The sequence below is a fragment of the Rhamphochromis longiceps genome, linkage group LG11 (genome assembly GCF_057381845.1).
Source record: "Rhamphochromis longiceps isolate RC_006_pf linkage group LG11, R_longiceps_female_GT1.1, whole genome shotgun sequence".
In the NCBI taxonomy this organism is placed as follows: domain Eukaryota; kingdom Metazoa; phylum Chordata; class Actinopteri; order Cichliformes; family Cichlidae; genus Rhamphochromis; species Rhamphochromis longiceps.
The window spans coordinates 19,533,977-19,644,713 of NC_140567.1; the positions used below are offsets into that span (position 1 = coordinate 19,533,977).

Sequence of the window (110,737 nt, forward strand, 5' to 3'; positions counted from 1 at the left end):
TACAAAAGTCACTGCTGTTTAGTTAATTTATGTTGGAAGTGATGGCAGAGCTGTATGTTTTAATTTGTTTCAGAAATCTCTCAGTCAGAACATGCTATATCATGTTTAGGTGGAAACTAGCGAGCTAACTTCCTGTTAACTTCTAACTCTGTTAAATTTAATAAATTCTTTTTTTATGGATGCCTGGATGTTAAACTTAGTTGTTACACCTGGTAAATCAGCCAGACTGATCATTTGATTAAAGATGAAAGAATTTAGACAGTTTTAACTCTCAGTGATGCTGCAGCGTTCGTTTGCCTTTGTGACCTGAAGAAGACAGAGTTTAGGACCCAGATTACTCCGCAAAGCTCCTGACTATGGCAGCCGTAATGCTCCGACAATCCATCAAGCGGTGCAGCTTCATAGCTTACCCAAGTCGTACCAAATCATTTTGTGACAGATTTTTGAGGGCCGTGTAGCACATAAAATCTGTTCAAGGTCAGTAAGCACAACCAGAATTCATACATAAGACGCACTGTCGATTTTTGAGAAAATTAAAGGATTTTAAGTGAGCCTTATAGTGTGGAAAATACATTATACAGAAGAAAAGAATATATCGCCATATATATTGTTACCGCACATGCTTCAAATTATACCGCAATATGGATTTTAGGCCATATAGCCCAGCCCTACATAGAAGTAATTTTCCTTTATATGTCTACTGTCTTTAGCTTATTAATACAATAAAGATAAAGTTAAAGAGGTAATACCTTTAAAAGTAAGGGGGGGAAAACTCAAGGTTGCATTCAAAGGTGGACTGTGGGGTATTTCATTTAAAAAAATTATATGAATGAATGAATGAATGAATCAATCAATCAATCAATCAATCAATCAATACTTTACAATTTATATTGCACATTTAAAGACCAGAGGTACACCAAAGTGCTTCTCAAGAGTAAAATATGAAATAAAATTTATTACATATGGGTACGATAGCTGAGTATAAATACACTTCCCAGAAAAAAGTGCTAATTAACCCGGCAGTACTATGTTAAAAGAAATATTTCACTCCTGTTGTAAAAAACCCTGTAACACAGTAGGTTAAAACTACATACAGATGCAATAAAAGTACAGTGTATCAATTGTATTTTAAAAGATTGAATAGATTCCGATGTGCAAATATCAGCTGGAAGACTGTTCCAGAGGTTAGGTGCAGCAATGTCAAAGGCATGATCACCTCTGGTTTTCAGCCAGGACCTAGGTTGCACCAAGAGCATTTGACTCGATGATAGAATTGCTCTCCTAGGTGTATACAGGCGGAGAAGTTCAGTTAAATAGCAAGGCGCAATATTATTTATCATTTTGAAGCAATAAAATCTTAAAAACAATCCAATATTTAGTGGGCAGCCAATGTAGGTCAGCAAGGTTTGGGGTAATAGAATCAAACCTAGTACCAGTTAAAAGGCGTGCCACTGCATTTTGGAAAAGTTGTAGTTTTTGAAGAAGGGCAGATTGGAGGCCCAGGTAAAGGGAGTTGCAATAGTCTAATCTTGAAGTAACAAAGGTATGGATAAGTTTTGCAAGATTTGTCGTAGTTGGTAAAAGCTAGACTGTACTAAAGAGGACACTTGTTTATCAAGTTTAAAGGAACTGTCCATAAGAACACCTAAGTTACGTACTGTATCAGAGAGAGGTAGCAAAGGGCCCAAATATATCGGCTAATTCTCCCCGAGGGATGTGGCTATCAAAGACAATTATTTCTGTTATCTTTTTATTTAGAAAAAGGGAGTTACTCTATAACCAGCCTTTGACCTCCCTCATACAATCAAGAAAGCAGCGTAGTGAAGATGGAGTATCGTCAGTCAGATAAAAATAGATTTGAATATCATCAGCATAAAAATGAAAAGAAATGTTATATTTGTCAAATATAGAGCCCACGGTTGGAATGTACAATGAGACCAACATAGGGCCCAGAACAGACGCCTGGGGCACACCACAATGAAAAGGGGTAACAGAAGAAGAGTAGCTCCTCATCGCAACAGAAAAGGAACTATCCAAAAGATACAATTTAAACCATTCAAGGGCGCTTCCTTTAATGCCTACTAAACATTCTAGTCTTGTTAGCAGAATGCTGTGGTCCACCACATCAAAGGCTGAAGACAAATTCAGTAAAACCAAGAACACAGGGCTCCCTAAATCCGCAATTAAAAGGTCATTTAAACTCTGCGCAAAGCCGTTTCAGTACTATGACGTGGTTTAAACTAGAGATGGCATGACACCACTTTTTTATGTCCGATACCGATACCGATATCATAAATTTGGATATCTGCCGATACCGATATGAATCCGATAGTGTTTTTTAATCAATAAAACTGTTTTCTTAATATATTGCTGCATTTTGTGTAAGTTCAAACTCAAGTTTAAATAAACAACAACACTAAAGCTATTCTGTTACACCTGTATGTAAAGAATACACTGCACCCAAAATATTTCATAGTTCAGCAACACTGATCAATCTAATAAACTTAAACCTACTCCATCCTCCCTATTCTGGTATTTTAAAGAGTACTTAGCAGAAATATTAAGCAACCTAACTAATAGGGTTGCAAACTCCCAGCAAAAAAAAATAGGGAAACACCCCCCACCCTCCACCTCATGATGCTTAATCGACGTAATCAACTTTAATTTGATGCAGTGTGAAAAAAAATGCACAGAAATCAATTATTTTTAAAGAATAATTATATAGATTCAACATCTTTCTTCAACAGAATTGCAGACTGCACAGATGGTACCTTCCCAAAGGAAAAAGTAGTATAGCTTACTAGGGTATATTAGACTTAACAGTTACCCCCGCGACCCGGCCTCGGATAAAGCGGATGAAGATGGCTGGATGGATGGATGATATTAAAATATTAAAACTTTGTGCGTAATATTCGGATAATTATTTATTAAAAGCTAGACATTTTAAATGAGAATAAGAAAGAAAAGTATGTCTTTGTGCCCCCTTTTCACTGTTCATGCCCGATCGGCCCCCCTGGCTACACTTTGCTAGATCCGCCCCTGCACAGTTACCAGCCGTCAGCTGCGTAGAAAAAGATCCTGGTGTAGAAAGTTATATTAAATAAATTCTAACAAAAGATTATCAAGCTTAAACGTGCTGCTGTTGTTCAGCCGCTGGTTTCCCCTTTCTGGCGCGAAGTGGGCCAAAAACAAACAAGAGAGACGAACTTGCGACAGAAAAGCCGATCAGCTGATCATTAAGCAGTTTCACGATTGAAGTAGGAGCAGGAGAGAGAGGGAGAGATAGAGGCAGTCTCCATAAATCGGTTGGAGACTGCCAACGTGGGAATGCTTTACAAACATTCAGAGATGAACTTACACACTTGCTTTACTTCTCTCTGGGATCACTTCCTCAGAGATGAAATGCAGGTTTGGTAGCGAGGCTACAAATACACACAGCCGCTCTATCACGTGAGCACACTGCTCCAACGTGCTACGGTTATGAGCCGAGTTACCCCATGTCCCAAGTTTTGTGAGGTGCTTTTTTGATATTTAATGGATCGGATTACATTTTTTATTTCTCTCCGATATCCGATCCAGTAATTTACGTCAGTATTGGACCGATACCGATACGTAATATTGGATCGGTCCATCTCTAGTTTAAACCCAGACTAAAATCTGTGCTATTTCGATTAGCATCTAAAAAGCCTGGTAATTGCTGACGAACTACATGTAATAATAATGGATTGCATTTATATAGCGCTTTTCGAGACCCTCAAAGCGCTTTACAATACCACTATTCAGTCACTCTCACATTCACACACTGGTGGAGGCAAGCTACAGTTGTAGCCACAGCTGCCCTGGGGCAGACTGACAGAAGCGAGGCTGCCATATCGCGCCATGGTAGGTGAAGTGTCTTGCCCAAGGACACAACGACCAGGACTGTCCGAACTGGGGCTCAAACCGGCAACCTTCCGATCACAAGACAAACTGCCAACTCTTGAGCCACAATCGCTCCAATATTCCTGTGCTTAAACTGCTGTTTTAAAAATAAGTGATCCATTTTCCTTTTTTGGATTTGTTTTTTAATAATTTGTTTTGATTGACAAATAAAATTTAAAATACACAAAGACAATCAACTGCGAAACAAAAGCAAGCCTACATGAAACAAATGTGTGCAGATGAGAGTAAGCTGACATTTCCAGACTTTTCTGGTCCCCATGATGACCATGCCCATCCCCCAATAAAGTGTGTGCCTCAGCAGGTGGAGAGAATCTTGTTTGCAAAGGTTACACCTTTCCTGAATTTTGCGGTCCCCACGTTACCCATCAGTTTAGCTCCACCCCTGCAGACACTCATTTCAGCACGTGTAGCGATGTTAGACGGAAAAATCAATTTGTGCAAGGACAGCGATTACTCGATGGAAAGCAGGTAAGTCCACTCAAAACTTTATTACTCCTGTTCTCAATAGATGCAGGGACGTTCCAGAAAGCTGTTTATGAGTTAAATTTCTTAACTATACGATTTTTTTTCGTAGGTGGTGTGAGGTTAGCTAGCTAGGCTAGTTAATTAGCTCTGCGGCCTAAGGCTTACTGAGGGATGACGATGGCTCATTGACACTCGTTTGGTTGTTTATTTACTGTGTGCTTAATTTGACCTATTTTACATTGGAACTAACTTTAAAAGCCTAAAGTCTTATTGAGATGCTCAGGTATTCAGTGGTGGAGTTGGCGAAATATGGCGTTATTTTTGTGCCACTATTTTGAGCGCACGTCAAAAGATTTTCCAAGTACAAGTGTTGCATTTTGAAGAGAAATTTATTTTGAGCGAAGAAAAGCTAAATTCCAGCAAACAAAATTCGTTGCTGCGTGCAAAAAATGTATTTCAGTGTTTGCTATTATCCATATACACACACAATAACAGCCCCTCTCGCTCAGTTTTTGCATTTGCTCTTGCTAAGATCTCTGTGGACCCGCTCGCAGTGTGTCGCTCGCGCTCTCAACATCTCTGCCCATGTGCGTTCAACTCTTTCTGTACAGCGTTATATTTGTGCCACAGAATGCGTTTAGTCCAAAACTCAAACGAGGCAGTGGAAGAGGAATGCAGAGTGGCAGAGTTAGATATATCACTCTCTTTCGATCACAAAATAAACTTTTAAGATATTTTAAGGCTAGAATGTTGCTGTGTAAACTTCAAATATGTGCTTGATTTAGAGAGACACCACATATTTGCATTGTGTTCTAACGTTTTCGGACATGCCTGTTACCCACCAGCTGACCGCACAGCTGAACTGGCCATCGGCTGATAGTGATTTTTCATTTTTATGTTTGTTTGTTTTTGTAACGGTATTGTCACGGCTGGCGGGGTGAGCCGTGTGGTGTAGGAGAAAAAGGACCCAAAATGCAGGCAGCGGACTGGTGATGAGAGTGATGATTTATTTACAGAAGAGGAGCGACCGAACAGGCAGTGAGAAAAGACAAATGACTGAAAAAACCTAGACTGGAAAAACTAAATGACAAACCTAAGCATGAAACGTGGGCTGAGAATGCAGCGAGCCGTAGTTACATCGAGAAACACAGACGATCCGACGATGAACAGAAGCCTACACACTAGGTAATGAGGAGATGACATGCAGGGGTGGACACAGCTGTTACTAATGGACATGATGAGAGGCAGACCTACAAAGTAAAACCGGAAACACACAGACTGTTTTGCAACAAAAACGCAGGGACCTGAACAGAGCACAGAGGGGAGACACAGCTGGGAGCAATTAGGCTAACGAAACAGGGGAGAGGTAAAACTGAACACACTGACATGAGACATGAACTTTCAGAATAAAACAGGAAACTAACAGACACAGAGAACCAGACAGGACACTGAACTTGACAGGCAGACTCATGAGCTGGGGGTTAGACTCATGGGGCTGTTATTGTGTGTGTGTGTATATGGATAATAGCAAACACTGAAATACATTTTTTGCACGCAGCAACGAATTTTGTTTGCTCGAAATGATTTTCTCTTCAAAATGCAGTACTTGCAAATTGTTTTTACTTGCGCTCAGAATAGTGGCACAAAAATAATGCCATAGCAAAAGTGGATGGAAGCTGTGAATACAAATATTTATTTATTTTTTAACATGGTCAGCATGTTTAACATTCACGTTCAGTTGCAGTGATTCTGTATAGCTTGTCTTCTGAGTAATTCTGATTAGTTCCTGTTTGTTTTGAATCCATATAGTTATCTATTTGTTTAACATCACACTGTGCCTGGAGACCAAGGTCAGGTGCATGAGGCCTAGTAAAACTACATTTGTGTAGAAACATGGAGTCTGCTCAACCCACTGCCATCTCAGCAGTTTTATTGAAACAAAACAGCTGCTTCTGTTCTCTAGTTTGGTAAATGGCCGGCACTGTGGACCTTTTTAGATGATCTGGACCACAGCAGTCTTTAATGGCAGCGTCTTCAGAATTAGTATGCACATATGTAAAATTAGTTAAGTCATCTGTCTGGGCTCAGTTAGAGAGGTAAACAAAACGCACATGCCTGGTGTGTAACATGGACAGAACCATGGGTTTTCCATGCGTGGAACGTGCACGCAGCTACAGATCCTGTTTGGATCCGTGCAAGTCGGCAGAGCAAAGAGCTGCGGCTCTGTAGAAACTGTTTTCTTCTAAGCTGACATGCTTGACGATTTGTGTGGTGCATGCACCTGTGTGGGGAGCCTGCCATGAATATTTAAATATGAGTTAAGGAGAGGGTCACTTGCTGTGGGGGGATAGAACTGTGCACCTACAGGATAACTGCTTACAACAACACAGCTGTGGATTTAGGGAGAGAACATACATGTAAATAGAAACTGTTAAAAAAAACCAGTTTAATCATCTCAGTAAAGTTTATTATTGCTGAGAACTTGTGCTTTTTCAGAAATACAGTATGTATGGCTTTTACAGTGATACCTCTGCATGCATGTATATTTAATGTAATTTTCTCATGTCTAACTGGTACACTATCCAGATTCAAAAAACGTTTGGATCACCTGAGGGATCATCATGAAAAGTGCTCAGAGAAGTACACTAAGTACATCAATGCCCAACAGGTAATGTAAATCTGCTCATGCAACTGTTTTTTTGGATGCATTATATTGTGAGCCAAAGACCACATGACCGGTTAGTGTTCTGAATCAACAGAAAATTCGCTTGATCAGTATGTCGTTATTTTTGTGCTACTATTCTGATCGCATGTAAAAACAATTTGAGTGCACGTAAACATTTTTTGCAAGTACAAGTGTTGCATTTTGAGGAGAAATTTATTGTGAGCAAAGAAAAGCTAAACCAGAGAGAGTAATATTTCAAACTCTGCCACTTTGCGTTCCTCCGCCACTGCCTCATTTGGGTTTTGTTTGCTCGAATTTAGCTTTTCTTCACTCAAAATAAATTTCTCCTCAAAATGCAACACTTGGACTTGCAAGGCTTTTTTTTTTTTTTTTTTTTTTAAATTTCGTGCGCTCAAATTGGTGGCACAAAAATAACGCCATAGATCAGTTGTAGGTTTAGCTTCATGTTGAGAAAGTGATACACTAGACTAGTGCAAAATAAGCTTGTAAGTGTAGCTGCAGTTTACATTATTTTATCATTTGTTCTGTTTGGAGCGGTGCTTGCTTGATTTAAAGCTGATCTCAATCCAGAGGCCTGCATTCTGTTTAGTGAGGCTTTAACATGTGTTCATGTGTGAAGAAAATGCTTTTTTTTTTTAATATTTTAATTTTTTTTTATAATTTTTATTTAAAGCTGCGTACAGTTTTGCATGGCCCTCGCCTCTTTCCCATATTTCCATACACAACTGCTAATTTGCTGCCCAGTGCAGGTCATCAGAGCAGTAGCATGTTTTTGCTCCGGTAGAAGGACATGTAGGTTGTGAGTCAAAGTGTGGGTTTTTAACAAAGTGTTGGTCTCCTTCTGGTCTTTCTTTTTTATTATTATTATTATTATTATTAAAGCTCACAAGCATCCATTTCTGTGAATGTTTTAATTTAAAATGGTATGCATTTCCAAATTATGCTTGGTTATGGGATTGCAAAGTTAAAGAGTTAAATCCTCCGCAAATGTGGAGATCAGGGGTCATGTTCACAATTATCCATGGGAGAACCATTACAGTAATTCACATCTGATAGTCTGTAAGCTGTGTTTGACTGTAGATGTCAAACTTGAGTCTAGAAATGGTAGAAGCAACAAATATGATGTTGCACTTAAACTCAACTTGTTAAGTAATGCTAGATTAGGGTCTATTCCCCACTTGGATGGTTGTAATTTATGCCTCCTTGCCTTCATGCTGCTGTACCTTTTAAATTTTTTTTTTTTTTAAGCAGTTTTTCACATTTCAAAAGAAGGCATTAAGTGGCATGGGGTTTCATTCATTTTTAGAAGAAGAAAAGCTTTTCTTCTTCAGCTTTCTTGAAACTTAACTCCAGAGAGGAAGCCCTTGATAGATTATAAGGAACCGTTTGCCACAGTTTGAGTTTCAAACAAGACACACTGCATATTAGTTTTGTGATCACAGACTTCAAGATATTTGACATGGGTCCACCTTTAGTGCCATTTACCATCACTGTTTTTAACTAATGGTTAGCTGGAAAATAACAATGCAGTAGCTTTCAAGAACAAGGGTTGGACAACACTGTGTAAAGTAAATGTCTTAGAAATAAAAAATTTTTTTTACTTGAGTCATTTTTAAACACATTTGATTCAAAAACTTAATTTGTATGGCAGATAAATGAAGTAAGGTTTTGATTGTAAATGTAATTGTTAACAAAAAAGAATTGGTCTTTGGTTTTTGCTGTCTCTAAATGAGAAGATAACGAAAGAATCAAACACTGGATCTAATCAAAACTGTTACAGAGCCTTAATATTGCAAATCAAACAGTAAGACTGTAGCAGACTTTAAGTAGAAAGTACATTTTTAAACTAATGTGAAGTTATTAAAGGCTTTTTTTTTTTTTCTGAGCTCAAAGTAACCTGTTTTGTTTGTCTCACTGCAGGAAAACAGCTCAGATTCTGACAGCAATGTAATGACAGTTACTGGTGAACCACCTCCTGTGCTAGAAGATCCTGAGGTTCCCCCCCTGGAGAGAACAGACAGCATCTTTGTAAGTTTGCTTCATGATATCATCTATACACCACCAGGATTAGCTTTACTTTTCTTAGATATAATGCTTAGTGCATGAAATACTCAGGAGTGTTAATGCTATATTGATACTTGAACATCCTTGTTTTTGTTGTGCTTTAAAGTTTAACACTTAGAATACAAGGTCAAATAATTGTTGGCCTGGGTTTGAGTTGAAAAGTAACTTACATTTTAGTCATTTCTGTGGACTTCTACAAATGCCATTGTTTAATTTTAAATTGTGAATAAAGACATGTTGAATTTGATTTTCAAAGATTTTTTTTTTTAATTGCCACTGCTGCACAAACATGAAATTTGGTCCTATTAATTGTTTGTACCTAAACTACTGCAAAAAATTTGAACAATGTGGGGTTTTTATTGTATATTTTCCAGCTGACACAAGACTACCTTGATCAGCTCTCCAGGGTGTCGGATGAATTGGAGATCCTTTCAAGTTGCGTCGAATGGACTGAGGATGAATTTGTCCCACCAAAGGAGCTGATGGAGGAAAGCAGTTCTGAAGGATCTGTTGATGTTCCTGCTCAGCGCCCAATGAAAAAGAAAAGAAAGAAAAGAAAACCTCACAGGACTTCGAAAAGAGCCAAACGGACGATTACTTGCTCAGACAAAGATTCCAGGAGCACAGAGAATGAGAAGGACACCAAAAGAGCCAAACGGACGATTACTTGCTCAGACACAGACTCCAGGAGCACAGAGAATGAGAAGGACACCAAAAGAGCCAAACGGACGATTACTTGCTCAGACAAAGATTCCAGGAGCACAGAGAATGAGAAGGACACTAAAACAGGTAAGGTGTCTGTCATGAAGCTGCAGAAAAAGGAGGATGGTGGAAGAATTTACAGTAAGAAGCATTATTGTCGTTATTGTCCGATTAGTTGCCATAAAATGGCAAGGCACTTGGTGCGGAAACACAGTTCTGAAACAGCGGTTGCAAAAGCCATAAGCTACCCTTTGAAATCAAAAGAAAGAAAACTGCATTTCGATCTCATCAGAAATAAAGGAGATCGTGCTCATAATAATGAGGTCCTTAAATCAGGAAGTGGTACCCTGATCCCAAGTCAGCAGGCTTCCAAACCAGTGAATGCATCTGACTACATGCACTGTATTCAGTGTCAGGCACTACTCAAAAGGAAAGCATTATGGAGACACATGTCACGATGCAGACTCTCACAAAAGTGCAGTAAACAGAAGCCAGGCAGAAGTAGAATTCAGTCCATCTGTGCCTTCGCACAGCCTGCACCAGAAGGCGTGAGCCATAAAATTTGGGAACTAATAAATGTGATGCATCAGGATGAGATCTCACAAGTTATAAAAGAGGAGAAAACAATCATAAAGCTTGGAGAGCAGCTTTACGCTAAGCATGGCCACGACAAGTCGAAACATGAATACATTAGACAGAAAATGAGAGAGATGGGAAGACTGGTTAGATTTTCAAGAAAAGTGGGTCAACTTCAAAGAATGGAGGACTTTTTTAAACCCTCCAACTTCAATGTGGTTGTGGAAATGGTAAAAAATGTGTGTGGTTTTGATAATGACACCAACACTTACAAAACTCCGTCTTTGGCTCTCAAACTTGGTCATAGCTTGAAAAAGATTGCTGATATTCTGGAGTGTGAGGCACAGATGTCAGAGCATGTTGATGAGCAGTTTCTTGAAAACATAAAGAGGACGAGAAGTCTTCTGGAAAAGAAGTGGGATGCGTGCATTTCATCACTTGCCCTGCAAACTCTGAGTGAAAATAAATGGAACACACCGCAGCTTCTTCCTTTCACAGAAGATGTGAAAAAGATGCACATGTATCTGGATCAGTGCAGAGAAGAATACCAGAACGAAGTGAGAAACAACCCGGACAAGAAAAACTGGTCCAAGCTAGCTAAGATAACTCTGTGTGAGCTCATTCTGTTTAACCGCAGAAGAGAGGGGGAAGTTTCAAGGATGCCATTAAGTGCATTCACACTTAGAGACACGTCAGGAGTTCAGTCAGATGTTGTGACCGGTCTTTCTGAGTTCGAGCAAAAGCTCTGCCTGCACTTTCAACGGATCGAAATTAGAGGCAAGAGAAACCGCAAAGTTCCCATCCTTCTAACTCCAGACATGCTTTCATCCATGGAAATCTTGGTTGCTCATCGCCGGGTCTGTGGTGTGCCAGATGAGAACCCCTTTTTCTTTTCAAGGCCTGAGGCAGAGACTCACCTAAGAGGATCAGATGCCATTAGAGAGATCGCAAGGGCCTGTGGAGCTGAACATCCAGAAACTCTGTCCTCCACAAAGCTAAGAAAACAGGTTGCCACACTCTCCACAGTTTTAAATTTAAGGGACAACGAAATGGATACACTTGCAAATTTTCTTGGACATGACATAAGAGTTCATAGAGAGTATTACAGGCTACCTGAGGGGACTCTGCAGTTGGCCAAGGTCAGCAAAATCCTGATTGCCATGGAACAAGGCCGTCTGTCAGACTACAAAGGCATGAACATGGATCAAATCCAAATAGATCCAAATGGTAAAAACATTAGGCAATACTGGTGATTTATTTCAAAGTAAATTCTTAGTCATTGTCTTTAATGCTTTTTTATGCCTATTTTTCAGAGAAAGTACTTGATTGTCCTGATAGCGAGGTCTCTGACACAGAGGGGGACTCATCTTTTTGTTCACCAGGAGGTGGGTTACAAACACTGCTGTTTTTCACTGCCAACATACTGAAACAATTTGATTCACAAGTTAATGATTCAATTTTACAATTCAATGTCATTCCGTTATATATGAATTTTATAGTTCAAACTTTCCATTTAAAACCAATTTTGATTATGGCACACTTGATAAACACTTAACTCATTCACTGCCAGCCATGAGTCAACGTATGCTTTCAATTGACGTCTATAGACGTCAATGGCAGTGAATGAGTTAATGTCTAAAATTACTAGATTTATGCTTTTGATGAAGCAATTTTGCATTTTCTAAGTAAAGATCATTTCAATATCAATGTTTCAAGTTTAATTAATTTTTTAAACTTTGCCAAGTAACAAAGAATTTTTAATTCCATGTCCAAATTCAGCAATTCATTGCAGCATCTTTTTATTTACAAAGGATCATCAACATCCAAAAGAAACCAACAGCTGACTGGAGAATCTACAGACAAAATACTGACCATTGTTTCTAAATATCCAGGCTATACTTTACACTTTTCCCCCTGTGTGTCCCAGCAGGATCTTCAACACCCCAAGAAAAGCAGAACATGGAGTCAGACAGTTGCAGCTTTGAATCAGGTATCTAACACATGCTAACAGATCACATTAAGAAAGCCTATCATCACCATTCATCTTTCTCCAAATTCAGGCCACTATAGGCTGGGGTAATGGTGCCGGTGTGCTTGGCTTGCCATCCTCGGTTGTGTCTGTCTCGCCATTGTTTTTTACCCTCCCTTTTTCCTTTACCTTCACTTACGTACCTTGGCACTGTTTTGGTTTTTTTTGTTTGTTTATTTATTTATTTATTTTTTTATCTTTACTTTTCTAGTTGTTTGTTTATCTAGTGGTTGTGCACTGATTACATATGACAGGCAAACACTTTTAAATCTTCATTCTTACCATTCGTTTCGGTCCGACCACTGCTGGAGTGTGGGCAGCACTAATCTACCACAACTGGATTCGTCCTTCAGCTTCTCCTACCTACCCCTCCCTAATCTCCACAAGAAACTGAAGCGAGAAAGAAGTGTCCGTCACATCCGTCTCAGGGCCAGAATTACAGACCATGTACATGCTAGCCTGGACACTCCATCCTTTTTTTCCCTCCTCCCTGGTATGCCAGTAATTTGGGCATATTACTGGATAGCTCATTTCAATTTGACAAGTAAGTGTCTGCTGTAGTGAGGTCTAGTTTTCATCAGCGGCGCCTCATTTCTAAGGCTAAGCACTATATTCCTTATAATGACCTGGAAAAACTTATTAATTCGTGACTTCCAGGTTGGACTACTGCAATTCTCTTTAAATTGGCCTTTCCTCCTCCCTTCTCCTTAGATTGCAGACTGTCCAGAATGCATCGCATACCTCGCAGCAGCTAGCTCGGGGTGTGGGGGGGCGCAGAGATTTAGAAAATGTTTAGAGTCCACCCTCATTTCTGCTGCTCCCCCTGCAAATAAATTTGGGTGCTTGGTGTGAGTGAGACTGATACAGAGGAAGGGTTAGATGGAGGCAGATGATTTGCTGCGGAGACCCCTGAAGAGAGTAGCCAAAAGAAAAGAAGTACTTTTCTCTTTCTCTCTCATGTCTTGTAAAATACTCTTTATTTTATTACCAGGAACCACCAATTCGAATGAAAAAGAGCATACAGTGGAGCCTGAAAAGTGTCCCTCCAAAACTGGTATTTCACAAACTTTATACTACACTTTAAGTGCTTCTCAAAAATGCCTGCTATTTTGTGCTAATAATATAGTTTGTTTCTTGTTTGTTTTTGGTTTTTTTTATTTTGTAAGTGAAAAATGTAAACAATATCGTCCAGAAATATGTGACAGCCTTTCAGCTCACAGAATCTTTAGATGTCTAAGAATACCTGCATCTTCAAGCAAAATCCAGCATTTAGAGGCTCACACACATTCTGCAAAACCTAATTAACATTTGAATTGTTTGCTCTTTCATCCATTTACTGAGATTGCTCCCACTTGACTCATTAGAACATAGGTGTCAAACTCTGGCCCGCGGGCGAAATTTGGCCCGCAACCTAATTACATTTGGCCCGCAAAGCCATACCAAATTACTATCAGAGCTGGCCTACTGGTATTATACAGCTAATATATATATTGTTTAGTATTAAGCTTTGCTTGTTCCATATTCAGTTTTTCAGCAAAACGTGTTTGAGTCCATAAGAAAAGATTCATTCTTATATCTGGAGGAATAAATATATTTCAATAAATATTAATGTTAGCCCGCAACGTTGTTCCAGTTTTGAATTTTGGCCCACTGTGTATTTGAGTTTGACACCCCTGCATTAGAAGTTCTTGGACAGCCATATTTGATGACTACAGTGGGAAAGTCATCGCCAGTATTTAAAAAAAAAAAAAAAAAAAACGAAAAAAGTTATCAACTGTGCTAGATCAGTCTAGCAGTCGGTGTTAACATGTAAAGATTTCTTTGTAAAATTAACTTTATAGATTTCGGTTTCATTTTGTTGGCCTTTATGTAACTTGAGATATTAGTAGTGCAGACATAGTCAATGTCTAAGCTGTCTGGAGAGAAGTTTCTTATTCATTCATTTATTTATTTTTAAAAACAGGCTCTTTGGTCACACCATGGATGATGGAGTCAGACAATGATACTCCTGTGAAAGGTATTTTTACAACACATGTGCACCTCAAGAGTTATGGCGATATTGTTTTTTTTTTTTTTTTTTTTGGGGGGGGGGGGGGGTTTGGTTTTTAGGTGGACAAAAATATTTAGTGTAGGTTCAACTTTAAAAATGAGAATCAGACAAGAGATTTACCAGCTTTTATTTCCAGTTATTTACATCTGGCTCAGACAATCAACTTAGATGATATTGTTTGTTTAAACTAAAGATCCACCAATATGTTTTTTTGTTGTTGTTTTTTCTCAGGGCCGACATCAATTATTATGCAGTGAACTATTACGTGTTATTTACTTTATTCAATGTTAATTCTTTCTGTTCAATATGTTTGCTTGCATGAAAAATGGGTGGGTTTAAACAAACTTTGATCTTTTAAATTGTTCATCAGGTATAGATGTAAAAACCTGAAATCCTGATAGGAAAATCTGCGGTCTGATATTTATCTTTGAAGTCAAACCCAAAGGAAATCAAACCTCTTTAGGTGACTCAAAAAGAAGAACTAGGCCTAACTGTCCAAATTTTTTGCAGGGGACTGTAAATCTGTTTAATGATTTCATTGTTCCTCCAGCATTTGTATAACACCATACAGCACAGGTGTCAAACTCCAGTCCTCGAGGGCCAGTATCCTGCTTGTTTTTGAGATATTCTTGCCCTACCTGCTGCTGATTACCTGGATCAGGTGTGCTTTGCCAATAAGAAGCTACAAGGGCAGGCTCGTTGGAAAACAAACAGGATACTGGCCCTCGAGGACTGGAGTTTGACACCCCTGCCATATGGGGACGTTTGTCACTTTTGAGATATTTACATGCAGTACGATACCTCCTCTGAAGTGGCAAAAATAAATGGGGGTTACTTTTTATTTCACTTGCTGGCATGTTGTATTTTCACTTGTTGAGTTTCCTATTTGCTTGTCTGTCCCTCACACCCGTCTAACCACTGTGCTCTGGAAATCACTAACATCAGAAATATCACTTCACATTCTCTTTTCAAATCCTCACTTGAGACTCATTGGTTTATATTTGCTTTCAATCTACAAACATAACAGCAGTGTCACTGTTTTTCTGTATTTTACTGCTTGTAATGTTGTGCAGTGTACTTGAGTGCCCCTTCAATTAAAATGATTACAGACCTATTAATACCTTTGTGTGTTCTCAGGAGCTTCACAGAAGAGAAGCTGGTCAGCTGTGGAGACCCGTGCCGTAGAAAAAACATTAAAAAGCTTCATAGAGAGTGGGAAAGTCCCTGGAAAGGCGGATTGTGTTTCATGCATTGAAGCTTCACCAAAAGAACTGGAAAATAGGACATGGAAAGCGGTGAAGTATTATGTTAAAAACAAAATAACAGCACTGAAGCGCAACAGTGCTAAAAGACTATAAGTTTTGGGGTCAAATGCATACCTGCACATTTCGTGGGCTGTTTGTTTTGTTTGTTCCTTTTTTCATGTTAAAGCTTGTTTAGTTTACACACAGCTGGCCTGGTGTAAACAAAATTGATTGTTTTCTTTGCATTTGTGTACAGCAGAACTTTTTCATTTCATTTTGCATTGAAGGTCAGTTAAAAAAATGTTCATGGCTGTTTTTACATTGTTTAAATTTTGAATAAATTCAACACTTGGCCTTTTATTTTGAAATTAAACTCTGCCATTTGCTAATATTGAGGTGCCATGTGTATAAATAAAGAGTTTAAACACGACAATTGTTGTTTGGTTTGAGAAGTTTAAGTGTGGTTGAGTTAACAGTTTCAGCACAGCTGCTGTAGTATTATAGCTGTACAGTTTAACATGGTAGGAAATGTTAATTATTTCTGGTGAAAAACAAAGTTTCTCATTTAAAATACAGGAGGGTCCCCACGGGAATAGCAAAATTCAGGGGGTTTTTCTCCATGTGAGTGTTTTTAATATTTTAAGTGATTTTCCTCTTTACAAAAAATTTACATGAATTTAGCAATTAAAATTAATTTTCTAAACCACGTAGAAAAGGTGGATCCCACCAGCACCCTCTCAATCAGGTGGTCCCACCAGGTAGTAAAAACGGGTATGTGTGTGTGTGTGTGTTTTTTTTTTGCCTTTCTGCTGTGGCCAAATTACAGGCACCTTCAGCCCTGGGGGCGTGGTCTAACTTGAGGGCTGGCCACACCCGAAGTCCTGGCCGCACACCTGCTCCTCATCTGGGCTCGTCGGGGGAGCTATTTAGATGAGCGATGGAGCTTCCACCGACGCTGGATTATTGCGTTTGACTACACGTCAGTCTTCAAACAAGTCAAGTGTGAGTGTATGCCTGCTGGGATAAGTGTTAACGGCTGCCTCTATTGTTTTCCCCTCAGCAGGAGTGTGGGACGAGAAGGAGGAGTGTGGGACGAGAAGGAGCAGTGAGCACGGGGAGTGCAGGGACACTGGGGCAGAGAGCACTACACGGGGACTTTTGGGAAGAAGACACTACACGGGAGTCTGGGAAACTGGGGATTTATTGTTGTTTACTTCACCACCTTGTAAATAAACACTGTTGCACTGAAGAGTCTGGCGTTTGGGTCCTATTTCCCCATCTCCCCACGGTCTGCCAGCCAGACCGTGACAATTCTTTACTTTTACTAAATAATAGCCTATGGTGAATGGCGTTAGTATCAGCACTAGCTGGTTATTAGTAGAGATGGACCGATCCGATATTACGTATCGGTATCGGTCCGATACTGACCTAAATTACTGGATCGGATATCGGAGAAAAATAAAAAATGTAATCCGATCCATTAAATATCACGAAAGCACCTCACAAAACTTGCAACACGCCGTAACTCACCTCAGAACGTTAGCACGTCGGAGCAGTATGCATCACGTGATAGAGCGGCTGTGGCATGCGGGACCCGTCGGTGGTCTGGATAGCATTTGGAGCTTCGCTAGCAACCCGGCATTTCATCTCCGACAAAGTTATCCCGAGAGAAGTAAAGCAAGTGTGTAAGTCCATCTCTGAATGTTTGTAAAGCATTCCTGCGTTAAGCTTAAAAAGCGATATATGGAGCGACTGCCTCTCCTGCTGCTACTTCAATCATGAAACTGCTTAACGATCAGCTGATCGGCTTTTCTGTCGCGAGTCCGTGTCTCTAGTTTGCTTTTGGCCCACTTTGCACCAGAAAGAGGAAACCAGCGGCTGAACAGCAGCAGCACGTTTAAGCTTGATAAGCTGTTGTTAGAATGTATTTAATATTACTTTCTACTCCAGGATCTTTTTCTACGTAGCTGACAGCTGGTAACTGTGCAGGGGCGGATCTAGCAAAGTTTAGCCAGGGGGGCCGATAGGGCATTAACAGGGAAAAGGGGGCACAAAGACATACTTTTCTTTCTTATTCTCATTTAAAATGTCTAGCTTTTAATAAATAATTATCTGACACCCAAAGTTTTAATTTGATGCAAAATGAATAGAAGTCCATTACTGTATATAGTAACTATTAAGTCTAATATATATACCCTAGTAAGCTATAGTACTTTTTCCTTTGGGAAGGTACCATCTGTGCAGTCTGCAATTCTGTTGAAGAAAGATGTTGAATCTATTTAATATTTCTTGAAAAATAATTGATTTCTGTGCATTTTTTTTCACACTGCATCAAATTAAGGTTGATTACGTCGATTAAGCATCATGAGGTGGAGCGTGAGGGGTGGTTCCCTATTTTTTATTTATTTATTTTTGTTGTTGCTGGGAGTTGGAACCCTATTAGTTAGGTTGCTTAATATTTATGCTAAGTACTCTTTAAAATACCAGAATAGGGAGGATGGTGTAGGTTTAAGTTTATTAGATTGATCAGTATTGCTGAACTATGAAATTTTTTTTTTGCATACAGGTATAACAGAATAGCTTTAGTGTAGTTGTTGTTTTAAACTTGAGTATGAACTTATACAAAATGCAGCAAGATATTTAAAAAACAGTTTTGTTGATTAAAAAACACTATCGGATTCATATCGGTATCGGCAGATATCCAAATTTATGATATCGGTATCGGACATAAAAAAGTGGTATCGTGCCATCTCTAGTTATTAGCAGCAAAGTCTCAATTTTAACGAAAGTTTATAATAATAATAATAATGCCAAAAGATTAGCTCCAAGGGCTGTATAAGTCTTAGGTTTGTGTTTATAAAGAACATGTTTTTTCAAGTCGAGAAAACTCAAGTAAAAACGTTAAAGGCAACCTTTGCAAAAATACCAACAGTTGTGACTTTTTTTAGAATGTAAAATAAAATCTAATCACAGTAATTGAATAAAATTGTGACAAATTTTTAGGGGACTTAGGAACATTTTATGTTGACTGTTAGATTTGTATTGTTGATTGTCATTTATGCTTAGAAATATTTACTTATATATGCTTGGAGTTTTGTAATTAGTTGTAGATTGGTAGAGGTTTTGATCCTTGATAGTCTGCAAACTTTGTGTGTATTAGACAGCACTTTGGGAGCATGAGAGGTCATACCGTGTCTTATTGTTTTATGGTAGGATTAACGTAGTTGCGTCTGTTCTAGTCTAAGTGCTCTTTGTTTAGATGAACTGCAGGACTTCCTCACCGTGTTATCTAGGATGAACCATCTAGGGTGAGGGGGAGGCTACCCTCTTCCTGACCAAGGATGTTTGACCCTTTGATCAGCAGTCCCCACACACACACACACACACACACACACACACACACACACACACACACAGGCAAGGTACTCTTTGTTTGTATGTAGACGTCGTAGGTTAATGAACCTATGCATATTCATGTAACCTCAATAAAAGGACAGTGTATGGGAGAACGGACGAGAGCTACTGGGGTCAAGCGAAGGAACGGCGTTTGTCTGGTTCTCTCCCGTGCACGAGTACCATGAAGAAGTTTGCCTACTTGTGTCTTGCTTGCAGTGTAATTATATTGTCTTAACGTTCCAGCGAATAGGTTTATGCATTTGTGTGAAAAAATGTAGAATGAGAAATTTCATATTTTATAAAAATATAATAAGCTAAGTGACACTTTACAGTTTCTCTTATGCTAACAGTTTGACTGTACATCTGATCATATTTTTGTCTTATTCAGACTCCACAGTGTTACGTTCAGTGGAATTAGACCAGGCCAGCATCTCCACACAACCCCCTGAGCCACATCTGCACTCAGTCCACACACAGTGGGAGGGGATCCTTCGCAACAAGACCATCAATACTGCAATAGGTCTCGCAGAAAAGATGTGCAGGATAAGATGACTCAGTGTGATGAAGTTGCATATTTCATTCTTCAAAATGATGCAGACGCTTTGCTGTACACTGGGATAGCCTTAGAAACATTTAACACACTTGTGTCGACACTGGAAGGATATGACAACAATGAATTTACAATGCCTGTCCGAGATCAAGTCCTCATGACACTTATGAAATTAAAGAGTAACCGTGTAATAGGTGACCTAAGCCGCCAGCTTCATATATCACAAAGCATGGCCAGCAAGATCATCACACACTGGTTAGACAAGCTGGAGGAAGTTCTCCGACCATTAATTCCATGGCTGCCAAAAGAAACTATTCAAGCAACTATGCCTGAAGCCTTCAAGAAGAACTTTCCAAATACTACATGCATTATAGACTGCAGTGAGACCCTTTTACAGAAACCCAGAAATCTGGGCTCAAGAGGGGAATCATACAGCCATTATTATTCACACAACACAGTCAAATATTTGGTTGCTGTTGCACCATGTGGACTAATCATGTTTGTGTCTGCGGCATATGGCGGCCGATGTAGTGACAAATTTATCACAATGGACTCTGGAATATTAACATATCTATAACCTGGTGATGAAGTCATGGCAGATAGAGGTTTTACAATTAAAGACTTACTCTTTGAGAGAAAAGTTAGATTAGTAATACCCGCTTTCACAAAAAAACGTAGACAGCTAACTGAGGAACAGGTAACATGCACACGTCGGATTGCAAATGTAAGAATCCATGTTGAAAGAGCAATCAGACGCTTGAAAGTCTACAAAATACTTTCACAAATTGTTCCTATAAGCATGGCTCCTAAAGTAGACAAGATACTGAGAATATGTGCTGCTCTAGTGAACTTAAGAGAGGATCTCATTCGTGATACACAATAATTGTGTATGTTATGAACAATTGTGGACTCGGGGATATTAAGATGGTTACTCAGGACATAATGTAATTATGTAAATGTAGTGTAATGTAATTATTTTAAAATTTGATGTACATATATGTAGAGAGTAAATAATTCCAGGTCTCACGTTTTTATCTTGTGTTCTAGAAGAAAGGTTATGTGATACAGTGTGTGTGTGTGTGTGTGTGTGTGTGTGTGCGTATGCGTGTATGTATGTATATATATATAAATAAAACAATTGCAATCAATCAATTGAACAATTATTACTTTTTTATTCAACCACAATGTGATAAATTTCTTAAATGAAAAAAAAAAATGTTTTTCTCAAATCTACAATAATTAGTTGTGCATTCTTGACATTTTTTTGTGTTGGAAGATTACAGAAATACAGAACTATTCACAACATTTAATGTTGTCAGTTTGTCATTCATTTCCCACCATATGTTACAACTACGTACATTTTAGTTGTATTGAAATATTTAACAGATTTCATATTGAATGTCTCCTTTCATTCACAAGACAGAGACCAAACTCTGCAGACATGTTGGTGTCTGACTGTCCCATTTATAGTTGTAACATGTATTAAACCTTGCCCATTATCTTCAAGTATCTCTCATTTAACTGAAACCGTCCTGCTGCATACTCCTCTACAAGTCGAGGTAAGAAATATGAGAAGTAAAACCCTCTCAAGTGTTTTACTTGTTCCTTTACAAATGCTTCATCATATTGCACTGTAAATGAAACATGCTCAGTAGGTGTCCAGATCACAAGTGTGGCAGTCTTGAGCCCTGTGCAAAACATTGTAAGTTGCACTTGCATGTAATAGCCTCTGCTGCCAGTTTTCTGCAGCTGCAGTTCCTCATCTACCAGTTTGATATCGCTGCATTTCTGGGTAAGCTGCTCCGTGAGTGAAGGATAAGTCTGCACAGGACATTTTATTTCTAGAAGCACATCTGAGTCAATGACCCCGTCAGGACTCGCAGAGAGCCATGGCTCCTGGATGCTGATAACACTACCCATGTGAAGGATGTTCATAATAATAATAATGGATTGGATTTATATAGCACTTTTCAAGGCACCCAAAGCGCTTTACAATACCACTATTCATTTACTCTCACATTCATACACTGGTGGAGGCAAGCTACAGTTGTAGCCACAGCTGCCCTGGGGCAGACTGACAGAAGCGAGGCTGCCATATCGCGCCATCGCCCCCTCTGGCCAACACCAGTAGGCAAGTAGGGTAAAGTGTCTTGCCCAGGGACACAACGACCAGGACAGAGAGCCCAGGGATCAAACCGGCGACCTTCCGGTTACAGATGCGATTCCCAACCCCCTGAGCCGACTGGCTCATACCCTGTTCTTTCAGCTGAAGACAAGCTCTAACTTCATTTTCTTTACCATAGTTTGTTTCATAATTAAGGGAAGGGTACATGTGCTCATGTGTAACAAACATTAATATTTTTTTCTCACTGTCAATACTCAAGATTTAACATAATGAGGAAGTTTACACTAACAAAAGCAGTACACGGTCGGTGTCCTGCATGTTATAGATATGACCCTGGGTCAATACACCTGAATCATATCCAAAACAGATATAAACACTGGCAAAGTCACCCATATTATCCATTTCATATTAATAGTCAGTTACTTTTTGATGCAGAAATATACATCCACAGTCTAATTTTTTTCAAAGTAGTGTGTGTGTACAAATATACATATATATAAACAAACATGTATTATACTACCCTGTGTCACTTCTTATAACTATAGTTTTTCTTGTCTTGTAAATTTGACCTTAATGTGCAGTCTTTTATTTTTTTAATATTTTATCTTCATGTGATTGTACAGCATACAGCCCACACAAAGTTAACGAGTGGCTTTCACATGTAAACAGTGCTCCACGTAATACTTGGCTAGATGGCAGTAGCGTGACTCCTTAATCACAGCCTTTGACCAGTCCAGTGTTTCTGTTTCAGTGATTTAAACATTGTGATATCCAGATAAGTGATATACCTTCCACAGAATAGCAGCCGCATGACTACATGATCTCCCTAATCCGGCGATACAGGAACAGCCGACTGTCTCCACTACTCCACTTTCTCTTAGCATTACCCATGCTAAGTGTTTCGCTTGATTAATACTCTGGCTCGGCTCTACAGCTGCTTTAAGAAAAATAAAGTCGCCTTGTTTGTTGAGCAGTACTTTATCAATTTTGTTGCTGTGCAGGTAATTATACGCCTCGGTGCTCTTGTAATTACGTAATTCCTCGCCATCAACGCCTTCGGAAAATACAAGGTAATTAATAATGTCGATGTAGCTAACATCGGGCTATAGTTTCATGTCATCTACCCACTCCGTGAGAAGTGACGGGTGAGGCACTGCAACTGAACTGTCCTCGCTGCTTTTTAAAACATCTCTACTGTGTATCCACCTTCAATGTGTTGCCATTTACTCCAGGTAAAAGAAACTGCAGTGAGAGAAATCTTTATCAACAGTGAAGGTGTAACCCCGCAACTGTCAACAACAGCGCAAGCGGAAGTAAAAAAAAACGGCTTCCGCTATGAATCGGGGTAATGGCGCGAAATCAGAAATACTGTGGATATCTGACTTGGAACACACTAAGTAAATCAGACTACACACAAACTACAAAACATCTCTTTTAAAAGCAAATAGGAAAATAGATAACGGAAAAATCTCCTCAGCATATTGAAATGCAGCAAATGAACCACAGAGTCCCTCAGCTAGTTCTAGCTATCTTGCTGCAAACATATACTGTGCATGCCTTTCTAACTCTGGGACTTGTTGTTGTTTCAGTATCACAACAGCCAGCAGAGTACCTACTACACTATTCACCCTATAACTGAAAACTAAAAAGATTTAAATATTTTTTGCTAAAAGCATTTGCCTTTCATGAGGATGATATTAAGAACAGACATAGATAGAAGGACTAACTGCCTCACATGTCCATGCTTTAGGAATCCGAGAACAGAAAGAAAGCATCTTCCTACTGTCAGGGGATGATGTGGAGGAAGGACAGACATCAGAACATAAGATTTTAGGCATTATAATATCTGGAAGGCAAATTATTCAGACGAATTTACACACAAACACAGACATACACACACACACACACACACACACTCGTCTTGTTTGCTATCCTTGTGGGGATATCCCATTAAAATAATGCTTCCCCTAGCCGCTTACTCTAACCCTAACCATCAAAAATTAATACTAACCCTTACCCCAAACCTAACCAGAACCCAACTGTAACCCTGACACTAAAACCACATTTTGACTGTCAAAAATGCCTTCAACTTCATGAGGACATGGATTTTGGTCCCCACGAGGGCTCTTGGTCCCACCAGTATAGTAAATTTCAGATTTTGGTCCCCATCAAGATAGTAAGAACCCGTACACACAAACAGACACACCAGCTTAGAGTTTGATTTCATGTCAGAGCTCAAGTCAAGGCTGCCCACAACAACCAAACAGGTAGTATTGATGGGAATTCCGGCACTAAAAAGAGCTGGCTCTTTCCGCACCCAACCGGCTCTTCAGGTTGTTTTGTTGCTTTAATTTATTTATTATCAACAACAATATAAAATTATGCACAAAGGAAATTACTAATGTAAAAAAAAATGTGGTTTTATTTATACATGTTTATATATAAATATATACGGTGGCCTCCAGAGACAAAGCACGTACAAACGCCAAAACACGCACAAACTCCAAAAAGCACGTACAAGCTCCGAAGCATGTCCAAACTCCAAAACACATTGCTAGCGTTAACTGAACTTCCAAAACAGAGCTACCTAGATCACTTAAATTACACAATTGTTTGTGTATTTATACACAAGCACTCATATATATTCAGATAACTTTTAAAAAAAGAGTTCATTTACCTGTTACTCCCACACACCAAATCCGGTCGTTGGTACTTCCTGGCTTGTGTAGCGACTAGTAGTGATGGGATTTCCGGCTCTTTTTACAGATCCGGCTCTTTCGGTTCGGCTCACTAAAAAGAGCCGGCTCTTTCGGCTCCGAACCGGCTCTTCAGGTTGTTTTGTTGCTTTAATTAATTTATTGTTAACAATAATATAAAATTATGCACAAAAGGAATTACTAACGTAAAAAAAGTGGTGGCCCCTAGAGACAAAACACGTACAAACTCCAAAACACATTTCTAGCATGAACTGAACTTCCAAAGCAGAGCTACTAGATCACTTAAATTACACAATTGAAAGCATGTGTGTATTGTTTGTGTATTTATACACAGGCACTCATATATATTCAAATAATTTAAAAAAAAGTTCATTTACCTGTTACTACCACACACCAAATCCGGTCGTTGGTACTTGCTGGCTTGTGTAGCCACAAGATAACAAAGGCTCAACACTGCGCCCAGCATCCTGGAGCACTTCTGTTGTCTTTTGTACGTGTTTTGAGTTTTTATGTGCTTCTGAGTTTTTATATGCTTCTGAGTTTTTACGTGCTTCGGAGTTTGTACGTGTTTTTACGTGTTTTGGAGTTTTTACGTGTTTTGGAGTTTGTACATGCTTCAGAGTTCGTACGTGATTTGAAGTTTGTATGTGCTTTGTCTCTAGGGGCCACCGTAAATATACTTTTATTTATTCACTCCACATAAAATGTAATAAATAAATCACATAATACAAAAATCAACTATTCACATTTCAAGTTTTAACTATTTAAATTTTCAGCTTTTTTCTTTTACAAATTTAAAGTGAAAACAACACAAAACACTGCAAACCACAACACAATTAAATATAAATTATAATATGAAAACAAAAAGAACATGCATATTCTCTGTCATATGGGCCTGCATGAATAAACTTTCTGAATCCTTTATCATCTGCAACCGAAAATAGTTGTGGATGATTACTATACCTTTCTAATGTTGTTGTCCCTGCCTCTCTTTCTCTCTCTCTGGCTCTGTTCCTGTGCTACTGAGTGTAACTACCGCCCCTCCCCCCTCTGCCCAGCGTAAAGCACAAGGCTCGCTTGCAGAGTGCAGCGGAAAAAAAGTGCGAGAGAGAGGCTGAGAGAAAGAAAAAAAAAAAACACAAAAAAAAAAACACGTGACGGCTCGCGATAAGGAGCCGGCTCGCGTCGTTCACGTCAAAGAACCGGCTCTAAGAGCCATTTCGATCGCGAACGACCCATCACTAGCCACTAGGTAGCAAAAGCTCAACACTGTCCCTAGCATCCTTGAGCACTTCTGTCGTGTTTTGGAGTTTCTACGTGTTTTGGAGGTTTCACATGCTTCGAAGTTTGTACGTGTTTTGGAGTTTGTACATGCTTTGTCTCTAGGGGCCACCGTAAATATACTTTTGTTTATTCACTCCACATAAAATGTAATAAATAAATCATATAATACAAAGACCAACTATTTACATTTCAACTTTTAAGTATTTAAATTTTCAGCGTTTTCTTTTTAAACAAATTTAAAGTGAAACAACACAAACACTGCAAACCACAACACAATTAAATATAAATTAAAACGTGCAAAACAAAAAGAAGATGCACATTCTCTGTCATATGGGCCTGCATGAGTAAACTTTCTAAATCCTCTATCATCGGCAACTGAAAATAGTTGTGCATGATTACTATACCTTTCTAATGTGACGTTGTTGTCCCCAGCTCTCATTCTTTGTCTTTCCCTCCCGCTCTCTTCCTGTGCTACTGCGAGTGTAACTACCGCCCCTCCCCCCTCTGCCCATAGCAAGCACAAGGCTCGCATGCGGAGTGAAGCGGGAAAAAAGTGCACGAGAGAGGGTGAGAGAAAGAAAAAACATGTCGTTCACTTCAAAGAGTCGGCTCTAACAGCCGTTTTGTTCGCAATCGACACATCACTAACAGGTAGTCCTCTGATTACATGCAACAGAAAACAGGTTACCCGGTTTTACAAAATAAAAAAAAATAAAAAATCTGCACGACCCAGAGGGAGATGGTTATTTCTGAAGGTACCATTAAAACTGGTAACATTTTTCAATGAGAACTTTCCTAATCAGAATGTAACAAGGCTGCAAATCATTGATCTCTATGTCATTTTAGTAACTCTCCTGTCTTGATATGATCGGCCCTACAATTCAGAACCAATTCAGATCAGGGGCTGCTAGGCTTGATCTCTTTTCTTTTATGTTCTCAGCAAGCCCGCGCTACCTTCAACTTAATGCATTTTTGACACTTATATACACCATCAGTGTAATTTTTTTTAAAACCATAAACATATGTTTTTGTTTGCTTAAGCCATCTTAAGCCTTAAGTTAACCATGAGCCTTAGCTTGCACAAAATGGCAGATGTAACAATGATACAAATTACTAAGCTGGTTTTTATTATGGTCTTTGGGTCCAGTGTTTTGAGTTTCGTCTGATTTCATCATTTCCTCGTTTGTTTCTTTATATTTATATTCCCAGATTTCGGTTTCCTATCCATCCTGTATTGTCCTTATGAATTCTTGTCTCCCTTATGTTCCCGTGTCTGGTCTGTTGCCATTTTTGTGTTGTATATAATATCCCTTTGTATCAAGTTAGTTGTAATTTCTCTGTGGTTATCCCTTTGTTCTTGATATCCTCATTTTTCACTCCATGTTTAGTGTTTATAAACTTAAAATAGTATTCCTAGTTTCAGTGATTCTGGGTTATGTACTAGTTTAAGTTGTTTGTATTCTGTCCCTTGTTTTAGTCATCGAGCTTTGCCTCTGTTCCCCAGGTGTTTCTTTTCCCCTCATTATCTTGTGACTATGTATTGTCTGAGTCTCCCTCTGTTCATTGTTTGCTCCTAACAAAGAAAAAAAAAAGATTATATATTTCCCACCTCTTCATCCATGAGTACTTCCATACAGCATTGATATTTATCAGATGTTTCTGTTTGTATTGACATTTCATTGTAGCAGCCTCACCGTGTGCTGCTGACGAAGCCTCTAAAGAAAGTTAACTGGTAAGCAATTAGTGTTGATTTGTTGTTTTTCATGTATATCTTCTAAGTCAGAGACTGACAAAGAGTCTCTGAGAAGGTGTGGAAGTGGGCACTTTCCAGGAAAAGAAAATGTACATAGACACGAGGGGTGATTCTAGGATCAGAGTTTTGGGGGTGCTGAGCACCCAGAGAGCTGCCCAGCCAGGCAAGGTAAACTTTAGTCGTCATAATGAGACTTCTTCCCCGTCTCTGTCAGTCCCTGCATCCTTAAATGTCTCCAGTTGTCCCGAGTTCCCTCTGACTGTCTCCTTGGTGTATTTAAACCCCTGTTCCTCCCTGTCCTCATCGTCTGTTGTCTTCATCTCCATTATCAGTCATCATAATTGTACCCTCTCTGTGCAAGTCTGCAAATTTCTTTGTTAAATCATGAGATTCTTAAATTCATCAAGTCTCTCTGTGCCTGGGTCCTCGTCACAAAACATGACATCACTGTTTTGTACATTTTAACACAATTGAATCCCCACATTTGTGAAAGAAAAGCAAAACACTTTTTTGAAAAGTTTGTAACAAAACCATCAAATCTGATAAAGGTTATTTAAATGCTGCCAAAGAAGAATGGATTTGAATTTTAAAAAATACACATCCTAACATTAATTACTGTGGGAAAATAATGAATGATGCTCACAGTGAGTAAAAAGTAAACTTCAGTGCATTTTTTGGACAGAGATTCACTTTTAATGTGTATGTATAATATAATACAGATACATAAAAATACACTCCAAAAATAGAAGAGTCCTTGAAATGTACAAAATATTATTACAAAATTAGAAAAATTGAGACACCTTGGCCTCTGGTACAATGTATACAATGTATGAAAAGATCTTTACTGCAGATACTACTATGGCTCTGCAGATTTGTTCTTTTCTTTTATCCTATGTCGCCTCACCTTGAGGTTGGTAAATCTGTCTATCACATTTTGGTGGTCAAGTTTCTCAAGCATTTCTCAACTGACATCACAGCCAGGTGCTGGAGTTTGCTTTGACCCATGGTCCTTCTCAGCCAGGTATGGAGCTGACTCAAGACACTAAAAGACCTTTCACAGCTACAGCTGCTAGCTGGGTTTGTTAGGGCAACCTGAATAACAGTTTTCAGTGTGGGGACGATCTGATTATCCAGAAGATTGTACAATGTTAACATATCTGGGATGGCACCAGCCTCATTCTTGAGCTTCAAAAAGTTTTTGGCAACCGTGACTTCCTCTGACTAAAGCTCAATATGGTAATGCAGTGCCAGGGCTGACAACCCAGTTTGTTTTGCAGATTCTGTACAGCAGCTTTAATATAGGGAGAACACAACTTCCAGATTGTACGAGTAAAATTAGTTTAACAGTTTCTGTTTTGCCTGTGTCCTGAATTCGAAAATGTTGAGCAACAGAACAAACCAACAGAGGCTCAGGAGAGTGCAATCAGACAAGGAGTTTATTAAACACACGCAGGAGGAGAAGTATACAGCACCACACCAGCAAAACGTCTCCTGCTAAGAATACACGTGAAAGTGTTTTATAACATCAGGGTTCACGCCCCTTCTCGCTTCGATTACAGATCAGATACATCGATTTGCAGTAAATGGTACATCTTAAATGGCTAAAAACAGACACCAAAGTTCCCTTTTCTATAACACCTTCCATACATGGCAATAAATTTCAAGCCTACATGGTCCCTGAGGGCTTGTCCTCTTCTTGACGGGTCTTCTGTCATCTGTTACCAAGTAGACTAAAATGCAGTCAGAAGCTAAATGAGTTTCAGGCCTTTGGTCTGGCAGGTTTTTGGATTATATGTGTTTGTAAGCGTGTATGTGTCTATCCTTCTATGCTCCAAGTCACCCACAATATATCGACTGAGACATCGCGCTTATCGAAGCTTGAAACCTTCAATAGACTGAGACTGAGCATCAACTCTGAATAAAGCACAGACATGCAATGTGTGTATAAACTGACTAGGGCTGCACCTGTAAGAAAAAGGTTAATAGCAGTAAGTTTCATAAACATCTTTAAGATAAGATAAGATAACCTTTATTAGTCCCACACGTGGGAAATTTGTTTTGTCACAGCAGGAAGTGGACAGTGCAAAAGTTATGAGGCAAAAATTAGAATACAATAAGAATAAATACAGTACACAACTGTACAGAATAGAATAAAATAAAATACTATATACAGTAGAATAAAATAAAATAAATATACAATAAGATAAAAATAGAATACAAATACAAATACTATATACAACTGAGTAAAAATACAACGATGACAGAAAGGTTTTAATGCAATATCAATGCTGTAAGGTATATTATTAATGCAATGTTAATAATGCAGGTTATATTGTTGCAGTAAAATAATTTCTGTATCTCCACACCTGTTAGTACTCCCTGTCTGTTTTCTTACCTTGTTCTTCCTGATCTTGTACTTTCTCCTCATGTTCTCCTCTTTCCTCTCTCCCTCTTTGGACTGACAATCATACACAAATAGATTGTGTTAGCGCCATTTATAGTTATTACATGTTTTATTTTGAAAAGCCTGAAAAGGATATGGTGCTTTTGTTGTGAAAGTTTTGTGAGAAATAAAGTAAGCGAATGGCGGAGCGACACGATGGTTTTACCGTCGTTGTTGCACAAACCGACGCGTAAAACAGCCTCTTGTCCATCCAGACTCTTATTTTAGATATAAGAGAAATAGAGAACTCCAAGAAGAAACAAAGATAGCCACTACATTAAGTAAAACCATCATGCTCCCGAGCAAGACGACTGCATCGCTATGAGATCGTGCAAAGTTTGATACAGCAAGTCAGTTAAGTGCACAGAGCTGTATGCATGAAGAATCTAAGAAAAGAAGAAATAAGCTTTCATGGATAAAGTTTTGGACTATGATATGCTGCTAAGCTACAAGTCGTGTTAAAACTGAACAATTGCGATTCTCAACTTCTTACAAATAAGTCAGTGACAGTGTTTTTGGTCTTAAGAAGATGACACTAACTACGAAAGCCTCAGCTTTGTGTCATAGACCATTTTGTTTCATGAACACTTGTTGAATAAGAAGTTGTGTAAAAGGGGCAGAGATGGCAGATAAAGACCCGCAAGGTTGCAGGCCCAGGGCACAGAGCTGCAGTAGCGGGACTGGCCACAAGAGGGCGCAAAAGTACACCGAAAGAGGTTTGGAAGAACAGCTCGGCAGGCACATAAACGCAAGAAGGTCCAAGCTGTCACAATTAACTTCAAAAATGAATAAAATTAGTGGACTGATGAAAGAGAATGAAAGCCTTGACATTGTTGATGAACATTTAAGTAACTTTTCAAAGCTGCATGAAGAATTCTTACGGGCAAATGATGATGTACTGTCACTGTTGCCAGAAGATGAAAGGAATGTGGACCAGATGCTCTGGTTCAATCCAAAAAAGGAGCAGTTCAGTGCGTTTATGACTGAAGTTGAGAAATGGATCATCGTAACAAGACATCAGCATCAAGACGACGTGAGCCCAGATGACAGCGTGTCAGTGACTGCTAGACTAATTGCAAAGAAATCAGGTACCAGCGTTGGAAGAAGCTCAGTCAGTAGCCGCTCATCAAGATCGTCCAGAGCTTCTTCGGTATCATCTGTACGGCAGAAAGAAGAAGCAGAGCGCGCTGCTCTGCTCGCACGAGCCGCATCCTTGAAACAGAGACAAGCCTTGGACATTGAAGAATGTAAGTTAAAAGCAAGAAGAGAACAGCTTGAGATCGAGACAGCTATTGCTGCTTCTACAGCCAAAATAAAAGTGTTAGAGGACTGTGAATATGACAGCTGTAAAAATGATGTGGAACAGTGTGAATCGGCTGTTAAGCACTTCAGCTTCCAAGAGCCAAAGGTACAAGGTGAACATGATGGGCATTCAAAGGTAAACAGTCACAGTGTAAAACAAGAAGATGACTTGCACCAACTGATGCCAGTGTTATTCCAATGAATCTATGTGAAGTCATGTTGAAACAAAATGATATCACTGAGATGTTAGTCAAACAACATAGACTGTCACATTTGCCTCAAAGAGACATTCCCATTTTTAGTGGTGATCCACTTGAGTTCATACCATTTACAAGAGCCTTTGACCATACAATTCATGACAAAACTGACAGTGACAGTGACAGGTTATATTACCTTGAACAGTTCACCAGAGGTGAGCCCAGAGATTTGGTAAGAAGTTGTCAGCACATGAATCCTCAACAAGGCTACAGTGAGGCAAGGAAGTTGCTGTTTTGTCATTATGGTAATGAACTGAGAATTGCAACTGCCTACATGAACAGAGCATTCAATTGGCCACAAATCAAAACAGATGATGCAAAGGCTCTTCATAGCTATTCACTGTTTCTCACTGGTTGTAACAATGCAATGCAAGACATCAGTCAACTGCAAGAGATGGAGATCCCCACGAACCTCAGAGTTATTGTCTCTAAACTGCCATACAAAATGAGAGAAATGTGGAGAGTCTCTGCTTTTGACATTCAAGAAACAAGTGGAAGGAGAGCAAAGTTCTCAGATCTGGTTAGATTCATAAACAGACAAGCAAAAATAGCTGCAGATCCTTTGTATGGTGACATTAAGGATGCTGAAGACAAAGCAAAGTCATCTGCAAATGTGAGAATGACTAGATCATCCAGGCAAAGGGGAAGCACATTTGCTACAAGTGTAACACAAGCTGCAAATGAAAGGTCACCTGAAATTAATAAAAGTGCTTCTTGTCACACTAGCAATGCCTTCCAGAAACCATGCATATACTGTGAAAAACTCCATACACTGGCAGAATGTCAAAAGGTCAGAAACCAGCCTTACAAAGAAAGACTAGAGTTCCTTAAAGCAAAGGGTCTGTGCTTTGCATGTCTGACACAAGGTCATCTGAGTAAGGACTGTAAGAAAAGATCATTGTGTGAGTACTGCTCTAAGAGACATCCAAGTATGCTTCATTGGACAAAGGAGGAGGACAGTAAGGCAGACGATTGCATCCAGAGAAATGTCTCAGACATTCCCACAACAAGTGATGAAACACACACTTCAGGCAGAATTTGTGGAGCCACGGGGGCCGGAAAAGGCATTCATGTGTTATCGATCGTTCCTGTGTGGGTTAAGTTGAAGAAAGGCAATAAGTTGATTGAGACTTATGCATTCATGGACAATGGGAGCCAAGCCACGTTTTGTTCAGAAAAACTGATGAGACAACTGGGTGTAGAAGGTAAGAAGACAAAATTCATGCTTCGCACAATGGGACAAGAAAAGATGGTGACAAGTTACCACCTGTCAGGATTAGAAGTGTGTGGTTTAAATGAGAACACCTATATAGATCTTCCTGACATTTACACTCATGCAGACATTCCAGTGTCTAGAGAGAACATCCCTACACAGGATGACTTAAAAAGGTGGCCACATCTTCGGCAAATCAAGTTCCCACATTCAGACGCAGACATTGGACTTTTGATAGGATGTGATGTGCACAAGGCTATGGAACCATGGGAGATTATTCATAGTAACGATAACGGTCCATATGCTGTTCGAACAGTCCTGGGTTGGGTTATCAATGGCCCTCTCAAGAGAGATTCTTGCTCTACTCCTTCTGACAGAGAGCTGAGTGTTTCAGTAAATCGCATCTCTGTCACTAATGTTGAGAATCTTTTGATGCAACAGCTCAACTATGATTTTCCAGAGAAAGCTTCTGAGGAAAAACAGGAAATGTCACGAGAAGACATCATGTTTATGGATTCTGTCAATGGCACAGCTGAAAGGATTAATGGTCATTATAGCATAGGTCTTCCTTTGAGAAACAAAGCTGTCAAAATGCCAAACAACCGCAGTGCAGTAATGCAGAGGGCAGAGAATCTGAAAAGAAAATTAATCAGAAACACAGAGTTTCACAAGGAGTATCAGAGCTTCATGTCTGACTTGCTGAATAAAGGCTACGCAGTTCAGGTACCAAACACAAAGACTACCCCTGAAAATGAGAGAGTTTGGTACATACCACACCATGGGGTGTACCACCCTCAGAAAAGAAAACTCCGTGTAGTTTTTGACTGTGCAGCATCCTTTCAAGGGAAATCACTGAACGAAGAACTCTTGCAAGGGCCAGACCTAACGAACACACTGATTGGGGTACTAACAAGGTTTAGGTGGGATCACATTGCCTTGATGTCAGACATAGAAGCTATGTATCACCAGGTGCGAGTACCTCCAGAGGACAGTGATCTTTTGCGTTTTCTCTGGTGGCCAAATGGGAACTTGAATGAACCTCTGCAAGAATACAAAATGATGGTGCACTTGTTTGGGGCAACATCCTCCCCAAGCTGTGCAAACTATGCACTAAAAAAGGCAGCAGAAGATGCTAAAGAAAAAATGCCACTAGCAGCAGTTAATGCTGTTCTGAACAATTTTTATGTAGATGATTGTCTTCTGTCAGTTTCAGATGAAACAGAGGCATGTACTATGGTCAGGGACCTGACTGCATTGTGTGAGAGTGGAGGATTTCACTTAACAAAGTGGATGAGCAACAGCAGAGTTGTCCTTGCTTCCATTCCTGAAAAGGAAAGAGCAAAAGAGATGAAAGATTTGGATTTGAGACATAATGCACTACCAGATGAAAGAGTCCTAGGAGTGAACTGGTGCACAGAGACAGATGTATTCAAGATCAGGATAACTGAAAAATCTGTGCCAAAGACTAGGCGAGGCATCCTCTCATTTGTAAGTGCAATATATGACCCATTGGGCTTTTTGTCTCCTGTCATTCTGACAGCAAAAATCATCCTGCGAGAGCTATGTGGCAGGAAGATTTCATGGGATGAGGAAATCCCAGCTGAACTGGCTCAAAGGTCACAAGTTTGGCATTCAGAGCTTTCAAAACTTCATGGCTTTACCGTCAACAGGTGTTTGAAACCTGCTGGATTTGGAGTGGTCATATCTACACAATTGCACCACTTCGCTGATGCCAGTGAGAGAGGTTACGGAGTCGTTACTTACCTCCGTATCACAAACCAGAAAAGAGAAACTCACTGCTCATTCATTATGGGCAAGTCCAGAGTGTCTCCTCTGAAGCAGATAACAATTCCACGTCTGGAGTTGACAGCAGCTGCAGTTGCTGTAAAAATGGACAAGCTCATGAGAAAGGAGCTGCAAATGCCACAAGAAGAATCTGTGTTTTGGTCTGACAGTAGCACTGTTTTGAAGTACATTTCCAGCGAGAACATCAGATTTAAGACATTTGTAGCAAATAGAGTGTCACTTATTAGAGACAACACAAAACCAAGTCAGTGGATGTATGTAAACTCTGAATTAAACCCTGCTGACCACGCTTCAAGAGGAATGAACACAGAGACATTCATGAAGTGTTCAAACTGGATTGCTGGGCCAGAGTTTTTGACAAAAGATAAGAAAAACTGGCCAATTCCACCGGACATTAAAGAAATACCAAAAAATGATGTCGAAGTCAAAGAGGTAATGAGTGTGGATGTTACAAAATTACATGAAAATCCAGTGAACAAACTGATCTCTCACTATTCAGACTGGTACCGTCTAAAAAAGGCAGTTTCCTGGATACTTACGTTCAAGCAGCTGCTTGGCAGGTTAAGTGCGCATCGGAAGCTTCTCACATCACAAGCAAGTGGCTGTGACAGCAGTAAAAGGAAATCTGAAAGGGTTGCAGGTCAAATGCAGCAGTTCAAAACATGTATTAAGGGATCTTCACTTACCACTGCAGATGTTGCAAAGGGAGAAACTGAGATTGTTAAGTTTTGTCAAAATCAAAGCTTCGCAGAAGAAATTGCAAGTCTTCAAAAGGGTGACAAGCTTAAAAGGAGCAGTCACATTGTGAAGCTGGATCCTTTTGTCCAGGATGGAGTTTTAAGGGTTGGCGGTAGGTTGCATGAGTCTGCACTACCAGCCGATGTTAAGCATCAAGTGATTCTCCCTAAAAGTCATCATGTTTCTACTTTGATTCTGAGACACATTCACCAAGAAACAGGCCATGGAGGAAGGAATTACATATTATCCAGGCTGAGAGAAAGATTCTGGATTCCACAGGCAGATTCAGCAATAAGAAAGATCCTGTCAAAGTGTGTAACATGTAGAAGGACATCTGCGAAACCTGGTGAACAAAGAATGGCAAACTTGCCACAAGATCGCCTGATTCCTGACAAACCTCCATTCACAAATGTGGGCGTAGACTATTTTGGACCTTTTGAGGTCAAGCATGGGCGCAGCAGAGTTAAGCGATATGGTGTATTGTTTACATGTCTTGCTGTTAGAGCAATACACATAGAAGTTGCCCACTCACTTGAGACTGATTCTTGCATAAATGCATTCAGGAGGTTTATTGCAAGACGAGGTCAAGTGTCTGTCATGAGATCAGACAATGGCACTAACCTTGTGGGTGCAGAAAGGGAAATGCGTGAAGCAATCAAGGGATGGAATCATTCAAAAATCTCAGAAATGCTCATGCAAAAGGGCATCACCTGGATATTTAACCCCCCAGCAGGGTCACATTTTGGAGGAATCTGGGAGAGACAAATTCGCTCAGTTAGAAGAATTCTTAACCAGATCCTAAAGCAGCAACCTCTGGATGATGAATGCTTGCGGACATTGCTATGTGAAGTTGAAGCAATTGTCAACGGCAGGCCAATAACAAGAGCGTCTAATGACCCCAATGATTTAGACGCACTTACACCTAATCATCTACTTCTTCTTAAAGGGCAGCCAGTACTGCCACCTGGATTGTTTCAAAGAGAGGACTTGTATGCAAAAAAAAAGGTGGAGACAGGTGCAGTACCTGTCAGACATTTTTTGGAAGCGTTGGACTAAAGAGTATTTGCCGCTTCTACAAGAAAGACAGAAGTGGTTAGTGACTAGGAGAAATCTGAGACCAGGAGATGTTGTTCTCATAGTTGATGACAGTGCACCAAGAAGTTCCTGGTTAATGGGAAAGGTTGAGAGAACAGTTCCAGACTCACATGGACTTGTCAGACGTGTGTTTGTCAAAACCAAAACTAGCGTTTTGGAGAGGCCTATCGACAAGTTATGTTTGTTGCTTGAAATGGAGGCAACAGTTTGAATATCAGCCTCATGTGTAACAGATATATGTTCAACACATATGACTTATGTTTCATATAATGTTTGGTTAAGCCAGTTAGATTATGAGTGTTGATATTAAATGACGCTTTATTGTGTTAATATGTAATTGTTATGCCTTAGCAGTAACAATTAGGGGCCGGAATGTTAGCGCCATTTATAGTTATTACATGTTTTATTTTGAAAAGCCTGAAAAGGATATGGTGCTTTTGTTGTGAAAGTTTTGTGAGAAATAAAGTAAGCGAATGGCGGAGCGACACGATGGTTTTACCGTCGTTGTTGCACAAACCGACGCGTAAAACAGCCTCTTGTCCATCCAGACTCTTATTTTAGATATAAGAGAAATAGAGAACTCCAAGAAGAAACAAAGATAGCCACTACAGATTGTATTCAATTAGATTTTAAAAAAAATATCAAGATCACTAATAAAAAAGTCCTCTCTCACTGTACTTTCAACCAAAAGGCAAATAACCAAAGCACATGTACAACTAATAAAGGATATAAATATTGAAACACTGATCCAACATTATCCTTTATTGACGGATCATTTGATCTTACACTTTTACCTGAATGTTGCTCCTGTTTTTGAAAAAACTCCCTCATATCCAATATGAACCTGGCTGTCTCTCTGTACACACACACACACACACACACACACACACACACACACACACACACACACCGCCAGTGTCCAGCAGCCTCGCCTCTGTCAGTGCGCCCCAGGGCTACAATGTAGCTTGCCATCACTAGTGTGTGAATGTGAATGGGTGGATGACTGGATATGTAAAGCGCTTTGGGGTCCTTAGGGACTAGTAAAGCGCTATATAAATACAGGCCATTTACCAAAAGGACGGTCAAATATCACTGAATTTACTACAGAGTAGGATGGATTGTAGGGTAGCAAACATAGTCGGGAAACACGTTTTCAACACAGCAGGTTACCTGGTGTAATGTTTTTCAGCTAAAAACAAACATGGTCTGACTCCTACCTAAGTATATAAAGAGTAACTGAAGGTTAAATGCAGCTAATATGTCCTGTTTTAAGCCAGGCATAAGTGCCTGGCTTAAAACTATACTTTTGTTGTTAAAATGTTCCATCTCAATTAAGTACTGTATGCTTTTTATATTTTTAGTAGTGTGTCACACAAACAGCAAATATTGTCAAAAAAAGTAAGAAATCTTTGGGGGTGCTGAAGCTGAAGCACCCCCAAAAATGGGCTAAAATTGCCCCCGATAAACACAAATAATATTCTTTATTTTTACTACTTTCTACATTGTAAATACATACTGAAGGCTTCAAATATATGAGGCAAGATATATGAAATTATGTAGCAAAGAAAAAACAGATAAAGAGCTCTAAATATGTTTTATATTTTAGATTCCTCAAAGCAGCCTCCCTTTGCTTTGTTGACAGCGCTGCAAACCCTTGACTTTCTCTCAATGAGCTTCATGATGTAGTCACCTGAAATGGTTTTCACTTCACAGGTGTATCTTGTCAGGTTTCATTTGTGGAATCTTTCGCCTTCTTAATGCAGTCGGGACCATCAGTTGTGAGAATAAAGAAAAGCAAGTAAATGAGAAGGTGTGTCCAAACTTTTGACTGGTAGTGTATAACATGTTTATTATTCCCAGCATCCATTTCACAGCCAAAGACTGAACATTTATTGATCTTTATGCATTTTTAAAGCTGTGAATAAAAACATGCCACATTTGTCCGTCTGCATTACACACCTGACTTACACCCTGTTGATCCAACAGAATATCACAACGCTATATACTATAGACTTGTTCCATTTGCACAATGGAACACACTATGTAAATCTGACTACATCACATCACTTTGAAATTAAAAGCAAAAAGGAAAATAACTCCTTGAAAAATGTCCCTCACCACATTAACTCCTTAGCATTATTTGTAGGTTATTAAAGTATGGAGAGCAGGAAATGAGTCCCTCAGCTGGTTCTAGTTATCTTGCTTCTTGCTTCATATGCAGTAAGAAACATGGGTTTAAATAGCTCTAAATAACATTATCATCATATTTGCCTTCAGATCAATCTACTGATCTTAAGGTAGAGGTCAAGGATCAAATGTCATGTGATATATTGATAGATTTTCATTTCATCTCAGACAGTACTGTCACAAAGCTCCCTGCTTGTCAGTTATGTGCATGTAGCCTTTACATTACTGCCATCTTGTGGCTGACAGCTGCACTTTCAATCTGCAGCTCTTTTTTTTTAAGGCCGTGCCACAATGGCTGGAGCTGGGTGAGCGGAGAGGACAGCAGCTTCTGGTAGTTTGTGCATGCACATTGTAGATAAACAGCTGACCCTTGATGGTAACTGACAGGCAAGCTGTCTCTGCTTTCACTGCTCTGAGACCAGCTGGAAATTGTGCTTCGTGTGGAAATACAGTTAGCATTAATAAGTTAAAAAAAATGTAATTCATGTACCATTTAACAGATGAGTTTTCTCTTGCTAACCACGATTGCCAACATTTTAGATGTAGAGAAGATGGAGCGTGAAAAAGTTTCTAAAGCTTCTACTACATTAACAAGGAAAGGGGTGATGATGAAGAAGAGGGATCGACAGCTTGGAGCATGTTCAGTCTGTTAAAACAGACACAGAGAAGACTCAGCAGAAGTTTCAGATTAGCCTGTTGAGCCTTTTATCATTTTGTTAAAATCATTTTTAATATGCTTTTTGAAAAATCATGATGTAGGTCTGTGTTTATGAGCTCATTAACCTTTTTTTTCCAGAGGTAAGTGACCTTAAACAGAAAGGCCACTACAAGCATATGATTTATAAAGTATGCTTGATGTCAATCACAATATAAAGTATTTTTTACTTTTGATATTTTATGCACAGTTTTCCAGTACAACAGTTATTAATGCTTCTTGTTTTTTGGTTGGGTTTTTTTTTTTTTTTTTTTTGAGGAATAGTTTGAAAAATGTATCCATCCCATTGTCAGTTTCAGCTAATACTAAATAATTTTTGGTAATATAGTTGATGTTTATTTAACTATAGAAGTCATAATATTTTACAAGTATTCAGCCAGGAATAAGTGCAGAATGGCGAAGATGTCCATGTAGAGTGCAGACAGGCAGCGTAAATGTTTTGTTTCTGCATATATAGACAATGTACACCACACTTGTAGGAGTCATAGTTTCTAAGTTAAAGCACTTTTTTTGGTCAGTTTTTAACCAATAAATCATTAAACTGACGTTGAAGATCTTGGTGGCTGTAAGCCAATTTCAGTGGATTACATACTGACAGAATGATGGCATGCACGCAGCACAGATTTGGCAGGTCCCGGTTCAGGTAGCTCAATTTAGTCTCACATTCAATGTGATGTTACTAAAGACAAAAACTACAATAACTCCTGGACCTGGGATATAGAGTATGTTTGGGGAGTGTGATTGTGTGTACAGTGTCTGTTTCTGTCTGTCTCCACGTCGGGTGAGTGCTCAATGTTTGCTTATGTGTAGGGGGTGGGAATGCACGTTTGTGCCTGTGTGTGCCTGTTTGTCTGTGTCTATATGTCAGGTCGGGTCTTAGACTCCACCTCTCTGGGAACATCTCCAGCTCTTCGAGGTATGGAGACCTATCTCCCCTCACCACACTCCCTGCCGGTGGCTGATGCCCTCAGACGTCGGTGGTTCTTGGTGTCTGGGGCTGGGAGCTCATGTATGTACCGGCTCACTCCTGTTGGCGGCTTGGCGGGGCCTGGTGCCTGTGGCCCGGCTGGGCCCCTTCTGGGGGTGGGGCACCCTCAGGCCTCTGGGCCTGGGGCTCGGTCCTCTCTGGCACAGCTGGCTGCCAGGCTGCCATGCTTGCTTCTTTTTTCCCCCATTTGTATTTCAAATGCCTAAACACTGTTTTTTTTTTACCAAACACATTTCCAGGTTTCCAGTTTTTTGTGTGTTTCCACACTGGCTGCCAGCAGAGCCCACGGACATGTCACTGCAACCCCTTCTGGCCTCTGCTCTGTGGCTGCTGGGTGACCCCTCGTCTGGGGCTTTCCTCAGCTCTTCCCAGGAGGGTGGCACAGTTGCCCCTTTGGTGGTCCTCCTTGGGTCCTCATACTCTGGGTCGTCTGGATGTCTGGAGTTTTGATCTCCTCCATACCTGCTTCATGCCCTGGGGGACGGGGCTATGGCTCCCCACACTCCCTAGCAGATCGTTACATGGAGAAACCTTTTGAATACAAGCGTGCTGATCCACACAGGTGTACACACAGGTGTTCACAGACACAAACTACACCTTTCTTGGCAAAGCACATTGTGCGCTCTCTATCTTGCGTGGTGCACAATAACATTTAATATTTAGTATCTATTGTTAAAAACAGGGCATAATGACTGGATTTCTTGCTGTAGTGTCGAAAAGGACACTAGTTTGTTTTACAATCACTTATATCATAGTGATACACATGTAAGGACATGGCAGGCCTCTAGTACAAGTGTCAAATGCAGTGTATTAGCACCAGGAGCTAAAGAAAAATCTTGATAAATTATGCACTTTTCAGGAAACTAGGATATCAGGAAACTATAGAATAGATTAGAATAGAATAAACCTTTATTATCCCATGAATGAGAAATTTGGGTGTTACACAGCTCTTATAGCAAGAGGAATATAGACATAAAGTGGTCCTATAAACATAAGCAACCGAAGTTCTTATGCCTAAATAAAATTGTACAGAGATATGTATAAAATTTATATTCATAAAGTTATATTCATATTTACCAGTTACTTTACACAGCAATCTTACTTCACCACCATCTGCAGCTTTACCCAAAGCAAACACAAGCTCTTATAGCAAACATGAAGTTAACACATGTCAAAATCTTGGCAGAGTACCCACTCTCTTTTACAGTGCTGCCACCTTGTGAGCAAAGTCTAAAACTTCAGGTGAACTTCTACAGTACACTTGAAATGTACATTAAAACATCAAATTCAGTTCAGATCAAGTACATTTTCAGGGTAAACAACAATACAACACAAAGCTCTGTTTATCAGTAATGTCATTACCACAAATTATATACATTTATGTATCAGAGTACAGGACTGGTTTATGTGTGGTTTATCCCCAACTCCCATTCAGGCCATCTTTGATCCCTACTGCAACTCCCAGAAGTGTAACAGTGTCATCATACTTCTAAAGCTGTCCTCCTCAGCACAGGTATACTGTGCTTCATCTGTTTGTCTACTCTTATCCAACAGCAGCATCCACTGAACCAAATGTGTGGTCACTGGCTGGAGCTGGACTGAACAAACCTGTGACTTTATTTCCAAAGTTAAATTTGCATAAATATTTGCACAGTTTTGCCTACACAAATGTAAAAAAACAACAACCCCAAAACCAAAAAAACCAACACTTCTACATAACCAGAATATCTCCCAGAGAAAAATGGGAGGGGGGGCATCATTTTCCATTAGACTCATTAATTGTGCGTCCTAGCAAGCCCTCGCTATGTAAAGCAAACTGATGCACCCCTGCTCAGTCCTGATCCATCATCAGTGTGTCCTACCTGCAACACTGGATTAACCACACTATTGCTTATAACGTGCAATGTGCAAACAAATACAAAATCTCCAACACATGCATGCAAGAAGGAATACTGTGCTTTATGGCACAGCTAAGGAGGAGCCTAACAAAAACACGTGGTTACATATTTACCATCTCTCAATGTATGTTATATGTATGATAAACAGCACACTAAAAACACTATAAACAGCTGTCTTGGTTTGTTGTTTTTCATATCCAGTGTCTGTGAGGATTTTTGAAAGTGGGCAAAGTGTACCACACTGTGCTGAAGCTTTGGGTTATAATTATTGATTTCTTGACTACAACAATCAATGTGACAAATAATGTGATTTAAAAAAAAAAAACTTTTAGGTTTTTAGCTGATAATTTTTTTTATTTGCAAATGTAACTTTTCATCCTCAAGCTTTTTAAACCATGTTTATTAGTACTGGAATCCACTACACTGCCTTTATACAGATTTTAACCTGTGAATAAAACATGCTGATTAAGTGCCCCTTGGGCTCAATGCAAGACCCCTCCCATGCAGCTGAGCCTGATGCTTTTCCCAGCAATTGGTAGGTCACCAGGTAATTTTGCCTAGCCCTAAAAAAAATTATAATTGTCTTTGAGTTTCTATCCTAGGGCTGCCTCAAGGGGGGGTCCGGGTTTCCCATTTCAAGTGACGTTACACAACTCCAATTTTCCATTTCATCATTTTAGTATGGTCACTGCTGGGACCAATTTGCAATTGGAACTCATACCAAAGCCTGTTGCCCAAGGGAAATACAGCTCCTGTGGCTTACAACTAATGTGCAAACGAATCTGTAGCATCTGTACTACATCACAGTTAACGGGGATCCTAACATTGAAACAAAAATGCACAATTACCTTTGGGTTACTTTTGTCAAATGTGTTCATCTGAAGAACGCATTCTTCAGAACAACATGCATTCTGGTAATGCTGTACTTTAAAGTTTGTTAGCTCTGAAGTACCTGCCATCAGGCAAGGCAGTAAAATGCTGCCCTTGAGGATCTGCCTGGGGCTACAGACAGCTGTCAGGTCCTGGGGGACTGTCATTGCTGTGCTTTAAAGTTTGTCAGCCCTCAAGGACCTGTCAGTGGTCTGGTGCCCCAAGCATTTGCCTGCCTCGCCTGATGGTGAGCAGTGTGTCTGATGGCAGCCTCTAGCCCACACATCAAATATAGGCTATTAACATCAACAACTCAAAGAGAAGAGTAATCAAGACATGCATCATCTTGTTATAATATGGAATGGTAACTTTAAATTGTGTACATGAGCAAATTTCAGCAAATTACATACACATTTAGTAACTACTACACAGCAACCATCCTCATTCTCCATTAATCTCTAGTTTGACACAAAGCAAACACAAAGCAAGCACAAACCCAACCTACAACAAAGGTAAAACTAAAACAATACCTGTCAACATCTTCGTGGAGTAATCACTGCCTTTTACAATTTTGCCACCTTCTGGTCAAAGTCCATAATTTCAGGTGAACCCCTACAGCACTCTGGAAATGTACCTCACAACAATCAATTCACTGCCAACCTTAAAGCAAACAGAATAAATCTTTCACATTACTCAGAAATTAAACTATAAAATTATGTGTTTGCCCTCTGGATGCTTATGCATCTTCTTTATTGCAGGATGGCAGTTGATACAGACTATTGTAAGTCACTTATAGTGTCCCATAACAATACACCTTCTTTGTTTTCTTCAGTCCACTGTGGGATCCTGGAAGAATATGATCACCCCTACAATGAAGAGTCAATTCAGATAAAGTATATTTTCAGGTTTAGCAACAACACCAGACGAATTAAAGCTCTCTTAAAATGCGAGCCCTTGTCTGAATGTATTTACTACCCACCAGCTACCTGTCCATCTTCTTTATTGCAGAATGGGAGTATTTTATGTACGGTTTATTACCACATCTTTATTCAGGCCATGACTGTGTGTCACTTGTTTGCCTGCTGTCGTCTATCAGTATTTTCTCTGGTATTTCCTCATCAGTGGATGAGGCTAGACTAAACTGCAGGTACATTTACATGAACATTTGCACAGATTTGCTTACACAAATGAAATGCTAAAAATAATCATAATAAAATAAATAAATGTAAAAAAAACATAATATGCCATCAGACTCTTCCCACTTCATTCTTGGTCCTGTGATGGAATTTTCTGTTAATAAAGTCTGCAACATGATCAGCTGTGGCCCAGCTTTTTGAATTATTGCATGCAGGAGAGCTGACACAAATCAAACATCACAGTTCTACAGTCACGACAGCTCTGTCTTTGGGACATTGCAGCTCGTCTTTTATACCTTCACACACACAACTCCTGTACCTTAGAGTTTCTTTCCCACCCGCGTTGCTGCTGGGCAGAGAGCCACTCCCAGTATCTTTCTCTAAGAAGCACCTGGCGCTGGCCTCCCTGGGAATTTTCATATAGTCAGCAGATAACATAGTTGAGCATGCTACACCATGTCATATTGACCTTCAAATAAAGGCTATGCAAAACTCTATGGTGAATTTCAAACCACCTAAATCCGAATGTTAGAATAAACTAGAATTTTTCTTCATCACAGTCCCAGCAAGCCAATCCATGCTGATCCATAAGTGAGTCCTACCTGCAAAACTGGATAAACGAAACTATTGCTTATCACTAATGTGCAAACACATGTAAAATCTGCAGCAAATGCATGCAAGAAGGATTACTCTACTTTAGAGCACAGCTAATAGGGATCCTATAAAAGACAAAAACACATGATTACAAGTTTCACACCTTCCACAGAGCATTGATATTTCACCTGATGCTTCTATCTGTTTTGATATCTTGTGTTGAAATCCTCAAAGAGTTACTAAATGAAAATGTAACATAGACACAATGCACTGCAATAAATGCTACTCTTTTAAGGTTTGTCCAACCTTTTTAGTGTAATTAGAAAAATGGGTAGAGGTGTGGTGGAGAAACATAAAGGTGTTTCTGTTCTCTGGTGCATAATCTGAGGGGGAGGAGTAACAAGAGCAAATAAAAGCAGCAAAAGATCAAGTTCAACATTGAATAAACACAGACTCTCTCAGCTAAAAGGAACATGGGGAATGGTGAGATCGTTTAAACACATATTAGCATTTCTTTTAAATGTCATCAGGTGAAAGGTGATATGATTTCACGAACTTTTTTGTTTTGTTTTTAGGTAACATCAGTTCAGCTGCATATCAATCCTCTGGGCTGGAAGCAGCTTCCAGACACATACAAACAGCCTCTATTGTCATCTACTGTGTGATATTTATAGTTGGCACTCTGGGCAATGGTTTGGTTATCTACGTGACAGGCTTCAAAATGCAGAAAACAGTGGAGACAGTTTGGTTTCTCAACCTGGCCATAGCTGACTTTCTCTTCACGGCCTTCCTGATTTTCTCGATCATTTCTCTCTCTCAGAGTCACCAGTGGCCTTTTGGACAATTCATGTGCAAGCTCAACACCTTTGTGAGTGTAGTCAACATGTTTGCCAGTATCTTTACTCTGATGGTGATGAGTTTGGATCGTTATTTGTCCATCTGGATGGTGGTGTGGGCCCACAACAAGCGCACAGTCTGCAAAGCTCAGCTCATATGTGTTGGTATCTGGGTGATTGCTGCGGTCTGCAGCACTCCTTATGCCACTTTTCGCACTGTTTCAGAAAGCAATGGGAGTCATTATTGTCACTATAATTTTACAAGCAAGGAATCAACATGGAGTCTATATACTTTTCGCTTTCTTATGGGCTTTGTGATTCCATTCCTGGTAATACTTGTGACTTATGTAGCCATAGGCATCCGTGCAATGCGCATGCCGAGAACAAGGCGACAGAGATCCTGTCGAATCATTTTCGCCATCATTTTTACATTCTTCATCTGCTGGTTACCCTTCCACGTTTTCAACTTCATAGAACCAGCTTCAACTAACCCAGATCTCAGGAACATTGTTAGAATCATAGGTCCTCTGACTGTGAGTCTGGCTTTTCTGAACAGCTGCCTGAACCCCATCCTCTATGTTTTCATGTGTGAAGAATTCACGAAGAAGCTTCGGCAGTCCATATGTTTTGTACTTGAGAGTGCTCTGGCAGAGGACCACATATCATTTATGTCCACTCACTCCATGTCATTAACTTTGTTAAAGACTTTCCAAAAGTCAGACGCTGCAGCAACTTCAAATAGGACGGACACGGCTGATTTGAAATCCTTCACAGAAAGCAAAGTGATCACAGAGGAGACACCGAACACTGAATAAGATTTCAACATCAGCCAATGTAAACTGAAATACATTATTTCATATCAAACTGAGTTAAATCGTGCACTCATGCACAGAACTGTGTTAATACGTTACTTCATGTTAAAGCACAGATTTACTTTTAACTGCTCTTACTATTGCAGGGAGTACTCTCACTGTACTCTCTTCAAGTGTAAGAAAGAAAAGTTACTACTTCTCTGATCAATCTTAGTACCAGAAAAACTATGTGAAAGTGCTGCAGCTTTGGGTTGTAATTATTAATTTATTGATTAAAAAACCAATGTGACTTTTATGTGAATTTTTTTAGACTTTCAAGATTACATTTAATAAGTTTTCTATTTGTGTACATAACTTTTTCATGTTTGAGCTTATTAGGCCATGTTTATTAGTATCAGCATCCATTTCCAGTGTTGGGAAGGTTACTTTTAAAAATTTATTAAACTATTGATTACAGAATACATGCCCCAGAATGTAATTTGTAACGTATTCTGTTAAGTTACTCAATGAGAGTATAACGCATCCTGAATATTTTGTATTGTTCAATACATTATCATGCTTTTTACAACTACATGAATGTACTATTGATGTGTGATTTATTAATATTACTGAAGGCTACTCGTCATACCAATACCAACTAGATTTTTAAATAATATAATATAATATGAGTAACAGATTAATTTATATAATTAATTAATATAAAATGAGCAACAGTAGGGTGGGCGTAGAAAACTATTTCTGTATCAGTAATATGTTTTCTTTTTGTCTGCTTTCAGAACTGCACGTGCTTATTTGCAGCTACCAGGTTGTTAAAGTTATCCATCAAGTCTAACAGTCTGCAGTCTATTATGAACTAACCTCAGCTAAAGCCAACTAATAATGTTAGCTCAGTGCCGAGTAGCCTTCAGTAATAGTAATAAATCACACAGCAATACTACATCGAAGATACTGAGGTGGCTCATAACCAGGTGGCTACCACAACTAAAACAAGGTAGTTGCAGTAAACTAATGTTGTTTTTGTTTTTTTAAAGAACTTGCTTCCAGATGTGTCTTTAAGTTGGAGTCTTTTGACCCTGAGAGCAGCTTGGTTGCTGGCAAACACAGTTTGCATTGAACAGTCAGATTTCGCCCATCCCTTTCTTCCTTAAATGTGACATTGTGTCGGAATTTCCAAGTAGAGAATGCATTCCTGCCCGTGCACTGCTGGCTTTGTTGTGCTGGCTCCGGGTCAATTGTGTTACGGACTCCGGCAACATTAACAGGACGCTTACATTAGAGCATCTTATTGCGTGTTTGTTTGGGTTTCTAACAAAGCGTGGAATTACCAAAATTAAAGAGGGGATAGGCTAACATATGAAACAAGAAAAGACCGCTGTGTAATCAATTTATTTCAACAAAGTAACTGTATTCTAATTATAATCTTATAATCTTTTTAAACGGTAACTGTAGCAGAATACAGTTACTCATATTTTTTTATTTAAATATGTAACATTGGTACATGTATTCTGTTACTTCCCAACACTTTCCATTAAACTGTAATAATAGATTTATTAACACTTATTGCACTTTTTTAACACTGTAAATAAAAAGATACTCGTCAGTTTCATTACCACTCTAAGACTAAAAGATAAAAAACATTGAAATGTTTTTGCTAAAAAAAAGAGTTTTAAAGAGCATTTGCCTAACAAGAGAATCAATACTGAACTGTAACACACAGAGGCAGGGTACACCGTTGGTATATGGCCAGTCTTTCACAGGGCTAACACAAACCATTTGCACTCACATTCACACCTATGGGCAATTTAGAGCCACCAATTAACATAACCCTACTAATTGCATGTATTTTTACTGTGGGATGAACTTCATCGCTCTCTTGATTGCTTCCTTTAGCATGGGATACACTGGACCATCCTTTAAGAAAGGAGAAGAATGTGTACAATATAATCCACAAGATAAACTAAGCTTGACAAATGTGTGCAGTGATGTGTGTGTAACTTTTGAAGACTCCCAAGCACATGATCCAGTCCACACACAAATATGAATAAATATATAATCCGTGTAGAACACCTGGTAGAACAGAACTTAGCGTGGAAGAAGTAGTTGATAAAGATGGAAAAAAAATTTTAAAGTGAAAAGGTATCAGTAAAAATGCAAACAAGAAAACAAAATTAAAAGTAGATGAAGAAAAATGTGTCCGATTATGCGAAGTTAGCTGTTCGGGATGCACCAACAACAGTAGTACTAGAAGCCCTCACTGTCTTTTCATCAATCTAATTGAAATTGGAAAATTTTCATTTTAATCTATCAGAATCAGAGTACTTTATTAATCCCAGAGGAATCACTGGTCACAGTTGCTCCAAGTCAGTAAGAACAGTAACTAAAGTAAATTAAATAACACACTATATTACAAAGTTACAAAATACAATCATGATGGGCTGCCTAGACCAAAAATGCCCCAGCCCCGAATAGACCAATGTGCACATTCTAACTACTGTATTTCACAATGCTGCCACCTTGTGACCAAAGTCACAAGTGATCTCAAGAACCGACAATGCACAGAGCCTTTAACATCCCGAGAGGAATCTCAATCCAAACCTTGCACCTTGCCACTGGGGAGCTTCTCAGCAACCTCGGCCCTCTTCATAGAGGATATCTTGATTGGGAATTGGAGTTCCTTAAAGTTATCTTTCCACAGTCTTTGTCAGCAACTGTCCTTACTGACCATACATGACCTGAATAAAGCCCTTTTTTTTCTTGTGGTATTAACCCAACAGTTTGTCAGAATCTCCTTGAGAGGTAAGCTGAAAGTCCTCCTGACCTACTCACACAAGTTTTTACTTCTGTTAATTCAGAAACCACAGCCCTTTTGGCCCTTCACTACCCATCTGCTGCTTCAGAAGATCCAAGGGTCAACCAGGCCTAGAAATCCTCCTTTACCCTGACCAGTGTAAACCACTAGTACCTAGCAGTACATCTCATCCTTAGGTTGCCACCACAACAGGCACCAATAACTTTATAAATACAACCTCTGCTTGCTGGCTCTGCAATAGAGGTCTTAAACATGGAGTGAAAAACCCTATGGACTGGGGCATCTGCCAGACACTCCTAAATTTTCCCATTTAGGTTTTCCAGGTCTGCCCAGACAGCCTTCACCATCATGTAATCCAGTTCACCATTGCTAGTCACATTACCCAAGTATCCACAAGACAAGGCCTCAGATGACAGAACTATAAAGTCAATCATTGACCTTTGGCCTAAAGGGGCACTGACACCAAGCACACTTATAAGCAACCTTGTGCTTGAACCTGGTTAACTGGTTAACCTGCTTAACACATAATAATAAAGCACCACACTGATTCAGAACAAACACGCTATTCTTCCCATTCACCCCTCTCAGGTGTCCCTGTAATTGTGCTTGTGAGTGCCAAAGTCTTGCAAAAGAACTGTAGCTGGCAAGATATTCTGAACTAAGATATTCTGAACTATAGATGTGATATTATTTGTCCTTAAAAGTAAAAATAAAAAATAATGAATTGGCAGGTGTAAATAGGCTATTTGCAGAAGATGAACAGTCATGTCTTTAAAAAACTGGTGGAAAACATCGAGCAGGACACAGGACACCTGACACAGGACCTGAGAGATGTATTGGACCCTTCAGTTGATCCATCTACTGTTCACTGAAACTTCATCAGAAATGGTCTCAGTGTAAGGGTAGCTGTCAGAAGCCGTCCTTAAGGAAGGGAAGTAGGGATAAAAGGCAGAGGTATGCCAAATTAGACAAGAACTAGACTGAAAAGCAACAACAGTGACAACAGGTCTTACGAAGTAAAGAATCCAAATTTGAACATTTTATGTTCAAATGGTCGTCAATATTCATGGACGGGGGCCTAGAGTCTCACAACAGTGTTTCTAGCCACTCAGCATAGAAAACACAGTGGAGGCCCCGCCATGGCTTGGTGCTGCATTACCACCAGTAGCCGTGACGATCTTGTCAAAACTGAAACATGAACGCAGAAATGTGCCATGAAATTTTGATCCGCCTTGCAATATCACCTGGAAAGCATGCAATTCTCATAGCGTTATTTTTCAGCATGATAAAAGTATCAGTAAAAGCATACCTGGATAGAAAAAAAACTGTTGGCATTGGAACTGGCCTCACCAGAACTCAGATCTCAGCAATATTGAAGCAATGTGGGATCATCTTGACAGTGAACAGATGAAAAAGACAACTAACATCCCAAGTAGAGATTTGAATGTTCTTCAAGAAGCCTGGAGAACTACACCTGGAGACTACTTAAAGAAATGACAAGAAAGCTTGCCTAAGAGAGTCCGAAATATAAAGTTTATGAAAAGTGGCTCAAGAATTTTGCACACTTGTGTATTTTACTCTATACAAAATGACATGCAAATTTTAAGACATAAGCAGGTTTTGGTACTTCATCAATGACTATTATAAGTGTGACGTGAATACAAATGAAAGAATGAGTCATGATATATACCTCATTACCTGCAGGATGCGCGTTAACACATGCCAAGATTAAAGAAGTAAAACTAAAAGTGGAAGAGATTTATATTAAAGCACTTTAATACACATTTCATTAATCTTGAGATTTTACAAGTCATTGTGTCTGGAAAGTACTACTGATGAAACAGTTAGATGTATACACTAGATTTTTACAAATTAATAAAAAAAAAAATGTACACGCTTTTCTATGAGTCAGACTGTGTAGAAACAGGTGTATTCAAGCACTGACTGCTTCTTTCCAACAAAGTCCTCTCTGTACTGGAGAGCTACAGAGTAGCCAGTCAGTGATCATAGAGCTCCTTCATTTCCTTAAGGACCTTTATGCTCTCACTGTATCTTAATTGATTCTTGTTGGAGCACTCCTTCCATCTATGGAAAAAAAGAAAAGAAAAAAGAAATAGTTCAATTGTGCACCTTTTACCTTTTCCTTGAAATAAACTGAAATTATATTATTTTCCTTCTTAAAAGATTCATAAAAACTTTCATACATGATGCTTGCTACATAACAAAATCTGATTTTGAACATTTCTAACTGAAAATTCATACATACACAGTTTTCATCCAGCAATAACAATATTAGAAGGAGGAGGAATGGTAGTTCAGAGGTGGGCTAAATGTTCAATTTTTATGAGCCAGCCTTTTTAAGTAATTTTAATACAACTGCTCAACTGTGATCGCTCCTTTTGTCCAGCTGTTTCCAAATGAAACAGGCACATACTAAATTTTACTGTTTAGTCTCCCTTCTTAATTCAATAAAGTTATTAAACAGCAGGTGGCACTCATGGAGGATCAAACTTTGCAAAGCTATATTTTGGGTCCCATGACAAAGACTACTTCATACCCACAAGACGACAGCTCGTCAATCACCAAAGACACTGAACAGAGTAAACACTGGCAGATGAACTTTAAGTCTGAGCATTATTGAAGGTCATATTTTTACATTTCAATATCCATGGCTCAGTCTATTGTAAAACCTGTGCCCTTGTTTTATCTTTTCTTTCTTTCTTTTGACTTTCTAGAGTCACTGAACATGCTGACTGGCTGGCTTTGCACAAGCTGTGAAATCAAACTGTGAAAGGTGCAATGACTAACTTCACAAATCCACCTGTTTGAGCCCAAATATGATCAGATAACATATAGGTGTCTTTCAGGAATACTTCAAATCCTTTATATTAAAAAAATGCATAGAATAACTACACTGTCTGTTATTGACAAATGTTGTTTTTGTGAGGCAGTTTTACTTCACAGGCACATTGGTTGTACCACAGTACCACACACAGCTCTATGCTGAGCTGACACCTTGACATAACAAGGAAAAAATAGTTTTTTGTTTAAAAAAAAAATGCTATTTATGTTTATGTTTAGACGATTAAATATTAATTTATTATTTTAAACATGTATTACATAATCTATTAATCTTATAATTTGGATTTCCACAGTTAGTCAAAACAGCTCAGAGCCTCATTTATTCATTTCTTTGTTAGCTCTATTCAGCCTGTTGCTGTCCTCTTGTGGTAAATCACACTGTAAAAACTTTTCATTATCCATTAAAAGATTTGACGTTTGCCTTCACTCATTTGTACCTGGTCATTAGTGTTACACCCCTTTCTCCCTAAAGAGTTGGTGAAATTAATAACATCTGAATAAGTACGTCCAGAGGTGAAGCCTTGAACAAAGTTAGTTGTTTACAGTGTGTGACTAAATCATTTCAAACCAAGAACATATTATTTTTTGTCATAAATGACTTTTCAAGAAAAACATACTTTTGCCTTATCTTTTTCCAACGTTCCATGTGGTCACATATGAGAGAACCTGACACAGCAACATCTGTCAACTGTGAAAAGAGAGGTAGTTAAAATTCATGGTTTTGTCTTACTACCTGAAGACCTTCATGTATGAACAGATCTGTAAAATTAAACAAATCACAATGCAATAATAACTTTGGTGAAAGGCATATTATACAAGAACCTTGGTAACAGTTGGTTTTTCAGTAGGCGGGATCCTGAGATTGATGGGTTCACCAGAGGAGTTGACTGGACAGGCGGTCGGAGGAGGAAGTCGGTACACATTCTGACCTTTACCGTTGATTGTGTCTGTAACCTAGGGCAAAAAAAAAAAAAGATTACTGCTAAACTCTTATTTCCAATAACAATACTTATTGATGCCATAACATGCCATTTTGTTTTTGGGGAGGCATTGACTAAAACAAAAGTACGAGTACACAATCAGATTCAATCAGGTTTCAAATACATTTTATGCACCATTTCGTCTCACAAACAACCTCACTCAAAAATATTGTCACTGTAGGGATCATCCATTAAAAACAGTTTCATTATGTCTTATTCAGATAACGTTGATTAAAACATGTGTAACAAGTCAGTTACATTTGCACTAGGGAAAACAAAAGGAGACAATAGTTTGGCACACAGCGTACTGCAGTTACTTTGAAAACAATTAATTTAATTACATTAGACCTTGTGAAATATTAATAATAATCAAATTATGAGACTGCAAAAGAGATAAGACCCTTTAATAGTAGATGTGGCATGACCTGTGCTAACCGCTAACTAGAGCGAAGGACCCCAAATTTGTGTTGCACTGGTTACTGCGCCCTGATTATGTGTCATCTTTTGTGGCCGCTCTACATACACTAGATGCGTCTGCTCCTTTTCATTTCAAAACATGTATGTCTCTGACTTGTCTCTGACATATCGTCAGAACAAGCTTTGTAACTCTCCTACTAGTGAAGAGTGTGTCGTTTCCTCAACACTGCTTTCCTCTTAGGCTCCCAGAGTCGTTGAAATTAATTACTTACTCAAAGGCTCTATAGATCACTATATATGCACATAAACCTGTGCCAAAAAATTCACAGAACTCAGATACGCACAGAATGTTTCCCTTCATTATTTGGTTAAACTTAGAGCAGCTGTAGCCATCGTTTCTATTGGTCACGTGAAGGTAAGTCACAACACGCAGTGGTCAAAGTCCAACTTGTTTGAACTTTGATCGCTGCATGCATGAGTACCCCTCGCTGGCACGCTTGGGCTGTGCTTTGCTCAGAGCTTTGGTTGGCACAGCGGTACAACGTTAATGTGTGGCGCAAGCAATAGAAATGAATGGGGTTAAGAGCGCAGAGCTGCGCGTGTCACATCCTATGAGAAAGGGCCCTTACACTCTACCCTGCAAAGTTCCACATTAGCAAAATTTAAAAGACCTCATTTTAAGTTACCGTAGATGTAAGAGATAAGTTTAAATTTAAATCAATGTGCCCCTGTGTTTTTTTGTGCATTTGTTGGTTGCACATTTGAATAAAACCTCCAGCATCTTGTCCATTTATGACCCCACCTCTTCCTCTACCATGCCCTGTGGGGAGCTGGGGGAAGCAGCTGGTTCTCGAACAGAAGGATTATTCCTCATCCATGCACGGCAGATAGGATACAGTGGGGTGGCGGTGTTGAACTGAGCCAGATCTACACTGCGGTCAAACAACTTAATAATGTAAGCATCTAGTAAAGGCAGAACAAGAGAGAAATTAATTAAAGGTAAGAAAATGGTCACAAGTGCAACAGACAAGATGGTTACACAGTAACCAAGGTACATCAAAGAAAAATTCCAATAATTTTTCATTCATTTACTTTGCTTATGCTGATTGCTTTCTGGAATGCTCTCATCCATCTCTTTTCGCTTCTTTCTCCGGTGCTGTGGAAATCGAGCCGACGGTCTGCAAAAGAAATGTTTTTTTAAGAAACATATTTTTGGAGCTTAAAAGAGATTCAAAGTAATTTCTCATACAATTTACGTAAAATTATATTTTCATTTCCAGACAGACAGATAAAAAAAAAGTCTAAATATACCCTGTTTTGAATGCCCTGGTATTTCTTTGTGAAGAACTTTGTGATCTTTGTTTTGGAAGGTGCTATATAAATAAAATTTTACTTACTAAATAGAAAAAAGTTACTGACAAGTCGAGTTTAATTAAAACATAAACACTTGCCTTTTTCCAGCCGATGTTGGCGATAAATCCCTAGAGACAACAGGTGGAATATGCATAAATTGCAATTAAAAAATAAATGTTTAAATAAAATCATTGAATCAGCACACCCAATTGTAAAATATTATATTAGCAGATCATTAAAAACTAAATAAAACCAAAATCACTGGTCCATACTTGTTCAAAGAGTCTGCTGACAATTTTCCTGGGTCACCTTCATTTTGTTCTCTGCTGAAAACATCTTTATATTAGTTTTGTTATTAAGAATAAATCGATTCTGTAATAATTATATGCTAAACAATTAATTTTGCTAACCTTTCATTTTCACTCTTCTCTACCAGTCCCTTTAAGACCGCTTCTAATTTGCTGCGTGCACCAGCCCCGTCTAAGTCTGCAAAAGTAATAATGAAATAATTAATGACAACAACAATACTCACTTTAGGTGACACTCGCCACCTGTATTACTTAGCTTTTAAGAATCCTGTATAATCCTGTATAATCCGAACCACTCAAGCTTACAAGCGAATGTACTCCAAAACAATCACAAGAATTTATACCACACAAAAATTTGGAAAATCTGAAACGGAAAAGGAAAGGAAAGGAAATATTGACAGCTGCTGGTACCTGGCCTTTCCGTCTTGATCTTGACGTGTTGCATTGTGTCCGCCTTTCTATAAACACCCCGTGGGAACTGACGGACTTTTAAAACCACACTTTTGCTGTTTCGATTATTTAGATTTACAATAAATTATGTTTGATTCCTTGCTAACGGCGCCGTTAGCCAAGCTAGCTGTGTAGTACCGTTTACAAACAGTTAGCTGCATTAGCCGTAACCACTGGTTAACAGTTAAGCTATATAACGTTATTTACGTTTAGCTATTAAAACCATTAAGCAAATAACGGTTATCCCTATCGACTTCCATATAGTTAATAGAAAGATACAGCACAATAGTCGTTTATGATTTATACCAAGGTTTGTGGAGTAATGGCCAAACTACTGTTGCTAACTTAGCTTATTTTTGACAAACGCATACCCTTACTAGACTTTCCTCTTCCGCGCGCTGCCAATTTCCTATTAGCTGATTGGTGCCTGTGCAAACCGGGCCGCCTATATGATTGGTCAAATGTTATATCAATCATTTTTAATTCGTTCCCTATTGGCTGTATGTCGTGTAGTAAATAACGTTCGGGATACACAACAAAAGCTCTCTTCCACTTTCATCGAGAATGTGGTGGGTTTGTAAAATAAACGCGAAGTTACTATGTTTTTAGTCAGAACGTGAAATTTGAATGATAAATAGATGTTCATAGAGCCTAACGGAGAAGCGTAATTTATATTCTTAAAGGGAATTTCTGGCATTTGAAGTAACTTTGTGTGTAGACAAGTAAACTCGGAAGAGTTCAGTAATGGGGGCATCGTCTTTTTGTTAGCTAAGTAACCCACTCAGATTAACACCTCAGTCCAGATATGATTTGGGGTGCCCGAGGTAAACCAAGCCCACGTTGAAACTGTGTGTGCTTTCTTGTGGTCGTTGATGTCTCATCGGTCACCTCCAAAGGTTGCTATGAATTCCAGGTGAGGATCTAATGACACATTTTGTAGCACCCTAAACAGAAGAAGTTATAGTTGGTAATATGTGTTCTTCTTACAGTGGACCTGTGCTCACAAAGCAGAATCCCTTCCCACCAGCACCGAAAGTGAGGACGGCACACTACCACCCATCCAGCAACCAACCCCTTTCAAAGAAAGAGAAAAAAACTGTATGTTTTATTTTCAAAAACAGTTAATATACTGCAAGAAAAACAGATTCTCATTGTGATATCTATCTATCTATCTATCTATCTATCTATCTATCTATCTATCTATCTATCTATCCTTTTTGTTCTTCTTGCAGACACTAAGTCCTGTACGTTTAAACCAGCAATCCAGAACAAAGTTACATAATCTAAACCAAGAGAGCCAGCAGCTGTCTAAGAAGCATGACCGTTTTTCCTCCATTGATGGACAACCTGTTCTTAAAGAGTCCCAGGCCTCCACTGTCTTTGAATTCTCTCCTGATAGAAATACTGCCTTATCTGACATGGACGAACCCAAAAAATCTGGAAAAAGGGGGAATTCCAGTGTTTCCCAAGTTCAAGGATGCCAGGAGGATTCTTTGCTGGCAAAGTATGTTTTAATGCCTTCTGTAATTTTCTTAAACAGAACTAAAAAATAGTTTCACAGTGACAATTTTTCATGATTAGATGACAATGTCATAGTGACCCAGATTATTTTTATTTCATTTTGCATGTGACTTCTTTTAACTAAATCTGACCTTTGCTTTGTCAGATATGTAGAGCGTTTTCGCCATGGTCAGCCACAGAGTCGAGAGGAGCGCCATCAGGTGGCCTCTGCCAGTGGAGAAGAGCAGGCACCTTTTTGGTGGATGTCACATTCATCTCTCAGCAGTTCAACACCAACTAAAACAACAGACGAAGGTGCACTATATTTACAGTCATTGGTGTATTTTATTCCCCGTTACCAGCTGCTTAATTCTATCGAATCCTTCTGTGTACTGTATTTCTCTGAAAAGATGTTATCCAACTTCTGAAAGAGGACCAGGATGCTGCTCTTTATGATCCATCTGCACGGCGTGACCATAACAGATCCCCTTCTCCCTACAGAGGATCCAATAGTGTGAGTTGTATTTATAAGCTAAGAAGAAATAAGCCATAATGTATCAATTTTTGTAGCAAATCTGCTTCTGTTTCTTGGAAAAAAAAAAACAGATCCATAAGATGGGGGGAAAGGCACCACCAATTATTCAGTTTTTATTGTTTGTGTATGCTGTCACAGTGGATTATAGGGTTTACATTGTCCCTTGATTTACACCACACATGTCCAAAGTGCCTGGGATTCTGATTGTCTGCAGAAGCAACACTTTATTTCGACTAAGTTTGCATATAAACATTTCCATTTCAGCACCACACTCCATTTGGAAGTCTATGTGTTTATTAAATGCCTGGGAAGTCGCCGTTTATGCAACCAGATTTGACACGTTGTTCAGCCTGCTAAGAACAAATGCATTACCCTTTTAATTAAAATCCTGCAAACGTGTTTATTTATTTGGGAGGATTTATTTACACGGTATTGCAAGTCTTTATATGAAAAAACATGTTTTTTGTTTCCCAGCTTTTGTCCGACACATCACAGGGTGAATTTGATGACAGGGAGATCCTGCACCTTCAAGAAAAGGCCAGCAGACTTCTTCTGAGGGGGTATAAAAACTGTTGAGCAATATTAAAGATAAATGGCTTCAGTTGTAGTAACTTTTTTTTTTTCTAACAGTGAATGTTCTGTGAGTGATGGATCTGTCCCTGTCAGCTCAGAGGGGCTGGGATGCTCAGATTTCTCCTCTCCCATCAGTATAGATGAGCCAGTGAAGCAACCTTTGATTCCCAGTTTATTCAAAAATACTACTGGTAGGGGAAGAGTGTGGACTAGAATACCTTTTGTTATTTATAGACAGATTCTATTTTGCGTGCTGCTGTGTTTTAAACTGTGTGTTAACATTTACAGCAAAGGCCAGCTCAGACTCAGCTCATGGTGTGTCCTTCCAAAAATCTGTCATGCCTTCTTTGGTGCCTCCTACCCGTCCAGAGGAAGACATATTGTTCCAGTGGCGTTTAAGGAGGAAAATGGAACAAGCCAGAGAGAGGCCCCTGTCTGTGCAAGCCTCCAGTCCTCATGCATTTGGTTGGCAGTCCATGAGGTTAAGCTATCCCTCCATCAGTGAACAAGCTTACAAGGTTGGAATCAAACTGTTTGTTACATTATCCATATTCTTTGCACAAATTTACAGAATAACATTAATTTGCTCTTCAGGAACAGCAGGGTACCCAACCCCCTCAATTCTCACAAAGAGATACTCATTCACACATCACTGATGCCCAGCCAGAAACCACTGAGGCCCAGAGGTTCTGTCCCCCAGCTCCAGGCCCTTCGCTATTCCCCACCATCAATGTTTCTGGTTCAGTCCCTCAGCTGCAGAGCATTGCCCATGTTCCTTCCCACATGCATTTTCTCTGTGACGTCTTGCCATGTCCCATCCAGTCATCTCATGCCAAAGTGCACCAGAGCATTTCACAAAGGTTAGACGAGTCACAAACCAAAGTTCTTCACAAAAAGACCCAAGTCCCCGAAAGCCTTGGAGAATTAACTCTTTGTGAACGCGTGTCACTCACTCTACCTGCGCCATCTGAGAGAGAGTGGCCTGATCACCAAAAAATGTCTGAGAAGAACAAGAAAAAGAAAATGGGGATGAAGCAATCAGAGGTAAATGGGAAGGAGGAAGCAGCACTCGCTAGACAGCAAAAGAAATCAGCAAGGTGAATTATTGAAATATGGGCACTGTTTAAAAGTCTTAGTGATAAAAAAATATGTGTTTGATACCGTTAACATTTTGTGGGATTTATTCTTCACAAACAGGAATTCATTACATCAAAAGCTTCCCAAAAAGGTCACATCATGTAAAGAGCAGCAGCAACCAGAGAGAAGACAGGAGCTTCCCAGTGAAAGCTGTGCTGGTGATCATGAACCACCACCATCTCCTATCCGCAATGCATTAGGACAGGTAAACATGCAAATGTTCAGTGTTATTTCTTTATTTGAAGCCACAGAGGCTGTGTGCATATTTGGTCTTTTCTGGTTTTTCTCTTCTCCCACATTTGTGACATCTCTGCAGTATATTTGATAAAGTGAAAGAAAGCTGTCTGTTTGTTCTCAGACTTTGGCAATTTATGATTGTTTACAAATCTTAATTAATCATTTGTAAAGGCCACTGACAGATCTGGTCTTTAGAAGACTGTATATGAAGTATTTAAATAAAATACACACAAGTTTTTATTGAATATAATTACAGGTCTACCTTCACTATGCATGTCCGCACATCTTTTTTAGATGCCACACTAGTCATAAGGTTCAATGTGATCAAGGTAATTAATATGCATTAACTGGGGTGTTTTCATTTGACCTTAACAGGTAGTTTCAGAGGTACTGTTTCCTACGGTGGATTCCTCTTCTCCAAAAAAGATTCCTGTTTCATCTGATTCTCCTTCCTGCACCGTCTCTGCACCTTCACCACCGCCAATTCCTCCAAGCAATGCCCTGAACTCTATGGAGGTCATTTCACAGCTGCTGCAAGAGGCCGAAGGTAAGCTTATGGTGGCAAAAGGCACCAATCTTTAGCCCGTAAACAGCTGCGGTGATTACATAAATAGATGCTTTTTCCCATATTTTAACTTTTTAGTTCAAAAACCCTACAACAGTTTTTTTTGTTGGTGTTGTTTTTTTTTTTGTGTGTGTTATGGGAATTAACATAGAAAAAAACCTGTTATCTCATTCCTTTTTTAAGGATAAGCTTATAATATTGTAGTATCTGTCCTCTCACTCAGATTAAACTTTTTGTTTTAGATTCAGATGAAAAAGAGTTTGGAGATGATCCTCTGTTACAAGTTATTCGCAAACAGAGAAAATGGGTGAAGGAGCAGATCAGGTAAAACTGAATTAGATTATCACCATTACTGTAATGATTAGAATCCTTTCCTGTTTATATTTCTAGCATTAATTTTTTCTTATAATCTATTGGAATCAATTGACAGTCATGTAAATAGAGTCGATTGCCAGAAAAAGAATGATTTTTTTTTTTTATGTTGTTGTTGTTGTTGTTGTTTTGTTTGTTTGTTTTTTGTTAGTGAGGTGGACTCCATCTTAAATGAATTTGTGGAAGAGCAACAAGTTACTTGAAGAACATCAAGAGACAGTTTGTGTAGTCACATTTATTTATTTTTTATTTTATAAAGAAATAAAGTTAATTTATATTTTTGAGGACATTTTTCTACAATAAAGGTTGGAGATGTGTCTCGGTGGATTATTATTCACAACACTGTGCATGTACAAAAGTTGCACACAAAAAGCAGGAGTTGGAAATGCTAACAGAGAATATTTACAAAGTAGAGTGGTTACTTGAAACATTATGTAACATTGAGTATTAGCAGAGCAGTATATACAAACCTTGGAGTGCAGGGAACATTAGAACTGTGCCAGGAACAGAGCAGATGTGTGCTTTGGCACATACCAAGTTCTGCTGCGAGTGCAGGAGCTTGAAGTTATTGCCATTTTTGTCAGTGTGACCATAAAGGCTTCCGCTGATTTATTTTTGTGTACGGTAAGGATGGCAGAGGTTTTAGTGTCGTCTGTTAATGCAATTTAAGTAAGAGGTGTGTAGCTCTGAGTGTGCAGCATAGGTGCAGATATGATAAGGATCCCATCTGGAGAGACCGCTGACTCCAAAGCCATGGTGTCCACTCCCTTTGGAATGCGGTAGCGACGGTTAAACTGCCGTGTTGTAAATCCAGGACCGTCCTTCTAACACAAAAGAGATGAGATGTGAGATGTGTAGCACAAAAATGGAGAAAAAATATCCATGTACCTCAGCATACCAACCTTTCTCTCTTCATGCTTTCCTTGCACTTCTACAAAGTCTCCTATGACTTTGACGATCAGGTCCTCTGGGTTGAAATGTTTCACATCAACTTGAACTGTAAATCCGCTGTCATCACAGGTTACCTAACAACAGGAGTCAACACTTCTGCATGATTAAACAAGACATAAAGTTCCTTACAGCAGCCTGCACTCAGTAGATATCCTTAACCATATTTCAGTGTGGGGAAACTGAAAACAGCTTTTCAATAAGACGTGGATCTGACTGAAAGCTCAGAAAAATGTAAAGGACTCCTTTTTTTCCCTTTTACTTTAAGCCAGGGGTTGTCAAACATGTCCAGGGGCCAGAATTGGCCTGACAAAGACTCCAGTCTGATCCACTGAACTTCTTTTGAAAATGTGGAGGGGACACTTTTTTTGTGTACTTTTACCTGTATTTTTGGTGGTTTAACAGCTTTTACTCCTGATAAATACCTCCCCCGTGGCCATTATTTCTCCACTAAAGTATTAAAAATAGATAAATCTATGAATAAGCAAAAAGTGTTACTATTACAGGACAGTCTGTGCAATGAGCAACCAGGACTCTTTCTGTAATTTTACACATTAAATTTTTACAATTTAAGAGCCTTGATGACAGATGTCTTACATTTACTACAGCAGGATTTCTTTATCAGATGTATTGTTTAAATTCTTTTTTTTTCTTATACTAAGATAAATCAGGGATATCTGCTGGTTAAACCTCTTTACATTGACAGAAAGGGGAGTTTCAAAGGTTTTACACCACAGCCTGACCTTAAGTGGGTATGTGGTTCACAGTGTAAAATGAGTTAAAATGAGAACCATGGACAATTTATACTAACATATGTTAGTATAAAATGTAAATAAATTAAGTGACCTACCTCTGCAGAGCTGGCATTATCAGTCTCTGGAATGATTAATTTTGGGGACCAATTATATTGTCCATAAGTCCCGTTGAGCCGTGGAATAAGAGGTGGTAAAACCTTCTCCCAGGGGATACCACCAGCTGGCATAGTGGGTGGCAGGATGAAGTCCATTTCTAGTAGGCACAAAGTTTGAAAAATCAAGAGCTGACTAAACAGCAGTTAAGCCTACAGCACCCGAGGCTACAAGACATAAAGCACTGAGCAGTTACCTTTGCTTAAATTCTCTGGAGTGGAAAGAAGAGCTCTAGTTACAGCGCTTGTGTTCTCTGTGCTTCTCTCCTCTCTCGGCTCCTGGATGAGACTGACTTGTTGCGTGCCGCGTGTTTTATAGTGGAGTTGCATAATAAGTTGGGAATTCATCCTGGGACACCTTGCTTCTGTTATGTTCTGGACTGCGTACCCTTGGGTGTTCCGGCATGGTCACAGATAAACGTGTAGGCCTATTATTTTGAGAGTGACACAGCTGTTGCAGGCTTATTGTTAATTAACGTTGTTATTGGCCATTATCAAAGTTACAGCATGCAGCCTTTTTACACGGTCAGTGGCACCAATGCGGACTATTCATGTGTAATTATCAAAGCTGTTAAGAGCTGTATGCCTAAGGTTGGTTGTCAAGGAAGGTTTGTCCAAAAATAAATTCAAAAGACGTTAACCCTTGTTGGTTGACACCAGACGGACAGTGACAGCAGGGGCGTGCTAAACACATGCTACAGCACGTGTACTACCAGTAAACCACTGTCCTTCCCCATAGTTATGAGGTTTTTTAGACCTTTAGCAATATAATGTAGACATCATAAAATACATTTAGATTGCATATTACTCGAGTTTTGGCTTATTTTTATTGACTGCCAGTAAAATTTTAGTAAAATTTATTTTTATTTCTGGTTTTTTAATGTGAAACAATTTTTACCTGTGAAAAGTGCTGAATAAATACATTTTACCTACTTACTAGTTCTTTTCAACCACTTCAGTCCTAATACATCAGATTTAATGAGTCAGTTTTATAAATGGACTGCCTGCTTTACTTAGTCTACCCTCTGTGTTAATGCTTTTTGTTTTTAGTGCAGTTCAGTGAAGCCAACTGTCATATATGGTTGCCGCGTTTCCCCCTGTTAGCAGTGTCATTTAAGCTTGGACTGTGACTAAAATTGGCTCTCAATGTTATGACTCATAAAGGATGACAGGGAAGTGGAGACATTTGGAGGGCTTAACTTATTGGATTTCACAACAGGCGCCAGTGGTCGTCTGGGCTTTGGGAGATTTGGCATATGTGACAATGAGAGGTATATACATTCTATAAGGAGACAAAACAGTTCACTGATCACATATGACAAAAAAACAAAACACAACTATACAGGTTTGTGCATTCAGTGGTATAACAATATTCTAACAACTTCCAAATTCAACTGAGTAAGATTGTAACTTGGCAGCATTGTGGATACTTTTTATTTATTCACACAGAAGTAAAAATAGTGCACAATCATACCATACCACAATAAACAGTTCAAAGACAAAAAAAACAAAAACATTAGTGAGTTGTTCATTATCTTATCATTACAAAATTTCCATGATCAGAAACATTGCCTATTTCAAAAGATGAATTACTCTTCTCTAAAGCCAAATAACTTACTCAAATGTCTTGGTGAGCACAGAAATGGTTTTGGGTCCTACATTGTTTATCTGTTGAAGATAGGTAACATTTACTCTTCCATTTAGTTGGATTTAGTTGACCAAAAACCAGGAAAACAACTGCCAAAAATCATTCACTGTTGTTCAGGGAGAAAAATTTTTTGGCCCATTACAGTGGATCATTAGTTTTACTGAGAAGACTAATCAGTTGAAATGAGGAGGGGGGGGGAACAACCTCAAGGGATACCTAGGGGAATGGTAAAGGAGAGGTAATCTCCCACCTCCCCCCACTCTGCTCTGAAGTGCTGGTATATGGTGATCCACGTGGTGAGCACTGCTACCCATAATAGTAACCCTAGTGCCGAACGCTTCACATCTAGACAGACAGACAGAAAAACAAGCAATAAAATTAGTTACTGTCCAACAGTGGTCAAAACAACACAGTACAGTATCAAGTTGGCTGCTTAAAGCATTGCTTTAAAAACAAACAATACGTACATGGTTATAGGGCAGTGTTTTGTTTTTTTTTTAAAAGTGGGTAAAACCTTTCTCAAGTTCTTATCAGAAAATTAGAATTTAAGCCCAAATTATTCTATACAAGGCCACATTATCATAAGAATTATATTTGTATAAATATAGCAAAAGTACTTACTATATTATTAAAAACTAATTTATTTTTAAAATCCTTTTTTCCCCTTTTAGGTAAGAGATCATGTATATTGATGAATACAACTTCTGTAAAAAAACAAAAAAAACAACCAGATCTAAAAAGTTACTTGGTCAACTTTTCCTACAAAAACAAACTATTTCATTTTCTCAAGCTTATGAAAAGTGCAGTATTACCCAAAACTCTTTAAATAGGATGAAGACACACTTGGTAATGTGCAAGCATGTAAAATGAACATGGAATTCACACTGACAACCTTTGTCAATATCATATGTCATGACTGAATGTTTATTGAGGAAACAAATTGAATCCTACAAGAGTGACATCCAAAGAACAGCTACTGACAAAAAACTACAAGACTGAATACAGAGTGCAAAACTGAATACTAAATACATTTTTAAAAGGTTCTGAAACTCACATGCTTTTATCTGTAGCTGTTCAGTGTAGGCTGGCTTTAAGAAGGCCTCCCGAAAAAACCAAACAACATTGACAAGCCACAGGAAGGGGAGAAACGCAAAGCCACCTGGAGAAATAAATAAAAATATTTGACAGAACTAATCATTTACTAACCACTGAAATATTTTTAGGCGCATTAGTTCAAAATTTCGCCTTAACTTAAAAAAAAAAAAGACTCACAGCCAGTGTAACTAACCTAGAATATACAAAACAGGAATAGGAAGTACAACTGTATAAAAAAGGAACATGAGGATTAATATTAATACTCTCACCTAGATAATATTTTCGGCAAAGGCTGAGCTTCTCCTCATTGGGCAGTCGCTCCAGGTTCATAGTGATATTGTACGTTCCTGCACACAGAAAGAAAACAAAACAGATTACAGTGCTGGACTAGCTCTGTCCAGCATCCAAAAAGAATATATATATATATATATATTTTTTTTTTTTTACAAATAAAGGAATGCTTGTTATACAGACATTTAAAACACGCTCTTCCGCTGATTCTGAGACGATAATAAATCCGCTTTTTACTGCTTGACCGCTGAGCTAGTTCCTCAGATGACTGAAAAATTCACCTCAGGCTAAAGTTAGCAATCGTTAGCTTAGCAACGTAACAAAAAGGCGTTACAAAATCGCTTGCTGTAAGTTTCCAGACTAACTCTCCAGATTGGGTAAATGTCGTTATAGAGTCTATCCAAAATTATGAATATCGTACATTAAGGTAATAATGTAATATCTTACCTTATCGTTTCACAGCCAAAAGTTAAAGAAAAACAAAACAATCAACACTTCCTCCTCCTTCTTCACAAGCGCTAGCTTCTTCTTCTTCGAAGGCTAACGCCAAGACTGAGGTGTTTCAGCGCCACCTACTAGGCTGTGCATCAGATTGCAGATTCTGCAATCACAGAATTTGAGACTGCTCCCATCCCACAAAGAACCTGTAGACGGTCACTGGTAGTTATTATTATTATTATTATTATTATTATTATTATTATTATTATTATTTCTCTACATTTTATTTACTAGTCCCGTGTCCCTTTAAAAAAAATCAACAACTCAGAGTACTGCAGTGCCACTATTAGTACCCCTTGCAGTAAACTGAGAAATGAACAGGCGCTCAATTCAGAGTATCTGTTCCAGTGTATCCTTTTCTTGACATTTTCCAATTTGCCCTGCATTATGTTTTCTTTATTCTGAGCACTGTTGGTGCTTTTGCTCCCATTTTAAAAAGTGCCACCTCTACACTGTCCTGTTTAAGTGACTAGTTTAGCCCCAGTGTCTGCCATTTCAGAAAAATAACACTGACAATCCTTTTCTTCAAAATATAAGTATAAAATTGAAATAGAAAAAGAGAGAAAGTATAAGATATTAAGAAGAGAAAATAGATACTCAAATACAAATTTATCGTAGAAACAAAATTGGGCTGATGTCAAAATAAGTAAAAAATGATCAAATAATGCAATTCATTTTACAGCCTTCTTATCATTTGCAAGTTTTAACAACTTACTTAAGAGTTTAATTTCATTCAGCTCTCTGTTCAAAAATTCAAATTCAAATTTTATTTGTCACGTACACAGTCATACACAGTACGATATGTAGTGAAATGCTTGGACAACTGCTCGTGACCTAAAGAAAACAAAAAAGGAAAGGCTATGAATAAGATAGGAAATAAATATGAAAAATTAAAAAGGGTAAATTTAACTAGGAAGGAATAAAATATAAATTAAGGTTAAAAATGAAATAACTGTACAACACAAATTAGAATGAAGGGTAAATTTAACTGGGAAGAATAAGATAAAATATATAAATTAAGTTGAAAATAAAATAATTGTACAACAAAATACACAATATAGAACTATATAAGAATGTATGAAGAAATCTAAATATAAATAAATATATACACAATAACAGCAGCTGTACAAGTATTAACCGGAAATGAAGAATATAGTGACCAGTGTTGTGCAAAAACAAAGTCCAGAAAGTCCAGTGTGTGTGTAAGAACCATATGTGTGGGTCAGTACTGTGTGGTGGTGTGATTGTGATTGCACTGTTTGTGCATGGGTTGGATGTAAAATACCTACTTTTGGAAATAGTAATACAAAATAAAAAACAAAAAAATATAGCCCTGATAACGGAACTAACCAACTTTTACCCTTTTTTTAAAACGCTGATGTTACCTGAATATTTGCATAATATATATTATTATATTATTATATTATATTTCTTACCCTGATCAACCAGGTCCTCTTATATATGGCATGATCTGCAACTCCGTTAATTAATCCCTAATTAACAATAAATAAACTAAGTGAATGAAGGTTTAAACACCTTCATCGTTAGCCTTTCATTATCGCAATAAGGATTCATACTGCCACCTAGTGTTTGACTATGTGTATAGTCAAGAATGCTGGTAGATGTAACGCATTTAATTATCAAAACATTCATTCAGTTATGCAGCCTTAAAGCAGTTCTCCTTCAATTAAATTTCATTTCAGTGCTACCTCTGTCAATACTGTTAAATGGAGCGATTAAAAAAAGACGGTCACTGCTCTAATAAATGAACACGAAACTCACAATATTGTGCTAAGTTGCCATCTCTGCTTTGAAGATGATCTTGAACGCTGTTAGGTTCCATTTAATTATCCCAATTGTCTTCAAACGCAAAAAGACACAACATTTGACCATTTTTTGAGATTTAATTATTTTTTATGTTTTAATAGTATATACAGCTAAGCAACCTTTAAATTTTAAACCATACCCAGTTGTGTCAAATAACAATTTGACGTACAACCGCACATGTACACGTCACTTTCCCCTCGCTAAGTGGGAAAATGAACTCAATTTCCCGTGCAGCACTGCGGCTCCCCCCTCCCATCTCGCGCCTTCCCTCTTGTCTCTCCTCGAGCTGCTAGCCGTCGGTGTGTGTTGTTGTTGAAGCAATGATGGCGGCAGCGGGATGCGGATCAGCAACCGCGGCTGCCGTAGGAGGCCAAGGTGGAACCGCTACGGCCAGAGGTCGTTTTCCCGGTCGGCCTTGGTCATCACGCAGTCGTTTGCGCTCTGAGAAGCGTTGGCAACTCGGGCGATCGGGCTTAGAAGCTGATGATGTGACTAACGGAGGGCCAAGGCCCGCAAACCTGGTTCTATCGTTAAACGAAGACCAGTCTCACTTGCGCTTGCTTGGAATACAGGAAAGCCACAAGATCCTTGGCCAGGCTGGATACAGCTCTAGTGGGAGTGAAGAGGTGAGGTCCCACACCCACCCAGGAGTTAGTATCTTTATTTCATCTTCTCACATTTTGTGTGATCGTTAATGCACCAGAAAGAGAGCAAGGCACAACAGTGTGACTGCTTAGTACCATGGAGAAATGTCAACATCCTTCAGGCTAGCGTTAACTTTAGCTTCAGCTTCAAGCTTGCTAAGCTAAAACTGTATGCTAAGTGTTAGCACAGTGGAGCTCTCCATTACATTTAATGAACAGTCGTAACACAAAATAAGCACTTCAGCAAAAGCAGCAAAGCTGTTCAAGTCACCGCAGCACTGTTGCTTAATTTGCTCCTAGAAATTTTAAACATTTAAAGGGTCATAGCATGCATAACTGCAAGAGTTTTAATTGTTAAAAAACACATTATGCGGGAACGCGAGTTTGTGATCAGGAGTCTCAGTTATTTCATGTATGGCCCACTCGTTATAGGGCCAGAGTAGCAGCTAGCTAGCTAATAGTGAACACAAAGAAGGGGAAGGATAGCGCCTTCGTACCCCGCACATTGGCTAACTGCTAACACGCTGCATAGACTCGGGCAGAGTAGTTACTTTAAATAAAACCGCACATACGTCGGAGCTTATTTGTACCACATAGATAACTTTCACAAATTAGGTTGAATGCTTTATGGAGGGCTGGGTTTGCTAACCGCTAGCTAATGTCACCAAACACGTCAGGTTTAAATGGTGGTGCAGAAGTATGCCAAAGTCAAATGCAACCTTGTTGGAATCGAAAGCGTTCAAACTCACCTCATAAAGTTTAAGTAAAATGCCAGCTCGTAAGAGTGGCGCTGTTTTATGAGTTAAGATCCCAGTTGTGGGTATGGGGATGTACAGTACAAAGAGAATAGTAATTATAGCAAGATTTACCAGCAGTTTTTTTTTCGTAGCTGCTCATTTGACATTCATATTAAACCTGTTGTTAAATCGTGTTGCATTAGGTAGTAAACGGTCTATATTATGTAATAACATTATAGGAAGTTTTCCTACTCAGCCACATGTTTTTTTTTCTTTTTTGTTGTTGCTGTTACTAATGCACAACGCATTTATGATATCTGTATAACAACCCATGATGAATGACAGTAGTTGGTTTCAACCTTTACTTAGAAAGAGCAAAACAGTCATGTACTATTGATGAGTTTCATTTTAAAAAGTCAGACTTGTTTGCTATATTGTTAGAAAAGCCCTTGTTCAGATATGCTATGATCCACATATATTGATTTGTTAATGTGTTACATGTTAAAAGCATGTGCATGCAAAGGATTTTTTTTTCTGCACTCGGACCTAAAACTTTAGTTATTGTTTATCCTGATGGTTTAACAGTTTCCAGCAAAGTGCAAAGTGGCTTCAAGTGTTAATTGCGGTTTTATTTTTCAAGGGGGATGATTTCAAAGGATTTGAAGCTGAGACAAAAGGTTCCAAGGGACCCATATTGTCTCAACAAAATTCTTCCAAAGGTAAAGACCAAGCTGTTATTTAATCTCATGAAATATTTGGTGTTATTTGTAAATAACCCACAAGTTAGGAAATGAATTAAGCACGAAATGCAATATAATATATTTTTTCTATATAGTTTTGTCAGATGATTTTGTGTTCATTTAATACCTTTGTTTTGCAGGTGATGCTGCCAACACAAAATCGAAACGTCAAAGTGAGAAGCTACCGCTTAAAACGCCAGCAGTGAAGGCAGCTGCACCACCTGACCCGATAAAAGATGTAAAGTCTTCGGAGCAAATGCACGACGTGTCCCTCGAAGCAAAACCAGCAAAAGATTGCAAGAAAGGTTCGAAAGGAAAAAGCACCCTGGATCGACAGCCCGCCAAGAGCAGAGCTTCATCAGCAGCACCGAGGATTACTATAAAGTTGGTGGCCAAAAAGAAAATCAAAACTGTAAAGGAGCCTCAGAAAAAATCTGCAAAGAAGTTGAAGATGAAAGGAGATCAGGATGAGCCTAAAACCAAGGACATTGAGGGTGACCAGATTTTAAGTGCTCATGTCAAATTAAAAGCTGAACCACAAGAGGATGAGCATGGCACAGAAGATAAAGGAGGGGGGACGGTACCTGTGAGAAGGCGTGGGAGATCTGCTTTAAAAACAACAGAGCCTGTATGCCAGACTAGCGCCAAAGTTGTGGTTAGTGACCAAAAATCAAAGGAGAAAGAATCTGTTGATCAACCTGATTCTGTAAAAGAGAGCGGGACTGTAGAGCCAAAATCACATGCAAAGAAATTAAAGCATAAGGAAACTGCTGCTGGCCAGGGTCCTGAAGTTAATCAACTAGTGACTCGTAGGAGCAATAGAGTCACAAACCCACTCTCTAAAAGAGCCACAGTGAGTGCACCTGCAGCGGAAAGTTTGAGTACAAGTGATGCTGTTGTAGCAGTGTCCAAGTCAGAAGCTTCGCGGACAGCAGAGGCCAAACCATTAGCGGGAAGTAACAGACGAAGGCAAAGCAGGAGGCTGAATAAAAACGATACAGTGCCAGAAAACCAAGGTCTGTCATTGTCAGAGACTGATAACTCAGCTGTGCAACCCAGTGACAGTTTGCCTTTGAAAAATGAGGACACGAGGGTCCCAAGCTTAAAGTTAATAAAGATCAGAAACCCTAAATACAATGCGCAGTCCGCGGGGAAGAATACGTCTCGAAAGAAAAAACGAAGAAAATTTATCTGGACTTTGACGTTAGTAAAGGGAGGAAGTCAGACGCCATGCGCTGAAAACACTTTCACAGTAACACCTAATGCTGTAAGTGAGGTTGATCAGCCCGCTCTTTGTGATACCAGTGTCAGTGAAAATTTAAAGGGAATTGATGATGAATCCAAACTTGATGACACAGTTCCACAGGAGAGTGAAAACACTGAGAAAAATGAGAGTAATCAGAAAGATTCCCAAAACAACGCCGAGGAGCCGTTGGAGGAAAAGACCTCTTTACAAGTTGAAGTTGCAGTGGAACACACGGCTGAAGCATCTCCACAAGAAATCACTAAAACGGACTGTGGGAAAGTTGTCCCCCCTCTTCAAATTAAAAAGGTCTCCTCTCCTGGCAAACATAAAAGTTCAAAGCCTTCTTTTTTAATTCAGCAGGTCAGCCCTGTGGCTGAAAAGATGTTGGAAAGAGAGGAGAAAGAGGATGTTTTAATAGATCAGAATGAAACTAATGAGGATAAATCAGCATGTCTGGATGTTGATGTCACACCAACAAGAAGGCTTAGGAGGAGAACATCAAGCCTTGATTCGTCACCAACAAAGTCTGTCAGTCAGAAGCCGGTGAACACTCCAAAACGAAAGCTTAGAGCAAGTGTACAGGATGAAGATGCCCCACAGGTTCATGTTGAAGATTCTTCTCAGGTTTCAACTGAAGATTCCAGTTCACAAGTTCTTCCCGAAAACCCTTGTCTTGATTTGACTGAGGAGCCATCGCAAACGACCTTTGTAAACTCCTCTGAAATTGTTGACAAGGATACCTCAAATATTGCTGAAGACCCCTCACAGTTGCCAGGTGACGCTTCCCCACCAAAGGTGGAGAATGAGGTAGAACCACAGATTAATGAGGCCGAACCACAGTTTAGTGAGGCCAAACCATTGCCTGTGCCTTCCAAGCCTAGAAGATGTAGGAATAACAAACTAGGGAAAAAGAAGTCTCTTCCCAGGAAGAAGGCTGTCGTTTCCACTGAAACTGCTGTCAACACAGAGCCTGTTACAGTTGACACTACTAACACGGAGCCTGTTCAAGAGGAAGACACTCAGCCTTTAGTAACAGAGGTAAGCCAGCCGGAAACAAAAGATTGCCCTCCGCCAGAGACCAAACAGGACCCTGTGTCAGTGGAGGAAGAGCAGATACAGCCATCAGTAAAGGAAGAAATGGACATTCAGTCAATTGAAAGTCAGCAATCTTTGTCACTGGAATGTCAAACGAGTGATCTAAATGCATCAATGGCATCTCAGAAAAAAGGAAAAAAGAAACGTAAAAACTTGATTGGTCAGCGCCAGAAACACAGACACAGGAGCAAAGATGGAAAATTTGCCCCACTCAAATTACCTGAAAGTGAACAAACTGAAGAGGGAGATGGTGACAGTTCTACCCCACTGGCAGCTAACGCACCATCCCCAAGCTTCAAACTTATTGGGGTACATAAAAAGTACAAAAAGAAGCAGTCAAGTCTTCAGTTTATTGGCTCTAAGAGACCAAAACCTAAAGTCATTTCCAAGCTGATAGATACAGGACTTGACAAAGATAGTTTGAAGCAGGAGGAAACAGACACATTAGTTGATGGGGGGCAGGCAGATGTTGCAGAGGCTCAGCGCAGTAAGTCAAAGTTCATAAAAAACATTAAGCACTTCATAATGCCTGTGGTAAGTGCCAGATCCTCCCGGGTGATCAAGACCCCGCAGAGGTTTATGGATGATGCAGGAATGTCTGTACTGCCTCGGAGAAACTCCCCAAAAAAGGGTTTACAACTGGGCTTGCAAATACGTCCAGGAAAGAGGCGAGATGATGGGGCAGACAGAGCAATATCTCCAATCCTGCCTATTGACGAGGAGGACATATTGAGTGAAGCTCAACTGGATGTCGATCTGTTTTCAGCTCAGGACCTCGATGAAAGTATTGATCTCGCCGATAGCCTGTTTTCTGAGAGAAAAAGTGTCAAAAATGATAAGAACAGGTCTCTTCTAAAGAACTCAAGTTTTAAGTGTCATCTTCCAGAAAAGGCAGGCAAGGAAGTGAATACACTGGACAAAACTCCAGAAAACAAAGGCGAGGATCTGTTTTCACTGACACCAGTTGATAAGCCTACAGAACTATCTACTGACCTCCTTGATGTTCAGAAAAAGAAAAGCTGCCCTAAGTTCACTAAGCAAACGACTCACCTCAAGATATATCAGAGGCTGAAGAAGCCACAACTGGGACTTAAAAGCAAAAACCCAACAGAGCCCGATGGTGCGAGCAAACCACTCCAGCCTCCTGTTGATTTAGCAGAAGGACTTGATGATGAAGCCATGAGCATTAGTCTTAGGCAACGGGATACAAGCTTAGAGAAAGACAAGTCCAAGCTTAAGATCGAAGACCTAGATACGCCTGGAGTAGTGAGAAAAGTTTCTGTCTGTGTTAGGACTACTAACCCAAAGTCACTCACATTGCAACATGGCCAAGTGGAAGATATAGCTGCAAAAGACACTGCCCAGCCTCACTCAGGTAACACCATACTAATGTTAAGCAACTTTCGATTCATCACTTACACAATCGTGCAAACAAGACTATACCATAGACCTGAAAATGGCTTGTATTGCTTCCACAGGAGAGTTGCAGTCAGTACAGAACTCAGGCAGATGTGGGGGCATTTCTCTTGGGTCTGTGGAGAAGGGAGTACCACAAAGAGCACGACTCACTGGTGCAAATAAAAGAATGTTCAATCTCCTCAGGAAAGCCAAGGTTCAGCTTATTAAAATTGACCAGCAGAAACAGCTTAAGTCGTCTGGGGTAAGGTCACCGTCACCACAAGCGTGTTTTCAATTCATTGTATACATTGACTGTTTGTTAGTAACTTAACCTGGCTTAATAACATGTCATAGAGGAAGAACACATCATATAAACACAGTTGTTTTGAGTGATACATTATGGATCAGTGTTTTTTTTTTTTTTATCTTTTCAAATTAACCTTGCAGCTGTTATCTGGCCCGGTTGGAGCCAGGTCTCAAGATATGACCTCTAAAAGACAAAGGAGGAAGCAGAGGGTGCAGCTTCATTCTGACGTTCCAGTCAAGACAGAACCGCCTCAAGTACAAGTAAGAAATCAATAGGCTCGAGGGGAGCGAGCATTGATCTCACTAAAAATCTTGTTTCTGTCTGTGGTTGTACCAAGCGGATAAAAAAAAACCCTTTTGTTGAGCTGAAATTGAACAATAATATAAACAGGGAAGCTCATCCCGTGTAAACTAAAGCCTCATGACACTTTTATTTCCTTCCTCAGCCACAAGTCATCTCCCCACTGTGCCAGGAGTTCCGTAGAGCAGGAGGTCCACGTATCAAGCACGTGTGCCGTGCTGCATCCGTGGTCCTCGGGCAGCCACGTGCCATGGTACCAGATGATATTCCCAGACTTAGTGCCTTGCCACTGCATGAAAGATCTGGCATTTCCCCATCAGCGGTCACTAAAGGTAGATATGACCAATGACATTACACTGCTTGTCTGAACAGTTCCTATAAACAAATTTGTTTCCTAACTCAAACATAAGTAACGCTATCTAACTTCCAGCAATCAGTTGTACAACTGATTAGTTTTTATTTGATATTCACTGTAACCAGACTTTCCTTGATCATTTATATATTTAGTGCCTCATCATTGCATCTTTACTATTTTTATCTATACCGCTGCTGTTTGATGTAGCTGAGAATGCATTTGGGAAAGAGAACAAGAGCTGCTGTTCAGATAATCGTGCATTATTTTCCCATTCTCTGTCAGTGCGCCCCAGGGCAGCTGTGGCTACAATGTAGCTTGCCATCGCCAGTGTGTGAATGTGTGTGTGAATGGGTGAATGACTGAATGTAGTGTGAAGCGCTTTGGGGTCCTTAGGGACTAGAAAAGCGCTATACAAATGCAGGCCATTTACCATTCTTATTGCATTTTTGTTCTTGCAGATGTTGGTTCTCCATCTGAATCTGACAGTCCTGGGCTGTCAGATCCAAAGGTCACCAAGGTCAAGAAACCATCAAATTTTGTAAAGCGGAAAGGACTTGGACCGTTTGGGTACCGATCTAGAAGGTGTGGCGTATGCAAAGGCTGCAACCACGAAGATGATTGTGGCAAGTGCATTAACTGCCTGGACAAACCCAAGTTTGGTGGTCCCAATACCAAGCGGCAGTGTTGTGTGTAAGTTATGTTTGGTAGTTTTTGTGGCACATAGGACAATGTGGTGAATTCTGATTTATTCTAAAAATTTGTATTTATTTTATTTTAATTACAAGGTATAAGAGATGTGACCAAATTGAGGAGAGGAAAGCACGCAGATTAAGTGGGAGAACGGCACCTAAAGGTAATTTTTCCCCTTCTGTGCACACTTCATGTTGTAGTAGTTCTTACATATCAGTGTCACCACTGTTTTCTTTTAGGTTCCTCTAAGCGAAGGCGATCCTCTCTCAGTGGGGGTCATTCAAGTAACGACGAAGGGAATGACTCACCGTCTGGTCTCCAGAGTGACGGCCACAGTCCATCATTGAGAAAGCAGCCGAAGCGTGTTGTTAAACCCCGTGTCTATTTTGACCTGGTGGATTACGACTCAGATCTAGATGATAAAGCTCTCTCGAGCTCTGCCTCACCAGCAAGGAGAAGAGGTGTCGGACCCCGTTTCAGTCAAGGTAAATTAATACTCAGCGACTGCTTGACACAGTCTAGTTGCTTGTTTTGTTTTTTAAGAATAGCAAGTAGCTGTGTAGTCATTTAAGTTTGGATATTGTGTACTATTATGATTACAAAGCCTGTAATAAAGTAAATTGTTTTTTCCATGATGTTCTCAAGACTTTGTGTCGCTGGAAGGATTCTTGGGAGACATATCAGATGATGAGGTCAGGCATCGAAAGTCCAGTTCTCACCGTGTGCCGTCAGCTCGACGTAAACCTGAGAAGGTGGGTAATTCTGGATTTAATTGGTGCTTAAACTGTACTTAACTTATATAATGGAAATTTGTGGCAATTGTATAGAAGTATATTGATGTTTGGCCAACAAGGACAAAAAAATGTCCAGCTCTGGCACGCTGTGCTTAACATCACACTCGTTACTGTTACTGATCAAACAAACCAGACGTTTCTGCACAAACTGTCTCAGGATTTTCTTACATTCCCTTTCTTTTGCTAATTTAATGCAGTGAATTTTAGCAATTAGCAGTTTAATTAACTATTATGCATGTCTGTAGGTTGCGGTGGTCTCTCAGGGTCTCCAGTCTCAGGGTCCTTTGGAGCAGACTCCTCCCAGTGTCCTGGCTGCATTGGCCCATGGATTTGAGCAGCGAACTGTCGAATCTTCTAAACCTACTCACAAAATCAGGGTTGATTTTAAGGTAGGGTTTTTTTGTTTGTTTTGTCTTTGTTTCATATATTCCTAAATTCCAGAGTTGTATTCCCTGTCGGAAAGTAATAACTAGAGTTATGTATTTGGAGACATACTTGGTTTCTTATTTGCCTTCCTCAAATATTATTTACTCCACAGAAGATGTACACACAGCTAACACCTGTAATAATTTAAAATGCATTTCATGTTTTCACGTTAGTATAATGTTTTGCCCAGCAGGGGTCGGTGTTAATCTAAGTTCCCACATGTGCAGCGTTCCATACATCATTCATTAGAGTTTTGTTCCTTCTGATCTGTCGAATTATTTTTTTAATCTATGAATGAAAGTTTTACATGTGTGAAAATGCAAATTACAACTTGCATTAAATTTAATACACAAAGTTAATCCACAGTTCAATCAACAACATAGTGTAAATATCTATATGGGCATTGATTAATGGAAAGAGTAGGGTAATGGTAACTACTGTGAAAATCTTTAATTTTTTTTAATTTATTTATCTTTTTCAATTTTTGTCTCATTTTCAGGAGGACTGTGCTTTGGAGAATGTCTGGAATATGAGTGGATTAAGTATACTGACCTCTGCGCCTCCCATGCCACCCTATGTCTGCTTCCTTTGTGCCAGTAAAGGGCAACATGAGGTAACTGATAATTTCTACTCAATTTTAATTTAAATATTCAGTCTCCTGCTTACCACCTTGTATTTTCAACAAGTTTAGATAAACATTAAACACTACATGATTCAGATATCAAAGTGTCCTTTTTTGTTATTTACATGTTCTTTTTTTTTTCCTCTGACCCTCATTTTACAGATGCTGTATTGCCAAGTGTGCTGTGAACCTTTCCACAAATTTTGCCTTGAGCCAGCGGAGCGCCCCTCAGAGGAGAACAAAGAAAACTGGTGCTGCAGACGCTGCAAGTTTTGCCATGTGTGCGGAAGGAAAAACAGGCTCTCAAAGGTTAAAACATTTTATTTGTCTTGTTTAGCTTTCTTATTGGTATGTACTTAATCTGTTTGCTTCCATGTCTTCCTCAGCCTTTATTAGAGTGTGAACGATGCCAGAACTGCTATCATGCCTCCTGTTTGGGACCAAACTACCCAAAACAAAACAAGAAGAGGAAAGCCTGGGTAGGTTACTCAAAAAAACACAATTTTAGGGATATTTACTACAACCTGCCGATTTCTCATAGTAATATTTTGTGCAGGTGTGTATGACATGCACTAGGTGCAAAAGTTGTGGCGTCACACCAGGGAAGAGTTGGGACACTGAGTGGAACCATGACAAAGGACTATGTCCAGATTGTTCAAAACTCTATGACCAGGGTGAGGCGACAGTTTAACCTTAACAATAAGTTTATCATTTGGTGAATTTTCAGCTTCTTTAACTTGTCTGAATGTCTCTTTTTTTAGGTAACTACTGTCCAATCTGCTTCAAGTGTTATGAGGACAATGACTATGATAGTCAAATGATGCAGTGTGGCACCTGCAACCATTGGGTTCATGCCAAGTGTGAGGATCTAACAGGTGATTTTTATTATTGACTCTGTAAACATTGATGGTATACAGTTTTGAAGCTTCTTAATACTGGAACAGCATTATCAAACTTAAATGTTATCTGCTACTGTCAGCTGAGCATGAATATTTTTCTTAGATTGCATTTGTGAATTTTGATTATGAGTGGATTTCTCTGCCTCCATCCAAAATATCTCTCCTGTAAAATAATTTCAGATGAGCTGTATGAGATCCTGTCCAGCCTGCCAGAGAGTGTAGTGTATTCATGTCGACCATGTAGTGTGACCCAACCCAGTGCCTGGAGAGAGCTTCTCTACATTGAGCTCAGGGCTGGGGTGGAGAAGGTGCTAGCATGCTTGCTTTCATCCACCCTCACCCAGCACCTTGTTACCTGCTCACAGGTAGGAGACTTTGCTTCTATTTTTATTAGTGATGCAATGATTGACTTGCCAGGGACTGGAATCGGATGATTTTCGGTGTTCTCAACACCAACCGGTGACCAGCCTGATATATGTGCCGTTATGAGCTGGTCCATTTCATGCATGCACAACATGCACAACTACTCATGCACCCACTCACAGCCATATGTTAACATGTTGTGAGTAAAGTTTGGTAAAGTAACCTGCAAGGGAAAGCACTACGAAAACTTTTGCCGAAAACTTAATCAGATGCTTAACTCAAACTTATCCAGCTGAACATGGACATTTTTACAGAAGCTAACAAAAGAAAAGTGGTAAAGATAACTAAAGCTTAAAGAAGCCTTGGCATGAGCAAAAGATCAAAGCAGTTACAGGAAAACTTATGGAGACAAGTGAAAAAGAAAAAAGAATCAATGTCCTGTTATCTGTTGAAGTTCTACACATACTGGAAAATGATGCAAGTCCCTGACTCGTTTTTGTTTGTTTTTTTGTTATATGAATCTGCTGCACTTGCTTTTGTTTGCTAAAGGTAAGGTGAAATATGTCAGTTAAAGGTGGGTGCACAGAAACACGTTTTCATGTATGTGTTCCTCTTTACAGCAGTAGAGCACTTTATTTTCAGTTGTTAAAGTGAGAGAAGTTCCTGTAACTTACTGCATATTGGGATAAATTGTGAAGTTTAATAAGTTGTTTTTTTTTTATTATGAACATAAAATACATGATTCTTGTTTGTATATGCTGTCAATTGTAGTTCTTAGAAAAAAAATCATAACCAGGAAAAATCGGTATAGGCTGGTCACACATTGCAGTCGGTTCATCTCTAATTTTTATGACTCAAATGTTGGTTTTTATGCTACATATCATTGAATATAGCTAACAAAATATTTCCGTTTACTGTATTATTATTATTTTATTTTAGTAAACCACTCAAATTGCATGATGTTTAATTTTCTTCGACTTCTGTTGTAGTGTGAAAGATCGGTCGACCCTGACAGTGGCATAGAAGGAAAGCCAGCCTGTGACCTCCGAGCTGTAGGAAAGAAGTTTGACAAAGGCCTTTATACTACACTGGTGAGTACACGGCCCCTTATTTAATGTCACATAATCAGCTCAAGTAGATTAACTGGTATAAAACATTGTGCTTCCATTTAAACATTAGGTCTGTACCATCATAGTAAAAATGATGATCATGATCGTTCAGTTTTTATTGCAAATTGTAAACCGAACATTGCTTTCACATTTTCATATATGTACGAAAATATAAGTGAAAGTTAAATCGGTCTTCCTTATTCTCCTTATGTTTTTCACTCCTTTCTTTATACCTGTATGATGTATGCAAATAAAACAGTGCAAGTTTTGCCACTTTTGATAAAGAATTGCTCGAGCTCGACCTGTGTTTGTCTAATATGTTGACCATTTTCATGAAGCCTTCGTTGACGGACGTGGGTTACTGACCTGGTAGCCTGGCTGCCCCTGGGTGGGTCTGGGACGGGCGTGGGGTTCTGGGGGTGCTCCATCTCTGGGCTGGGCCCCTGGCTGGGCCTTGGGGGCTTGGGTCCTGGTTGGTGTGTTGCCGGGGTTGTGGGTGTATGGGGTCCCAGCCCTGGCGCAGGGTGCCGCCAGTGCATCGAGCCACCTGGGGGGCTCTTCAACTGTTCGGGGAGGCTGTTACATCTTGCAGGGGGTCTCCTCTCTTCAGGAACTCACTCTGCAGGAGAGGGAGATACAGGAGAGGTGGAGGAAGATCTCAGCCTGGGTGTCTATTGTCTTGTGTAATCTGGAAGATGAGTGGATGATGGGGTGGGTGCCGGTTTCTCTGTGGTGGGGTCGGGTGGGCTGTCCCGGTCTCTTTGGGGCCAGGCGGCGCTGCCGAACTGGGCCCCGGTCCTAATGGGCCTGGGCCCCCTTTCCCTGGCAGGTTGCAGAGTATGGGGGTGCCTACTGGGGTCAGCGGGGGAGCTGGCCCCAGGGAGGGGTCATTTGCCCCTCCCTTCTTTGCCTCCCCATCTCCAGCTGCCTCCCTCTTCCCGCTCCACCACAATCACCCAAACGTGCAGGGCCTTGCTACCCCCATCCCCCGTCCCCTTCTGGCTGCCTGTGCCTCAATTTTATCTCACAACTTAGACATTCACATTACTCACACCCATTACACATACATATAGGATCTTGGGGGTGGGCACGATACACGGAATCCAAATTACCATCAGGGTGTGCACCTCACCCCTGGCGTCGTTGCCCACCTCTCAATTTTGAATACACGTAGACATTGAGGGCTAGCAGGAGGGGCTATGTGCTTACCTGCTGCTCTCTGGCAGGTAGCTCCATGCCCTCCTGGGTTTTAAATGCACCTTAGAACACACATGCATCAACACTACATTATGAGCGGGCGGAGGGAGGTTCGGAGTCTTCACACACGCCCGTTCTCTGCAGCCTGCTGGAGCGGGGGGGGGGGGGGCCAGGAGGAGGAGTTGGCCGTCCGACTGGGGTCTGGAATGTGGGGCCTCCCTGCTGCTGCCGAGTCGGGGCGGTCTGCTTCTCTCCACCCCAGGGAAAAGGGTAACACCTGGGTCTGGGTGCAGTTTCCCCCTCCAGGGGCAAGGGTACCTTGACCTGGGGTATAGAGTACGCTTGGGAAGTGTGATCGTGTGTACAGTGTCTCTTTGTGTCTGTCTCCACGTTGGGTGAGTGTTGAGTAATTGCATGCGAGAGCATGAGGGTGGGAATGGATGTTTGTATCTGTGTGTGCCTGTTTGTCTGTGTCTATATGTCAGGTTGGGTATCAGACGCCACCTCTCTGGGGACATCTCAGGCCCTCCAAGGTATGGAGGCTTATCTCCCCCTACCACCACTTTCCCTGCCAGTGGCAGACGCCCTCAGACATCGGTGCGTTGGTGGGTCTTTGTGTCCGGGGGTGGGCGTCCAGGTACACACCGGCTCACTCCTTGGTGGCTGCTTGTCGGGGTCTGGAGCCTGGGGCTCGCTCGGGCCCCTTCAGGGGTGGGGTGCCCTCGGCCTCTCGGCCTGGGGCTCGGTCACTCTGGCACAGCTGGCTGAGCTCACGGGCACGTCACTGCAACCCCCCCTGGCTTCTGCTCCGCAGGGCTCTCCTCAGCTCTTTCTGGGACAGTGGCGCGGCTGCCCCTCTGTTGGTCTTCCTTGGTCTCTTGTGTTTTGAGGGCCTCTGGATGTCTGGAGTTTTGATCTCATGCCCTGCTTCATGCCCTTGAGGACGGGGCTGTGGCTCCCCCACACCCTCTAGCAGATCATTACATGAAGGAACCTTTTAATACAAGCGCGTTCATGCTGACAGTTGTACACACGGGTGCTCACACACACACAAACGACACACGCTGTGCGCTGTCGATCTTGCGTGCTGCACAATAATGTTTAATATTTAGTATTTACTGTTATATTCCCATATATCATCGTGATGTTGTTTATTATGTTGCTCTTTTTTTTTTCTTCTGCTTGTTTTCTTTTTTCTTTCTCAACATGTGATCCAGGTGATTGATATATGTATTTTTTTTTCTGCTTATTTTGTTGGTTTTTGTTTTTTGCCCTTTATCCCCGTCCCTCTTCCCCGCTGTTTTTCTTTCCCTCTTTCTTTCTCCCCTTTCTTTACCCCAGTCAAATCTGTCCCGTATTTAGCAAGTAAAAATAAAATAAAATAAACAATAAAAGGTGAATCAAATAGACCATTACGGCAAGGCTGGGATGGTCAATTTGGTAAAGTAAATCTGTTGGGCATCTTTCTTCGCCTTTAGACAATAATTCTGATGGCAAAAGAGCCAAACAGGACAGGCAAAAAAAAAAAAAAAAGAAACGCTTCATTTGCTTTTGCATTTTAATTAGCAAAACATGCATTTTAAATATTGCTCAATTTAATTGTGTAATGCCAAAATTGTCGTCTAGATTCAAATTCAATGAATGTACAGCCCTATTATGTGATATAGAATGGTACAGTGGTCCCTCACTATAACGCAGTTCACCTTTCGGTCTCGCTGTTTGGCAGATTTTTTTGGTGCAATTTTGCATGCTTTTTTTTGTGTTTGTTTGTTTTTTACAGCGCATTGTGTTCTGCGTTCTGATTGGCTGTAGACTATTGTCAATCACTATCGTGCCGTGTGTCATCCTGTAATGTCGATGAAACGTTTTGCACCATCAAAGGAAACCGCAGGTGCCTTTGGTTTTATTCTGTAATACTGGACTTTTTTTTCTACAAAGGATTGAACTTTGAGGGTGTTTAAACAAGAGAGATAAGTGTAAAATGTTCAAGCCTGTCAGAGAAAAGTGTATAAAGTGTGTAGTCACGGCATTTAAAGCCATAAAACATCTATAATAATTGTAAAACATAAAGTTGACTACTTTGTGGATTTCACATATCGGTTATGGTTATTTTTAGAACGTAACTACCGCGATAAACGAGGGACTACTGTAGTTACATTCTTTTGTTGGAAATGCAGCTGCCCTATCAGCACAAGATTGAACATCTCAAGGACACCAAAATATTTTTTCTTTCTTTTTTTTAATAGAAAATGTTCCATGAGGATGTGGTCCAGGTGGTGCGAAAGAGGCTAGAGCAAGAAGAAGATCTTCCAGAGGAGCGGAGACCTACTGCCTTGGCACGATCCTACTACTTAAAGGTGCTGTATGGCTGAAAACACAAAGTCTCCTGAAGTTATGCATGATTGGCTTTAAGCATGATTTATCTTTTTGTTTGTTTGTTTTCAGTTTTATAACATTTATAATTATTGAGTGATTTTTCTCTTTTAGCTGCTCGAGGAGGTATTTAATTGGTTCAACAGCCAAGACCCAAAGGTGTGGGACCCTTGTACCAAAGACTTGCCAGTGTGAGTATTACATTTTTAACATTTTATAAGTTTAAGAAATACTCCATTAAAGTTATGTACCTAGATAGTGTTGAAGTACACCGATTTCACTGATTATTTTAATGGTAGTGATCAGGCGGAGACTCTTACTTCCAAAATCAGACATCTTTTTATTTGCGCTTTACAATAAAATACAGATGCATCCGGAGACCTAGCCTACTTCCGCTACGTCTAGCGAGGTCTGGCTCACAACTGGAAATCAACACAATCTTATGGGTTCGGTGTCCCGCCCATTGTACCATCCCCTTCAGCTGTCCTGCCTTCCCCACCTCAGCACTACAAACAAAATCCTAAATTTACACGTAGCTCTCTAATCTTCGCTACCTACAGTGAAAATATAAAAACACGAGTCCATAATCACATTTCCCTCAAGCACCCCTTTTCACAATAGATACAACAGAAATGAGCACATCTGTGTGAAGCATCACTATAACTAACTATAAAATTAGCTAAAGTCATGTCTCCTTACAGTAAAATACAAAACAAAAAACAAACAGTTTAGATTTACTATATTAGAAGTACAGACTTCACTGTTGATTAGATATTATTAATCCCTCGGATGGGTTCCTCCGGGAAATTCAGTTTCCGGTAGCACTGCACCAACAGAGGTTGCAGAATATGAGCAGAAATATACCATATATACACATATATAAATACAGAGACCTATATAAATACAGAGTATATAATAGGGATAAATAGGAATAGGAATACCAGGGAATTGCACATTTCAACTATTGTGAATAGGAATGTAGGAATATCCTACAACCACTGAGGGGTTTTTTTTAACCAAAACTGAAATCTTTGATTTTTTTTTTTTTAATCAATATGTCCACCTTTCTTTGATGGCATACTTTGTCAGCATCTTCACTGCTAGTGTTGCACACCAGAAAGACAATCTGTCTTTGGTCAGAAAATATGTCTCTACTCGGGCGGTGCTCTTGGCTAGAGATGGTGCATTTTTCTTTCTTTCTTCATAAAATGATCCAAACGTCTTCTGTTAGATTCATGTCAAGTGATTGGATCATAGTCTTTCAGTTCTTTTACATGTATGTCCAACCCTGTGAAATGTCTGGTGTTCATTTAATAACTGTCTGGAAATCACAGCTCTGCTTAATTTTGTTTCAATGACAATAGGTTTTCTAACTTCATCGCTAGAGTATTTGCTTTAGTTTCTAATTTTGAGGCTTTATTATTAGTTTAAGCCTGCAGTTATTGAGATACAAGACATTATATAGAACTGTAAATATTTTAAGTGTTAAATATTTTTATCAAGTAGGTAAATTTATGTGGGTTTCTTCACTTCTGATGCATGCTGTATAATGAAAAGGGAAAGCACCATTCTGTTTTTGTGCTGCTTCAATTTTTGAACTTCTGAACTCTCTCTTCAGGGGGATGTTGTCCCAGGCTGTTCATCCTCCTACAACAGAGCATGTTTATGCTCAGTGGCAGGAGAGAGAGGATCTTTCATCTAGAACTCCACTGGGACTCCTGCAGGAAGACAATGGACAAAGCTTGGATATAAAGGAAGAAGAGGCTCTTTCTCCAATGTCTAGGGAATCTTCAAGCCTGAACCATTTTAAAAGCAGCAGACTCAAATTCAAAGGTGACGGATTTAGTTTATGAGAAAATGTTCTTTTTTTTCTGTTTTTTTCTCTTCCACTAAATATTTACTTTTGTGTGTTTACTTAGGAAAAAGAGGTCGGCTTTCAAAAGCTGATCTAGACACTGGATGGTCTAAAGATGATGAGAGACAGTGCTCTTTGTGTCAAAAATATGGAGACCTCAAATCGAATGTAAATAATTCCCAAAACATTAAAATTGAGTGGTTCACAGAAGAATGCAAACACAATTCACTTATTTTTGTAAATTCTCCATTCTCTTTGATTAATTTCATGTTGGATTGTGTTTTTTCCTTTCTCAGGAAGCAGGCAGGTTACTGTATTTGGGCCAGAATGAATGGGCTCATGTCAACTGCTGCCTGTGGTCTGCAGAAGTTTTTGAAGAGGACAATGGCTCTCTGCTGCATGTACACAGCGCTGTCACAAGGGGACGTTTGATGGTTAGTTGTTATCACCCTGATAAACTGAAAATTGCTTAAAATCTGTAGAGTTGAACCAGATCAGTCTTTTTATTGTAATTACGTTAACCCAAACTTTATTCTTCACTCTTCACTGTCATTAACCCCAATCGTCTTCAGCGATGTGAACGTTGCAATCAGTCGGGTGCCACTGTGGGCTGCTGTCTGACATCTTGTCAAAGCAACTACCACTTCATGTGCGCCCGCTCCCGTCAGTGTGTCTTCCAGGATGATAAAAAGGTCTACTGCTATAAACACCGACATCTCATCAGTGGCAGGGTAAATTCTCCTCTCCCACCTCGCCTCTTTCAGGATTTAAACAAGTTTGAAGTACATTTTTAAAAAAAGAAAAAAGAATATTTTTATTTAAACCCTAATTTTAGTTATGTACCTTTGTTTTACAGATGATAACTGGTCAGGAATTTGAAGTAAACCGCAGAGTGTATGTTGATTTTGAGGGGATCAGTCTCCGCAGAAAGTTCTTGACTGGGTTGGAGCCAGACCTTATCAACGTGATGATCGGTAAGCTGTTTTGTTTTAGTTGGTTGCTTGTTTGGGCCCTTAAAGGTGTTCATTAGAATCTGCTTTTGTTAAACTCAGAATTGGTCTCCACATTGTTACGGCACAGGTTCCCTACAGATTGAAAATCTAGGTGTGCTGACAGAACTTTCAGCGAACAAAGGAAAATTGTTTCCTGTTGGTTTTCAGTGAGTTGTATATTCTGCTTTTAACATTAATTATACTTGATAACACTTGATTATATAAAGAAATTATATTTGCAACATTGAATGAATTTCCCTCTTCCATAATAAGGTGTTCTCGGTGGTATTGGAGTACGGTTAACCCATTGCGGCGGTGCAAATACACATGTACAGTCCGAGAGGTCCGGCCAATTGTCCCAGAGAAGCCAGTTGAGGAGATGCCGAACCAGGGAGATAATCACACCATTGCTCACAGCCCCCGTCCAATACCTGGTGTGTTGATTTGTTTGTTTGTTTTGGGGGTTTTCTTTACTTCTGAAAACTAGATTGCCTTAACAAGTGATTCGCTGTATTCATAAATCATTTCTATCACTCTTCAGTATCAAAAACTCAAGACACTTATATATCAGAGTGCCACCCCACAATGGAGGAAACCTCGATTCCAGGTATCCACCCAAAGTCAGATCACGGTGCAAGGCCAAAGATTCCCCAACCCAGGAGACCAGCTGGAGGAATGTCAAGACCTCTGCCTTCCCCAGGTATGATAGAAATTGTAACCTGTTCTTATTTAGAAACATAATAAATAAGCCATCACAGAATGTAAATATAACTGATTATTTCTGTTTTCCTCTTAGGAGTAGCCCAGCCCCACCACATACTGACCATTAGTGATCTAGAAGAGACTCGAGGAGTTCGTCGCCACGGCCCACACTCACAGACAACAGGTCTGCGCAGTCACAGGTCCCCCCCTCCTCTGGGTCCTGTAACTGGACCAGTCACTCTCCGCACTGGAAAAAATTCCCTCCCTACCTCCCCCTTGTTCCCACTTGGTGCAACAGACAGCCTGATAAATTCTACGTCATCCCGCCCAGTTGGAAGTAGAGGTTCTTCCTCTGTACGATCCTCTGGGAATACAGCCCACTGTAACTCGTTATTCTTTCCCCAGTCTCCCTGGCAGGAAGGTGCTGGAAATTTTCCCTCTCAAAGTCTACCCTTCTCTTCACCTGTACAACATTTACCCAGAAGTCGACTGTCGTTTGATCTAAGCCAGTCGGACTCAGTCGAGGTGCCACACAACTTCTTAGCTTCACCAGAGCCAGAGGATGTCTCTCCAGCAAATGGTACATCACCCCAGGAGGACTTGGACCAACAGAAAGATGAAGAAGAGTTTCCCTACAGTTCATTCCACAAGGACCCCAACTTGAGTCTGGGCCAAGAGATGCGGACAGAACTTGAAATTGAAGAAACCCTCTTAAATGAGGGGGTGGCAATGAATTGTGGTGAGCAAATAGTGGTGGAAGGTGATGATCAAGAGGAATTTTGGGGAGCAGCCCAAGAAGTACAGAAGAAGAAGACCCTTGTTGCCAGTTTGCCACGGTCTGCAGCCTCAGCCAGGGATGACCTGGGTAACACATCCTCAGATGAAGATATGGAGCACTATTTTGACTTCTCTCGCACAATAGTCAGCTGCCCGGGATCAAAAGATCACTCGAAGTCTCCATCCTCGCCTTCCTCTCGACCTATGGCTCAACTGGATGGGGTAGATGACGGCACAGAGAGTGATGCAAGTATAGCAACCAGTGATGATGCTCAAAAAGTTAACAGTCAAACTCAGATACAAGCCAAAAAACTAAATGATAAAAATCTTCCTGACTTTGAAACCGCTAGCAGCACACAACCTTCCAAAGAATCATCTGATGATAAGCGAACAGATTCTTCTCCAGTCACGATTTCAGAAGCCACAAAAGATCCCGCTGATGGTTCAACCCAAGATGCACCTAAATCTTTTGATACCAGTCAAACCTCTGAAACCCCTTTAGTAAACCAAGAGCCCATGCTTTCTTCTCCAGTTGATAACATTCTGCCTAACCTAACTACAAATGTGCCTGAAATCCCATATTCAGAGGGGTTATTGCCAGGTTCCAGTTCAGGGTTGTCCTCTGAAACACCTCTTCTTCTTGAGAGATGTGACACTAACCCACAGTTCACCGAAATGCTTCCCGTGCTGCAAGACACACCACTTGAGACCCCCGAACCTTGTAAAGCCCTGAACTCATCACCTGACTGCAGCAGGTTTATATCACCAGCTGAGGGGGCTAGTGTGTTGATGAATGACTTATCATCTACTGCAACAGAGGCCCCAGTAGCAGGTTCTGCTGATAACAGTCAATGCTCTCTGTTGAGTCTTCTTCAGCCTTCCCCTTTAATGTCAACAGATGTACCAAACCCCTCTCAAGGACTAGTAGACCCTCTCCAGATGTATTCTTTGCCTACTTTCAGTCAGCCTCCCTTAACAAGTATTACATTGCAACCAGTGACCGCTGTACAAGAGTCAACAACTTTACCGTCCCTGGAACCTGCTAAACTGACAACTCTTAGTCCCGTTGGAGATATGACACAGACACTACTAAATGTCGTGCCTCAGAATGATCCAAGCTTATCAGCTACTGTTTCTCTACCGGTGTATGCCACACAAACACAGCCACTAGGCTCTACAGCTGTCAGCATTGTTTCCTCCTCTGCAGCAATATCGCCTCTGTCTGGACTGTCAACACACTGTTCAGCTGCTCCCACACAGGTACAAACCACCTCAGCTCCGATGATCCTAAATGGTTACAGTTCTTCTGTCCAGAAGGAAGCTACAGCTGGCCATACAATCTCCATCAATTTCGCTACACCCAGGCCAACTATCGAACCTCAGCAACCAGTGGTACCCCAGGCATTACCGGGTCATGCCATTCTTACTGTGAAGGAGGTGGGAGGTCCAAATGTAGACCCTACACCACATGTACTACTGGTGAACCGCCTTGGGCAGATCTTTGTGAAAAACCCTGAAAGCAACACTTTCCAGCTGCCTACTCCCAACTCCCCATCCTACAACTGTGTCACTCAGATTGCTAGCCTTTTGCAGAGCAACGCACTGTCAGCCACACTAGCTGCAGCTGGTAATATGACTGCACCACCATCTGTGGCCAATGTGACGACAGTACCTCCTCCACTAGTCACGCCTGCAGTTCAGAATCCATCTGCTGTCACACAGCTGCTCACACACAAAAACAATGACACAATGGTAATGTCCAATGTGAAGAAATCAAGAAAAACTTCAAAAACACCAAAAGATGAAACTGCTCCAGATTCAAGAAAACCAAAGAAGAAGAAGGATTCCAGCGCGTCAAAGAAATCTAAGTCCTCCACGGCCTCAGGGCAGCCTGCTCTGCCATCTGAGAATCCTCCCATGAGTCCTGCTGAAAGTGCCCAAGCAATTATTAATCAAGCAATGGCGAGTAACTACACCCCCAAGTGGAGTGGGCTTCGAACAATGAGCCCTTCCTCACTAGTTTTGCCACCCGGCCTGTTAATTGAACCAGATCCTCCAGAGTCACCCCGCTCTCCATCACCACAACCTAAACCAGTTCCCCCACCCCGCCCTCGCACCCATGTCCGCATGAAAAGAGTGTCTTCACTTTCAGACCGCATCGTCACAAAGAAATCTAAGGTTGACTTCCTGCAACCAGAGCCCGTCATCGAGGATGAGGAGCGTCGCAAACCAGCTTTTCCAAGCATCTCCAGCAGGGCCTCAGGAGTCCGAATCAAGACCCCCACAGTGAAAGGAGTACTGAACTTGGACGAGTTAAAAGAGGAGCATCTAAGTGATTCTGATAGCTCAGGGTAAGTTTTTACCTATCTGAATTCATTTTTTTAGCTGCCCTGCTGGTTATTGTGTCAGTGATCATTTAGGCTGACAAAAGAAAGAAAAATTCACGTAGTCAAGCAATTGGTGGCTATTGGCTATTGGTGGTATATGTTTCCATTACTCAACGAATTGATGTCTTTTCGATTTTTAAATACAGTCCACTTCAAAGAAGTTGGAACGTTGTGTAAAATGTAAATAAAGCATTTCAGTGACTTTTAAATTATTTCAGTCCATTGCTTAACTGAAAAAAAGTACAAAGGAGTCATGAAATGTTCATTGTTTTACACAGGCTCATTCTGAATTCTTTGCCACCAGCATGTTTGAAATATCTGGGACAGCAGTGAGTTTATCACTGTGCCGCGTCACCTGTTCTTTGAAGTAGCGTTTGGAAACTGAGACCACATTGCTGTAGTTTTGAAAGTGAAATGTTTTCACAATCTTGCTTGATACCGTATTTCAGCAGCCCAAAGACAAAACCTACAAATCCTGTATACCTTATGCAGTATTTTATTCAGCTTTAAAGGGTGCCTTCGTAGATGTGCAATTTACCCACGCAGTTAGTACTAATGAGGCCTTGTACTATCTCAAATTATGGCTTTCATGGAGTTTGTGGATAATAGGTCTGATGATTGTTCTTCTCTCTCATAGAAAAACAATGATTTTGCGTCAGAGAGCCTGAGAAACAAATATTTATGTATATGAAGTCATTTTTAAAAACAAAATAATTGTTTCCACTTGCTTTTCCCAGATCAGAGCCTTGGAGTTTCATGTCTGTGAGTGAACAAGGCAAACAGCAGGCCTGGGAACCAGTGGGACACAGCACACTGACTGACTGGAAGAAATATTCTGGTATTCTTGAGTTAAAACTGTGTAATTTCAAGAGTTTAAAAATACCAGCCACATTTAATATATCACTGATTAATGAATGGTACCTTTTCGCTTCTGCGTCCTTTAAATGTGTTGAATTGTTTAAGAACAATGTGAAAAAGGAGCTCTACGGATTGTGTTTTGTTAGGCGCTGCTTCTGCCTCAGATGACGAACCACCTCCATCTGATGATGTGGGATGTCCAACGAATAGAGACCAGCCACACTTACGATTCGAGATAACCAGCGATGACGGCTTTAGTGTAGAGGCAGACACCATTGAAGGTAAGGCCAGTGTTACATTTTAAAAAATTAGCATCGTAATGTTCTCGTTTTTTATGCTCATTGCTTTGTGCTAATCCCATCTAATTGTCAACTCTTCCTTCAGTGGCTTGGAAAGCAGTCACAGATGGGGTGCAGGAGGCTCGAGCAATTGCAAGGTTGAGGCCACTGACGTTTCAGTGGCTCAGCGGTCCCCGTATGCTGGGTCTGGTCCATGACGCATTAGTGTTCTTGCTGGAGCAGCTTGAAGGAGCTCACCGTTGCCAGCGCCATAGTTTCCGTTTCTTCAAACAGTTCAGCCAGGAGGATGATCTGCCCGTCAACCCCAGTGGCTGTGCCCGTTCGGAGCTTTACCTTAGGTATGTTTGCCCTTTAGCCTTTTTTCCGTTAGTACCTGCTTGTGACTTGAGGCAGTACAACTCGGCTTGACTCATTTTCCATTACAGTTAAGCAGCACCAATGTGCGTGGGGTTGTTATAGCAACACGCCCGGCCCTCCTGTGGCGTCATTTGTATGCAACACAAACGCTACAACAAAGATGGATGTCAAGGCGATGCAATTCCTGCTGCTCAGCCTGTGGCTTTTAATTAGACCACCATGGTGTTGTTTCTGTGCCATTTCCCTCATCGCCGGGTTTCAAAAATGGCGGTTTTGATTTTTGGAAGAAGAATCCAAACTCAGGGTACCAGTACTATCAATTAGGTGGGTGACAGTACCAGGTACTGGTACTGTCACTTCAATTGACAGTACTGGTACTGTCACCTCATGTAAAGCCACCCAGAGTAGGTACTAATGGAAAAGGGTTGTTGGATTCATCCTGGAGAGAGTGAGTCAGAAAGATATAACTCTTCTAGAACTAACAGCAGTTTATTTGCTCCAACAGGAAGTCTACATTTGATATGTTCAACTTCCTGGCTTCTCAGCACAGACAGCTTCCTGACATTGGGCCTTACGACGATGAGGAAGACGAGGTTCTTTTGAAGTCCACGAGGTCAGGCTTTAGTTTATATTTCCTGGATTGTAATGCCATATTAGGACTTTCAAACCGCTTTTCTCTGAAATATGTTGTGCAGCTTCATATTGTAACTGCACACCACTTTTTTTTCAAAACTAAAATATACTTTTTCATAAATATATTGACTATTGTCATTTTTTTTAGTATGTTGCAAAACAGTGGTGTTGAAGTTTTGGGTCAATTAATTTCTGCTCCCTTTATCAGACGAGCCACCAGTTTGGAGTTGCCCATGGCCATGCGCTTCAGACATCTGAAAAAGACTTCCAAGGAGGCAGTAGGAGTGTACAGGCGAGTTACATTTGCAATTCATCATTGCTACATGAAATAGTAAAATGCATTGCTATACGATGCTTAAAATACTCAGTTGACAACATCATCGTTTTAAGGCTTTTAAAGTTCATAGCCTTGGCTGCAAAAGCCACAAATATTTAAAAAAAACCTCAGAATTGGTTTCACTTCTTAATCTTAATGCCAGCATGGCATTTAAGTTCCTGTTGCATGTAATGAACTCAGAGCTCTAACTGTGTCATCTTCCATCTCTTTAAAACCAACACAGGATATGACTTGTCTCTCTTTGGAATCTTTTATCATTTTCACACTTTGGTTTGATTCCAAAGAATTGCCTATTTATAAGATTAACAGAGAAAACCAAAGCATTCCCTGTCAAGAGCAGCGTGAGCAGGAGGATTCAAAACTGAAAAAAGCATCCTTCAGTGATGTTCAATGAATATTCAGCATTGAAGTCCAGTTTGTTTTATTTTGTTCCAGTATGGATGACTCTTTAAAACATTTTCTGTTCAGTTTACCTGTCTAAGTTTAATATGTATGACTATTTTTTACAGTGTAGTATAGAATTGTATCTGTGATCATGTTAATGGAAAAACAAGTTGGAGAAAACATTTTAGCCTTTAGCTCTACCAGAGGTTTCTGTATATTAAAAAGGAGTTTTTCTTTCCCCCTGTCACCAAGTGGGGTTTCCTCTCTATTATTGTAGGGTCTTTTCCTTACAATATAAAGCTCTTACCATCCTGTGGTGATGAGAACCACATGACTTAAATGGCATTAGCTTTCATAAAACAAGGGTGATACATAGATAGTCATTTGAATGCAAGTAACAGCTCTTTGGCAGTAATGTGTCATTATTGCTAGCCAGACAACAGAGTCACACAAAACCATTATTCCACACAATGAATCATAGCTAGCATACATGCACAACAATTCTGCTTTTGCTAACAGCTGTTCAAACATCTGTTTCATGTTAATCCTAGTGAGGCTGAAGAAAAAGCAGCCGTTGGGAAATGAAACAGTGCCTTGGCCAGACATTACGGAGACAGCCTGTTCAACGAGAGCTTTTTTAAAAAACTACAAAAACATTCCCACTCTTTGTTTATACTTTGGCCGCATTTAACACGTTTTGCAAGTACTTCTGCAAGACATTGGCTGCACTGTGACCTCACTCAATTTCTAAGAAAGAAGGTCTTGTTAAACAGAAAACTTTTTTTTCACTGCACAATACAGCTTTGTCACTCTGTAATGTCACTGCTACCCAGGAAGCACAAAAGGAGAAGTGGTGGGGGTGGGGGCAATCCTGAGAAAAGTGTCAAAATCTAGTGACAAAGAGCATGTAGGGTAGAGCAGGGCGATATGACCAAAAATATTTATCACGATATACATTAGAAAATTTGCGATAACAATAACATATCCTCAGCATAACCATGTATAATATCCACAGAGGTTATACACACACAATACGGTAATATTATGTTAAAGCACAGTACGTATCACTCCACGAGGCTCCTGACTATGATAGCCGTAATGCTCCGACAATCCATCAAGCGGTGCGGATTCGTAGCTCAGCAAAGTCGTACTAAAACATTTGATAGATTTTCGAGCGCCGTGTAGCACATAAAATCGTTTCGAGGTCAGTAAACACAACCAGAATTCATACATAAGGCACACGGGGTTATAAGGGGCACTGTTGATTTTTAGAAAGATCAAAGGATTGATTTTAAGTGTACCGTATTTTCCAAAAATATGGGATTTTTTTGGGAATCAAACGAAGTGTGGAAATGATAAGATTCCAAAGAGAGACAAGTCATATCCTGTGTTGGTTTTAAAGAGACACACGATGAAACAATTAGATGTCTGAGTTCATCACATGCAACAGGAACTTGCCTCCGGTGCATCCACTGGAGTTTGAATTTGTGTGAATGTTAGATAGAAAGTACTTAAGTAGACAAAGCATAGAGAAAAGTGCTTGTAAGAATGTATGTGAATTGGTGAATGAGGCACATAATGTGCTTTGAGTGCTTGAGTAGCAAAAGCTATATAAGAGCTGGTCCATTTACCATTTATATTAAAATAAGACAAAAAAAACCCCCAATAAAATGAAAAAACATCAAAGTGGCTGAATTTGGGTATATATTTTGGGTATAGCCCTAGCTCCTGTATTTACCATGTTAGTGCTTGTGTGCCAACATTCATGCAAAGGTAAAAGATTGTAAACTAAAAAAGGGGACACATTAAAGTTTGGCCTGTATCAGCAATATAATATACAAATGTGTTATTGTATAGATTTTTTTTAAATATCTTCCTATTGCTTTACAATCAGTTTTCATCTTGATAACACTTCCTGTAGGTCTGCTATCCACGGCCGTGGTCTTTTCTGCAAGAGGAACATTGAAGCAGGAGAGATGGTTATCGAATACGCGGGCATCGTCATTCGCTCCGTGCTCACTGATAAAAGGGAGAAGTACTATGATGGGAAGGTTTGTGCATCTTCATCATTGTCATTCTAGTTTTGGTCAGGTATTTCATAGCAACTGGCGGTTCATGCTGAGAGATTTCATGAAAAACACCAACAGGTTTCATTTCTGCTCCCTGCAGGGTATCGGTTGTTACATGTTCCGCATCGATGACTTCGACGTAGTGGATGCGACTATGCATGGCAACGCGGCGAGGTTTATCAACCACTCATGTGAACCTAACTGCTACTCTCGAGTGATCAACGTGGAAGGTCGGAAGCACATCGTCATCTTCGCTCTTAGGAAAATCTACAGGGGGGAGGAGCTCACCTACGACTACAAGTTCCCCATCGAAGACGCCAGCAACAAACTCAACTGTAACTGTGGGGCCCGGAGATGTCGTCGTTTCCTCAACTAAGAAATCTCTTGGATACAAAAAGGGGGAGGATCCTGTTTACTAGTAAGCCTTAAATTGTGGTGACACTGGATTGGGGCTTGAGGAGGCTGCGGTCAGTCTGCCCAGCAGGGGGATTAAGCCACTATGAGACTGGCCAGAAACATGGCTAGTGAGAAGTGAGGACATTTTTTGTTTTTTTTTTGTTTTTTTGGGGGGGGGTCAAGCGGAAGAGGATGAGAACCAGCACAAAAAACAAACTTTGCAGAGTTTCTTGCCTCACAGTGTACTAAAAGGTATGGCTCCCCGAATAATGTAATTGCAGCTGTAATTAAATCAGAGGAAGTAGTTTTGGGTGCTCGTGACAACTGGAGATTTCAAAGTGTGGAGAGTTTCTGGATTTGAGCAGATAACCTCAGATCAAGCCTTATCTGTCACATTACATTACAGCTCCATCCCTGTAGTTGTGAAGTCAGTTCTCAAGCCATACATCACCCAGACCTTTATTTGTACGATTCAGTACTTCTTATGTTAACGCTTTCCCTTTTTTTTTCCTTTTTCTGTCTTTTTTGTGAATAACAGAAAATCAAAACAAAAACATGGTGCTAAGCTTTTTAAAAGCTTTGTCTTTAGTTGGACTAAGATGTCTTGCGAATCAGGAATTGTTTAGCTCTTTCTTTACCCTGCTGAGATCTTAAATTTATGCACTCTTATAAGTCCTCCTGTTGTTATCTGTAAAATCTCACATTCAAAACCTGCTATTCGTCACCCACTTTCTTCCTGTCTTGAGTGTAAAATTAGTGTCTGGTTTCAGAGCAGAAAAACAGTGTCATAGAAACGTCCTCTTGGTATTTTTTTTTTCTTTCTTTCTTTGGTTGTTTTTTTTTTCATGTAAAGTGTATGTAGCAAAACACTACCCAAGCCAAAATTGAAGATTTCCTTCCTTTTTCTTTCTTTCTTTCTTTTTTTAAAAATATATATATTTTAATACTCTCACGGCAGATGCTCATCGTTACCTATTGCAATAAGACTTTGCTGCCCTGCAGTTGCACATAATTACCCATCAAACATCCAAATTATCTTCATCTTCGTGAAATCTTCTGCAGTTTCTCTTGATCAGGGAGGGCACTGGTGTAAGGCATTGCTACTGAGCATGTACATTGAGCTCCTGCACCGCGATGGTCGAGAAGACAGTGTAGGTGCGTGACTTTTCTAGGTATTGCTGCCTTTAAAATAATGATTGTTGTAGGTGGATGTTCAGTGGTGTCATTGGTGAGGCTAATTGAATTCACACACTGTTCAAATTGGTAGTTATATTTATTCATGTTTTGATTTCTATTTTAAATGGTTAAAGGTTGTGCTTTGTATAAATTGGTGGCGGTCTAGTGAACCCCCCCTTCCCCTTTCCCCTTTCCCATATGTATGCTTTGTTTACACATCATGTCTTTTGTTTCACTAACTTACTTGAATTTTTTTTCTCTCTTTGGGGCAGTTGTGGTGTGCGATTAAGCCTTTATGACAGATTGTTCTAAAGCAGGTATTTTTAAAGAATCTTTATTTTATTTTACTTTTATTTTTTTTTATGTAGATTACTGATGGTCTTAGAATCAGCCACAGGAGTAAAGTGAGCACTGTTTGCCTACTCAAGCCCATAATTATGTTTTCCAAAATTATGTCATGTTTTGTCTTTTATCACCCACCCACCCCTCCCCCCACCTTGCATGTCCAATCACTGGGATGGAGCCCAGGTTAACTTGTGTCAATCACCTAGCTGATAACAAGAGCAGAGTCACTCCCAACTCCTTGCAAGGATTCTACCTCAGCTGTTTAGACAGATGTTTGGGAATACTGATGCAAAAAGAGAGGATGATGATTTAAAAAAAATAGCTTGGTTTTAATATCCAGGTGTGTGTGTGTGTGTGTGTGTGTATTTGGAAATGTTTGTCATTTCTATGTATGTGTGCGTGCGTGCGTGCCATGAAGGATGCAAGGCACTAGTCAAAACCTGAAGTTATCATGACCATCTCGCCCAGAATCTGTTAAGAAAGCTGTATGTTCTATATACACATATATATAAATATACATATAAATATATATATAGTAGGGTTATTTTAACGTAAGTGTAAAAGACATCAAAATGAGAAAATATGTGCTCTTTAAATTTACGTCTTTGTTACCATGTACAAATAAACCCTGAGTTTGTAAATATTTGTATACATATTTCTAAACCTGTTTAATTTTTCTATGCACTTTTTTTATTTATAATGTTATTTGCTTAATAAAGATGTTAAGATGTTTGATGAAATGACTGAGTGAATGATTTTATTTGCATAGGTCAATAGTATTATAAAGGCAACAACAATTGGAAACAGATTAACATTTAAAAAAAAATTACTCATTTGTTCTATTTTGACAAGAATACTGTCGCGGTAAATATGATGGTGGGGAAAACAGGAACTGTGGAATGTTGGTTGAGTTCACTGGAGGAAAAGGCATCTCGTTAGCTGGATGGGTAAAGATAAAGCCTGGCTAAAATTCTGATTCTGTGCTTTGTCCTTCATGCACGTGTTAAGCAGTTTATATGGGATACAGCAGTCGAGGTTAAATGTTTTCCAGGAGGTAGGTAATAATACATTAATTATTCAAACGTAATAACAAATGAAGCTGCAAATATGGAAGAAGCTATTTAATTTTTTATGGAATGCTTGACTTCCCCCGTCATCAACTTGGACGCATAAGGCATGCCTTTTATCGCTCCGCTTCTCTCCGTGCTCGTAGCAGCCTTTTTGGGAGTCGGGCTAAACAGTCGCTACACTTCAGTCTTATTTGTTTTAAGTTTTGCAAGAGCAGCTATGGCGTCATTACGCTCCATTTGTTTGAGCAGTTTAGCCAGGTGCCCTACAGTCCAGTCGGGGTTCTTGCAGGTCACCCCCTCCAGCACAGCTTTTAGGGGGCTTTTGCTGTCCTTCATAGAGTAGGTGTAAGTAATCCAGGTGGAGGGGAAGGCGCAGTGCGACGCCAGATGTTTTGTGCTCTTTCTTACATGGCTCTCTGGATCCAGCAAAATCACCAGCTCTTCCAAAACATCCAAGTTGTCCAGCACGGTCTGTAGAGGTGCAGACAGGATGTCTGCACCTGCATTTTGAAAGGGGAAAAAGAGCATCAATGAATGATGTCAGTAGGTTAATGAAACAGACTTTCATTCGTCAACAGGAACACAAAATGGCAGTTTCCGCCCACTTTTATCCCTCACTAGACAGTGGTTTGGATAGGCGTTGTATATTTTGAGATAACATTAAGTTCGACTCACAAAGTATGTCCTCTACTTCACTGCCATTAGATGAACCTGTCAGGGGGGCGAATCCGTCATTTATATATGAGGGTTGCCTGCAAAAAGCCTTTGCTGTTTACATAAGGCAGAGGAGAGAGTGTGTCAGAATCATATTCACCAGCTTGAAGCTAGAGGGTATTTTAAAGTTATTTTAAAATAACCCTACTATATTGGTTGTAAAATTACATTCTGTAACATTTTATGGCAACTTCTCTTTATAAACCCAGTGGTCAGCTTTTATGTCGTTTCTTAAGTTCCCAAGACCTTGATGTGTGCACATTTGTTTATCTTCGATCGTCTAGTTTCGGTATACATACCTCTTTTCCGTTTAAGACCAAACACATAAGCAGACAAGGCAACGAGCACAATGGAAATTAAAATGGCTAATGGTACTGCCCCTGCAGACACAGGAAAAAGTCAAGGTTACATTTAAATGTAACTGTCAAGAAAGGTGTCTCAGGTGTACAGTGAAGTGCACGCGTAACTTACAGGCTGCCCTTGACACATTGTGAGAACGTGATGGTGGTGAGGTTGGTGTCAAGTTAGGTCCTTGATATGCCAGAGTCTGGAATGAAAACAGAATGGATGTTTTGGCTGTTGCTGATGAGGAAGAAACTCCTTCTTAACCAGCTCTCCACAAATATCTTCTGTTGCTTCTTTCTGTTGTGTTTCATATTTTTAGTACCACTACTGCCACAGACAGGCAACCCCTATATATTTATTTATTACTGGTAAAATTTACAATTTACACTAAATGCAAAAAGCCTACTCACTGTGACAGGGAAATCTGTTGTCGGGATTCTGCAGAAAAACAGAAAAGGGGTGGGGAGGAATGAAAGTCTGTAGATAAAACAGCGAGAGTTTTAAGAGGAAAGCGCTCTTATTGTGCCTGCTTATTAAGCCGTAAAAGAGATAGTGAAACACACACACACACACTTTGATGAAAATCCCCTGCGGTTCAGAGAGACCATCACATCCCCTCAGCTGTTTACCTGTTTCTCACAGTGATGTGCTTGTTGTCTTACCTTTGCGTAACAGGCACCTTGCCGCAAACGGTGTCAGCTGTTGTGTTGCAAGGTCTCTCAGTCTGAAACGGACACAGGCTACAGAGTGTGCAGTGGAAGCTGCTGCCATTGTTAAAAGTGTTTGTCTTGCACGGTTTTGTTGGTGCCTCGTGTCGCCCTCCGTCATCATCAAACCCACAGTTGGGGGTAATTTCATGACCTACATGAATAATAATATAATATAATATAATATAATATAATATAATATAATATAATATTTGACCTACCTGGCTTTATAGGGGTTTTCGCACACGGGATGCATGTTTGTTGCGCCTTATCCCAGATGGTTGTTAGATCGTGGCATTTTACTGAGTGTCCAGTGTTACTCATCGTTACTGAACTGAGCTTTAGAGCAAAGATTCTGTCTCTATAACAGCCCCATAGCACCACCCCTTCTTCTACATAAGTGCGGTTAGAGTTCCGTAGTACATGTCATCGTTTCTTCTTTCTCGCTGACCCAAATGTTCTGATATGCTTTTGTTTGTTTGTTTGTTCTTTTAATGAAAGCTGGTCAAATGTTAGACCAGTTTAATATGCAAGCAAGGGACAAATCATACAAACTATTTCGGAGCGAAATCGAAATATTTAAACTCACTCCGTTATTGGGCTATAAAGTGACGGTGTAGAGCAAGCCTATTCAAATGGCGGCCCGCGGGCCAAATGCGGCCCAGAAGCAACCTGCGAGTGGCCCTGCCCGTGGTCCTGGCAGAAACACAGAGAAAACGCAAAAAATTAATTCATTAATTAATTTTAAAAAAATTAAAAATTCCTACAGCGTAGTGTAGACTGTGAATGCAACACTCCTAGTAGCCTAGCAATATTTAACCCACAATGCACCGTGATGTAAACATATTAAACAATCATCGTAATATATGATGCAACAACAGCATGTCTTTCTCACTCCAAAAGCGCAAAATTGACAATGAAAACTGTCGGTTTAACCCTGCCTGGACTGACAAATACTTATTCATTTTACCGAGTTTAATAATCTTACAACCGGAGTTGTACGACCATGGTGAGGGTCCTGTACAGCCCAAGAGAGAGCTGCAGCATCTTCCCTTCGTGTTTGCTTCTTGGCGAAGAAGAAAAGGCCTTTCACAGATTCTGAAACAGTGAAATACTGCATGCTGGCCGTGGTGGATGCGGTGAAAAGTGAGTGTGACATCTGCTATTAAAAACGTACCCCTGTAGGACAGTTCAAATATTCGTAGAGTTGAAGCTCTGGCGTCAGACGAGTTTGAAATGCTGTTAGATGACCTGAAGAAAACTGATGTAATGTCTATAGCAGGAGATCACAGACAGAACTGATAATGCACAGTTGTGCGTATATGTCCGTTTTTTGGATGGGAAATTGCTCGGCTTAGAGGGACACACAGCTGGCGAAATAATGTTTGAGAAGATTTAAGCTCTTTTTGAGGAAAATGGTCTGGATATGAAGCGTGTCTGTATACTTGTGACGGATGGGGCTCCATCCATGGCAGGAAAAGCGAGTGGTCAGCGAAATATTTATTTTAATTTGAAAAGGAATTATCAAAATGTTTTTTGTTATTATTATTATTATTATTTCAAATGTGCAAAAAATAGTTTAGTTATAGCTCCCTTTTTTTCAACGGACCTTTTGGTGTGCATTTGTGAGAGGTCACCAGATTTACAGGGGAAAAGGAATAAAAAAAAATACTTGTTTTTCAATACAGTTGTGTGGGTTTGAAATTGATCATGATCTGCTGCTTACTGGCTTCAAAAAAAAAAAAAAAAAAAATCTGGCCCAGATAAATTCCTCGGTTTGAAAATCTGGCCCAACTAACTTCGTAGTTGAATAGCCATGGTGTAGAGTTTAAAATGCCCTTACCCTTTACTGAGGCAAAGTAAAGGTAGGGGAGTTGTTTTCTTAGGGGGTCGCCTGTCTGCGTGTTTGCTTTGGAACCGATATCACGGATGCGCCTCCCTTCCTCCCTTTGTGAGACAAAGCAGGTGGTGTACTAATCTGACTGGAGTACCCTGGCCAGGGATGAGTCAGTGGGGAGAGAAAAAAAAAAACATTTTAAGGAATTTTTTATACAAGGTCAGATGACTTTCACAACTGCTGACAGCCAAATGACTACCTTTGTGTGTTGCAATGGTAAGTGACTTGTCACGGTGTGACATGTAACTCACTTGTGTGAGCAGTGGCGGTCCTAGCCTGTTTGGCGCCCCGGGCGAACACTCCCTCTGGCGCCCCCCCACACACACAAAACATATTAAGGATTGTACATTAACATAAAACTGTTGTCAGAACCATACTGAATTTCACCAGAGACACAAACACACATATGAAGAGAGTATGCATTGTATGCAAACGGCTACCAAACACCCATCATAATTCGTCATACAATGAGAACAGGACAAATCAACAATTGACACTGACTAATTAATATTAAAATCTGTAACATAATGTATTGTTTGGAGTTTAGTCTGTTACTGTTACTGTTTTTTACCATTTCTCTTTGGAGCAACTGTAACCCACATTATTTCCTTAGGGATTAATGAAGTATTCTGATTCTTTCAGGATACCTGCCATTATCCAATGACACATCTGCTTACCTGCATCTTTTGCTCGTTTCTCCTCCTCTTCTTTTCTCTTTTTTCTAAACTGAGCACCTGGCTTTGAACTTTTCTTGTCCATCTTCCATTGATTTTAATTTTGCACTCCAGTATGAACACAAATCCCCCAACTCGAGGATCACCACAACATAACCTAATAGACCTACACCTAGTTCACAGATTCACTTTCTCTAGGGTGCATTTCTGGGATTTCACACAAGCCAGGATTCAGATCATGAATACATAATGGGCTTGGATTTACATCATTATGAATGAAATGTGCTCTATCTGGAAGCAGCCGGCCTCCCTCCCCTGTCGACAGGTTGTGTGTGAGATCATCAAACTGTAAATTATAAATTTTAAATTGTTATTGATCCCTTTACCCCGAGTCCTAAAGTGTGTATTTATTTTCTTACTCTTCTTATATTTGTTGTTTGTTTACTTGCACTGCTGTAACTGGAGCCTCGTCGTCTCGTCTCTCTATATACTGGACTGTATGTAGCGGAGATGACAATAAAGTTTACTTTGACTTCAGCAGCGCGCAGGGGCACCGAGGGCTCTCGCGCTCACTTTTCGCGTATAGAATTTCGAAAAAACATCGGTGCAAATTATAAGTCTGTCTCATAAGGTCTCGTGTTTTCGTGTTTGTTGGTTTGTTTTTATTTTGTTTTATTTTTTGAGTTGGTTATTAGATGCTGCTCCAGCCAGCCACAGAATCCCCCGCCGCCCTGGTAACTTAATATATATAATATATATATAACTTAATATATATATATTAAGTTATATATAAAGGAGGTCACATAGGCCTATAGGCCTATGTGACCTCCGGCACATTTCCAAACTTTCTGTCGCGTTAGTCATTTTTAGATTTTTAGCCTTTTTAGGATTATTTGAACTAGACAGTAGCTGAGTCCACTCTACCCTACTCTGCAGAAGGCTGAGACAGCATGATTAGGCTTAGTCCAGCTTATCTAGCTAATGCTTTCTGTTTGAGTGTGTTTTGCTCGTCAGTGTTCCTTTTTTTTCTTTAGAAACATTGCTTTAAAGGGAAATGCTTTGAATCTGGCCGCCACAGAGTGACTCAGAGAATAGCTCATTCTGGAAGTAAGCACTGGATTAATTTACTCTGTGAGTCATCCAGAAATACCTCGGAATTTTATTGCCAGTCACGATGGTGCTAGCAAGAATAATAGTGTTAACTCTATTATTGCATGTTTAAAAGTTCAAACCCTGTTGAAAATCTGGTCTTTTGTTCTAGTATTTACAATCAATGGGAAGACTTTGCACTCGATCACAATTATCTGCTGCAAGTGTTTTTTGCTTTTGGATTTCTTTGATGTGATCTACTGGAAGAAAAGACTATAATCTGAAGAGGACATGCTGTCCTGGCTCCAAGTTAACATAAATTAGTAGGGTAGCCATGGGACCTCCCACAACCACCCAGAATGAGACGAGGGGACGGCGAACATCTATGCCCTGTCAACGGAAATCTGTCATGGTTGTCCATTCCACACCTTCGGGGGACGAGGTTAGGTGCAAGAGTTATTCAATAAATTTAAGACAGTGAGTTTTGTTTTCCAAACTTTTTCCCCCCCAAATGTCTTTGTAAAGTCAAACCTGAAAGTTTTGTGATAAAAAAAATCTTACAAGTTGGTCACACACAGTCTTTTCCAGTCTGCCCTTGTGTGATAATATTATGAATGTGACATTTTTCCGAGCACTTACTCCCAGAACAAAATAGTCTTTGACCAATCAACCGTATTCTTATTTTGACTAAGTCCTGATGTGGCCTTTCCAATGATGTCTCATGTGTTTGGGTGGTCTCTTTTAGCCCCAGTGAGGCAGGGAATCACAAAAGTTAGTTAAACTGAAAGTTTTTTCTCAGTTCTCAGGAGACCATATTTACATTATCCCTGTACTTGTGGGCTGTATTACGAAGTACTGATTTAATAGGGTGATTCATATTTTGATTTCCAAAAAAAAGGACACTTGGCCCAGTCATGAAGAACTTTAATAATACTGTTTGCTTAAAGAAAACGTTAACATATTTAAACAATGCCTTCTCTGTGCGGTTAATGAATGGTGAAATAAAAAATGTCATGTAAGCTTTTAGTCAACAAAAGTCACTAAAAGCTAAGTCAACAAGTTCAAAAAAATGTTTGCTCCCCCAAGATTTACCATGTAGCTGCTTTTCCTCCTGTGTTTTTCCCACCATTCAGCCATGACCTAATTTAGCCTCAGTGAAGCTGGAGTCTATCCCAGTGAACTGAAATGACCTTCATGAATTTGCAAGCACACTAAAAATGCACTTTTCTTTCCCCTTCCAGCCAGATACAGACATGATGCTTCCTCTCCCAGATATCATGCTAGGGACTTTTTCTGACCTTAAAACAGCAAGGCAACGCCACAAAAGCACAACAGACTTTCCTCACCAAAGCAACATTTCTTTGCTTCCCTCTTATACTCATTGTCTTATAGATAGAGAACAAGACCTCTTGCGTCGTTGCTCACTCGGGGAGACCAAGAGTCTTTCACGCTACCCTCGCCATGCCCTCAGCGTGCCTGAAATCGGCTGCATTAGTCCCCTTCATGTCATTACCCACAGTCCGCTCCACAGCACGTCGCTCTCACCGGCAAAAAGCAACATATCCAGCCCTGCTAGAGAGATGGAGAAGCTTGCAAAGGCCAGGAGTAAACTTCTAGAGAGTGAAAGTAACCAAACCCCTACCATCACTCCAGAAACAAGAGAACAACTTCGCTATGTCGCCAAAGATGGAAAGTGCCGAGTCAACCTTTGTCATATTTCAGAAAGGGGCCGTTTCCTGTCTGATATCTTTACTTCTTTTGTGGACCTCCAGTACAGATGGTTCTTATTTGTCTTCATGATGTGCTACATTGTCACCTGGTTTTTCTTTGCTGTGCTCTACTTCTTGAATGCTTTCTTTAGAGGTGACCTAGAAAAGGAGAAGCCACTCACCACCCCTGAAGAAAACCTCATAGACCACGCACCCTGCTATTTGGGTGTAGATGATTTTATCTCTGCTCTTCTTTTCTCAGTGGAGACACAGCACACCATTGGTTATGTATCAATGGTGTCTCCCAGCACAGTGTCTCCCAGCTGCCACGAGGGTGTGGTGCTGGTCATGACGCAATGCATTGTTGGGTCCATGATAGATGCTCTCATGGTAGGCTGCACGTTTGTTAAAATATCCCGACCCAAGAAGCAAGCGGAGACACTTCTTTTTAGTCGCACTTGTGTCATTGCTAACCGGGATGACCAGCTCTGCTTGATGTTCCGCCTGGGAGACCTCAGAGAAAGTCACATGGTGGACGCAAAGGTTCGTGCAAAGTTAATCAAGTCCCGGCAAACAGCAGAGGGAGAGTTCTTGCCTCTCGAGCAGACAGAGATTAACCTTGGTTATGAAACTGGCTCAGACCGACTTTTCCTGGTGGAGCCTCAAGTCATTCGGCACAATATTGACTGCGACAGTCCGCTGTGGGAGCTGGGTCCAGAGCAACTCAGAAGACAGCAGTTTGAGATCATCGTTATTTTAGAAGGAATTGTTGAGGCCACAGGTGAGTAATTGACATTCAAAAAGAAACTACTCGTACCTCCAAAAGTCTCATTTTAATATAAAACAACTGCAAAAAACTTTACTTTGACTTTGTTTTTGAGAATAAGATGGGTTTTTTTTGCAAGAATGTCATAGGAGGTGAGAGAAAGCATGTTCAGTGAGAGGAAGCATGGGATTTCCACATAAAAGCTGTGCAAGTACAGAGAAATGATTAAAACTCCATCCAGAGCAACCCTCTCAATCTGAGGCTGCAGTGCTAACCATTTACCCCTGCACTGCCAGTTAGTAGCCTCATTAATAATAGTTTTCAAGAATTAGGAAACTGGGATGCAATATTCTCTCAGTCATTGATTTTTTCCCTTCACTGTAGGGCTACAGAAGAAGGATTTTTTTTTGTGGACCAGACATTTAATGATTGCCAAAAAAAACCACACCTGAAAAAATCTCACCCACCACTTTTTCTGGAAGAGGGCTTGGTAAAATTCTGTAATACTTGAACTTGGCTATAACTAAGGTTTATGCTCATTATTTACAGCTGTTGACTACACCCAACCCCATGGTTCTCATGCAGTCATTACAGTTCAGTTTTACCCTGCTCTTTTGCTGTGTATTCACATACTGTGTGCACTCTTTGACACACAGAAACCTTGGATACCCCTACGATTTTGCAGACATAGCCTAGAATGTTGCTGCAGAAACTTCAGGGGCCCATGTGAGGGTTATTTGCGATAGTGTTCGTTTCCTCCTCCTCTGGAAGTTAAACACTTGCAGATGTTTCTTATTCTTTGTTTACTGTTTCTCCACAAAAATGTCCTTGGTGCTGGCTGCACAGTTGTTATTGAATGTGGATAATCAGGTCAAATAGATAAATGTTATAATGTTTAAAGAACTCTTCATTTGGGTCATGGTTTGCTGTGTATAAATGGTTAAGAGTTAGTAAGTATTAAGAAGGTTTATTTATAGGTTAAAAGGTTTTTAAAAAGCAATTTCCACTGAAACAGCAACAACAAGCTTTCCCTTATTTAATTTCCAGCCTTCTGAGCTGTAAAAGCACACCGAGGTTGAGTGTCACAAAAGATAACAGACTTTGATGAAGCATCTGATGAGTAAACTGTGCAATTCCCTAAAACTATGATTGTTTATCAAGAGCAAGTCTGTCTGCCAAGTTCTAAATCTTGGAATATTTATATTTATGAGAAGGCCAACAAGTCATTCAGTTTCCTGGGTAAATGATGGGAAAACTGTCTTTCCACAATGCAGTCAGAATGTAAATATTTAACAGCTTATTTGGCATCTTTTTGGTATGGAAAGCAGGAAAACAAACCTTGCAGAAGGTTTTTTATAGAAAAAAAAAAATCACATATCTACATCTGAGTTTCCTTTCCCATGTAGTGCTCAAGCTCAACTGCATCATTCTGAAACTATTAGAGTGGTGACAATATCTGGTATTGTCACCACAGATGTTTTTTAGGCTTTTTAAAAAACAAAAAACAAAAAAAGTTTTATTTCTATTGGTTTTTTTGAAACCCTTTTTTTTCTTCTTAATTTTAGACTTTCCGTTGTGGAAAAAAGTGAAAAATAACACACCAAAAACCCAAACTTCTGATACTGCTTTTTTTTGACGTGGTTCCTAAAGATTCTAGATAGTTTTCTTGCAGCAAATTATGACCTTGTGGTTTGTTTCATACATTCTTCAGCAACTGTGAAAAATAAAGTGCCCGCTCTTTTTATATACTAGTCCATAATAAAAATCAATCAATTAAGACGAATAACAACAGACACATATCACATGGTATCATGCTGTGTCATTGTTTATTTAACAAAAACTGAAGCAAAATCTAGAAGCAGTGTGTGAAAAATTGAAGCTAGGACTGCAGGTACGTGTTTAAACACAGCTCTTGCAGAGCTCAAGCACAACATTTCAAACATGTTAAGGTCCAGACAAAATAAGTTGCATAGTGAAGGGCCACTGCAATACTGTGGGGTTTTTTTTTCTATTCTGTTTCAGATTTGGCTGCTGGGCTTAACACCCTGATCTTCTTGCATTACCTAATATGGGTAAAGCTTTAGCTGTCAGACAGCTGGTACTATATTTTTCACCCACTACTTCTGCATTTTGGCTCATTTTTTGTCACATAAATAATGACACACTGCAATAAATCATCATATTTTCCTTTATTCTGGAAGGAATAGACCATTTTTCTAATTATAATGTGTCAAACCTTAGACTTGAAAGAAAGTGTGCTTTCTTTTTCACATGACTGTACAGTAGGTATTCAAACCTTTCAGTGATGCTATCTTTACAAGATAGCATCAAGTTCAAATAGAAACTGTTCTTCCGGCTAAAGTGTTTCCAATCTCAGTTTAAAAGAAAATATAATTTCTTATGGTGAAACTCTTTAGGAACAACAAACAAACTAAATAATTTGTACATAGATATTTCTAGTAAAATCAAAACCTTCCTTTTCCCCCCAATACTTTTGCTGTTGGAAATTGTTAATGTCAATGTCAAAATAAAGCTCAAGAATTAAAAAAAAATTATTGCAAAAAAAAAAAAAAAAAAAATCAGTATCACTCATCTAAATTTGGCCAGTTGATACTTTTAATGACAAGTTCCTACTTTCTTATTTTGGTAAGTTCGAATGGATTCAAACACACCAGAGACATCTTGTGGCAAATGATGCGTACTTCAGTTTAAGACGGTGATTTCACTTCACTTCAAAACTAACAGGCACTTCCATGTCATTATTTTAAACACAGGGATGATGTGCCAAGCCAAAACATCCTATATTGAAACAGAGATTGAGTGGGGCGCTCGCTTTGAACCATGCATGACGCTGGAGAAGGGCTCATTCAGAGTGGACCTGCGTCGGTTCCACACCACCTACAAGGTACCACTACCTAACTGCAGTGCCAGCCAGGCACACCAGCTAATGGCTCTGGCTGACTGCAAAGTCCAAAACCACAGAACCAGCCAAAACTGGGAAAGCTGGGCAGAGGGAATGACCGAAGAAGACAAAGACAAGCAACCATCCCATGGAGGATTCACTATTGCTAACATTCAGGAGGAGAGAGCATCAGAAGGCAATGAAAGTGAAGAGGGTACCGAAAAAAGCACGCCATAAGACATTTTAACTTTTTTAAAGCTGAATTGGTCATAAACACTTTCTCAGTATGAAGCTTTTTTTCTTTTTTTTAAAAGATGATACCAGCATTTCACTGTAGAAGAAGGGCAGGTGTAAATATACATAATAAATATTTTGAATTGACTATTTGCTAAACTTTATCCCAAAGTATTGTTGGCACACAGGTCCAGCTTTAAACTATAGCAATACACATAGAATTTTACAGCATAAATGCTTGCAGATTTACTATTCTTAGTAAAGTTGAAGTACCAGCAGATTCTTGATTTTAGTTGTTACCAAAATGTCTTTTTTCCTCGTCTATGGCATGTCCAAAACAAACCTGCGTTTAATCTCATGCAACTAAATAAATAGCAGCACTGTATTTCAGCATTGCAATGTTGTGTTAATCACTCCCTGTGGTTTCGGAGGAAAGGGCAAGAGCAGACCAATGTTCCCTCTAATTTTTCATGTGTCTGAGAGAACACACAAACTCCCTCAGCGGTCCCTTGGACCACTGTGAGCAAAATTAGACGTGTGCACTGTGCAAGTTACATGGTTTATTAAAATTACAGCATTTACATTTATGTTAGACTACTTTTAATTAACTGCTTATGAAAATTAAAAAAAAAAATCTTGTTCATGACCTTGTTATTGGAAGTAAAAATAACTTGAACTCCAATTTTTTTTAATTTTTAATAAAGCTCTGACTTGTATTATGAGTCTGTGGTCTGGGAGAGAGTCCTGTAACTCTCTGTCTGCAAAATACAGTATATAATGAGCAATGCTGGGCAATTAATTATATAGTTACTTCATCAAAAAAGTAACTGAGTAATTCAAACAAAGTTTTTTGCAGCTGTGTACCTAAAAATGCAGCCAAGGCGTTTTTTAAATAAACATTTCAAACTATTTACAGAACAATCAGATGTTCTGCATCAAATTGACCCTGTGCACGAGAAAATGCTAACTTCCTGGTTTGAGACCGGATGTGGGGTTATACATTTCCGGTAGCTTTACTTTGCGGTCAATCGCTACTGTGAAGATATACTCCAAAATCATGTCCAAAACTCGAAAACGGAAAGATCCACCGAAAACGGTGGGAACACTCACTACTGTTGTGTCATAAAAAATCTAATGATCAATTTTGACGTTTAAAGAGTTTAGATCGATCAGTTGTTTACATCACTCAACACAAGCAGAACTGCATTACTGCATGCAGAAGACACCTCGTCCACATTCAGAAGCACATCTCTGTATAGTGACTGGTCTTATGATTTAAACAGGCAAATGTTCAGCATTCAAACTACAGGTGAAGAATAGTCAAACCAGATGTTTCCTGTTATGTCGATATCAGCTAGTCAAGTACACACCCACACAGCATGTTAACAAACCGTGAAAAAAAGCCACACAAAAAATTAATGACTGCTGGTAACGGTTTCTATACATTAGTATGTACGAAGCGTACGTTGTGACTTACCTTAAAAATTACAGTGGTCCCTCGCTATAACGCGGTTCACCTTTCACCTCGCTGTTTCGCAGATTTTTTAGTGCAAGTTTGCATGTTTTTTTTGGTTTTCTTACGTCACATTGTGTCCTGCGTCCTGATCGCTGCAGACGATCTCCTCCGTGACGTCTCTCCTGTACAGTACAGAATCGCTGCATCGATCGCTAGCAGTGTGACTCTGAAGTGCAGTACTGTATGTCCACGATGTCCACGAAACGTTTTGCACCGTCAAAAAATAAAATTGGCTACTTGATTTCACCTATCGCTGGTTATTTCTAGAACATAACACCCGCGATAAACGAGGGACAGCTGAGAAATATAACATTTGAATCCATTTTCTCTTTTGCCCTGAGGCGCGGGGAAAAAATATTGACAAGTCGATGAACATCATTTACAGATATATTGGGTAAATGCCCAAGACATCTATAGAAATGTAAATCGCCGCTTGATGCATTCATTTGCTTAACTTGTTTTGGACC

The 110,737-nt window shown here is 39.8% G+C and overlaps 8 protein-coding genes across 12 annotated transcripts; 4 read left to right on the top strand and 4 right to left on the bottom strand.

The window, feature by feature from the left end:
* Positions 1–9,018: 9,018 nt before the first annotated feature.
* Positions 9,019–16,149, top strand: LOC146658910 (uncharacterized). The gene is made up of 7 exons (XM_085421795.1): positions 9,019–9,121; positions 9,532–11,662; positions 11,749–11,820; positions 12,366–12,425; positions 13,456–13,518; positions 14,428–14,481; positions 15,652–16,149. Exons 1-7 carry the CDS (start codon positions 9,044–9,046, stop codon positions 15,870–15,872), a joined length of 2,679 nt encoding a protein of 892 aa, XP_085277921.1. The 5' UTR covers positions 9,019–9,043; the 3' UTR covers positions 15,873–16,149.
* Positions 16,150–51,040: 34,891 nt separating this feature from the next.
* lin37 (lin-37 DREAM MuvB core complex component) lies at positions 51,041–56,021 on the bottom strand. 2 transcript variants are annotated; one of them, XM_085422641.1, is made up of 9 exons: positions 55,614–56,021; positions 55,305–55,380; positions 55,167–55,217; positions 54,993–55,022; positions 54,634–54,719; positions 54,344–54,504; positions 52,967–53,098; positions 52,762–52,832; positions 51,041–51,367 (listed from the first exon to the last, which is right to left on the bottom strand). In XM_085422641.1, exons 1-9 carry the CDS (start codon positions 55,645–55,647, stop codon positions 51,280–51,282), a joined length of 729 nt encoding a protein of 242 aa, XP_085278767.1. In that variant the 5' UTR covers positions 55,648–56,021; the 3' UTR covers positions 51,041–51,279. The 2 variants fall into 2 exon arrangements, with proteins under 2 accessions (XP_085278767.1, XP_085278766.1); XM_085422640.1 differs by having other exon boundaries at positions 55,167–55,220.
* A 65-nt stretch (positions 56,022–56,086) lies between these two features.
* On the top strand, positions 56,087–60,888 carry proser3 (proline and serine rich 3). 2 transcript variants are annotated; one of them, XM_085422639.1, is made up of 14 exons: positions 56,087–56,221; positions 56,549–56,565; positions 56,642–56,750; positions 56,885–57,156; positions 57,319–57,467; positions 57,563–57,666; positions 58,162–58,247; positions 58,318–58,451; positions 58,549–58,778; positions 58,855–59,357; positions 59,458–59,602; positions 60,010–60,181; positions 60,442–60,523; positions 60,723–60,888. In XM_085422639.1, the coding sequence occupies exons 1-14, from the start codon at positions 56,102–56,104 to the stop codon at positions 60,772–60,774; spliced, it is 2,175 nt and encodes a 724-aa protein (XP_085278765.1). In that variant the 5' UTR covers positions 56,087–56,101; the 3' UTR covers positions 60,775–60,888. The 2 variants fall into 2 exon arrangements, with proteins under 2 accessions (XP_085278765.1, XP_085278764.1); XM_085422638.1 differs by lacking the exon at positions 56,087–56,221 and having other exon boundaries at positions 56,233–56,565.
* hspb6 (heat shock protein family B (small) member 6) lies at positions 60,685–63,271 on the bottom strand. Of its 2 annotated transcripts, none has more exons than XM_085422643.1 (4): positions 62,624–63,271; positions 62,370–62,527; positions 61,474–61,596; positions 60,685–61,392 (listed from the first exon to the last, which is right to left on the bottom strand). In XM_085422643.1, exons 1-4 carry the CDS (start codon positions 62,772–62,774, stop codon positions 61,237–61,239), a joined length of 588 nt encoding a protein of 195 aa, XP_085278769.1. In that variant the 5' UTR covers positions 62,775–63,271; the 3' UTR covers positions 60,685–61,236. The 2 variants fall into 2 exon arrangements, with proteins under 2 accessions (XP_085278769.1, XP_085278768.1); XM_085422642.1 differs by having other exon boundaries at positions 60,685–61,395.
* Positions 63,272–63,825: 554 nt separating this feature from the next.
* Positions 63,826–66,015, bottom strand: psenen (presenilin enhancer, gamma-secretase subunit). The gene is made up of 4 exons (XM_085422644.1): positions 65,908–66,015; positions 65,439–65,516; positions 65,129–65,233; positions 63,826–64,419 (listed from the first exon to the last, which is right to left on the bottom strand). Exons 2-4 carry the CDS (start codon positions 65,497–65,499, stop codon positions 64,280–64,282), a joined length of 306 nt encoding a protein of 101 aa, XP_085278770.1. The 5' UTR covers positions 65,500–65,516; positions 65,908–66,015; the 3' UTR covers positions 63,826–64,279.
* Positions 66,016–68,046: 2,031 nt separating this feature from the next.
* Positions 68,047–96,799, top strand: kmt2bb (lysine (K)-specific methyltransferase 2Bb). 2 transcript variants are annotated; one of them, XM_085422645.1, is made up of 36 exons: positions 68,047–68,435; positions 69,807–69,885; positions 70,047–73,622; positions 73,726–73,907; positions 74,093–74,212; positions 74,398–74,584; positions 75,066–75,297; positions 75,393–75,460; positions 75,537–75,782; positions 75,943–76,049; positions 76,337–76,480; positions 77,017–77,130; positions 77,302–77,448; positions 77,526–77,618; positions 77,696–77,813; positions 77,901–78,014; positions 78,219–78,403; positions 79,391–79,492; positions 82,954–83,064; positions 83,195–83,271; positions 84,699–84,913; positions 85,000–85,103; positions 85,232–85,369; positions 85,508–85,666; positions 85,792–85,909; positions 86,016–86,094; positions 86,201–86,361; positions 86,469–86,627; positions 86,724–89,757; positions 90,531–90,631; positions 90,798–90,932; positions 91,036–91,288; positions 91,813–91,920; positions 92,149–92,232; positions 94,583–94,712; positions 94,831–96,799. In XM_085422645.1, exons 1-36 carry the CDS (start codon positions 68,106–68,108, stop codon positions 95,104–95,106), a joined length of 11,586 nt encoding a protein of 3,861 aa, XP_085278771.1. In that variant the 5' UTR covers positions 68,047–68,105; the 3' UTR covers positions 95,107–96,799. The 2 variants fall into 2 exon arrangements, with proteins under 2 accessions (XP_085278771.1, XP_085278773.1); XM_085422647.1 differs by having other exon boundaries at positions 68,047–68,411.
* A 386-nt stretch (positions 96,800–97,185) lies between these two features.
* On the bottom strand, positions 97,186–100,181 carry igflr1 (IGF-like family receptor 1). The gene is made up of 7 exons (XM_085422649.1): positions 99,705–100,181; positions 99,439–99,637; positions 99,187–99,214; positions 98,903–98,978; positions 98,731–98,811; positions 98,393–98,485; positions 97,186–98,217 (listed from the first exon to the last, which is right to left on the bottom strand). The coding sequence occupies exons 1-7, from the start codon at positions 99,805–99,807 to the stop codon at positions 97,892–97,894; spliced, it is 906 nt and encodes a 301-aa protein (XP_085278775.1). The 5' UTR covers positions 99,808–100,181; the 3' UTR covers positions 97,186–97,891.
* Positions 100,182–104,708: 4,527 nt separating this feature from the next.
* Positions 104,709–109,428, top strand: kcnj20 (potassium inwardly rectifying channel subfamily J member 20). Its single transcript, XM_085422648.1, has 2 exons — positions 104,709–105,633; positions 108,393–109,428. The coding sequence occupies exons 1-2, from the start codon at positions 104,724–104,726 to the stop codon at positions 108,755–108,757; spliced, it is 1,275 nt and encodes a 424-aa protein (XP_085278774.1). The 5' UTR covers positions 104,709–104,723; the 3' UTR covers positions 108,758–109,428.
* The last annotated feature ends 1,309 nt before the right edge of the window (positions 109,429–110,737 follow it).

Coding starts and splice junctions, on each gene's coding strand:
- LOC146658910 (XM_085421795.1), top strand. CDS start 9,044: ATGACAGTTACTGGTGAACCACCTCCTGTGCTAGAAGATCCTGAGGTT. Junction 11,663..11,748: donor AATCCAAATAGATCCAAATG/GTAAAAACATTA, acceptor CCTATTTTTCAG/AGAAAGTACTTGATTGTCCT. Junction 13,519..14,427: donor AAAGTGTCCCTCCAAAACTG/GTATTTCACAAA, acceptor TTTTAAAAACAG/GCTCTTTGGTCACACCATGG.
- lin37 (XM_085422640.1), bottom strand. CDS start 55,647: ATGCAACACGTCAAGATCAAGACGGAAAGGCCAG. Junction 54,505..54,633: donor AAGCAATCAGCATAAGCAAA/GTAAATGAATGA, acceptor TGCCTTTACTAG/ATGCTTACATTATTAAGTTG. Junction 51,368..52,761: donor TGGAAAAAGATAAGGCAAAA/GTATGTTTTTCT, acceptor TTTTTTCCATAG/ATGGAAGGAGTGCTCCAACA.
- psenen (XM_085422644.1), bottom strand. CDS start 65,499: ATGAACCTGGAGCGACTGCCCAATGAGGAGAAGCTCAGCCTTTGCCGA. Junction 65,234..65,438: donor TTGCCGAAAATATTATCTAG/GTGAGAGTATTA, acceptor TTATTTCTCCAG/GTGGCTTTGCGTTTCTCCCC. Junction 64,420..65,128: donor ACAGCTACAGATAAAAGCAT/GTGAGTTTCAGA, acceptor CTGTCTGTCTAG/ATGTGAAGCGTTCGGCACTA.
- kmt2bb (XM_085422645.1), top strand. CDS start 68,106: ATGATGGCGGCAGCGGGATGCGGATCAGCAACCGCGGCTGCCGTAGGA. Junction 73,908..74,092: donor AACAGCTTAAGTCGTCTGGG/GTAAGGTCACCG, acceptor TTAACCTTGCAG/CTGTTATCTGGCCCGGTTGG. Junction 94,713..94,830: donor AGAAGTACTATGATGGGAAG/GTTTGTGCATCT, acceptor TGCTCCCTGCAG/GGTATCGGTTGTTACATGTT.
- igflr1 (XM_085422649.1), bottom strand. CDS start 99,807: ATGAGTAACACTGGACACTCAGTAAAATGCCACGATCTAACAACCATC. Junction 99,638..99,704: donor GAAAACCCCTATAAAGCCAG/GTAGGTCAAATA, acceptor TTATTCATGTAG/GTCATGAAATTACCCCCAAC. Junction 98,812..98,902: donor CAATGTGTCAAGGGCAGCCT/GTAAGTTACGCG, acceptor CTGTGTCTGCAG/GGGCAGTACCATTAGCCATT.
- hspb6 (XM_085422642.1), bottom strand. CDS start 62,774: ATGAATTCCCAACTTATTATGCAACTCCACTATAAAACACGCGGCACG. Junction 62,528..62,623: donor TCCAGAGAATTTAAGCAAAG/GTAACTGCTCAG, acceptor TGTGCCTACTAG/AAATGGACTTCATCCTGCCA. Junction 61,597..62,369: donor ATAATGCCAGCTCTGCAGAG/GTAGGTCACTTA, acceptor TCCTGTTGTTAG/GTAACCTGTGATGACAGCGG.
- proser3 (XM_085422639.1), top strand. CDS start 56,102: ATGATTGGTCAAATGTTATATCAATCATTTTTAATTCGTTCCCTATTG. Junction 57,667..58,161: donor CCTACAGAGGATCCAATAGT/GTGAGTTGTATT, acceptor TTTGTTTCCCAG/CTTTTGTCCGACACATCACA. Junction 58,452..58,548: donor TTTATTCAAAAATACTACTG/GTAGGGGAAGAG, acceptor TAACATTTACAG/CAAAGGCCAGCTCAGACTCA.
- kcnj20 (XM_085422648.1), top strand. CDS start 104,724: ATGGAGAAGCTTGCAAAGGCCAGGAGTAAACTTCTAGAGAGTGAAAGT. Junction 105,634..108,392: donor AGGAATTGTTGAGGCCACAG/GTGAGTAATTGA, acceptor TTTTAAACACAG/GGATGATGTGCCAAGCCAAA.